Source organism: Vulpes vulpes, chromosome 12, assembly GCF_048418805.1.
Source record: "Vulpes vulpes isolate BD-2025 chromosome 12, VulVul3, whole genome shotgun sequence".
NCBI lineage: Eukaryota > Metazoa > Chordata > Mammalia > Carnivora > Canidae > Vulpes > Vulpes vulpes.
In genome coordinates this window covers 14,331,340-14,475,518 of record NC_132791.1, presented here as the reverse complement: position 1 = coordinate 14,475,518, position 144,179 = coordinate 14,331,340, and the positions used below count along the sequence as shown (strand labels likewise).

Below are 144,179 nucleotides of genomic sequence, written 5' to 3'. Positions count from 1 at the left end.
ACTCTACTTCCATCATCACACTCCCTCTCTCTGACTGTTTATGTTGCTTCCCTGTTATAAGGACAGTTGTTATTACATTGAACCTACCTGAGTAATCCAGGATAATCTCATCTCAAAATGCTTAATTTAATGACATCAGCAGAGTCAATATGTTGCATGTTTACCATGTAACATATTTACAGTTTCTAGGGATTAGGATTGGAGCATGTTTGAGGGGTCATTTTTCTATCTACCAAACAGGTCTTAATTATTTTTCTTTATCTGGAATTTTCAAAACTGAGTGAAACCCCATTCCTCTCTTTATGTTTACCTATAGCATGTTTCTCCTGATCTCCCATGCGGAAACTTCAAAACTAGTTTTGTAAGTCCTCTCTCTCATTCTTTCTCACATCCAAACTCTAAAACATCCCCCAAATTTCCCTTCTCTATCCCATTTGCATTCTTAATTCAGGCTCTTTTAATTTATTGCCTGGATTATTTCAAAGGCATCCAAACTCAACCTCATGCAACAATTTCTCCCTGCTCCAATCCACTTTGCAAAGTTCTTCCATAATTAACACGCAACTATGTGTCAGACTCTTTTCTTAAGGCCACAACTGAGTTAGGGACACATGGAGCTAGGCAGAGAAAGATAAGGGAAAAACCCAGAGTGAGGTTCCCAGAAAACTGTAGGCTCCCATAAATCCCAGGGACACTGAAAGGCCCAAGGTCAGGCTCCTACCCATGCCAAGGAAACAGAGGTAAGGCAGCAAAAACAGAGAAAATTAAAATAAAAAATAAATCTGTCCCCCTAGCTCCAAAATGTTAGAGAGTATCTTCCTTTGGTGGCTACTAATGGAGAAATCACAGAAACTCACCAGACCCAAAAACAGCCCTATGTCATTCACTCAAGACAGCACAAAAAATCTCAAGGCCATAAACTTTCTAGTTAGGTTCTCAATAAAAGACCAACTCTATGCCCTCAGTCATAACCCTGTCAGGACCCCGTCTAACTTCTGAGAGCTTTCTCTGTATCTTTGCTTAATAAACTTCTGTCCCTTTACTCACTCTCCATTGTCCTCTGGATTCCTTCTTTGATTCCCTGAGACAAGAACCTGGCCCTCCTATATCACAACCACTCATCATCTCACCAGAGAGTCCATACACCTCAACTTGGCAATCAAAATCCCTTCAAAATCTTACTGCAAACTTCTTCCAATCCCCTTTTATATACCTTACATCCCAGCCACACGGAACTTTGCGTAATTTCCCAGTGAGATCTCGGAGCAGTTGAAGATGCTATGACTTTACTCATTGTATTGCTGAGTATCCTTAATTTTTTTTTTCTTTACCGGTGGAATTCAGGTCAGCCTTTTCATACACCCACCAAGTATATGAAATTCACCTTGTCCATTCCACCAGGTATCTCTTCTCCAAATGCTGGACCATACCAAATTATTCATTTCCATGTCTGTCCCCAACAATTCCTAGTTTTTTATTATGGCATCTATGACGTTCTTTTCTACTACTTGCTGATCATCGTATGCTATTTCCCAAACTACAAGCTCATTGAAGAAGGCAGGGACTGAGTCTCATTCTTGTTTTATTTCCTATCTAGTGCTTAATCTATTTCTGATCTAGTGCTTAATCTAGCCCTGGCTCATGACTCAGCTTTTCATTCTGAGTAAAACTGGGACTTAGACTTGGCTCTTTGCTGAACAGTGGATTAGTGACACCGGGGAAACAACTTACTAGTATGTATTTTCAATTTTGTTTGGGGGAGATTGATAAAAAGAAAAAAAGAGAAAGAAAGAATAGTTTCTTGCATTTACTTTTTTTTTTTTCCTCTAATGTTTGGAGAGATAAAACAAGAAAATGGAAGACAAAATATGCCTGTTCTGATCCAGCCTGAGAGCTAGATCTGACCTGGATAGAAAGAGAAACAGCAGGAAGGAACCGAAGGGATTATAAGATGTAATGTTGTAAAACTTTAGAAAAGAAGTGCTATTTTTGAGCCCCAATGGAAGAATTTCACAGAAGTGGGTGCAAAGTAATTGCCCTACTCTATCACAGTCTGTAGTATGAGAATGTTTGGAGCAGTGACCCATGAAAAAAATCTCTGTTATGACCAAGTAATAGGGGAGATTATTGGCACTCAGCAAAAAGTTTCACTCTTCTAGAAAGCTTCAGTGGTCATACGGGGGCAGAGGGCCTTCCCACAAGTTTTTGAGCATTAGAACTTTGGCAAATACACCAGAGCAGAAGAACATGAAAAAAATTATTCTGAGCTCATATAAACTCCTTTTTGGGGATTTCCAGATATAGTTGTATTTATTCCCAAAGAATTAAGCAGACTGAGGTTCTGTAATCGTGCAGATTAGAATGAGGAGTCATGAGAAATTTAGTGTTAAAGTTCATGCAACCTGACACTTAACCAAAGCTGGTAAGGTCTAAGGTCATTCAGGTTACATAAAAGATTTAATGAATGAGTGAACAATAAGTGCTTGATGTGATAGAGGTCAGAGTTTTTTCACTATTACCAAAATGCAGGTTTTATTTTCAGTACCAGGCCTATCCTTTATAAGAAATGATGAACTCATGTCATTGAAGGTCTGTTTCTAATAGGAGTTCATTATTTTAAAAGCTTAATTCAGTGGCTGGCACACAGTCTAGGTTTGATTCCTGAGCCTTTGTCCTCACCTAGAATCAACTGCAAGCCTTTTATAACACTATGTTTTTTGTTTTTTTTTCCATCCATGGAGCAGTAGTATCAGTGAACTACTATTTATCCACAATATGGTACAAAGGAAAGCTACATATGTAATGTGATTTGTAGTAGGAGATAAAAGAATCTCTATCAAATAAAGCATCATGATCTACTTAGCCTTACTATTAACTAAGGGGAAAACAAAAAAGTATACAGAGTTAAAAAATAAATGAAACATTAATATATCTATTCCGTTGTGCAAGTGCCTATGAGATGTTAAGTTGAAATATTGTCTAACATTTTGCCGATAGGGGGAAAAAATAACAGCAGATGGGCCAAGCAGAAGGCAGAACAAAATCATTTTATATTCTTTTCAATATAGTTTTTTTTTTCAGTTTCATTACAGATAGGACTGTGATACATAATTCTTCATCAGAAGACATGCATCAGATATTCTTGCAATTATACACATGTGTTACTTTTAGGGCTACTTTCACAAGTAAGATATTACTAGTAAGTTCTTTTCCAGGAGGCATGGATGAAATGAGGAATCCCTGAAGAGTACAAGAATTATGCAGGATGGTAAAAGTGGAGAGGCTTCCACTAGGAAGCTGCATTCTGTGATGCCACTGCCCTGCATTTAATATTGACTGATTTTAGCCATGAAGATGTTTATTAGTTATCATGCACTACTCTGATCTTGTTCAATTTGTCATCAGGAGCAAAGTGGTATAACAGCAAAGACAACAGATGTTGGGGATGACAAGCCAAATTATTGGAAACTCAGCCAATAATTTCTCCTCAAAAGTAAATGGTTTGACTTTATAATCTCCTGAATTCATTTCTTTCATAAGCAGCCCATGGGTTTGCATTGTTGAATTGGAACGCCATCTGTTTCCTGGACGCAGATAACCTTGGTTCCTGCCCCACATGATAAGTCCACCCGTCACAGTTCAACTAACATTCTCCTGTTATTATAAACTCAAGTGCAGCATTCTCAGTCAGGACCACAACTGGAAGACTGATAATATTCCCCCAGGAAATTCGCATATTTTAGCACGCTCCTTCAAATCCAAAGTTTTGAGTCAAACGTTGTCCAGCCTATTTTTAAAATGTATTTATGATGGTAAAGAAGCATGTTTATAAGAAGTCTTCTGTAAATGTTTATGTTGAGGCACACTCATTTGTAAGTAATGGAAACTAGTTTTATTTAAATAATACTTTATGCTGGTTTACTATTGGCAAAATATATATTAATTCACATTGATTATAATAATCCTATGATTATTATTCAGGATTTATAGAAGAGGGAATCAAGACTTGAGAGTTTATTTATCAATTCTTATTGAGTATTTCCTGGGTGTTGGATAGGAGAGGTATTAAGGGTTTAGCTATCAGTAAAATGGACATAGATTCTGACCCCATGAGTCTTAAATCTAGTAGAGGAGACAGGGCTTAAATATGTTATATTAGTAACTACGAAGAAAATAAAAGGGTATGATCAGAGAGTATAACAAGATGGTTTAGTTTAGAAGGGAAGGTCCGGAAAGCCTTCTCTGAAGAAGGGACACTGAAGCTGACACCACAGAAATTATTGGGAGTCACCCGGGCAAAAAGTACAAGAAAGAGTGGGCTAGGCAAAGCTTTAGGAAGGCTTTCGGTGGGAAAGAAGTTAACTCTTTCCAAGAACGGATGAGAGACAAGTGAGCTGGCTCAAAGGTAAACCAAAGGAAAAGTGACATGAGGAAAAATGAAGTAGGAAACAGGGGACATATGGGGTCACATTCAACATCTGCCTTACTTGCCCAATGTCACACACATAGAAGTTGGCCTCACTGAGATGAAAACTTGTCTCTTAAAAAAAAAAAAAAAAAGATTGATTTCTGTTCTATTTCTCTTCACTTCTTTATGGTACTTTCTCCATTAAAGAAAAAAAATGAAGCACTCATATAGGACCATAGATTTGCATAGATGAACAGAGGTTGCTGTGAAAACAAACAAAACAACAAAGCAACTTGTTGCTCTTTCAGGTCTGTTGCCTGAAAACCTGTTTGTTGTTTTTGTTTGGTTTGGTGGAGGACTTAGGTCAGTCCTGTGATGATTCAGTGGTGAATAAGCTTGTTTTTCCTGCCAAATTATCATGGGTAGAATGGTTACTTTCCATGAGCAGCTTTGTGCCATTGTTACTCTAAGCCAGATAGCTAATTTCTTTGGGGACAAGTTCCCTCACCTGTAAGAAAAGGCTGAGAGAAGCTCCTAAGAAACTTTTATCAATTGCTCCTGGCAGTTATCTGCCCACCACAAGGGTAATCAGCCTTAAGTTGCAGTTGCCCTGCAGATAACAGAGCAGAGAGAACAGAAACCCTTAATGAAATCATTGAGCCTTTGTATCACTCAATGTCAAAGCTTGTTCTACCTCTCTGCTTTCTGTAATGGGAATTAAGAAAACAATAATGATGGCATTTCTAATTAAGCTGATTGAAGTGAATTTCTCTATAGCTGAAATCATCCATGTATGTACCTTTTCTCTCTTAACGTAAATTTGAGGCTCTATTGCATGTGTTCTAGTATATTCTGGACTTGTTAGTACACATTTCAAAGGCATAGTTTTCTGAGTACTTCAAGAGTGCAAAATCTTACTCTAGGGCAAAGATGAATGAGGTGGGGTCTTTTCCCTTGAGTTGCATACAAACATGAAAAGGGGCAAATGAAATGTACAAATGCCAGTTATCTAAGGCAGATGCATATATATTATGAACATAAGTAAGATGTGATGCCTAGGGGTGCTTGGGTGGCTCATTTGTTTAAGCATCTGACTTCAGCTCAGGTCATGATCTCAGGGTCCTGGGATTGAGCCCCATGTCTGGCCCTGTGCTCTGCGGGGAGCCTGCTTCTTTCTCCCTCTCTCTCCCCCCTCCACCTGCTCATGCTCTCTCTGTCTCTCTCAAATAAATAAATAAAATATTTTTTAAAAATAGATGTGATGCCTACTAATCCCACTTACATCCTGTGCCCTATCTCTCCCCTCCCATGAGTTTTTTGGTTGTTTATAATATCTAATAAGTCAAATCCATACCTTGATTGAGCCAACAGATGTTTTTCAGGAAAAGATATTTTCTTTATATGATACATAATACATACATTTGGACTCTGAAAGTTGTGATAGTGAGTTTCCTTTTCATCTCCTTTTTCTTTTTTTTTTTTTCATCTCCTTTTTCTATGCATTGTAATTCTCTTTACATCAGCTGTGGTGGGTTGAATAGTGTTCTCTAAAAATAAAATTAATGTACACCCATAACCTCAAAATGTAACCCTATTTGGAAATAGAATCTTTGTAGGTATGATCAAGGTAAAGACTGAAATGAGAGGGTGGTTATTGAACTATATTTCTTACCAAAGAAGAAAATTTTAAAAATGAGAGTTCCTCTGAGCTGTGGGTAGAGGATGAGCTGAAGAGCAGCCAGAGAGCTGGCATGGAAGGAAGTCTCTAAAACAGAATTCTGAACTCATAGCGTTAAGAGAGAGGGTGGTAGGAGACCCATAACGTGTGTGGCGACCCAATAATAGAGGAGAGCTACATAGTCTCCCTCAAAAATAGCAGTAATCAGGGGCACCTGGGTGGCTCAGTGGTTGAGCAGCTGCCTTTGGGCTCAGGTGGCGATCCCAGGGTCCCAGGATCAAGTGCCACATCAGGCTCCTTCCCGCAGGGAGCCTGCTTCTCCCTCTGCCTATGTCTCTGCCTCTCTCTCTCTGTGTCTCTCATGAACAAATAAATAAAATCTTTTAAAAAGAAAAAGCAGTAATTATAATAAAGCTGGGACCCTGGTAAACCATAGCAAGAGTTTCCCATGCCACCGTAAGATGATTGCAGTAGAGCTGGTTGCCTAGGGTTTTAGGTACCTAAACTGCTGAAGCAGCCCCACTAATTTCCCATGGCCCCAGGGAGGCCTCACTTCTTCCCATCCTCTGAGATTAACAAGGAGATTAACTGGGAATAGACAGCCATAGACCCTCTATCCTATGCTAGAGCTTTCCCCAGAGTATTCCTCCCAAATGCAAACGTGAACACATCAGCAAATACTAGATGAAGGAATGATAATGACCAAAGGCCAGTCAGGACTCTGCATTTCATGGATGTGGGTCTGTGTTCCGTATTAACTTTCTGTGTTATCTCGTCGCCATGTGGTCACCTTACCCTACACCCAACATTCTCCCTGCACGGAGATGCAATTACAGGAAGAAGTGCAAGGGAGGAAATATCGATTTGAGGGAATGGCAGTGAAGTGACTACGAGCAAACTTGAATTTACTGGTTTTACCTAGAATTGCCCAAATTAAGTTTCTCTGACACCAGGTTAAACAGTAGCTTAAAACAGAGATTAAATTTAATTATAGACATGACATCTAATTTTCCTATTTTGTTATCCAAAGTCTGTGGACTTCATAATTGCATTTCTATACAACAAAAAGTATATTAGTTGTAATAAGCCAAATACATTTATATTTGTTATAAATAGCCTTACCCAGCTATAAACTTTAATAGTGTACAGAAAATAACTTGGTCTCTGTATATTCTCTAACAACACATTTTCTGTATGATTTTACCTCTTTTCTAAGGTGTAAAGATAATACATAATATTCTATAAGCAGTTCTTTACACAGACCTGTTTTCTTTTTCTCACTTTCCAAGGTGAGATAATTGCAAACAGAACTTTAACAAAGCCATATACAGTAGATTTTCTAAAATGGATAATTGGAAATATCTTAAACATTTAAATATAGAATAATCAAGTAAATGAAGATATAGTGTGAATTAGTGTCAGTTACTAAGAGCCAGAATTTCAAAAAATATTTAACAGTGGGAAAAAAACACAGTATATATTAATCTGACAATGACATAGGAAGTTAAACATATAATATGTTCTCCTTTTTCAGTTTTAGTATATTTATTCATTTCTTGTTTGGGTAAAGTGTGTTTGTTTTTCATCCATATATAAAAGACCCCTCTTCACTGATTATCAGTCAAAATGAATCAAAATCATCCTCTTTTGTGTTTCATCTATGCTCTGCACTTAGATTTCATTACACTGGTGGCTTGTCTTATTTCTAATCTCGCTGTGTCCTATGTATCTTTGTATCACCAACCACTAGCATTGAGATTACCCCCAATTAGCTAGTAATTTGCTTGTTTAGGGCATAGAAAATAGACAGGACCCTGATTTTAGATCACATATGCAAAACAAGATTTTTGGTTAATTGAGAAGTTTACACTTTAAATGGGAATTGTCAATATTGATAAACACTAAAATGAGGAGACAGAAGAAAAGGAAAACTGGCATTGATTTCAGGATTTGCACACAAATTTATTGAACATTCATAAAATGAAATCCTCCGAAAATGCCATGGAAACTCTGAACGTATATTTGAAGGAGGGTATATTTCTTCCTTGGATTCTGTCAAGAGGTCAATTGATCAATTAGAGAGCTGTCACACCAGCGATTTATCTTAGAACTAGACTCCTCTTACCAGCAAATTGTTTGATGAGCATTAAAGTCACAAGACTGTGTTTCATTTGAATTGTTTTCCCTTTGTTAATTTTCCAGAGGGGAGGAAATTAGCTAAAATGAAGAAGAAATTGTGTAAAGAGACAAATTATGGACTAATCATTGAAACTCCAAATGTCATTTATTTCTGTTATTTATCAAGAATTCAGATTGGGCTTTCATTAATATTATACCTCAAGACTCTAAGTCTATACCCTGACTAATGTAAGAATCATAGTCTCAGGCATAGTTCTGATTCTCAATATATAGTACTTTTAGCTATTTTAAACTCTATTTGTGATAATCACTAGCTTAAATTTCTGCTAATAATGGAATGCTTACCAGATCTTGATTGGGTCTTTCAGTACTTCCCATGGGTCTAACTAAAAACCTCTCTGAAGTTCTTGTATTAGGCAGAATTGAGGTATTTTGTAGATTGGGGTTACAGAAAACTGACAAAGCAATAAGGGTTAACAGATCCTCCTTCCCTAACCCCCCAAATCCCTATCATGCAAATTGATGGTCTACTCAATTGTAACTAACCAATAGTGTGAACCAGGGCCTTCAGGAAAAGCCTGAAGTAGAAGAACCAATAACCTAGGACATTTAGAGGGAGAATTTATTTCCACTTGATTTTATGCCTTTCTACTTCTGTCTGCTAAGTTACAATTTAAAATTACCTCTGAATGGGGATCCCTGGGTGGCGCAGCGGTTTGGCGCCTGCCTTTGGCCCAGGGCGCGATCCTGGAGACCCGGGATCGAATCCCACATCCGGCTCCCAGCGCATGGAGCCTGCTTCTCCCTCTGCCTGTGTCTCTGCCTCTCTCTCTCTCTGTGTGTGACTATCATAAATAAATAAAAATTTAAAAAAAAAAATCTAAAAAAAATTACCTCTGAAGAATGAGACTCAGCAATACCTACAGTTGAGCACCAGTCCAGCTGATGGACAGATGTCCTATAGTAATCTCACTGTTTTGAGTTTTAAACATACTAGCTCTGAATTGCATTGCCTTTTAAGTTCCTGCTGACTCCATGAAAGTAATAAAGAACAATAGACCAGAACTACAGCCATTATCTAACCTGGTGGTTCTCAACAGGAATAGTCGCACATTCCAGGAAGCATTTGAGAAATTTGTGGGTGCATTTTTGGATGTTGCAATTTTTGGGGATCTGACTGGTGTTTAGTGAGTGGGAGTCAGAGATGCCCTATAATGTGTGGGACAGCTACCCACAATGAAGATTTATCTCACATCCTAGGTAATTTGCGAGTATCCCTTGAAGATCAGTGGTTCTCAAACCTTAGCCTGTTTCAGAATCTCCTGGAAGGCTTGTTAAAGCACAGACAGGTGGTCCCTACTCCCAGTTTTTGATTCACTGTGCCTAGGATGGGGCCAGCGAATTTGCATTTCTACCAAGTTCCTAGGTGATGCTGATGCTTCTGGTCCAGGGCCCACATTTTGAGACCTACAGCTCTAGATAGGTAGTCATGTAGGTGGGAGACTGTTTATAGCTCTGGGTCAAAAAACTAGATCCACTTTACATATAAAAAGCTATTTTTGCATGGTTTTAATATACACTGAATAGTTTAGTAATGTAATACCGTATAATTTAAGAGATTTGAATTTTGTTGTGTTTAGGCTTTAACAAGAGTTATTTAACAATTCAGAAAGTCCTTTCACCCAGAATTAGTCATCATCAATGCCAGGCCAGCACCAGCACCACCTACCTCTGTCTGCCTATATTTATAGCTTTTGCATCTAAATATGTAACAGAGATTTGAAATTTCTTTTAAAAAACCTACAACTAAATATTAAAACAGTAAAGAGATATGAAAATCAGATATTTCTCCAATATTTCATTAATATGTTATTTCAAAATATTTATAAACACCCTAGGGCAGCGCAGATGTAAAATAGCCAATCTATTATAACACACAGATGTAAAAATTACGTACTGAAATCATTCGTTTTGAGTATGCTAGTTGATTTTCAATCTTATTCTTTTTTTGTTTTGTTTTGTTTTTAAGATTTCTTTATTTACATGATAGAAAGAGAGAATACAAGTGGGAGGGAAGGGGCAGAGGGTAGAGGGAGAAGCAGACTCCCTGCTGAGCAGTGAGCCTAACATGGAGCTCTATCCCAGGACCCTGGGATCATGACCTTAGCCGAAGGCAGATGCTTAACCCACTGAGCCACCCAGGTGCCCTTCAGTCTTACTCTAATATTGTTCTCAGAGATCTATTACACATCTTCTCTACATCCTCTTCATTGCTGTTTACTTTTCCAGTCCACCTTCTATTCCCCACCACATGTCAAAAGATACAATTTCTAAGGTCCTTTCAGATATTATAGACCAATAGAAGGATTTCAAGATAGGACATATTTTTTCCTACACCTACCTTTTCCATGTCATAGAGTAATTATTTGGATATTACACTTAAAAATAGGATGTGTTTTATTTGTAATGATAATATATTCCCTCATTGTATCTACTTCTCCATCTCTAATCATTGTCATGTTAACTTGTTTTTAGCTACCATTATTTCTCTCCTTTTCCTACAATATACAGGTAAGTCTGACCTTTTTTTAATTAACTCTAACGCTATTTTTCTTACTTCAATGTGCACTCTTGTGTCTCTTATTTTCCTATGCTTCTCCTATGGAATGGTTTCTGATCACCTGGTATCCAATAAATCCAAACGTTCCTTGTAAGGAATATAATTTTCTGACCACTTCAACGTGTCCTTCTGTAAAGCCATAACTGAACATTTGAAATATACATATTTCAAATGAAATATGTATTGATTGAAATATACATATTATTTTATTGAAATATACATATTATTTTATTATGAATTACTTTCTCTTCAGTTCATCTTTATGTATAGTTAGAGTGTGATACCTATTTTGGTGGTAATTTTTCTATAGTAGATTATATTACATACGAATTTCACTTCAGGATAGCAAAGAAGGCATTAGAAATATTTGTTACAAAAGGGGATGTTGGCCTGGGTAGAACTGAGAACCAATGATCTAGTCCAATCTCTGGTTGTTTTTTGCATAAATTAGGTTCACAGTGAAAAACATTAATGTATTTACATGAGAACCCACAGCTGTTTAGAGAAACTGATGCTTCTAAAACCTGAGTGTACCAATTTCAAGTCCAGTGACCCTCCAACTAGAACGAAAATAATGTAGTTGCTTTGTCCTTTTCCCTATTTCAATGTAAGAGGCAAGAAGCTGAGTACAGAGATTTATGCCATTTCTGATCATGGATCATAACAGCAACTGAATTTTCTTTATGGCTTCAGGTATAATTTTTCTATGGCAAATTTCACTTATTGGTTTTTCTCCATCTAAAATCTATAAATCCACAGGTTCTTGTTTGAGTCAAAGAAATTGTGTTGTAGATGATCCCTTTTTCATTATAGCATACCTTTGCTCTGCCTTCCAATGCTAAGAAATTGGTTCAGGCAGCACTTTGAAAGGGATACATTTCCCAAGAAAAAGCACAGAAATGGAGGCAATCATCTTCAACTGACAGAAAAGAGTGGTGAACTCAGAAAGACTGAGAACATAATCAATACTGAATCAGACTAAGCACAATGAAGTACCAGATTATTAGAGAGCCGTCTTTAAAGTGTGATACTTACAATCCAGGAGGAGCCTAGGTGCTCTGGAAGCTTGGCTCAGCATTTATTAAGCACTCCCCATTGCACACATCATGGATGCTGAGAGTTGGTCAAAAGTTTACTACCACCGAATGCAATAACTGAATATGTCTTTGTGTGTGACCTGGAGAAATGAATCATTTTCAGCAGCTTATATTTTTAAAACTTATTACCTTAGCGTTCTATAGAGAATCAATGCCACTGCATTGGTTTTATTTCTGTTATTGTTGTTGTTATTGTTGCTTTATGGTTATAGTTTTTTGTTGTTTGTATTTTATGTTGCTCTCTCAGAAATAAGGTCATTGTAAGAAACAACAACATGAAATTAGTGCAGGGAAAAGCTTTGGTTATTCTAAGGAACCACATAATTTTGGTTTTCTCCCTCTGATCATAAGAAATGTGTAACATATCTAGTCTCTCCTTTCATCTTTTCTGCCTGAAATCTCAGAGCCCAACTTGGAATACAACCATACAAAATATTTGGGCCATTATTATAGGCATATTTGTCTTTTCTGTCCCACTCCTATGATTCTTTTTCTATTTTATTATAATTTTATAGAGTTCGTTATTGATGTAGTCTGTTTTAAATTTTTCATTGAGGGTGCCTGGGCGCCTCAGTGGTTGAGCATCTGCCTTAGGCTCAGGTCGTGATCCTGGGGTCCTGGGATCGAGTCCTACATTAGGCTCCCCGTAGGGAGCCTGCTTCTCCCTCTGCCTATGTCTCTGCCTCTCTCTGTGTGTCTCTCATGAATAAATAAATAAAATCTTTTTAAAAAAATCTTACATTGAATGATGTGGAGGATAGACAAATAGATTTGAATAAATAGGGTCAAAATGCTCATCTCACAGGCAACCACTTTGATTCCAGTAATGCAAGAGTTTGGTTATTTGAATAAATAGGGTCAAAATGCTCATCTCACAGGCAACCACTTTGATTCCAGTAATGCAAGAGTTTGGTTTCTTTTTTAAAGTTTCCACTTGTCTTAAACTTGAGAAATAGATGTAGTGTCTTAGAAAAAGCAAGTAACTAAGGGCATTTGCTTGGAGCATTCAAAAAGGATCACTAAGGAAAAAACATTCATTAGACAACAGAATAGATTTTATACCTAATTAAAGAACATTCTCAAATAAAATTAAGTAAGTTCATAGAGATATCTTGGTGCATAGGTTGACACAGGAAGAACTGTGAAAGACATCCTGCTTCTGTCCCAGCAGAGAAAAGAAGAGGCAAAGAGATAAGGGTATCTTGGAATTAGCAAGCTCACAAATGAGGTGACATCGCATCTAACGCTCATGATCTTGGCTCTAAAATTTTGTAAATCTTTTAAAGAAAGTAAAGGCTGCCATGAGAGAAAATAACAGCATAGTTAGTAGAAGTGTCTCTGAAGAAACAACATGTAAGCAGACTAGAAGGGTAAATTCAGCCAGCCAGGTGAAGAGTGGGCAATGGAGAACATTCCAGGCAGAGAATAGACATCCCAAGGTAGGAGAGCACTTGATGCCTTTGGAGACTAGAAAAGACTAGGATGGCAGAAATATAATGAGCTAGAGTAAAAGTAGTGTAGCATTAAGTTGAAGACCTGGGTATGGGGAGAGTTTAAACAGAGCAGAGGCGTAATCAATTTGCATTTTTAAAATACCAGTTTGGCTTCCATGTATAGACAACACTGTGTGTGTTGAGAAAGGAAAGTTGGGCAACAGAAGACACAGATAAGAGACTGTTGCAGCAGTCCACATGAGAAAGAATAATGGCTGAGACAGAGATGATGTCTGGAAAGTTGGCAAATGGGGGGCCAGATTCTGGATGTGTTTTGAAGGTAGAATTGATATATCATGGGAGCAGAATGAATATAGGGTAAGAAGGTAGGGTGTCTAAAAATGGTTCTCAGGTTTTTGGCACATAAACATCTAAGCAATTATGATGTTTAACTTGATCAGAAGATTAAGGGAATTGTGGGAATAGAGTAGGAAAATGGTGATAGGTTTTATTGGAGGGATCCTAATATTGGCATGTCTATAAACCATTTAAGAGGAGGGGCACCGGGGTGGCTCAGTCGGTTAAGTGTCTGCCTTCAGGTCAGGTAATGATCCCAGGGTCCCTGCTCAGTAGGGAGTCTGCTTTGCCCTCTGCCTGCCATTCCCCCTGCTTGCACATGCCCTCTGTCAAATCAATCAATCAATCAATCAATCTCCTCTTAGATGCCATGTGATTCATTGGATAACTAAACCTGAGGTTCAGATATGATCAGTAAAGATATACATTTTGGAGTCAATGGCATGTACACGACTTTTAAAGCCATGGTAATAAATGCTGTCACCTAGAGAGTATAGAAAAGAAAATTCAAGAGTTCCATACTTCCCTGTGTCTTTTCCTTCTTCTATCTCTTTGCTCCTAGGAGCAAGCCAAGGGAAAAATTATGAAAAAACCCATGCTCCATCAGATCCTGGGGCTGTAATTGAGTGGGTGATACTTCCTTATCACCCAGATGCCAGTTATGCAAATTCTGTTAATTGATTCAGTGGAGATTTGCTTGACAACTGGATTGTGATCTTCTAAGAACTTTATCTCATGGGTGTTTTTAGTTTGTTTTTGTTTTGTTTTGTTTTTGTCTTTGCTTTTTTTTTGCATTCCACTTCCTACTCATTTGAGCAGTGAAAAATACCAAGGACCCATAATTCTAATTTTCCCATTATCACTAGCATTGTCTTTAAACAAAATTAACAAAGACTGCAGGACCAGAAAAGGCAGCAGAAGGAAAGAGTCACAATACAAAGGAAGCCTAAAGAAAATAGATTTATATTGGGTTTTCAATATTTACAGGGCACACTCGTCTATGCTTTTCCTAAAGCAAATATTTGGGGTGGAGTTATCTGACATGTCCCAATATCTCAGGTATCAGTGGGCACTGGAGGTGGAGGAGATAGGGATAAGCCTTCCAGGAGCTTACACAGTATTTCATAGTGTATTGTATTTTATCTAACTTTCAGAACAGCATATACTTTTTTTAAATCTCCCATTTAACAGGTCCAGCAATTAAAGCTAATTTGTCCATCAACACCCCAAAATAAGGAAAGAACTAGTATAAAATTTTGTATAGTAGTTATGTTCCAGGATTAAGTGATTGAGTGAATAAACATATATATATATATATACAGGCAAAAGAAAACAGGCAAAAGAAAAAAGTGTATATATTATATATATTATATATATAATATATACACACATATCTTTGCAAACATACATGTGTATATATATTTGTGTATATATATTTGCAAATATATGTGTATACACACACACACACACACACACATATGTTAGAAAGCAGAATCTCAGAGTCATTTCATTGAATGAACCCCTGTTTTTATATAATTAAACAAATTTCTTAGTTATAGCCAGAGTCATTACAAACTGAAATCCATAGCCATTTTAAAATAAGCCCAGGGAAGTGAAGCACACAGTGCTTTTATCTTTTCTAAAGATATGGCAAGAGTTTCATTCACGTCTTCAAAATAATGTTAAATGAGACTTTACATCAAATTAATTATTGAAGAAAGAGAAAAAAATCAAATTTTAGAAAATTGAGAGAGCATAAAATCCTGTTCTATGAAGAGGTCCCTGTACAATTAGGTTTAGTACATTACCTGACTGTGTGGCTAAAGTAGTCTTTTAATAGAGATGCAAAACAGGAATCTGGGCTAGTTCTAGGATAATGGCTAAGTGTTCAATAGGGATGGATGTTAAGTACTCTGGTTTATTACATTCTGTTTATTGCATTTTGAATACCTTAAAATGACAATTTAATGTAACTGAAATTATAAAGAGTGGATTTTATGCCAGCCACTTCTTAGCAAAAACCTGTGAGATATGACCAGAGATCAGAGGCTAAGTCTTTATTACATTATGGAAACAAGAATGAATTTCTAAAAATGAAAGGGCAACTCCCAGCTGTGAAGAGTTTTATGTTTGTTTTTAACAGACTTTCACTCCCAAGCCATGACTCACATTTAAGAGCTTCTCACTCCAGAGCAGACCCTCGAGGCAGGGAGTTTTAAATCATAAACTTAAGGAAACATTGATTTGTTGAAACTTTTGAAGGCATTAAATATAGCCTTTGTGTGACCTTAGCCAGAATGGGAAAACATTGGTCAATCTTGAAACATTGACTCACTGGAAGGTAAAAACCTTCAGTAGAGTATCATGGCCAAGAGAAAAATTTCATGTGATGGTATTTTTGTGTTTGTTTTTAGGAAAAAGAAATATAAAATATTATATATCCTGGGGCACCTGCATGGATCAGTCAGTTGGAGCATCCGACTGGGTTTCAGCTCTGGTCATGATCTCAGGGTCATGAGATAGAGCCCCACGTCCAGCTTCCTGCTCAACATGGGATCTGCTTGAGATTCTCTCTCTTCCTCTCCCTCTGCCCCTCTCCCCTTGTTGCATGTACTTTCTCTCTCAAATAAATACATAAATAAAACCTTCAAAAATATATATATATATATCTCCTGGCTTTAGATAGTACAAACAGAAAGAACAGAAAACATAAAACCTGTATCTTTTAACTGTTATTGTCATGGGATAATTCAACAACAACCAAAGTACATTTACCACTCTTACTGATATTTAAGGGAAGTAAGGAAAATAGGCAAAAGAAGAAAGAGATGAGATCAATAAGAAGGTGAAGGTAAACATGGAGAGGAGATTCCACCTAAGAAGCAGTGGGGAGAGAAAGAAAGAATATGTGCTTAAAAATATTTTAAAACCCTTTATTCTTAGGATTAGGTTTTGCTGAAAATAACCAAAAAGTGAAAATAACAGTGGCTTAAACAAAGTAGTATTTATTTCTTTCACACATAAAAGCTTAAGCAGGCAGGACAGCTCTAGTATTGGGATCCCACAACCATCAGCAACCCTAATTCTTTTTTTGAAGATTTTGTTTATTTATTCATGAGAGACACATAGAGAGAGGCAGAGACATAGGCAGAGAGAGAGAAGCAGCCTCCCTGCAGGGAGCCCGATGTGAGACTCAATCCCAGGACCCCGGGATCATGCCTTGAGCCAAAGGCAGATGCTCAACCACTGAGCCACCCAGGTGCCCCTTGGCAACACTCATTCATTCAGTCATATTGCCCTGCCCACGGTGATATCGTGCCATATGCACCAGGGTGGCTGCTCCCGTACACCCCACCAAGTCCATATTCTAAGTGTTCTTTGGGAGTAGAAGAAGGAAGAAAAGCATTTCCTCTTCTTCCATTAGTCAAGTTTCCCTAAAGTTGCATGTTTTACTTTGTCACATGTCCATGCCTACCTGTAAACAAGTCCAGGAAATGTAAAAATTATTTCAAGTTTAAAATTGGAGTTTCTGTCACTAAGTAAAAAGGGAAGAATTGATATTTCTATGTATAACTAATACTAATTTCCACCCAAACTCATCATTTATTGGCATTTTCTGGGATCACAGTTATTAGGTTTTTGTGAAGTTATAACAAACTAAAATGCCCCAATTCTTCTGAACAGTCCTATTTTCTACATTTGATCATTAAATAATATTTTGGAAGACAATTTGTATTTTCCCATGAATTTTTAAAATTTTTCCTTAGAGGTAGAAATGAATTACTTTGAGATTTTAAAATTTATTCTGAGGCTCTTATACTATTCAATCAATTTAACTGTGTCTGCTCATATCTTGAGTACTTTCTTCCTCCTGTAGTTGTGATTTGCAGTGGCATCTATTGGTGTGATTAGCTAAAGCATCCAAATTTCAAGTGTTCTTTCAAAAAAGATAAATTATGAAATATACTATTAAATGTAAGTAATTTGCTATTTCTTTGTAGGATACTATATGTAAAAATATAATTAAGGAGAAAATGTTGTTTGTAATCCAAGCTAGAATTAGGGAAATCAAGCTGTTCCTTCTATTAGTAATAACTCTAAAATAATTTGGGTTGAGGAAAAAATAACAGCAAGAATTATACTTATATAGTATTAACCAACATTGGAATGCATAGTCAATTTTTTTTAAATTCTGATAAATAGAACACTAAATGACTTTCATGGCTAGACTATGAAAAGCTTCTGCCTGGCTTTCTCTTTCTCTCAGGACATGAAGTCTTGCAGCTCTGAGCTGCCATGTAAGAGCCAAGCTAGCCAGGCCACCATGTCAGAGAGACTCTGAGGGAGACTACATAGAGACAGAGCAAGATGCCCAAGAAGCCCCCATTGTGAGGTGTGGCACTGACATAGAGGCCCGACATAACCATCTCCTTGTCCAAAAATAGGCATTATCTGAGATGAGGCAGTATATGTCAACATTTATTGTATCCATTGATTTGCTATCTATTTCTGCTGATTGACTTGATCAAAATATATTCAATAATGACCTGAGACCAATCTCTGCAAAACTTGAAGTGGATGGTTAAAAAAAAAAAAAAAAAAAAAAAAAAAACAACTGAAGACTTGCACACCATTGGACATATATTTATTTTGCTTCAAAAAATAAAGATAATTCAATGAACAGAACAAAAACTTTTTGAGGCTTTGTAACTTTTGCTTACAACATAGCCCTCCACTTTTTTGGAAGAGAAGAAAACGTGACATATGGAGGAGGTATAAATCCAGTGGAAAGGGGATCCCTGGGTGGCGCAGCGGTTTGGCGCCTGCCTTTGGCCGAGGGCGCGATCCTGGAGACCCGGGATCGAATCCCACGTCGGGCTCCTGGGGCATGGAGCCTGCTTCTCCCTCTGCCTGTGTCTCTGCCTCTCTCTCTCTTTCTCTCTCTCTCTGTGACTATAATACATAAATAAAAAAAAAAAAATCCAGTGGAAATAATAATGTTTAGTTGCAGAGCTCTTTCTTTCCTAGGTATTATTTTATTGAAACTTCACAGCAGTTATCTATAGAATTAAACATAAGTTTTATTTCCACTCTAGAAATGAAGAAACTGAGGTTTCAGAGAGGCAAAGAGCATCTCTGTTCAAGAACCACTCCCTCTACAACCACCCAAAGTCAACTCTTTCATGAGTTGGTCATGAATCATAGGACCATGTTCCTCCTTCATAGGGTTATAGCTTTTACAACTTGCATTTATTTGTGTGATTAGTCAGATATTAAACTTGTCTTCTCCACAAGATTGTACATTTCATTGGAACACAGACTGTGTTTGTTGTAACCACTGTAATCTAACCATTGTAATCTTCAGCACTTCCCACGTGTCTAGTTTATTATTAGTGTTCAATAACATTTTATGAATGAATTGACAAAGTCATGCTCTCCAGCATTGATGAAATAATATCCAAAAACACCAAACTTTTGAAGTGACTCTGAGCTTCTAAATCTTTAGCTTTTCAAGTGTTTTAAAAAGACTTTATGTCAGGGATATTTATGGTGAAAAATCATGCACTCTCACAAGATATTTTTTTAACTTTTTAAAATATTTAAATTAAATTAACACATAGTGTATTATTAGTTTCAGAGGTAGAGGTCAGTGATTCATCAATCTTATATAATACCCAGTGCTCATTATATCTCATGCTCTCCTTAATGTCCATCACCCAGTTACCCCATCCCCCTACCCCTCTCCCCTCCACCAAGCCTGTTTGTTTCCTAGGATTAAGAGTCTCATGGTTGTCTCCTCCCTCTCTGATTTTATCTTGTTTTATTTTTCCCTCCCTTCTCCTATGATCTTCTGTTTTGTTTCTTCAATTCCACATATCAGTGAGATCATATGATAATTATCTTTCTCTGATTGACTTATTTCACTTAGCATAATACCCGCTAGTTCCATCTACATAACTGCAAATGGCAAGATTTCTTTTTTCAATGGCTGAGTCATATTCCATTATATATATATATATATATATATACACACATACCACATCTTCTTTATCTATTCATCTGTCGATGGACATTTGGACTCTTGCCACAGTTTGGCTATTGTGGAATTGCCGCTATAAACATTGGGATGCAGGTGGCCCTTCGGATCACTACACTTGTATCTTTGGGGTAAATGCCTAGTAGTGAAGTTGCTGGGTCATAGGGTAGCTCTATTTTCAACTTTTTGAGGAACCTCCACACTGTTTTCCAGAGTGGCTGCATCAGCTTGCATTTCCACCAACAGTTTAAGAGGGTTCTCCTTTCTCTGCATCCTTGCCAACATCTGTTGTTTTCTTTCCTTTTCTTCTTTTTTTTAAAGATTTATTTATTTATTCATGAGAGAGAGAGAGAGAGAGAGGCAGAGACACAGGCAGAGGGAGAAGCAGGCTCCATGCAGGGAGCCCAATGTGGGACTCAGTCCCGGGACTACAGGATCACACCCTGGGCCAAAGGTGGGCGCCAAACCACTGAGCCACCCAGGGATCCCCCATCTGTCGTTTTCTGACTTGTTAATTTTAGCCACTCTGACCAGTTTTCACAAGATGTTTAAAATGCTCTTCTGCTCAGCCACAATTCAGATTTTTAAACTCAGTCATCAGAGGGAAATAATCACTAACAAATCATAAAAGTAGAGGTTTGCTTCAAAGGAAGTTTTTTCATTTATTCATGTATTCAATTATTTATATATTTTTTCCAACAAGCATTTTATAGTGTCTCCTATGTGTTTAAAACCACATTAGGTGCTATAGGGAATGGGAAATTAAATATAATACACAATCCCTATCTCAGGATCCTTATAATCGATTTTAAGAGACTAGAAAATCATTTGTCAACTTTTGAAATGGAAGATTATTAACAAATAATTAAGTTTCAAAAGTATTGTGCAGGGAATTCATCCTAGTAGACATTTATTGGAGACTGAAGTTGTTTAGATGTATTTTCATCGAAAAGGCCAAAGCGAAACAGAACAAATTATGGACTGATTGTGGAAACTGCAAGTATGGCTGGAACAACTAAAGGGTGTGTGGCAATATAGTTGGGAGAGGGAATGAAGTGATAGCGATGAAGTGGTAGACAAAGTCCAGATCATGAAGGCCTTTATGTTCTCTTAATCCCAAAATCTGTTGGAAACCATGGCATAATTTTCCTATTACCAAGCCATCCTGGAAATAATGCAGGTGATAGAAAGGGATAGGGCAGCAATGGCTTATACAAGGCAAAGAGATAAGCTATGAGTATTCTAGATAATATAGATATGAAACATCAGAATATGGAAGCTACAATTTTTGGTTATTGAGTGAATACCATGAGGTGGAAGGGGTTAAGTAAGATGTGGAAACAGAGTATTATTAGGCCCAGGATTCTTGTTTCAGAGAATGGGAAGAAGATGGCACCATTTATAGAGAAAGAAAAAAGAACTACCAAGCATAGCAAATTTATGGTTAATCCAAGATTATTTGACTACATCAGAACTTTCAATATATTGACCCTCCCACTTTTTGCATTATTCATTCACCCAATCCATGTCCTCACTTTCTTTTTATCCAGCTCAGACTCCATGCTTAGCATTAAAATAATCCTCTTGCATATACTCACATTTCCTTTCTTTCCTCCACTCCCTCTGAAGAGTTTACGTGGTAATACCCCTTCTCCTAGTAGTCACAATCTTCTACCTATTTCTTCCTCTGTACTTGAGCAGTTAAATGTACTGGGGAGAAAAAGCATAGTCATGTTTATTTGTCACACTATTTGGTTTAAAGCCTACAGCACCTGGTCTTCCCAGGCAGTTTCCCATCCTAGTACTAACCAGGCCAGATCCTGCTTAGGTTCCAAGATCAGACAAGATTGGGCACGTGGTATGGCCATAGACTCATTTGTCACACTATAAAGTCAAAACCACAAATGCATAGCAGATTTTTACCATTGCTGGACAACTCTACAACATATCCCTAATTTATGTACTCTCTTTCTCTCCCATTTCACATTTTTCCCTCCTCTCCACTCGAAATGTCAAAGCCCTTTCTCCTTCTCACTTCATTGATAACCAAAACCACATAGAGTCAAATTCACCTTGAAAATTTCTTGGAGGGGCACCTGGCTGGCTCAGTGGTTGAGTGTCTGCCTTTGGCTTCCATCATGATCCTGGAGTTCTGGGATCAAGTCCTGCATCAGGCTTCCTGTAGGGAGCCTGCTTCTCCCTCTGCCTATGTCTCTGCCTCTGTCTCTGTGTCTCTGATGAATAAATAAATTTTTTAAAAAAAGACAATTTCTTGGAAATTCCCACATTGGAGATAGACACATCCTCTCTTAGGAAGTCTAATACAACCAGTTTTTGCTCTGTCATTGAAACTTTCCCTAGGTTAGTACCAGCTAAAGTATATAGACTACATTCATAGTCCTTATTTTACCAATGTCTTTAGACATTATAATCATACTTTCTACAGCTAGATGCTCACATTGTGAGAGCTGTATGAGAAGTGACATCAGCTAGGGAGGGCACATATTCACCTCTCTCATCTTATTCTCACTCTGGGGCATAGACTCACTGAATGAAATGGAAGGAAAACGTTTAGCTTTTTCTATAGCTTTTTAATTTCTCATTTTTTTGGAGAGTGGGAGCTGATGAGTGTGAAATGTTAACTCACACTTTATTCACAGATGTATGATGTGACCTCGCTGAAAAACCGGATGCATTTTCTGCTTCTCGTTAAGTGTAGTCATCTATTTAAAATGTTGAGCACAGTGCCTGGCATATAGTAAACAATAAGTGTAAGCTATTAGTAGTAGTGTTAATATTCAAGAGTTTATGTTACAGCTAAATGGAGAGGACATATGAATATAAAGATAAATGGTGGCATACAAGAAATACTAAATAACTATTATAGGCGTTTCAGAGCAGAGAGAGATCACCATCAGGTAAATCCTCAATGATTAGATTTAAAATGTTATATATAAAAATGCATGAGATTATAACAAGAAGAAAGCTAGCAGCTGTGAACCAACAGTTCAGATCAGAAACAGGACAACACTGGAGATAATTTCCAGACCATTTCCAGGAAGAATAAGCCACAAAATCAAAGTTTATACACAAAGTTACACACATATGCTTTATGGGTTTCAAGAAATGTTTGCCTTCATGAACTGTCTCATTTAGTGCTCATGGAACTTAGTTGGTGGAAGGGAAGGTACTCCTATCCTCATTTTACTAATGAAGAAACTGTCCCTTGGAGGTCTATGACTTGCCTTCCTTCTACTCGGTAGCAGAGCCTGCGCAAGAGCTGCATTGGGTTCTCTGACTCGAAATCCAGCACCTTATCCATCTCATTCTTCTTGTTCCGCCTGCAACCATAATTCAAAGAGAAGAGCATGTGCTCTGATAATAAGTGCCAGGTTTAATATATTGCTTAAAGTATTTCAGTGTGTTGGCAAAGTCCATTTAAAAAGAACAAGAAAATCCTTAAAAGTTCTGCAACCATCAATACTGTTATTCCATTAACTAGACATGCTGGTATCATCTTAATTTAAATATTTGTAAGCAGAAAAGAGATGCTCATTTTTATTCACAATGCGTTTCCTGCCCCATCTGGCACAAGCAATTTCCTTTTGTGTGACTTTAAACTGTGTTATAAAGAAATTAATTTTACCCTGAGGGCTTTCACTGTGAATCTCACAACTTTCATTCTGGTTTTTTCTCAGTTTCATCATCAGTAACAAATTGTTCTTGTGGGGGGGAATTGTGCCTGTCAATTTTTCTTGTTTAGCCCATCAAATTTTTCATTAGGTGTTGCCACTAACAAATGCCTTTGTTTTCTTTCCAAAGTTGTTGGCAGCTATTATAATTATTTTATCAGAAAAACACAATTTATATTGGTACATATTTATTAATTGGAAAATTACCTTTCAAATTAGTTTATAATGAGAGTGATTATGTTTACTATCACTTAGACATGTGGTAAATAAAAGAGTCAATTCAAATAAAGGATGTGATTAATAATTAAAAATATAAATGTCAGTATTGTAATTGTTTCACTGTCCTTCCTATGCAGTTTGTCTTAATGATTTCGGTAGGTGATTAGAAAGATCTGCTGATGCCTAACCTCAGCTTCCTAAAGGTCAGTGGCCTTTGGGAGATGAAAGACAGAAGATAGAAAAATGCTATTACTTTTCTAAAAAAATAAATTTATTTTATTTGAGAAAGAGAAGAGAGAAAGTGCACGTTCAGTGAAGAGTTCTCAGCAGACCTGCCCATGACCCTGGAATCATGACCTGAGCTAAAACCAAGAGTCAGACACTTAACCAATTGTACCACCCAGGCTCCCATTTTATAGTAATAAATGCTATGACTTTATTAATTCTTTCTATCTTTTTTAAAGATTGTATTTATTTATGCACAAGAGACACAAAAAGAGAGGCAGACATAGGCGGAGGGAGAGGCAGACTCCCTGCGGGGAGCCCAATCCAGGACTCGATCCCAGGACCCCAGGATCATGACCTGAGCCAAAGGCAGATGCTCAAATGCTGAGCCACCCAGGTGCCCCTATTAATTCTTTCTTTCTTGATTCACTTCTCTAAGTTGGAGTTGGCTTTGTCGGCAGGACCATAAAGATAGACATGGCGTAACTCCTGGCTTCAAAGAGGTCAGGTCTAAAAATGTCACAGTGTCAACAGCTATCAATCAATCACCCAACATTTTCTTTTTTTTTTAATAATAAATTTATTTTTTATTGGTGTTCAATTTGCCAACATACAGAATAACACCCAGTGCTCATCCCGTCAAGTGCCCCCCTCAGTGCCCATCACCCATTCACCCCCACCCCCCACCCTCCTCCCTTTCCACCACCCCTAGTTCGTTTCCCAGAGTTAGGAGTCTTTATGTTCTGTCTCCCTTTCTGATATTTCCCAACATTTCATCTCCCTTCCCTTCTATTCCCTTTCACTATTATTTACATTCCCCAAATGAATGAGAACATATAATGTTTGTCCTTCTCCGATTGACTTATTACACTCAGCATAATACCCTCCAGTTCCATCCACGTCGAAGCAAATGGTGGGTATTTGTCATTTCTAATGGCTGAGGAATATTCCATTGTATACACAGACCACATCCTCTTTATCCATTCATCTTTCAATGGACACCGAGGCTCCTTCCACAGTTTGGCTATTGTGGACATTGCTGCTAGAAACATCGGGGTGCAGGTGTCCCGGCATTTCATTGCATCTGTATCTTTGGGGTAAATCCCCAACAGTGCAATTGCTGGGTCGCAGGGCAGGTCTATTTTTAACTCTTTGAGGAATCTCCACACAGTTTTCCAGAGTGGCTGCACCAGTTCACATTCCCACCAACAGTGCAAGATGGTTCCCTTTTCTCCGCATCTTCTCCAACATTTGTGGTTTCCTGCCTTGTTAATTTTCCCCATTCTCACTGGTGTGAGGTGGTGTCTCATTGTGGCTTTGATTTGTATTTCCCTGATGGCAAGTGATGCAGAGCATTTTCTCATGTGCATGTTGGCCATGTCCATGTCTTCCTCTGTGAGATTTCTCTTCATGTCTTTTGCCCATTTCATGATTGGACTGTTTGTTTCTTGGGTGTTGAGTTTAATAAATTCTTTATAGATCTTGGAAACTAGCCCTTTATCTGCTACGACATTTGCAAATATCTTCTCCCATTCTGTAGGTTGTCTCTGAGTTTTGTTGACTGTGTCCTTTGCTGTGCAAAAGCCTCTTATCTTGATGAAGTCCCAATAGTTCATTTTTGCTTTTGTTTCTTTTGCCTTCGTGGATGTATCTTGCAAGAAGTTACTGTGGCCGAGTTCAAAAAGGGTGTTGCCTGTGTTCTCCTCTAGGATTTTGATGGACTCTTGTCTCACATTTAGATCTCTCATCCATTTTGAGTTTATCTTTGTGTGTGGTGAAAGAGAGTGGTCTAGTTTCATTCTTCTGCATGTGGATGTCCAATTTTCCCAGCACCATTTATTGAAGAGACTGTCTTTCTTCCAATGGATAGTCTTTCCTCCTTTATCGAATATTAGTTGACCATAAAGTTCAGGGTCCACTTCTGGGTTCTCTGTTCTGTTCCACTGATCTATGTGTCTGTTTTTGTGCCAGTACCACACTGTCTTGATGACCACAGCTTTGTAGTACAACCTGAAATCTGGCATTGTGATGCCCCCAGATACGGTTTTCTTTTTTAAAATTCCCCTGGCTATTCGGGGTCTTTTCTGATTCCACACAAATCTTAAAATAATTTGTTCTAACTCTCTGAAGAAAGTCCATGGTATTTTGATAGGGATTGCATTAAACGTGTAAATTGCCCTGGGTAACATTGACATTTTCACAATATTAATTCTGCCAATCCATGAGCATGGAATATTTTTCCATCTCTTTGTGTCTTCCTCAATTTCCTTCAGAAGTGTTCTATAGTTTTTAGGGTATAGATCCTTTACCTCTTTGGTTAGGTTTATTCCTAGGTATCTTATGCTTTCGGGTGCAATTGTAAATGGGATTGACTCCTCAATTTCTCTTTCTTCAGTCTCATTGTTAGGGTATAGAAATGCCATTGATTTCTGGGCATTGATTTTGTATCCTGCCACTCTACCAAATTGCTGTATGAGTTCTAGCAATCTTGGGGTGGAGGCTTTTGGGTTTTCTATATAGAGTATCATGTCATTGGTGAAGAGGGAGAGTTTGACTTCTTTTTTGCCAATTTGAATGCCTTTAATGTCTTTTTGTTGTCTGATTGCTGAGGCGAGGACTTCCAGAACTATGTTGAATAGCAGTGGTGAGAGTGGACATCCCTGTCTTGTTCCTGATCTTAGGGGAAAGGCTCCCAGTGCTTCCCCATTGAGTATCACCCAACATTTTCTACATAATGGGCAGAAGTCCAGGTTTTTTCACAAGGTACATAAATACTTTGTCATTTAAATCTCACATTAATCTTGGAAGGAAAACACACTGTGAGGAATATGAAATTTGCAGAACTTACCTCCTAAAAGTTATGGACCTGGGCAATGGCAGGACTCAGGCTGTGAATCTCAGTCTCTCTATGTCTCTGTGTCTGTGTCTGTCTCTCTCTCCTTCTTGAACTACTATGAGTAGTGGTGGAGCCACCAGGCTATACAAAAACAGACAAGTCTCTGCCTTACTTTTCTTGGCTCCTGCTCCTCAGAAAGACCTGACCCCAAATGTATTGAGCTCACCATTTTTCTAACACACACAGTCATTAGACTATCCTGGAAGCAATGCTTGTGTCCACAGCATCCCTCTCCACAAATCGCCAGGTATTGCTGAGGCTTTTGGTCAGAACTTCCAGATGTCACCACGGTCTCTGTCTAAGCCATGACCACTCAAATTCGCACTGTCGTATCACATCCCATCGTAATTTCAGATAAACAGATATTTCTAATTATGTGACAGGAACTGAACTAGGAGATAGTGATAAATGAAATGTTAACATGTGATATCTTCCCTCAGAAATTCTAAGGGAGGACACACTATAAACTCATTTTGATGAGGATGAAGAGCACAGTCGAAATTTATTCAGAGATAAACAGCCAAAAAACCCATTATTTTTTTGTATTAGAAATATCCACCCCTCCCCACTTTGGGGAGACACCCTCTTGGGGATCCCTGGGTGGCTCAGCGGTTTAGCACTGCCTTCAGCCCAGGGAGTCCCGGGATCAAGTCCACATCAGGCTCCCTGCATGGAGCTTGCTTCTCCCTCTGCCTGTGTCTCTGCCTCTTCTCTCTCTCTCTGTGTCTCTTATAAATAAATAAAATCTTAAAAAAAAAAAAAAAGAAATATCCAAAGACTTAACATGGTCAGACGTATAAGAATGTTCTTCCTTGGGGGCACCTGGCTGGCTCCGTTGGTAGAGCACGAAGTTATTGATCTCAGGGTTGTGAGGTCAAGCCCCATGTTGGGTATAAAGATTACTTAAAAAAAAAAAAATCTTAACAACAAAAAAAAATGGTCTGCTTTCATTGGCAATAGGCAAGAGGTGGGGGGAAGGATCTAAATGTAGAACATTTAAATATTTAAAACAATTCCTAAAAATATGTATCACAATTCAAATTAAAGAGGCGTGAAAGTGCAGACTGAGGTGGACAGATTAGATTTAAAGCCTGGTTTACTACTTCTCTTAGACTCAGTTTCCTCTGAAAAAAGGTTAGGAATGACTTCCACATTTTTTATTGTATATCTGACGCTAGAATGAGATAATGTGTGTCCTTGCTTAACACAGTATCTGGCGCTTACTATTGAGTCAGAACATGCACATATAACATAGAATTAGTATTTAAATTTTCAGGACACATGTAAGTTACCTTCAGAGATTCTGGCTCATGTAGGATATAGGATATCAGACTGTTTTGACAATTATTTTAGACGCGTATGTCCAATATTTACATGTATGGAAGGGAATAGAACATCCGAAATAATAGTCCGTGTAATCCTATGATTGATGAAATATCAGGTAACACTGCTTTTTGTGTTTTTTTTTTATCAGAGGGTTGTTATGAATGCTTTAAGCTTGAAGACCTCACGTACTCAGTATCAACCTGTATTTACACAATCCTACACCAGTATGTTCTCACCTGCTGACATGAGTGGATCACAGTTACTCCATAAATGCCTGTGGCACTACTGCATTGTGGGTTTCTCACAGCAGGGACCACGACTTCCGTCTCTGAATCTTTAGTGCCTGACATGTACCAGGGACTTAATAAGTGCCGGTTGAAAGGACACTAATAACTTTTACCCATTTAAACATTATAAATTTCATTTTTTATGATAGGTACACACATGACATAATTTCAGTTTCTAATGACAACATAATAGAATTATTGAGGAAATCACACAACTGGGGCAATGGATGTAATTGGTGTCACTTGAAATTCATGAACACCTTGATCACCAGCCTTGAATAAATATTCACTTCTAGCATGCAGTGTTACTGTTTCTCCAAGAAGCTTATCTTTCTGTTCTTTACTCAGATAGTTCCTTTTTGCTACTTTGTACACTGCCCAGCACCACTTTATTATGCTGACCTGGTCTCATAGCTCCCAGATAGAACAGAAGCTATGACGTGGGAAGCACCCCCTCTTCCTGTCACTAAGTCAGCAACCCAAGGGCCTGCCCTGCCCTTACTTTTTCTACCTTTCAGATGCAATGGAGAAGCTCCCCACACCAGCTGAAGTCATTCCTTCACTCCATACCCCGTTGCCACTCACCTTTAGAAGATTTTGCTTCCTGATTATTCCCCCTCTCTTCTGCATTATCAGTCTCTCCTTCTGTCATGAATAATTCCTGCTAGCATGTAAAGATTGTCCATCATCACATATATTTAAACAATATTTCCTTATGTCCTCTTTACCCACTCCCCATTTTTCTGCTCACTTTCAGAGCCAACTTCTTCAAGAGTCGTCAACCCAAACTGTCTATGCTGCTTCTCCCAGCAGCTCACTCTTCAGTTCCCTACTGTTTAGCTTCTGCCCCCACCATTTCTCTAAAATTATTCTTGTCAAGGTTTCCAGTGACCCTCATGCTTTCCTCTCTCACTGGATCTCCAACCACGGGATCGACTATTCCCTCACAAATTACTCTTCTTTCATAAAATCTGCAGTACTACTTCGCTCTAACTTACTTTGTCCACTCTCTGCATCCTCCTCAGTGTCCTTGATCTTCCCCCAGTCTACAACCTTCTTTTCTCTCTTCTATCTTTCCCTGGGTGATCTCATTCATTCCTATGACTTTAAATATCATGTATGTGCCAACCCCCCAGTGTAATATCTGGGGCCCAAACCTTTCCTCATCCCGAATCCCATGAAACTGAAGGCATTGAACATATAAATGATAAAATACAAGTTTTTCCTTTTAACAGGTATTTTTCTTTATATTTTTCCTATTTCAGTACATAGCGTGACCACCTACCCAAGTGCCCAAGCCATAAATCGTAACATCATTTTTTAAAATTTTTTTTAAAATTTTATTTACTTATGATAGTCATACAGAGAGAGAGAGAGGCAGAGACATAGGCAGAGGGAGAAGCAGGCTCCATGCACCGGGAGCCCGATGTGGGATTTGATCCCAGGTCTTGAGGATTGCGCCCCAGACCAAAGGCAGGCGCCAAACCGCTGCGCCACCCAGGGATCCCCATAACATCATTTTTAATGCCACCTTTGGTTTATCTTTTACATTCTGGTTACCAACAGATAATTTATATACCTTGAAAATTTATCCCTTCTTTTCCTTCTTTCTTGCTACTATCTGGTACCATGTCACCATCATCTTCCTTCCACCCGAGCAACTAAAACAATTCTCCCACAGGGACACTACACTTTCCTATTTTCCCCCCAATTCTCAATGTATTTGTTACACATTAGACAGTAATATTTTGTAAAGACCCAATCAGATTGTGAGACTCCTCTGCTTAGGACCCTTCTACATAATTCCATATTATTTATAATGAATATAAATTGCTTTTGATAGCCTACAAGGAACTGTGATCTTTTTTACATCTCCAGCTCACCTCTGGCCATTTCCAGCCTTACCCCCTATACTTGTAACACATAGGCCTTTTCTCAATTCATGAAACCACTAAGGTCATTCCTGCTATAGGGCCTTTCTCTCCCTGGAATGTTCTCCTCCTGGTTCTTTAGGTAGTTAAATACTTCACATTCTCAATACTGCTTCCTCATAAAGAAACTTTAAGTATTAACTGCCCATCTTACTAAGTAGCATTACTCACTTCCCCATTATTCATCCTAAAAACACCCTTCAAAGCAACTTTTTCATCATATTCATTGGTCAAATTCATCAGTTGATTTCCAAGTCGCCACTCCAGTGACCATTTCTTAATATTCTTCGTGCTCATTCTATTAGCAGCATTTGGAAGCTTGTTAGTCCCTCTTCCTTTAAAAATCTATGTACCTTTCAGGTGGGCAGTGGTATACTAGAGCTTGCTTTGCAAGATACAGTTGTTAATTTTTTGGAATTTTGTAAGCCTATTGCATAAGCATAAAGTTGGTTATGGTAGAAGTACTTATACCACAGAAATTGGCAAGCATTAAAAATTAGGGCTCTTAATTTTAGAAGGCCGTTTGTTAAACATTTATCATCACACCATTGACTCTGGAACATTGCTCTTTTAGGTCTTCTCCTGCCTTGCAAAAACGTATTCCTGATCTTTGAACAACATTGGTGTGCCCCAGAGCTATGAGTTCATGGACCTCTTTTCTTATTCATCTATATTCATTTTCCAAGGGACCCCATGATTTTAAATACCATCTACTTGATGACTCCAAAGTTTTTATCTCAAGCCCTAGCTTTTCTGCTGCACCTCATATTCCATCTATCCAACAACCTTACTAACATCCTCCTCCAGTGTAAGCACCTCAGACTTAATATTCTGAAACCAAATATTTGGTTTACCAACTCTCTTTCACGTATGCCCCTCCAAAAGTCTTCCCCATGTCTCTGGCCAAAACCTTAGAGCTTTTCTATATCATTATTATTATCTTGCTTCGACACCCCATACCTAATCCATCAGCAAATCTTTTATGACTCCATCTTCAAAATACATTATGGATCTGACCACTTCTCGCCATCTCCTCTGCTACTTTCTTACTTTAAAGTTCTATAATTTCTTATCAAAAATTTTATAATAGCTTTATAACTAGTATCCCTACCTCCTGCTTGCCTGACAATAATCTATTCTCCACTCATCAGTATTAAAAATCCTCATGAGGCACTAAGGGGATGAGCACTGGGTGTGAACTTCAATAAAAACAAATTAAAAAATACATAAAACAAAAACAAAAATCCTCATGGCTTTCTGCCTCAATCAGTGCAAAATTCAAAGTGATCACCAGGACCCATAAGGCCCTATGAACCTGGCCTCTGGCTGGCTGGCTGACCTTGTTACTTTCCATTGGCTTCCTCATTCTCTAGGCTCCAGACACACTGGTCCTTCTGATATTCCTGCAAGTTCAAGAACACTTCAATAAAAACCTTTACACCTGCTGTCCTCTCAGACTAGAATATTCATTGCCTGGATATCTGCAGGGCTCATTTCCTTCAGCTCTTTACTCAAATGTCACTTTATTGGAAAAGACTTGCATGACCACCCCCAATACTTTTATTTTTCTTTTATAATCTTTATCAAAATATGTCATAATACCACATTTATGTGTTTATCATGATTCCCTCCGTTAGAATATAAGCTCCAAGAGGTCAAAGATTTGATCTGTTTTGTTTATTGCTGATTCCTCAACTTTTAGAGCTGTCCCTTACACTTGGTAATTATTTACGGAGTAAATGATGAATTAAATTTTTTGCTTACTTGTTTATTTTTGCGGAGTTCTATGTTTTGGCTCCATGAAAGTCCACCAAAAAATTGTATTTCTAATTATCACAGAAGCTGTTGATAACCCTAATAAACTTCCTTATACTTTCACCTAATTTCCCCAATAGAACTAAATTCAACATGTCAAAACCGAACTTCACATTCTACCTATCAAAACAAGTCTTTCTGGCCTTACCATTTCCATTAGAACAATATATTCTCTCAGTAATGCAAATTTAAATATTTAAAGCCTTTCATCTTTTATTCTACTCCCTTACTGTTATGAACAGATGCCAAATTTTAAATTATTACTTCTGTAAGGACTCTTTGCGTCTTTCTTTCCATGCCTGTTGCCACTATACTAAGTTTAGACTTTTTTTAAATCTGTTTTAGTCATCTTCTAACTAGTCTCTTGGTCTTTACCTGTAAACTTTTTTTTTTAAATCATATTATATACTGATAAATCACTCTAAGTCATAGCTCTCACACCCAAATCTTTAAACGTCTAAAATGATCTATTTTAGCTGCAGTGACCATATAATTTATTGTCCAAACAGGAACACTTTTGAGAGTGAATTAATGTATTATTAATTACATTGGGATAGCAGGTATGGACCAGAACTCAACAGGCAGACCAGGATATATGATCACCATAACTTCCACAGGGACTGTTGGTTGCCTACTCAGCAATCATCATGCCTTTCTTCTTCTTCTGGAAGAAAAACTGCATCTACTCCATCAACATGATTCAGTGATATAAATTGAATCATCTTAGCCCGCATGAACATCCCATTCCTTTTATCAGTAATTGCTTTAGGAAAGAGCATGTGATCTAATTTCAGCCTGTGAAATGTGAGAGGTAACTGCTTCAGGGAAAGTGATTTCTGAAAGATGCTTCTATACACCTATAAGGACAGTTCTTATCCTTCTGTTGGCTGATGTCTTGTCTGCATTTTGTGCCTGGAACCACAGTGGGCAACTTGTGATCTTGGGTGGCTGGCAGTGGACAAAGCTGACATCTTTGCTTTGGCAAAAGAGAAAGATGAAAAAAACTGTGGGTCTTTGATTATATCAGTGAGAATCTGAATCAACCAAACCTGAGGTACGTGTCCAGAAGCAGGGTAGTCTTCTACTTGTGTGAGATAATAAATTTTCTTTATTGTTTAAATGGGTTAAGACAGAATTTTCAGTTACTTACATTCCCATTTGACGCAAATCTCTCTGTCTCTCTCATCTTCATGACCCTTCGCCTTGTGGCCTCTCTCCCTTCTCTCACTCCTGCTTACTACAACCTATTTTAATACATTTCACTTTTGAGCCAAACTGAAAGACTACAATCTCTTTTTGAAAATATTTTTTTATTTCCCATGACTACACCTTTGTATAGGCTGGCCCACATTTCAGAAGTGCCCCTTGCTCCATTTCTGCATGCTAAAATCCTTAGAACCAATTCATCTCAGAAAATATCTCCTCATGAAGGTTTCCTGGTTGCTGAAATAGTCTTATCCTTCTCTTTTGAACCTATGTTGCAATGAGTTTATGTATCTTTTATCACTCAAATTTGACCCCATCCTATAGTATCTCATACCACTCTAAATCTTCACCCTATACTTTCTCTCCTCTGTAAACTTTCATAAAGCATTGGGCACAGGATTTTGCATGTGCAGGAAATATTTCTTAAGTTGAAATTATGAAAATATTTCACTATCTGTAGTTATTACTGAGTTAGTAACATTTTCTTGTAATTTACAAGGCACCACTCTTAAAATAGTTGGATCTCTGTCCTCAAATCACTATCTAAAAATATAGAATAGGGGAAAAATTAGTATCTAATGATTAATAAATTTTTGATAGGCAAACCCTTGCTACAAGTAATGTAGTATTTCTTTTACACACACCTGCCCTAGGTAACTAGTTGGTCAAAGCGATTATTTTATTGACGGTATATTTCTACAATATATGTCAGATACTTTAAAGAGATAAATGGAACCTTGCCATACATGATGACAACTTCTTTATTGAATGAAAAGGAACAAGAGAAAAATACAGAAACATGTATCAGTTTATGGTTCTACATCTCCCTCAGATAAAATACCTCTGATTTAGTTGTTAATGTTTTAAAGAGACTTGAAATTCTGTTATATCTGTTTCAGATTATTTATTTATTTATTTATTTATTTATTTATTTATAATTAATGCATTATGTTTAGCATTACATACGCTTAGGTCAAAAATCAGCCTTACAAGACACCGATTCCTTTATTTTAAAATATTGAATTTGGCAAGAGAGAGAAAGGCAAAGGGCAGGAAAGGACTATACTGAATGAGTACCTAGGCACTAAGTTAGGACCTTTGTGTACATTTTCTTTTTTTATCCTCTGAATAGTTCCCAGTCCCCTGGGCCTAGGTGTTTTTATCTCTAGTTTACTAATGAAAAATTTGAGGCACAGAATAGTGCACAGAAATACAGTTGTTAAAAAATGCATCCGAAATTTGAATGAATGCAAGTCATTGATTAACTAAACCCGGGTCAACTTTACCAAATATATAGGCAACTTAATATTTTAGATTAAAGGTCAAAAGCTCTGTTTAGCAGTATAGAATTTTTAGGATATAAATTGAGGAACTCACAAGTTAGTAATAGACGCAAATGTTCATAAATAATATAAAGAAAAAATCCAATAAGACCATAGGACTTCAAAATCAAAATGCTAAGGTGTCTGAATTTAGATTCCCCTGAAGTATTTGGGTTGGAAAGGTTATTTATAAGCTGAGTGCAGAAAGCACATGTGAAAGAATGCAGAGAGGGAGACAGAAAAGGGCAAGATATCTATAAATGGTGCATTAATAAACAGACACTATGAGCAACTGATGCTTAATCCCAATGGGAGCCTCTGAGGAATTGTGTGGAATGCACTTCAAAATTACTCGACTAGCAGATAGGGAAGCTGGAGTCTTTACCCACTCACTCTCTTCTCTCCTTGTTTGAGGATAATCCCTGAGGGATGTTAAATCCCAGCACTTCTGGGCTTCTTTTCACTCTAAGCACTGGAATGCCCTAAGGCACAGAGTCAGTGATGCAAGCACTTGAGGCATGGAGCTGTCAGACTGCATATATGCAGGAGCATAGGACCTGTCTGCTACTCAGAGGGATTTGGGGAGAGCAACAATACCAGCCACATGTGGGAATGTAAAGGAAAGAATGTTTATGGAATATTGAGGAACTCAGGGAGACATTACAAAGGAGGTGACTTCTGAACAGGGCATTGAAGGATGGTTAGAATTTAACTTCACTAGATGTGGTGAGGAAGAGAAGCAGGAAGTACCGTTGAGTTTTGTTCAATCTCAGTCTACCTTGACCACCCAGTTTAAAGTTGCATTCCATCCTTCCCGGCTATTCCTTACCACAATCTTGACTGCCCCCCCTTACTTGATCTACCTGTATTCCACAGCAATCATGAACACACTACATAAATTATTCATTTGTTGGGCAGCCCAGGTGGCTCAGGGGTTTAGCGTGGCCTTCAGCCCAGGGCCTATCCTGGAGACCCGGGATCAAGTCCTGCATCGGGCTCCCTGCATGGAGCCTGCTTCTCCCTCTGCCTCTGTCTCTCTCTTTCTCTCTCTGTCTCTAATGAGTAAATAAATAAAATATTTTAAAAAAATGATCCATTTGTTGTGTTTATTGTTTACCATCGATACTACTCATCTTCACTAGCATATAAGTTCCAGGAAGGCAGGAATGTTTGTCTGGTTTGTTCACTAATGTATCTTAAGGGCTCAGGACAGTGCCCAGCGCTTCAGTTGTTTAATAAGCATTTGGTGAATGAAAGAATGAACCTTACCGTTCAGCTCTTGAACTACTGGATGGCTATCTCTAACTTTAATGAAGATGGAGATTCTGAAAAGAGAAGGAAAGAAACATCAGAAAAAAATTAATGTGTTTAGCGTGGGACCCACTCGAATCCAATGAGAGATCCCAGTCATGTTTCACTACCCTGAGGAAGAGAAAGGGCAGGAATCGATGCTTGCTTACCATTCTGTCTCTGCTGTTTGACTTGATATTCAGCATCATACATCTGGTACATTTTCAAGGATCTTGTTCCTCAGGAAATTAGCTATATTTATAGTATTAATATACTCTGGCAGGCACAATAATCTCACATTTTTCTGGCATCATCTATCCTCAAGGGCCTCGAGGCTTCTGTGCTGAAAAGTTATTTCTCTTACAGTTTTGCATTTACTTCTTTCAACCGAGAGCATCTGTTACAGGAGCTGATTCTACTTGGCAGCTCCCACTCACTCAATAGTGCCCTTAGTATCACTACTAAACTCAAGAGTCTGCTTTCCCTGGGAACTCACGCTTCTGCCCCAATACGTCACAGAATTCTCCTCTGACACTAGATGGAACTATGAGGTACAAAAGCTTTAGATGTGGACACTGTCCTTTGTGTGTCGTGGACAGTCTTACAAGCAAGATATCCGCTAGATAGAACTGATACATATTCTAGTTCTTGGATGATCAAACAGACATGGGTTCAGCGACAGCCCATGTCCACTTCTGACATCAAGTTTATACCTGCGTCACCTTGGCAAAATGAAATTCACTTATGTAGATCACCGTAATTCAGAAACTTTCTTAATTACGTTGCTGTTTACCTTTGTGCTGATGATGAAGAAATGGTTTGTTAAGCAAATTAATAGAGGAAAACCATTGTGAACAGAATGCTTGAAGTTTATAACTAATTCAAAGAAGAAATTACTTTCAGGCAACCTCAAGTTTTTTAGAAGCATCGTTTCCATGTAAATACCTGGGATAATAGGCTAATTACAATAGTTTTTATTTATTCATTGAAACTATTTCCCCAAAACGTTCTCTTAAACTATATGTTCACATTCTATCATCTAGTTTCCTTAAAAGTAAAACAAGTGGTTTTTAAAAAATATTCAATAATTTAGATTTGTCACTAACTATGCTTCTACCCAATTAATGAGGTTTGCCAACAGCAGATTCACTGGTGATGAAGCAACACCATCAGATAAAAATGTCAAAAGCTCAATGGTAAATCTCAACATCAAGCAATTCCAGGTTTTATAGAGTTGTTTGAAAAGAAAAAGCACCTAGTGGGTTTTATTTAAACCAGCTGCTACAGAGCCCCGTTGCAGACTACAGCACAGCAGGGGAGCCATAGCCTTGTAAAGCAATTCTTTGATGGAACCCTGTGCCTTTAGCGGGCGAAGGAGCAAACACATAAAAAGTTACCACCCTGTGATGACTTGCTGCAAGGGCTTTCTTGTCTGACCACTGATGTTTCCATTGCCTGTTTCACTCTGCAAACTCTGACATCTTTTTATCTTAATAATTACAAGTACTAAGTGGCATCTCTTATGGATATTATATGGCTGGGTTCCTCCCTCCAATTATGGTTCTGCCTCTGCTTCAGCCAGAAGTCCTCCCTATCTATCTACCTCACATGGAACTGTTCGAAAAAGAATTGGAAAAACATGTCTTTAGTGTTTTTCCTAGTAATCAGCGTGATGCTTTTAGTTTTTGTGTTTGGCTCTTTGATGTGATTGTATGTAACATTACCCTTTAGTATAGAGATCCAGTGAATGAGTTTTTCTACAAGTAGTTATTCATACCAATTTTTCTTTCTTCACAAAATTTTTATTCTAAAAGGAAACTTACAAACCAAAGACTGGGGGGTATTACTGACTGGGACACTGGTGAAATTAGAGGAGTGTGAATGGGCCAGGCTTACACAGAGCTGATCAGTTGTGTCTATGCCCAAATTAGCTCTAGCATCTGCTAAACAACTGAACAAGGCAATTTAGTTGTTTATGCTTGGCTTAAACTCTTTTCTGTTGTTAGACCCCTACACTGATCCAGAGACGCCATGGTTCTCTTTCTTTAGTAACAGTATTTCCATGTCTCCTGCAGGGTGTGGAGGAGGCAATAGGTGCTGTTCTTGTACATTTTCAGGCAGGTCTCTCATGTTCATTTACCCCATCCCCTTTATCCCTCCTGACCCTTTGTGGTAAGTGATGCTTCTAATTCTTTAGGCCTTTCCAGAATGCTATGGAGAAGATAATCATCTCGTTGTCATAGTATCTCTCTCTGCAGCCTCTTAGATTTGAAAATTTTCATTTTGTTAAGTGAGGTGCTTATTCCACATCCATTTCCATGTTCATATGTTTTAGCTTACAGATATTATCCAGAATATGTGTTTAGAGTAGGTGTTTCTGTGTCTTTTTCTGTGTTGGCTGTGGGTGATTTTCCACAAGGAAAGGGAATTGAAACCTGAAGTTGAGCATTCTATCTTAGAAACACCTGAAGTTAAGTGAAACAGGAATTAAGGGAATGGGATTCCAGGAAAAGTTTTCCAAAGCCACTGGAAGGTGTATTTGTGGTAAGCAGAATATTGTCATGCCCATATTATTTATTTATGTACTATTTTAAAATTTATTTCAAGTTTTTATTTTAATTCCAGTTAACATATAGCATTATATTTATCTCAGGTGTACATCAAAACTTCTATACATCACCCTGTGCCCTTCACAAGTGCTCTCCTAATCCCTATTTAAATGCATTCCCTCCCCCCCAATCATCAGTTTGTTCCCTATAATTAAGAGTATGTTTCTTCCTTTGTCTCTTTCCCTCTCTCATTTTTTTCCTTTTGCTTGTTTGCTTTGTTTCTTAAATTCCATGTATGAGTAAAATCATATGGTATTTGCCTTTCTCTGACTGCCTTATCTCACTTAGTCTTATATACTGTAGCTCCATGTTGTTGCAAATGACAAGAGTTCGTTCTTTTTGATGGCTGAATAATATTCCATTGTGTATATATACAATATCTTCTTTACCGACTCATTAGTTGATGAACACTTGGGCTGCTTTCATATCTTGGCTATTGTAATAATGTAATAATATCTTGGTTATTGTAATAATGTAATAATGCTGCTATAAACATAGGGGTGCATGTATCCTTTTGAATTAGTGTTTTTGTATTCCTTGTGTAAATACCTAGTAGTGCAATTGCTGGATCATAAGGTAGTTCTCTTTTTAGCTTTTTGAGAAGCATCCATACTGTTTTCCACAGTGTCTGCACCAGTTTGCATTCCTACCAACAGTGCAAGAGTTCCATTTTCTCCACAGCCTCACCAACACTTGTTTCTTGAATTTTTTATTTTTGCCATTTGACAGGTATGAGGTGATATCTCATTGTAGTTTTTTATTGTATTTCCCTGATGATAAGTGATGATGAGCATCTTTTCATGTGCCTGTTGGCTGTTATTCATTCCCATATTAATTCCCAGAATATAATACCTTACATGGCAAAAGATATTTTGCAGATATAATTAAGTTAAGGATCTTCAGATGAGGGGATTATCCTAGGCTAGTCGGGTGGGTCTAATTGAATCCCAAGGCAGTTAAAAGGTAAAGAAGGGAATGTCAGAAAGAATCAAGATTTGAAGAAAGCACACTTCTGGCTTTGAAGATGGAGGACTGTGCAATAAACTTGGCCTCCAGAAGTCAAAAAAGCCAAGGAAACAGATTCTCCCTTGAGCCTCCAGAAGAAATGTGCCCTACTAACCCATTTTGAACTTTTGACATTCAGAAATTATAAGACAATAAGTTTGTGTTGTTTTAAGCCACTAAATATGTAGTAATCTTTCATGGCAGCATTAGAATACTAATACAATATATATATTAGTATACCAGACACCGGTCTGGTATACCAAGCTAAGAAATTTAAATTTTACCCTGAATGACAGTAATGTCCACAGACAGATTTTAAGCAGAGAGATTTCACAATTAGCTTTGCACTTTAAGTTTTCCAGTCCAACAAAAATTGGGACGGGGGACAAATTAGAAGGGCCAAAACTAGAAGTTGATTTGGAGACTATCTCCATAATCCAGTTAATTAATGCTATGTTTATTAGCTAAAATAGCCAATGAAATGGAGAAAAAGTGATAAGCCTGAAGACACATTAACAAAATAGAACAACTGATTAAGTCTAGAATAACTAAATAAAAACCAGAATTCTAAAGGACTCACAAATTCTGTGATTGGGAGGATCTTTTATTTTTCTGGAAGATAAAAAGTAGAGAAGAGGGTTTAGATTTGGTAAAGATACAAACTTGATTTTAGATATTCTGTTTTTGAGGTGCCTATAAGGTTTACAAGTGAAAAAGATATTCAATAGCAGATGGATATATGAGAAATGGATTAGGTTTTTCAACACTCAAAGATAGAAAATAAGTAACAAGTGGGAAGGAATTATCATGAAGAATTATTTAGAGGAGCTTCCCATTTCTTTTAACCACACTTATATCCATGACTTTTACTAATATTTATAAACCAATGATTCTAAATTTATAGCTCTAGTTTTAGTTCTTGTGATCTAATCTGTACTGAGATCCCTCCTTCACTATTTTTGGATAACACTACCTTGACATTTAAAGGCCTATTAAATCTCATCTTTTATCATCCTGTTTAAGAGAACTACCAGTCCTTGGTTTCCAAGCCAGAAATCTCATGTCCTCTTCAACAACTCCTACTTTCTCACTTATATCAAATCCATCACCAATTTCTGTCCATTTTACTTCTCCAGTGTCTCTGGAGCCCTCTATTCTATCACCACTGCCATTTCTTTGGCTCAGACTCTGATAACAACCTTTTACTCATTAATGCATCCTCTTTCCTCCAATCTGTCCACTGCGCTAGCACAGAAGAGACAAGATAGTATCATTGCTTCAACATGGTTTCCTGCATAAGGTCCACACAAAGCCCCTGTAAAGTAGGAAAAAGACATCTTGCCTTCTTTCCTTTTATCAGGGTGCAAATTTCCTTGCAGGAACCCAACCATTCCAAACACTTTATTGGCCAGAACCAGGTCACTTATTTAATCCTTCACCATTCATTAACATAGGGAAATGTTTAGCTTAGACTACTTACGCTTAATTTTATGAACTTAGCTTGTGACCTACCAAATAGAGTCAGGCTTATTTAATGGAGGAAAGGTGTGTGGCTAAGGATCACGGTTTACAGACAACCAATATCTGCTGCATCCAGAAGTCAAGAAATAGTAAGGTGGTAGATTTCTTCCAGATTTAAAAATAAGTAAATAAAGAGAAAGAAACACATAAATACAAAGGTTAAACAATGATATGCATCTCTTTATTTTTAGGAAGGTTCTTTCAACCCTCATTCTGGAAAAGTTTTTATACTGCTGAAAAATATGTGTATTGAATTCCCCATAAGGAGGAAATTGAAGCACTCATCAAAAACCTCCAAGACACAAAAGTCCAGGGCCAGATGGCTTCCCAGGGGAATTCTATCAAACGTTTAAGAAGAAACCATACTTATTCTACTAAAGCTGTTTGGAAAGATAGAAAGAGATGGAGTACTTCCAAATTCGTTCTATGAGGCCAGCATCACCTTAATTCCAAAACCAGACAAAGACCCCACCAAAAAGGAGAATTACAGACCAATATCCCTGATGAACATGGATGCAAAAGTTCTCAACAAGATACTAGCTAATAGGATCCAACAGTACATTAAGAAAATTATTCACCATGACCAAGTAGGATTTATCCCGGGACACAAGGCTGGTTCAACACTCGTAAAACAATCAATGTGATTCATCATATCAGCAAGAGAAAAACCAAGAACCATATGATCCTCTCATTAGATGCAGAGAAAGCATTTGACAAAATACAGCATCCATTCCTGATCAAAACTCTTCAGAGTGTAGGGATAGAGGGAACTTTGCTGGACATCTTAAAAGCCATCTACAAAAAGCCCACAGCAAATATCATTCTCAATGGGGAAGCACTTGGAGCTTTTCCCCTAAGATCAGGAAGAAGACAGGGATGTCCACTCTCACCACTGCTATTCAACATAGTACTGGAAGTCCTCGCCTCAGCAATCAGACAACAAAAAGACATTAAAGGCATTCAAATTGGCAAAGAAGAAGTCAAACTCTCCCTCTTCGCCGATGACATGATACTCTACATAGAAAACCCAAAAGCCTCCACCCCAAGATTGCTAGAACTCATACAGCAATTTGGCAGTGTGGCAGGATACAAAATCAATGCCCAGAAATCAATGGCATTTCTATACACTAACAATGAGACTGAAGAAAGAGAAATTAAGGAGTCAATCCCATTTACAATTGCACCCAAAAGCATAAGATACCTAGGAATAAACCTAACCAAAGAGGTCAAGGATCTATACCCTAAAAACTATAGAACACTTCTGAAAGAAATTGAGGAAGACACAAAGAGATGGAAAAATATTCCATGCTCATGGATTGGCAGAATTAATATTGTGAAAATGTCAATGTTACCCAGGGCAATTTACACGTTTAATGCAATCCCTATCAAAATACCAGGGACTTTCTTCAGAGAGTTAGAACAAATTATTTTAAGATTTGTATGGAATCAGAAAAGACCCCGAATAGCCAGGGGAATTTTAAAGAAGAAAACCATAGCTGGGGGCATCACAATGCCAGATTTCAGGTCGTACTACAAAGCTGTGGTCATCAAGACAGTGTGGTACTGGCACAAAAACAGACACATAGATCAGTGGAACAGAACAGAGAACCCAGAAGTGGACCCTGAACTTTATGGTCAACTAATATTCGATAAAGGAGGAAAGACTATCCATTGGAAGAAAGACAGTCTCTTCAATAAATGGTGCTGGGAAAATTGGACATCCACATGCAGAAGAATGAAACTGGACCACTCTCTTGCACCATACACAAAGATAAACTCAAAATGGATGAAAGATCTAAATGTGAGACAAGATTCCATCAAAATCCTAGAGGAGAACACAGGCAACACCCTTTTTGAACTCGGCCACAGTAACTTCTTGCAAGATACATCCACGAAGGCAAAAGAAACAAAAGCAAAAATGAACTATTGGGACTTCATCAAGATAAGAAGCTTTTGCACAGCAAAGGACACAGTCAACAAAACTAAAAGACAACCTACAGAATGGGAGAAGATATTTGCAAATGTCGTAGCAGATAAAGGGCTAGTTTCCAAGATCTATAAAGAATTTATTAAGCTCAACACCAAAGAAACTAACAATCCAATCATGAAATGGGCAAAAGACATGAAGAGAAATCTCACAGAGGAAGACATAGACATGGCCAACATGCACATGAAAAATGCTCCGCATCACTTGCCATCAGGGAAATACAAATCAAAACCACAATGAGATACCACCTCACACCTGCGAGAATGGGGAAAATTAACAAGCCAGGAAACCACAAATGTTGGAGAGGATGCAGAGAAAAGGGAACCCTCTTACACTGTTGCTGGGAAAGTGAACTGGTGCAGCCACTCTGGAAAACTGTGTGGAGGTTCCTCAAAGAGTTCAAAATAGACCTGCCCTACGACCCAGCAATTGCACTGTTGGGGATTTACCCCAAAGATACAGATGCAATGAAAGGCCAGGACACTTGCACCCCGATGTTTCTAGCAGCCATGTCCACAATAGCCAAACTGTGGAAGGAGCCTCGGTGTCCATCGAAAGATGAATGGATAAAGAAGATGTGGTCTATGTATACAATGGAATATTCCTCAGCCATTAGAAACAACAAATACCCATCATTTGCTTCTACGTGGATGGAACTGGAGGGTATTATGCTGAGTGAAGTAAGTCAATCAGAGAAGGACAAACATTATATGTTCTCATTCATTTTGGGAATATAAATAATAGTGAAAGGGAATATAAGGGAAGGGAGAAGAAATGTTGGGAAATATCAGAAAGGGAGACAGAACATAAAGACTCCTAACTCTGGGAAACGAACTAGGGGTGGTGGAAGGGGAGGAGGGTGGAGGGTGGGGGTGAATGGGTGATGGGCACTGAGAGAGGCACTTGACAGGATGAGCACTGGGTGTTATTCTGTATGTTGGTAAATTGAACACCAATAAAAAATAAATTTATTATAAAAAAATGAATTCCCTGTAAGTATATTTGCATAAAGATGTAAGGAATAGATCAAGATAGTAATACATTTTATGTTTAAACATGTGAAAGCACAGGTGCACACATAGGGGTTGGATCTAAGCTCACCTAAATAGACACCACACAGTTCATCTCATGTCATTCATCCAAAGATCCTGCAAATAGTTATTTGATCTCTGTATGTCTAGTCATTCTTTTCATATTCATTTTAAAAGCTTAACCTAACACATTCTGTGTTTATGTCTGTGAATACTGCTACCATCTGCCCATTTAGGGGCAGCGCAGCAATTGTAAAAAATGGTCATTGGTGTCTAAATAAAGGATAGATGGGGCCAAACGAAGAGAAGAGATTATCACAGACTTTTAAAACCAGGGGCTTCAAAATGCATTGTTGTTTGTATGACACATTCTGAATGTCAGTAGCTTCTGTGTTATCATTTCTTTACTTGGCCCTAAGCTGGAGCTCATTTCTGTTTTTCAGTAATGTATTGTCCTGTTAATTATTTTACTTTCATGTAAAGCATCGAACATTTTAGATATCCTTGCACATGCATTGTAATAAATAATAATACCTATTACACCAAAAGGCTTAAGTTTCTTAAAGTAAGTTAACAGTACCATCTACCAAATGTCCATTACTCACAATCATTTTTCTTCATGTACATTCCTCTTGGGTCTGTCTATTCTAGAATTTGTGCTGATAATGAGCTTTTGAATACTGATTCTATATGACACAAGGTCATATTTGAAAGCTTTTTATCAAAATAACTGAAGATGTGATCTTAAATACACCTCATCAATACAGCTGTCTCTAATCTCTGGGGATAAATAGTGACAAATGAGGCTTCGTTTTTGACTTGTTTAGCTGCTGCTGAAACAGAGTAGCTGTTTTAATGGAGCTTTTAAGTGGATAATAGGCATGCAGTAAACATTCTGAGGTATGATAATGAGCTCTATGTATGGATGCAGGACTATATTTTTCACTGTGTTTCTGCACAAGAAAGTGTTTGCAATTTATAAAAGAATCAGAAGTCTATTTACATGGCCACTGGGATGTGTGCTAAATTTCCTTATGCATTTAAATATCCCTATTTTCACACCCACTACAACCATTATTTAGTTTGCAGATTCATTAAACTGTATAATGTGTTCTTATTAACTGCCAAAGAAATCATGTCAAATTAGGTGTGGATTTTTATTACTTTAAAAAAACAGCACGCAATAATACAACATGCTCAAAATGTCTGAATGACAAAATGGGTATGAGAAGAAAAAACTTTGCATAAAAATCTTTCATCCTAGCCTTCAAATTAATGTATTTAATGTTAATGTACTCCAATTACAGAAAAGTACTCGCTGTGATTTCAGGATAGGTTTGATGAAACCAAATCTAGATTCTCTAATTGCTGAACTCATAAATGATTACAACCAGAATACAGGAGCCATGGAATCCTGACAAAGAAGTAGAAACTCTTGCTCTTGCAAATCTAAAATGTAGTTGGTATAAAGGAGAGATTAGCAGAGGTAAAAGTAAAAGCTATGGTTGAGTGCTCTGACAATAAAATATTCTGATTTCCTAATAAAATCAATAATTGGTTTCCTGAAAATAAGATAATATGAAAACACATACAAGAACAAAAAATTTTATAAGACCTCATATTTCCCATTATATGTACCCTACTGAAGATGAGAGTATGGTTTTTTGGAAACAGCATGAAGTTTGGTGCAGACAATTCTTCCTACGTATAACACTTCCTAGCTATGTGGTTGTGAGCAGATTACATATCACCCTTATTCTCAGTTTTCTTCTTATTAAAATGTGGCAGAGTGTGTACTTCTAACTCAAATGATCAGGTGACTTCTGTTTATAACCCTGTGGAGTCAAGATATTCTGAAGGGCCTTCCAAATACTAAACAAATAGGTATTGTATGTATGTATGTGTGTGTGTATGTATGTATATGCTTTTTAAAGCATTACTGGATTATGAGAAATAAAAAAAAATCTTAATAGCCACCTCTTAATTTTTTTTAAATGGAAAACCAAAAGATCTGATTGCCCCAGTACAAATTCCAGCATCAGAGCTGCTAAACCAGCTACAAAACATTAGCAAATCTAACAATATATGAAATATCCATAAAAATACATAAAAAGGATACATTTTGTACAATTAAGTGACCATATTAACAGACTAAATTAAAAAACCTATGCAATTATCTCAATATATGTAGAAAAATCACTTGCCAAACTTTATCATTCAACAAAAAAACTAGGAATAGAAAGGACTTTCCTTAACAGAATAAACAACATCAAAATATAAACCTATAGCTACCATCCTACTTAATGGTGAGAGACTGAATGCTTTCCCTCTAAGATTGAGAAGGCAAGGATGTATCTTATTACCCCTAATCAACATGGAACTATAAGTACTGACTAGCACAATAAAGAAAAGAGAAGTAAAAGACTAGTAGATTGGATAGAAAAATTGTATTCACAGAGGACATGTTTGTCTATTTAGAAAATTCCAAAGAATCTACAAAAATAGCTCCAATAACTGAGTGAGTTTAACAAGGTCATAGGATACAAGATTTATATATAGATGTCAATCATATTTCAAAATACCAGCAATGATGGGCAGGTATAGGATAGACATTCCCATTCCAAAAGGAAGAAAGGAGTGACAGGTTTCAACTAAGTCCAAAACCCAGCAAAGCAAACTCCATTCAGCCTTACAGCTCAAAAATTTTCCTCTTTGGTTTGAAGGTCTGACTTTCAGACCCACTGGAGTGGCAACAAGAATTTGGTTGGAAGCTATCTGGCCTGTTGAGGTGGTCACCAGGATGATATCTGGATCATCCTTAGGGTCCTTCTTCTCTTTTCCTGAAGGACAAGTTCACACACACAGCCAAATCGCTTTAGGGTCCAGTCCTGTAGGGTCTAAGAAACTGGGCAACCTTCCTTCATTTCATCCCACTTTCTCTGTTCTCCTAAATGCAAACTGGCAGTATCTTTTGGTGTAATCATTCCCTATTCTAGTCCTCCTTTGAGATGGCTAATAAGATCTGTAGTTTATGCTCAAACTTAATCTCCATACAAAAAGGACAACCTTGGTGTTCTCATTTTTTGCGATATGGACAGGCTGAGATTTTTACAAAGCTCCAAGTTCTGATTTCTTTATTGCTAAACAATTCCATCTTCAATTTATCTCTCTCCTGTCATATTTTAACATAAGTAGTCAGGAAGAACCAAGCCACTCCTTCAATATTTTGCTTAGAAATCTCAGCTAAAAATCCGATCTTACTGCTTGCAAGTTCTGTCTTCCAGAAAAGACTAGGACACAAACACAATTCAAACAAGTTCTTTGCTACTTTCTAATGGGGATTATCTTTTCTGCATTGTCCAGTCACATGTCTGAGACCTCATCGAAATGGCCTTTACCATCTGTATTTCCACCAGCATTCAGTATGTGATTATTAATGTATTTTTTAAGAAGATGGAAGCTTTTTTTTTAAGATTTTATTTATTTATCAATGAGAGACAGAGAGAAACAGAGAGAGAGAGGCAGAGGGAGAAGCAGGCTCCATGCAGGGAGCCGGACGTGGGACTCAATACCCGGTCTCCAGGATCACGCCCTGGGCCAAAGGCAGATGCCAAACCACTGAGCCACCCAGGGATCCCCAGAAGCTTTCTTTACAGTTTTCCTCTTTCTATTCTGAGCCCTCACCAGAATTACTTATAAAAATCTTTTTACAGCAATATTGGATTTTGCTAGCATTGACCTCAAAACTCTACAACCTCTGCCCATTATCTACTTCCAAAGCCACTTCCACATTTGTAGGTATTTGTTAGAGTGGACCCCCCCTCCGCCCCCGCTTCTCAGTACCAATTTCTATCTTAGTTCTAGCTCATGTCATGGGGTCTCTACTCCTATGACTGAATGCAGCCTAATTACTTCCTAAAGGACCTACCTGGAAATCCCATCACATTAGTGATTAGGAAGTCAACATATGAATTTTGAGAGCACAGGAACATTCAATCCATAGCACTGCCATAGTGCCCTACCATAAAATGTATCAAATTATACTGTTATTGCCTGTTCACTTGTCTGCCTTTCCTATTGGACTGTGGAAGAAGATCTTTGTCATTTTTATGGTTGTATTCCGTGCATCTAGCCCAATGACAGTAGGCCCCAAATAAATATTTGTTGAATGACCAAGGAATTGATACATAGAATAGAAAGTAATTTTTTCTTTTTGTAATGAATATTTTAAATATTTATTAATACCTCCCTCAGGAGTAGCAAATGCAATTTTATCATTTTATATTTTTGAGTGAATTTGCATTTCTTTTCATTAATTTATAGTTTGTTATAACTTTTCCTGAGAAGCAGAGGGAAGGGAAAAATTACTATTAGCTTATAAATAAGATCATTGAAGCTCAAAGCAGGTAATATCTCTTTCAAAAGTTAATGCTAGCTTTCGGATCGAAATCTCCTAAAAATCAGCATTCAGCACACAAAAATGATTCTTTCAAATGTTCAGTATTATGATGGTTCTTTCTGTGATGTGGATAGAAAAAGAAAGAGCTCCATATTTCTTATAAAGAATTGTATAACTTAATGTGGAATGTGAATGATGTAATTAGCTAAGATTCATACAGCTATTATTGTTGGGAAAAAGAAGTGTTCTCATTTTTTCAAAACATAACCCATAGACACTGAAAATACCATTTTCAAGAATTTGTTTTTTCCTTTTTCCCAGTCCAAGATGTAGTGAAGTGTTGAGAAACTGGTGAGTAATTGTCTTATCATTCATTCTAAATTCTACACAACGCAGACTGCATAAATTCCAGTCTATTATTCTTACAGTATTTATTTCAGGTTGATGTCAATTTACAGCTACAAGAACACTTAATTGAATCTGTTGAAGAAAGGACGTGAAGCATTTCTGGATATAGGAAATTACACTGATATTGGTAAACTGTAAACAATCAACCTGTAGGTGCCTTCAAGATCTAACATAAGAGTAATTAGTTCCATATTATTAATTTCTAATTCTGTCTTCTGTTTGTAGCGCTAGAAGCATTAGACCAATATGAAAGAAAGAAAGAAAGAAAGAAAGAAAGAAAGAAAGAAAGAAAGAAAGATCTCTTGCAATTTCATCTCACCAACAAATCCTTTGTTTTCATATTTTGTGTTTCCTGGATCATGGGAAAACAATTTTATGTGTTTGGAAATATAGTGTAGATTTTAATGTTTTTTTTTTCACTGGACATGATGTTATAGACATTTTTATATGTTGCTATTCTTCATAGTACTTTTTAATGGATGGTTTTTAGCTTACAAATTGATATTCTGTTATTTACTGAACCATTTCTCAGTTTTAGACATTAAACTGCTTTCAGGTTTTTCACTGTTATGAATAAGTCAGCAATGAGTCCTTTTGCATGTGATTTTTACTTTTTCCATAAAATAACACGGTGTTACCAATAGCAACAGCAGGTCAAAAAACCTGAAAATTCTCCAAGTTTTTGCTATTTTGTTTTCAAAAGATAACTACAGTTTATACTCTCACCAGTGTGCATTAGTGCCCAGTTTCAACACAAACTCACTCGCACATATTTGTTAATAGTTGTAAAAAGAGCATTGGATTTTACTTCTTTAATAAATAGTCATACTAGTTTTGTTTCATATGTGACTGTAGGTGTGAGGATTCATCATCCCCTTCTAGATGTAGCTCCCTGACATAAAGACTCTTAAAACAATGACGAGTTTACAAGGGCAGTTGATAAACCTCTGAGGGGAAAATGATCCCACCCCTAATTTACCCTTTCCCAATGTGCTGGTCCATATTCAACTGTGTTTTTGTTTGTTTGTTTTTAAGATTTTATTTATTTATTCATGAGAGACACAGAGAGAGAGGCAGAGACATAGGCAGAGGGAGAAGCAGGCTCTCTGCAGGGACCCCAATCAATAAAGGACTCAATCCCAGGACCCCAGGATCATGACCTGAGCCAAAAGCAAACACTCAACCACTGAGCCACCCAGGCACCCCTCAACTGTGTTTGGTAAGGATTCATTTTACATTTTATTCTTACCACAAAATCACTAATTCAATATTTTCTGATGTTGGAACATGATCTGTATCATTCTGCATTTCATCTTGTAGAGGAAGTAGAGATTGAGATGAGTTTCTGCATCCCCCATAATTGCATAATAGCATAAATATTTCTATTTGACATATAATCTAAAAAATCGTATCAGTGAAATATGAAGAATTACTGCACTTCAGAGCACCACTGAACTTAGTCATGGTTGTATCCATCTTTAAGGTCACTATTGAAACTTTGATTCTAAGGGGATTTTTTTTTAATGTATTAAATGTTGATTTTTGTAAAAATAGCTACTGTCTACCAAGTGCCTACTGTGTGCTAGACATTTCTATATACCTTATATCTAATTTTCCCAGAAATCCTATGAAATGGATATTCATTGTCTCCGTTCTGCTGGTTATAAAACGAGGACTCAGAGATGCTAAGTGTCTTGTCCAGGTCCAGGCAGTAGATGACTAAACTGAATTTCACATCCAGTATTGTCTCTCTAACATCTATGACCTTTCAGTTATATTGAGTCATTTAAAAGGGTAAGTATATTTTCTCCTCCAAACACCAATTTTTTATAATAAATAATGCTTTGACATTTGTATATTTTAATTTAAAATTATGAAATTATAATCCAAGTAATCAAAACACTCAACCAATTTACTATTTTTGCTTATAAAGTAATAACAATTTCTTTCCATTGAAATTTTCATCTGAATGCACAAAAAAACCTAGCATGAATAAAAACCACTCTTGGGGCATTATCTCCCAACGCTTTTTTCTGCCAACTGTACTTTGTGGGTAACAGCCTCATTGGCCATTCTTTGAACATGATTTTCACCTTCTTGCTTTTAGACCTTAGCTCATTTTCAAATGCAAGCCTCCTTCTCTATTAAGGGTGCAATCCAAAGAATTATCTTCCTTATAATAGCTTTCTTAATCATGTCAATCAAAGTTACTCCTCCCTCTTTGGAGTAACTATACTACTTTGGTCTAAACATCTCTATATTATTTATATTCCATGCAGTGTATGGAAAGAACACGAGCTTTGAAGTTATACAGGTGTGATTCAGTATTCACCTCTAATCTAAATCGTGTCACTTTTTTGAAGATCAGTGTGTCATTGTTAACTATTGCTGGGTAGCTTAAAACAATAGCATTTTTCGGGTGCTGGGTGGCTCAGTTGGTTAAACATCTGCCTTCGGCTCAGGTCATGATCCCTGCTCCTGCACCAATGCATGCTCTCTCTCTTTCTCTCTCTGAAATAAATGGATAAAATCTTTAGAATAAAACTACAATAAGCATTTCTGAATGCTTTTTTTTTTAATAAAATGAAAACTTTTAAGATTGACTTTTAGAAACTTTTAAATATACAGTATTGTATTATTTATTATAGCTTTATTATTGACTTAAAGTTCTATTTCTCTTAAATCTTGAGTAAGCTAGGTGGTTCTTCTGGGCTTGGCTGGGTTTACTTACATATCTGTAATGAGACTTGTATCAAGGGTGCAGCTTTCTTATCTTGGCTGGGTTCCTTCTCATGTTTGGTAGTTGGCTGGCAAGATGATCTATGATAGCCTCAGGTAGGACAACTGGCTCTTTCCATGTAATTTCTTATCCTCCAGTAAGCTAACCGGAGCTATCTGTGAGAATAGAATGCCAAGAGAAAGCAAGTGAAAGATTTCCTAGAGACTGAGCTCAGAAATGACAGTCAATTCTACTGTACCCTGTTGACCAGAAGCTAATCAAAAGGGAAGTTTAGATTCAAGTCATGGAAGGACTTGATGGGAGGAGCTGCCAAAATCAGCGTAATGGGAATGTCTACATTTCAGAGCTACTGTAAAATAAGATATGATTAAAAAGTACTTGGCAAATGCTTTGAATATATAAATTTGATACATGTTAATTATGTGTTCCTTATACATCTTGGTCCCCCATATCCTATGCATGGTAAGTCTACAAGAAGTACCAAATGAATGGATTATAGAAATATATAATTTAGAGGACTTTCTGAAAAGTTTTAAAAACTATTTTAATAAAAGTATGCAATTAAATAGACACCTTATTGCACCTCACCTTATTCCAATCCTCAAAATTGGATTTAATTCAAGTTATGTAAAATACATAGCAAAATAAAAACTGGTGCTAAAAGCCATGACAATTTTAACCATTTTTCTTCAAACTCTGGTTTCTTAATTTATATTTTTATGTCATATAAAAAGTAGGAATTTTAAAAGGAGGTATTTGATCATTTTCAATATATAATTTGTGCAGGACCATTATTTTTAGCGATAGATTTTCTTTTATGAGAGTGAAATAGAGTATATAAATTCTGCATCACATGCTGAGAGAAAATCAGTATGGCTACACACTTCTCATGCTTCAAGGATTTTTAGTATAATAGAAATCTACAGGAACATAACACCTTCGAACTTCACTGCCTCAATGTGTCTTAGACAGACATGGTAAGAATGCATTCCTGTGAGTTTTACTTGCTGAAATAAAGCATACATAGGGTTTAGTAGCCAAACAAATGTGCTGACTTTACTTACAATTTTAGAAGCTACTTTTTTTGTCAAAGAGCTTGGAAACAATAATCTGAAAAAACGAATATGTCAATTTTAGAAATGGGTAAATTACAGAAAATTGAAATACCTGTGCTTATATATGTGGTAAAACTCAGAGCCAGAATATGACTCATACAAATGGATAAAATTTCTCTCATTCAATAAGAGGATAAAATCCTCTACAATAATGAAATCCATAATTTCCCTAATTTATCTCCTCTTACAGGTGCAGATGTTTCTACAGAATCCTGAAATTCTAATTCAATGTTTCTAACATTTGATTGGCATCTTATCTTTTATACAAGTTAAAGGCAATTTTTATACTCATTAAAAAATACACAAGCTTGAATATGCAATGCTTTTTAAATTAGTGTTTCAAGATTAAGTAGTTAAAAAACTCAACAATATTGAATACCATAATAAAAATCATGTGTGTAGCATCTGGTTTTATCATACTTTCACATTATTCCATATTTGCTTTTGTTATAGTTGGGGTTCTCTCTACAATCCTTGCATTTCCATGACCTTTGCTCCTTCTCAGAGGTAGTCTCATTAATTCAATATTTATCATTTTTAATTAGGTTTTCTACTCTTTCTATACTTGTATTTATCTCTAAACAATATATATTATAATTTTGCAGAATTTTAAACTATATAAATGGTATCATATTACAGGTATTATTTTGCAAAGTGCTCTGTTTTATTTAACATTATGTTTGTGATCATCATCCGTATTAATATATATTTTGCTCTGTTTTATTTATTTTAACTGCTTTATATTTGTAACATTCTATTCCATGACAAAATCACACTATTTTTTTCTCCTGTTGATGGACACTTCAATTGTTTCTAATTCTTCCCTTTTTCAAGTAGTGCTGCCATAAATCTTGAGCATATCTCCTGTTATACACATATCAGAATTTCTCCTAGAAAAGAAGCTGCTGAGTTGTAGGGAATATACCCTTCAACTTCACTAGATATTACCAATTTACAATTCATTCACTGTTTATTAGAGTTCCCTTTATCCACATTTTTTTTTCCCTAAAGTAAGTTATGTGCTTTTTTATTGTCATGAACATACTATGATCCTTTTTCCTCTTTGACCTCAGGGTGTACTCAACTATGTAACTGTCAGATTCTTTCTTCATCAAGATCATGGATCATCATTACACAGGAGAGAGGAACCATATAAGTTCCTCCACCACAATTGCAGCAAGGAAGACATTTCATTCCATGGGAGGAAGAAATCAGGAATGCTGAGTAGGGGCACCTCTCTCTGATCCCATATGAAGGAAATGTTTGATTAAAGGCACCTCTCTCTGATCCCGTATGAAGGAAATGTTTGATTAAAGGACTATCTCCAGATGAGTCCTCTGCAAATAAGCACACAGATCTCACAGGACAAGACTCTTGGTACTATGTAGCCTGGGAGTCACTAAACATCCTTACCTATCTACCCCCAGGTTCTCCTAGAAAGCCTTATATTGAAAAGCTCATTTTGTCTTTGGAATGAGGCACCTTCGATATGTGTTGTGTTACTGTTCAAGAGTTAGCAACATTTGCATCCTCCCTCTATCCCCCCAAAAGTGATAAACTGATTTTGCCTACTGCTCTGATTCCTATGTTCCATGTAGCATCAAGTTTGCCTGGTTACAGCAAGACACTAACTCCTTCAATTTCTAATTGCCTAATTTATGATAGGAAAAGCAACTGGGAATAAGAGGGAAAGCATTTTCTCAACATAGCCAGAAAGTAGCAAATCCTGAAATGTAACTTGGTCCTGCTTCTAGAAAAATGTTTTTTTTTTCTATTATACCATTCTTCCAAAATGATTCCCTTTACTTTCTCTAGTTTTTCCTCTGAGGTTTTGTGGGTTGGTTTTGTTTTGGCTTCGTTTAGCTTTTATATATTTTTTTTTCTTGAGAAGATTGAGTTTATAATGTATTTCTAGAAATAACATTATGTAAACATAAACTTTAGTCTCAGTATTATATAGGTCCTCTGCATGGAATATTCTATCCCCTGTCAAGTCTTACAAGCAATAGAATTTCAGAGCAAGAAGGTATCCTCAAAAAGTTGTCTCAACACTCTCAATTTCCAGATACAACAGAGATGAAAAATTAAATATAAAGAGGGTATTGCCCAGTGTTTTCCTGCTCAGAACAGGCAGAGCCACAGTCAATAGTAATTTTTTCTGATTGTAACAGTAAAGAATAAAATAAAACTAAACTACGAAATCCTACCAAACAGAGATAACTACTATTAAAATATCATTGTCTGCTTCTTTAATCAAAGTACCCATTAACACAATAGGTAACTAAATTGAATATTTATTTAATACCACAATTATTGTTGTAATCCACTTGGTTTAATTTCATTCTAGACATTTTTTAGATATGTGACCTTAAGCAAATTATTTAATCTTTCTGAGCCTCAGTTTCCCCATCTGTAAATATAGGGGAATAGTTTTGAGGATTAGATGTAATACATGAGAAAACTGAGAACAATATCTGCCAATAATCAGTGCTTGATAAAGCATAACTATTCTAAGTGAAAACACAGACTGTGTGTTTCATTATAATAGGAAAGATACTTTTATATTTCATTGTGTATTCTATTTGGCTATATACACATAGTTCTACATAGGATACTCAATATTTTTTTAAAAATATGTATGTGTTTCTCTCTCCTTTTTTTTTTTATAAAGTAGACTCCATGCTCAGTATGGAGCCCAACATGGGGCTTGAATTCCTGACCTTAAGATCAAAAGTTGGATACTTAACGGACTGAGCTACCCACGTGCCCCCAGTCTCCTTTTTTTATAAAGGGATCTATCAGATCAATCAGAAATTTGAGCTATGTTAAACATAAGTTTATCTTAGGAGTTGGCATCCTACTGGGCCACACCCCAAAAGTAATTATGTCCTGGAACAGACAGTTCAGTGGAAGTATTTCCATCACACACCCAATCACATCTTCGTCTTGAGCAGTTAGATTTATGTGTGCATTAAAGGTCAAAAAAAAAAAAAGTGACAAGGTCTATAAAATATGACCTTAGCTATAAATAAAAATTTCTATGTTAATATTAAGAATATGTATATAATAACAAACATATATTTAAATTAGGAGAAAATATACCAGGATTTTATCATGTACTTTTCTGAATTCCCAGGATGAATTATGGTACTTTTATAATAAGAAAATTCATAAAAGGAAAATGAAGGGATGTTTTCTCCCTTCTCCCTTCTATGAATTGTTTATATATGAAACATAATACATTTTTTTAAATTGAAGACAATGATAAATCTTCAGGTGTCCAACTTAGACTGATTTAGCACTTTATGTCATGAGTTAGGCTGCCTCTCCCTGGCTTTACCTGTGCTGTCCTAACAGCCTTATCTCCTTTTCTTCCTTTGTCTCCAACACTCCATTATCACCTAAAGAAGAAGCTTAACCATATCTTCAGATATAACTTGTTTCTTCTGCTGAATTAAGATCTTATTAATTACTAATAATTGGCCTTGTCTATCTTTGTGACCTACTGTGGCTTTAATATATATATATATATATATATATATATATATATATATATATATATATATAATGAACCTGAAATAATTTTTTGTACCTTTCCAAGGATATGTCTGTACCTTGGGATTACAAATTCTAATTTATCCTTGTTTCCCCAGTATTTAACAGAACAGGTGCTCTGTGAACATTTGTTAAGTAAGAAGAAGAAAGAGGGAGAAAGAAGGAAGGAAAAGATTGATTGTGTTAATTTGGAAACAGACTACTGTAATGGACAATACAGTTTCTTCCAAGAGAATTCTCTATAAGAATGGGAAGAATTAGTCCGAAAAGAAACTGGCCTCTTTCCATGTTAAGTTTTTATTTGTATCCATCCTAACCCAGTTATGATTGTGTGTAGGTCCAGGGAGAATGAAAGGAGCTGTGTATCAATTGAAAGTTCTATTTCACTCGACTCAGTAATGATTTGGAACTCAAATATTTCTGCTGTGGAATACTTCTTTTTACACCTGAACATAACATACTTCACAAGTGCAGAGGTATTAGCATAGTGGCAGCAGTAATGCTGGCTTATGCCATATGGGATACTGGACATAGTGCCATTAAATAAAGACAAAGCAGTTTTAGAGGCCAGCCCCTGGGAAATCTCCATGATATTAGTGATCCTGACTATGACATCAGCAAATCTTGGAAATGGCTGGTATTCAGTAAGTAGTGGTGGTAGAGATGACCTGATTCTAAGGCCACTAAGAACAATCTCTGCTTAGGGCACATGTATCTTCCTGGGGCAGTATCTCTGTAGCATTGTTGAGGCTGGTGGCTGTGGATTCTTGAATATTAGTTAAAAGAATTTAATTAGTTAATTTCTTCAATTATTTATCATATATTCACCTAGTGCCTACTCTATGTAAATCATAGACCTAAGTTTTTCAAAGTGCTGGACATACACTAGGGAAGGAAACAAGTGAATTTTCTGTTCTCATGGAGCTGAAATTTTAGGAGGAAGAAGCAGAAAATAAGGAGATGAGCAAACAATATAATTTCAGGTATATATACTCAGGATAAGAAAGAAAGGAGTCAAGGATGATTCTAGGTTTTGGAGAAAGTTTATGCCATTTGCTGAAATATAGAAGCATAGGGGTTTTAGTGGGCAAAATCGGGTATTTGGTTTTGGACAAGCAAATTTTGAGATGCGGACTCAATAGAAATGGAAATGTTGAGTAAGCAGTTGGATAAGGGAGTCTGAAGCTTGATGGATAAGTTGGATCACAGCAGTGACTCTCCAATGCAGCAAGTCTGGAATTAGGGATAGGAACATTGGTAGTGCAGCCTGGAGCAGTAAATACGGGCTGACTGCTGCTGGCCCTCTGGACTGACTTGTAGTCCGTAAATCCCACCTAGAGGCTTTCCCATATGTGTTCAAGGACGGTTACTCTGAAAGGAAAGGAGCTGGAATTGGTGGAGAAATTGGTGGGGAGCTTGAAGCAAATAAGATTTGAGTGCTAGGGAAGCCTCGGTGGCTCAGTGGTTGAGTGCCTGCCTTTGGCTCAGGATCCTGGAGTCCCAGGATTGAGTCCCACATCGGGCTCCCTGCATGGAGCCTGCTTCTCCCTCTGCCTATGTCTCTACCTCTCTCTCTGTGTCTCTCATGAATAAATAAATAAAATATTTAAAAAAAAGATTTGAGTGCTAGTGCTGAGGTGATCTCATTGATACCTCCAACCTTAGTAAGGTATGGCATGTTCTGGTAATAAATGTACATGCAGAGTGCTATATATCCTTGTCCAACAAAGTGTCCCAAAGTGATTATACATTTTTACTGTATAATTAATTCACAATTAACATTTATTAATGTCTGCAGATTAGTGATGTTATACTAGTGGAGACAGTATGGGATAATAGGAGGGCACTGGACTTGGAGCCAACGTAATTTTCCTTTAATGAAGAACTTGTTGCCTCAGCTTCTGGGAGTCCTGTTGGCAGACAGTATTCAGCTGTCACCACCTTCAGTGATTGCTTCAGCTGCAGAGAACTGTGTTTGCTAAGTTCATACCCCTTCCTCGGGTAGCCCTCATCCAAAGCAGGAAGATTGCAAGCAGGCCACAGAGAGAGCTAGGCCTGAGAAGCCCCAGCAGTTTTTATACTGGATGTTGGAGTCACCCCAGCCCAGGCATCAAGCATGTGAATGAGACCTGGGAGGTGACCACAGCTCTGGTGATCACATGATTGCATGATCCCAAGTAAAGATTGACTAGCTGAGCCTAGTCAGTTCTCAGATAAGCAAAATAAATGAGTGCCATTATCTTAAGACACCACTTTAAGGTAGTTTGTTCACAGCTATTAAATACTGCAACAATAATTGTTTTATTTCTTTCAGCCTCAATTTCTCTATATATGATATGGGAATAATTGTATTAAAACTACCTGGACCTATCTCATGAGCATGTTGCAGAAATAACTTTAATAGTTTATGTAAACTTGCTTTATAACCTGTAAGAGGCATAGGACATGCAATTTATTGTAATTATCACCATAAATCATCATTAACTTGAAAGACAGTATACGGAATACCACGAAAGCATGGCTTCTGATTTCAAGGAGCAGTGATACTAGCTTTCAGTTCATTATAATTTATCCTAAGCACATAAAGATTTGTGGTGCTATATATGGAAAAAAAGTTTTTTTTTTTACATGTAAATAGAAGGGTCTTAAATGGGAGGAGGGGAAATGAAAATCAAGAAGGGTTTAAAAACAATAATAAAACATTCACTTTTCCTTATCTAACTTTTCTACATAGGTCAAACCAGAAGAATGTTTTCAAGTGCACTTGTAGATGGTACAGATTTGTCCTGCCTAGCTTCAAACTTGACACTTAATTTCCTCTTTTGCACTCACTTAACATTGCCTGTATCCTGTCCTTGTTTTCCTCTCCTATATACTTCAAATGCCTGTTATCTCCAACTAGATACAAGTGTATTTAAGGAAACATTCCAGAGACTATTCATAGTTATGCCCCAAGAGTAACAATCATAGCACTTTCTAAATAGAAGGTACCTAACACGTGTTTATAAAATAAATACAAAATCTAAACAGTGCAAATATGACTTGAAAGTCAATAAAGGATCAATGATTACTTACTACCAAGCTTTTTAAAAATTTCATTGAAAATGAGAATTCAGCTACCAGTTAAACCAGATTTTTTTCTTTAAATTTTTTATTTTCTAGATTTCAAGATTTCCCCCGAGGCTTCATGAGTGTAGTCTGCCAATTATTCCAGCCCCTGCAGCTGTCTTGATTTTCCAGGCATCGTTGGGATTGCACTTCCTGAGCCCCCTGTAGTAAATAGTTGTGGTAAATTGTGAGTGTAAATAATGTTATTTTGGGTGGAGCATTTTAAATTCTGGGTTTTAGACCAGTCCAGAGCTCATGTTCCCTCTGGCGGAGATGTGTGAGATTCTTTCTTTTTTTTTCTTTAAGATTTTCTTTATTTATTTTAGAGAGCACCTGCATGCAAGCAAGCAGGGGGGGAGGGGAAGAGAGAGAATCTCAAGCAGACGCTGCACTGATGAGGCATAGGGCTCAATATCCTGACACTGAGATCATGGCTTGAGCTGAAACCAAGAGTCGGTTGCTTAACTGACTAACCCATCCAGGTACCTCTCAAGTGGTTAAATTGAGAAATTTTACACACAGACACACACACACACACACACACACACACACACATTTATTTAATTTCTCGAACTGTCTGAGGCACCCAGGTGCCTGAGATCTACAAGGTTCTAAGGGAGGGACTATTCCAGTAGACTACCTCCCTGAGTGATTATAACAAGCAGCAATACCTCTTCCCTCTGCTGACCTACAACGGATATATAGTATGAACAAGAAATAAACCATTGTTGCTTGTTAAGCCTTTGAGTATCTTTGTTTTTGTTGTTTTATTTTCAAAACATATCTTCCAGTTATAATCTTACTGATAAAGCCCCTAACACTTAGTGACCAGCACTGATTGATGGGCTTGGCAAAGCTTGAGGACAGCCGCATCGCAACTTAAGTACAATTTCTCTCCTTTCCAGGTCTTTGTCAGTGGAATATAAATTGGCCTAGTAATTCAGCACTTAATTTGAGGTGCCAACTTGTTACCACAGAGACCAAAAACCAGCACTTCTAATCACATATACTCTTTAGGCTTTCCAAGTTCTATGTTAAATGTTGTTAAAATAGCCTATAGTGTCTCCAGTTATATCTGGAGTTTGCTTAGGGGGTTCCCCAGAGAATACAGAGAGTTCAAGAGATTGCTATGCAGAAAGTTAATTCAGGAGTGCGGTCCAGAACACCTGTGACAAGTGCAGAAAAGAGAACAGGCCCCAGGGAGATGCTGAACTGAGCTGCAATCACCAGGTCCCTGCTGACTGTATAGGGAACTGTCTAGATGACCCTTTATATTTGTCCTGGTTGAAGCAAAGGGGCTTTGTGTCTGTGCATCAACCAGCCATTGGATGTAGCTGATCACAGAAGAGGAGGTATAATTTCCAGCTCGGCAGCTTTCTTCATGGGAGAGCAGTGTCTGGGGAGAGGCTCAGCTGTGTGCTATCAGCAGCCACCGCTCCTGGCAGCTGAGGGAACTTCTGCCTCTGTCCTGAAGGGGATTCCATGTGGTACAACACAGCATCCACTACAAGAGTAATATAGATTCCTAATAAAATCTTTGGAGGCTGTACCAGGTTATCACCTATGGAAACCATTGCTTCTTAGTTTTTGCCCACAATGATCTGTCCACCTGGACCGTTGTTTCCCTACCTCCAAGTGTCAAAAGCATATTACCCTTAAGGATTCAGCTCAAACACCATCTAGGAAAAGCCTACCAGGAAATGATGCTGTTTTCAGCCATGATTTCTTCCTTCCTCTTTTGTACTCTCTTGGCACTCTACACCAGACCTGTATTATAAGTTTGCTTTGAATGGGGAAAAGGTCCACTAAGTGAATGACTATGAAGCTGCTCCTCAAACCTGAGGCATAGAAAAACTAAGATGGAAGATGGTAGGGGGGGATAACATGAGAAATTCAGATAGGATACTTTAGTGCCATTTATTTCTCTGGGGTCTCACACCAATGACCCTAAGCCTGGGAGTCCCAGAATATCTGCTGTCCCATGTCATGATTTGTAAACTAGGTTCTTCTTTCTTTCACCATATTCTATGAACTGTTTCCCCATTATTCTAAAGCTTCAGTAGAAGGTTGTATAAATGTTCCATTCTTGACTTGGCCTTGTTTCAGAGACTTAAAGGGAGAGCAGGTCACTTCTAGGCCTTTTGTCCCCATTCCCCATCCTGACCCCATCCCCATTCATGGCTGAATCCTGCATGGTGGTTGTGATGTTAAGTATTGAAGAATTTTGCTGAGGGTGAAGGAAATATCAAAGAGTAAGAATCTGAGTTCTCAGGTTTTCCTGTTCTTTTTCCAAGCAGAACTCTTCCCTGCAGAGTCAACCTCTGATTATGTTTTAATTTTTATTTTGCAGGGAAGTAATTTCTTTTACATTGAATTAAAATTATTCATATACATGTTTTATTTCTTCATTAGACCTTAATTTACTTGAGATAAAGAGTAAATTTAGGAAAATCACTAGAAGACTTAATTTTCCCATTGGCCAAATGAGTGGCTATAATTCTTCAAGGGCTCTTCTGTCTGCAGAACTTACTAATTTTATGTGAGTCCCTAAAATGATAGGATGTCACAATTCTAGAAAGGTTGAGAATACCTTATCTCTGGTTTCCATATTAGTTTGTTGGCAGATATGCTGCCTACATCTTTTTGTTATTGTCAAGTGAAATAACTGCTCTGGAACAGAGGGTGAGAATAACAAAGTAAAACAAAGAAATTTCACAACAGCCATCATTAGGAACTCAAAGGCAATTTGACCTAAAGCAGCTCTAAATTTTATTTTTTTAAAAAAATATTTTATTCATTTATTTGACAGAGAGAGCACAAGCAGAGGGAGTGGCAGGCAAAGGGAAAGGGGGAAGAAGAAGTAGCCTCCCCATAGAACAGGGAGCCCAATGTGGGGCTGGTTCCCAGGACCCTGGGATCATGACCTGAGCAAAAGGCAGAGACCCAACTGAATGAGCCACCCAGCTGCCCTGCAGCTTGAAATTTTAAAAGAGAAACAGAAAATGCAATCTTTTCTCATTTGCTGTTTCTTTAAACAAGTACACTTTACCTCCCCAAAGATTTCCCCCTAAAAAGAAAACACATTGCACAGCTTGACCTGTAATTTAAATCACAATTAAGCTTCCAGTTAGAATATATTTTCATCATAAATCTGCCATAAATACCCCAGCATTCCGTTAAATTCCCTTACCCTCTTAAACAGCATGACCCCAGTTTTATTTTTCCTAGACATAAAATGTTGAATTTCATGGATTTATGAGTTTCATGAATAAGACTAATCCGATGGCCATTTGTAGAGAAATTCTCACCAGATACTTCTAGATCCCGTTAATTAATAAAAAATATTCAAAATAAATATTACTGCAAATTACTCTAAGTAGAATGCTGGCAATATTGCTTTGTATAAAAAGATGCCACTGACTGGAACCGTGAGGAACATTTCCTCCTGTTGTCCCTGCTCAGCACTTTGACCTATGCTAAATCCAAGCTGCTTTTTACAAATCTACCTATTATCCCATCATTCTTAGTGAGACACTTCTTCTTCATTTCCCTGAAAACAAAGAAGTTGTTAAGATTTTATGTTTTTGACCTAAACCTGGGTACCCACTATAAATCCAAACTTGACTGAGAATGTCCAGCATCTGGTGAAATAGGTCAGCTGGGGTTTCAATGACTTGAGGGCTTCAGTAGTCACATGGAAAAGAAAGTTACCAGAGGCATTAAGACTGCTAGCTATTTCTAGGGCACTATAAGATTACTGCAAGAAGTTATGCTTTGTAATCAATAAAATAAGAACTGATATCCACTGTAGTATAAGCTCCGTGAGGCAGAAATTGTTGTACTCTTCACTGACATTGTAAGCACCCAAGCATTTGTTGAATAAATGGATGGACTTTAGTCCTGGCTTTTCTCTGTGATCAAAGTCTAGTTCTGTGATCCTGCTTCTTCATCTATAAAATGGAGATAATAAAAGAATCGTTGGGATGCCTGGGTGGTTCAGTAGGTTAAGCATCTGACTCTTGATCTCAGCTCAGGTCTTGATCTCAGGGTTGTGAGTTCAAGCCCGGTGTTGGACTCCAAGCTGGGAATGGAGCCTACTTTAAAAAAACAAAATAAAAATAAATAATTATTGAGTTACATAAAGTAACTTAGGAAAAGTGTTTGGAACTTGGCACTAGTATACATCAATATTTTAAGCAGTAAAAGTAATAAGATGACAAGCTAAGTCATAAATGAGGTGTTTTTTAAATGAGATTATTTTAAATCATTGAACAGCAATGATGGGCAAAACTGTTTGAAAGTTGCAAACCCTGTTTTTTTCCCCTAAAATGTGAAGGATTAAATTTTTAGGCATAAAAAGCCTTTGTTTTTGGAGAATCATCTGGATACTCGAGTTTATACAAACATTGAGCAATGGTTGTCTGCTAGATTTTAGATATATAGCACCAAGAAAATAAAGAGCTTTCCTTAATATAGTAACATATTTATATTAATGTAGGCAAAGTCTGTTTCTCTTAAAAACATGTTTCTTTACTGTGTATGGATCTAGATTAGTCTATGCCTGTACATTATTGCTTGTCCTTATAGAAGTCAATAAGCATTTTCTTTTTTCCAAGTAGTGACCCATAGAGATTGGGAGAGGAGAACTAGAAATGGCAAAAAAGACTGGCAGACATGATTTTCAATGCCCACTGACAAAGGATATAAAGAGAATTAGAACTGGATTGCTGAAGCTGCAATAAGCTATGCTATGAATGTCCCACAAATGCTGTATTTTGAAGGGAAAAAAAAAAAAACCTCAAACTCTTAAAAATGTATTGATGTTACATTATCCTGGTCTGAAGTCCCTTGGGAAATAAAGGTCAGGATCCCACCCCTTTGGGTAGGAGTGGGATTTGGGGAAAAGAGTATAGGGAGAGTGAAGACTGAAGAATAGCCAGAGGGCTGGATATTCCCTATCTGCCACCCAACCGGAGTGGGGTATAAGTGGAGCAGAAGTTAGTGTTTGGAGATAAGGTCAGAGTTGGAAGGGGAGGAGAGAGAGTGATCAAGGTATACCTGAGTTTCTGTGCATGTTAATGTTTGATGGAGTATGCAGGTAATTACTTAGGAATTTTAAGAAGCATAAAAGTAACACAACAACAACCAATGTTTATTTGAAAAATCTAAAAAACAGAATGCATGTTCTCTAGTTTCAAAAGAATGCTCATCTTTATACTATGTTCTATATGTTCTTCTGGTTGTTCCTCAGTTCAGTAAACATTTATGGAGCACAACTCTGACAAAGAACTGGGATGGATGCTAAGTATACAGACACTAATAAGGCAAGACCACTGCTATGAAAGTGCTCACAGTGAGGAGAAACAAGAATATAAATGTATATAATGTATATAATTTATAATGTATATAAATACAATAACATGTAACAGGAGTCTGTGTATGTAATAAAGGAGCACAAAGGAGGGGTAGTAATTATATTGGGCAGCAACTGGGAGCTGGTGATACTTGAATCGTATTCTTTGAACCTGAAACTGCAGCTGTTCCATGGCATAATAGAAGCTTGTTTTTACTTTACAGGTTAAAAAAGTAGGATGGGGAAAGTATATGGTGTTGACAGCCTCTGAAGCAAAAAAGCTGGGATGGATATTCTATGGTAGGTTACTCAGCTTTATGATGATCACTGTAGTCACTGATGGTATTACACAAAGAGAATTATGGCTAGCTGGCATAAAAAAAATGTTTCAATGTTATATCAATGGGAAATAATCACTACCATTAATTTGCCGAGCCTTAAAATATTGAATAATTTGAGGAATATATTATGTATTTCAATAATCTGCATTTTTCAATTTTTCTGCATTTTTCTAACCTATTCTTTTCCTTTACCTTAATCAGAAAGCAGGAAATGAACTCCCTAAACTTACTCATATTCAACCAGTATTTATTGTCTACTGTGTGCTAAGCCCTGAGGTATGTCACAAAGATAGGCCACTATATGAATAAAGCTCAGAAGAAAAATCTGATGAAAGGATTAAGAGATTAAAGAAGAGAATAGGAGCAATTTTTCCAGAAATGGATTAGATCTGGGTTTTGAAATAGACATAGAAATAGAAATACACATGCGGAGAGATATGGAGAGGATGGGCATTTCAAGTTTAGCACGTGCAAAGACACAGAGATGAAGAACATCAACATTTCAAGAATGACACAAAGTTCTTTAAAATGGCATACAAAATACTCTATTATCTGAGGCTTCTGTGATCTCCTGTTCTAAATCTTGATAATTTTTACATCAAGCATTATGTTTATGTTCTATGCCTTGTGCCATCTACTCTATTTATAATGCCTTTTACTCTTTCTCTGGTTATGTCTTTATACAAATCATCTCTACTCAACCATGGACTCCTTGGGACAGGTCCACATCTTATTCATCTTTATATCCCAACACCTAACACACTTCTTGGCATAAGGTAGGCATTCTATAAATGCCTTCTGAATTCATTCATTCACCTATCCACTAACAAAGTTGGCACGCTATCTTTTGTCATTGGTTGGTTGGTTGGTTGATTCACAGTAGTGAACAACAACAACAACAAAAAGACAAGGCAATCTAAAGAAGAAACAGGAGATGAGTCTGGGAAAGAAGGTTGAGAATGAATTATGAAAGGCCAGGCATGTCACCTTAAAGAGACTAGAATTAATTCTGTAGGCAGTTTCCACCAAGTATTTATACAGAGTGTAGAGATATCATATTTTTGATATAGAAGCATAAGTATTTTGTAGAACTTTAGAGAGGGTAGAGACTGGTACTAATAAGTATTTGCTGAATTAGGAATTTAAGTTAGAATTCAAAGAATAAGAAATACTTGTGACTAGAGGACTGAAGAAGGACGTCGAAGACTACAGAGAAAATGTTAATTACAGAAGGGACAGAGTTTGTGAACTAAAAATCTAAGAGTGAAAAGTCTGTTTGAATCTAGTAAGAACTAACAGGAATAAAAGGGAACCCACTGGAAGAAGATCAAGCAGATGTGCATGGATTTGAAATAAAAAAGAAGATACCATCATAACAAAGAGAACAATGAAGTGAGAATCACATTGGAGAAAGGGGATCCAGTAATCATCTCCATGAAGGAAGGGGTGTGGCAAAAGAGAAGTAGTTTTAACTATAAACCAATACGGAAGTGATAAAAGTCAAGGAGAGCTGAAAACCTGCAATTACAAATAGGAAATAAGACCTTGGATTTTATGAGTATTATGTGAAAATATTTTCTTAAAAGCTAGTTGGTGCCAGACTTCTGTTTTTTAAGAAAAGATACTTTATATGGAATATAAGAATCTGAAAGCAATGCTTGCCGGTGCAAAAGAGAGATCACTGATGTTCTTCATGAAAAGTAAATGAGAATGATAAGGGAGCGGAAGGCAAGCTGAGGACAAAGCGCAAGATGACACCCCACAAACCCCCACCACCACTCCTAGGTGGGATATATGTGATATTCCTTAGGCATTCCTGGCTGCCCTAAAACTAAGAAAAGGAAAAAAAAACCAAAAAAACACAAATGTTTAACTAATAGAGATCACAGTCCCTCAAGACAGGAGCCTCTATCAGTGTGTAAAAGTCTTAGTGATTTACAAGGAAAAAGCATTCTTATCAGTAGCTAACTTCCAGAGACCCTTAGACTCAATTTCCTGGAGTCCTAACAACACCTGCCCATCCATAGTGATGTGGGAAACAAAGGTAGAAGGGAATGTAAATAAAATAAAATTTCCTGGTGATCCCTGGGTGGCTCAGCGGTTTAGTGCCTGCCTTTGGCCCAAGGCCCGATCCTGGAGTCCTGGGATCCAAGATCGAGTCCCGCGTCGGGCTCCCGGCATGGAGCCTGCTTCTCCCTCCTCCTGTGTCTCTGCCTCTCTCTCTCTCTCTGTCTATCATAAATAAATAAATAAATCTCTAAAAAAATAAAAAATAAAAAAAATAAAATTTCCTTATAACCTGCAGCCCATTGACAAGGACTTGTGATAGTCAGAGTATAACATCCAGGAAACTCCCAACTGTCTTAATGTTAATGCTTTACTAGAGGGAAACACAACCTTGACAATGACAAAGCCTCCAATATCTGATATCTGGTAGGTCCCCTTTAGCATATAAAAGTTCTTTTGAAAACCTCCCTTCTCCCTAACCTCCCCCAACTCCTCAGTATATATAATCAGCCATTCCTTACAATCCAGATGAAGCAACTCCTGCCTACAAGTCCTGTCACAGTGCTTTAATAAAATCACCAATTTGCACCATAGACATCTCAAGAATTCTTTCTTGGTCATCAGCTCCAGACCTCACCCCATCAACACCAACTCACATGCATTCAAAAACTACGTCATGTGTCTCTGCCTCTCTCTCTCTCTCTCTCTCTGTGACTATCATAAATAAATAAAAAAAATTTAAAAAAAAAAAAAAAAAAAAACTACGTCATGAAGACCTCCTCTAAAATGATTGACTGAACTTCCCTTTAAAAAGTAATACTGGATAAAATATAATAGTATCTTTGAAGAGGCACCTGCACCTCAATATCTATGGCAGCAATGTCTAAAATAGCCAAACTATGGGAAGAACCCAGATGTCCATCAACAGATGAATGGATAAAGATGTGGTGTATATACACAATGGAATACAACTCAACATCAAAAAAATAAATAAAAATAAATAAAAATAAGGGGAAAAAGAAAAAGAAATCTTGCCATTTGCAATTATGTGGATGGAACTAGAGGGTATTATGCCAAGCAAAATAAGTCAGTCAGAAAAAAACAATTATTATATGATCTCACTCATATGTGGAATTTAAGAAACAAAGCAGAGGATCATAGCAGAAGAGAGGGAAAAATAAAACAAGATGAAATCAGAGAGGGAGACAAACCATAAGAAACTCTTAATCATAGGAAACAAACTGAGGCTCGGTGGAGGGGAGAGGGATGGAGGGATGGGGTGACGGGGTAATGGACATTAAAGAGGGCACGGGATGTAATGAGCACTGGGCAATATATAAGACTGATGGATCACTGACCTCTACCTCTGAAACCAATACTACATTATATGTTGATTGAATTTAAATACAAAAAAATTAATATAATAATTATTATATAAACCATATGCCAAGCTCAGTAACAAAAAGCAAAAACATGACAGGAAATTCTCAGTGCCAGAAACAAACTGATAAATTGCAGCCCTCCCACGTTTTATACTTGGCTTTAGGGCTCAGGAGCCAGTAGCTGGGTTTCTGTGCACAAGCAGCACAAGGCCCAGAGCCTCAGTGAGGCAGAGGAATAGGAACTAAGCCCTCAGGTAAAACCTCGAGGCTTAAACAACTGCCAGTCACTGGGCCTGGAAAAATTCAACCTACTAGTCTGGGAAAGAGGCAAAGAAGTTTGTTCTTTGCTTGTGGCTTTGCATAGGGGTTAAAAACAAAAGGTACCTGTGAGAAATAAAAACCCCAGGCCTGCAAGATATAAATTTATAATATCTGCATAATTCAGGAACCACAAGCTGAGAAATAATCATTCACAAATGCCCCAGGATATTTAAGAGCCAAAGAACCCTGGCAGAAACAAATACATAACTGTTCTGAAGGGACTCTTTCACAACTCAGGGCATGAGAGACTCCCATTAAACAAAACAACCCCATCCCAGAACAGCACCAGGGGAGGATATAAATCACTATGAGTAAAATTCAGCAAATGTTGTAGAGTTGGGAACTCAAAAGCTGAAGTACCTGAAAGAGAAAATAAAGTTATTTTATTAAAGAGGCAAAATAATAGAAATTATGATGAAAGAATACACAAAGAACCAAACAGAACATGTAATACTGCAGTTTCATCATCGAAATGAAAATGAATGGGTCTAACCAGATCCCATAAGTGAATGAATATAGTCATCTCCTTTTCCATTCCTTATTTTTAAAAAATATTTTATTTATTCATGAGAAACACACACACACACACACACACATGCACACACACACAGAGGCAGAGACACAGGCAGTGGGAGAAGCAGGCTTCTTGCGGGGAGCCCAATGCGGGACTCGATGCCAGGACTCCAGGATCACACCATGAGCCAAAGGTAGACGCTCAACCACTGAGCCACCCAGGAGTCCCACCATTCCTTATTTTGGATTATGCTCCGCTATATTTGTCAAACAGGTTACACTTGGTGTATTCAAAATGAGCTCCTGTGCAATACAATTTTACAATATGAACTTCCCGTCATTATGAATTCATTCCTTTGAACCCCAAATTAATCTCAACAAAATGAATCAACCTTTCCTTACGTCTGCAGGGAAGGTAAAGTCCTCTCATTATTTCTTCTGTCCTAAGTTGCTGGGAGAAAGGAATCATCTAGGTCCCAAGGGCTACTTTAGAAGTCTAAAATTAGAAATATGCACCCAGGGATAGAGGGTTCTTCCCAGTGCCCTGGAAGAGTAGACCAAATCTTTTTCCGAAGTCCTTCCTTATGGTTTTATCAGTATGTTTGTTGGTGCTGCTGCTTTGGACATAGGACTAAAACTTTACCAGCCTGCCAATCTTGAACCTTTCACAAGATCCATGGTGATGAAACAAGAACAGTGCTCTATTTTTATTACATTTACCCTATGGTCTATCCTTACTTCCAGCCCTTTTCTCTCCAAATTATGGAGGTATTAGTGACTTTGTGCCTTGGTCTTCCCCACTTCCCTATGATCTCAGGAGGGGGCTATAAGTCAGCCATTAGTTGTTTCCTCAAATCCATCTAATTTCACAGAAATTCCTTATGTACCTGGCATGCTGGAAGATTTAAACTGATATAAATCTCTCCTTTAATAAGCAATTTTAATTTTAGGAAATAATTGCAATGGAAGTAGGTATGTATATTCTTTTAACAACTCAGAAGTGCTCATCCAGCAAAAGTGCATTTGCATATGTTTTCATCCACCCGACTTAAATATATAAGCTAATTATTAAGGGCAAAGGCTAATAGTGTCCATTTTCACTTCTCAAAAATGTTTCTTTTTCACAACTTGGTAAAACCCACTTCAGGGCTTGTTGGCAAATTAAAATGCTCTACTCACAAAGTGATGAAGGGGACATAGTTGAGAGTAAATGTATGTTAAAATTGAATAGGCCATTTGCAACAACAGGGATGGAGTTAGAGTATTATGCTAAGCGAAGTAAGTCAGAGAACGACAAATACCACATGATCTCGCTTATACGTGGAACTGAAGAAACAAAACAAACCAGCAAAGATAAAAAAAAAAAAGAGAGAGAGAGAGAGAAAGAGCAACAAATCAAGAAACAGACTCTTTACAGAGAGAGACCAAGAAAGAGACTCTTAACTAGAGGGAAAAAACTGATGTTTACCAGAAGGGAGGCAGGTGGGGGGACTGGGTTAAATGGGTGATGGGGATTAAGGAGGGCGCTTGTAAGCACTGGGTGTTGTATGGAAGTGTTGAATCATTATATTATACTCCTGAAACTCATATCACATTGTATGTTAGCGATCCTGGAATTAAAATAAAAAAACTTAATAGAAAATTGAATAGAACCAATATAGGAGTTGTAGAATGTAGGGGATGCAGGATTCAAGATAGACAAAGAGAAATACTTAGCTGTTAAAAGATGTGAAGCTAGTAACCATTGACATTACAGAAGGGGGTGGGATAGGAGAGTGAGTCTTTAGTAAATAAACCAAACCCACCAAAAACCTTTTTTTGTTCCTTTATAAGTAGGGAAAGAATTTCAAAACATAGGCCCATTCTCGGTAATTTTTGGTAGTTCCACTGGTGCCCAATGCTGCAAAGCCATTCTGGGCCAAAGAAAGACCTTTCTTTCGTTTTTCTTTCTTTTCTTTTCTCTTCTTTTCTTTCTTTCTTTCTTTCTTTCTTTCTTTCTTTCTTTTCTTTCTTTCTCCTTCCTTCCTTCTTTTTCTTTTTTCTTTCTTTCTTTTTCTCTCTTTCCCTCCCTCCCTCCTTTCTTTCTTTCCTTTCTTTCTTTCTCTCTCTCTCTCTCTCTCTCTCTTTCTTTCTTTCTTTCTACATTTTAAATACGTGGTATAACACAGGGGACCGGCTGCACCGTGTTCTTCTGCATCACCTGGGGACAGTGCCCTCTGAAGCCGTCCTTCCTAAAGGACGGTTATTATCCGTACGCTCACCTCTGGGTGAAGTGGCCAGTTTGGTTAAGAACAGGACAGGCTAATGAAAGACCCCGGTACCAGCGGTACTGGATTCTGAACATGAAGAGGGCCGGTAGGTCACCACTCACGAGGACGCGCTGCGGGGCTGGACGCCCAGCCTCTCCGCTCACCTGTAAGAGGAGAACAACGTCACAGGTTTCAGAGTTGCTGCAGGATTTTAAAGCCCTGGGAACCCAGCCTGACACACTGAGGCTCAACAAATACTAGCTGTCGGGTTTCCAAAAAACTCTGACATGCTGGCTCTGCCACCCTTTTATAAGTGCAGGGAGCAGAACACCTGTTAGTCCACCCCCTGCTGCCGGCCGCACAGCTCCCGACGACCGCGAGTACCAACCTCCCTCCCCGACGCGAAATTTGAGATGAAAAAGCCCGCCAGGCTGGGGATGCCCGGGGGCTCAGCGGTTTGGCACCGACTGCGGCCCAGGGCGTGACCCCGGGGTCACGGGATCGAATCCGGCATCGGGCTCCCTGCAGAGCCTGCTTCTCCCTCTGCCTGTGTCTCTGCCTCTCTCTCTCTCTCTGTGTCTCTCATGGATAAACAAATAAAACTTTTAAAAGATTTTAAGATTTTTAAAAGATTAAAAAAAAAAAAAAAAAGCTCGCCAGGGTCCGGAACGCGGAGGGGCGGAGCCAGAACGTGCCCCCCCAGACCTCCCAAACTGCGCTCTCTCCCCCAGCCCCCAAAAAGCGCAGCCTCCCAATTTTGATAAATTTGAGCCAAGTCGGGTAAATTCTGAGGCTTCTGCAGGACGATGAGGACACGGGGAAAGAGGCCGCCCGCCTGCCCGCCTGCCCGCCTCCCCGGCTCTGCAACTACCCCGGCGCGAACCAGCGAGTCCCGCCAGGACCGCGGGACTCGGGGGCGGGGCTTCTGGGGGCGGGGCTTCTGGGCGGGGCCTTCTAGGGGCGGGGCCTCCGGGCTGCCCGAGGCCAGGTGGGGCCTAAACGGGGGCGGGGCCGGCGAAGCGCGAGGCCCCCAGGCTGCGGTGTGGGGCTGCCCGCGGGATGCCGGACGCCGGGCTCCACACAAGCCGCGTGCTCCTTTGGTCCTCAGGCCCCCGCCGTCGCACCCCCGGAGCTGCCAGTGTCGTGACGCTCTTTCCTACCTCCTGGTCGCTTGTACTGTTGGATGGGAGGGAAAAATGTAACCTCTAAGTCAGGCATCTCCTAGGCACCGGCCAATGAACTAGGCAGCCGAGGTGGGGTCCTTTGCTCGCGCCGAAATTCAAAGATATAAATATTTCCGGCCGGGCTGAGGAGCGCGGGCTGTGCGTCGTAGCCGCTATGTCGGGGTTTGCTTGGTAGCGTCCGGAAGCCCGGCAGAGTGGGCCGGTCTCTGCTTTTGCAACCAGGAGTAGCCTCCAGGGCACCTGAAACCCGGGCGGCTTGGCGCGGCGGGGCGGCGGGTGCGTCCGCGCGGCAGGTGGGGCCTAGTCGGGCAGTCCCGGCTGCAGAGGAGGACGCGCTGATTCTGGGTGTGCGCGGCGGGGAGGGGGGGGGCGAGACGGGTTCGCGAGAAGCGACCTCAAGCTAATGTTAGTCCTGATGGGTTCCCGGGCGCAGTGGCTCCTTTCTCTCTAGCCCGGGAGGAGGGCAAACAGGTGTTGGTAGAAAGGCCTGGGGAGGGGGGCGCGGGGACACGCCGAGTGGGAAGCAAGCTGGAGGGTATTGACTGACCCCCCCCCCCCCCGGCGCCCTGGAGTCAGGCCCTGTTGGGGCCTAAGCGGTGGGCATCAGCAAAGGTCAACAGGAACTTGCATTGCGATGGTCTGGATAGACGAATACATACTGTTGAGTGTCATCTTGAAGGACGACGAAGGAAAAAGAGTGAGGGGATGGGGACAGGTCCGTTTTTAAATGGGAAAGTCCAGAAGGAGCCCAGTAAAGTGACATTTGAAGAAAGACGTGAGCATTAGTAGAGGAGAGTGAGTCGTGTCAGTATCTGGGAACAGGGCACTACGGGCGGGCCAAGGGAGTGGGATGTGGAATAATCCGTTTCTGTTAGAGAATGATAAAGACGGGAGGTAAGCCTGGGGAAGGAAGTCGGTGACTTCCAGGTTGACCTAATGGTTTAATTAACTTCCAACTGGTTAGATTGGAAGACAAGTCTTTTACATCAGAGGAAAGTAGCTCGGCAAGTGCCTGTTTTCTTTCTCTGGAAGCTGTCATTCTTACGGTTTTTTTAGTCTTTCGCGTACATTATGATTACAGATTTCTGTTCCACTTAATGTTCTCTCTTTTGTATAGAGCTGCTTTGCGGCCTGTTTGATTCCCGGCAGAAGTTTTGCCTGCCCAAGTCGCTAGTGACCATGCATGTCAAGTCCATCATTCTTGAAGGATTTAAGTCCTACGCTCAGAGGACTGAAGTCAATGGTTTTGATCCCCTCTTCAATGCCATCACTGGTTTAAATGGTAGTGGGAAATCCAACATACTGGACTCCATCTGCTTTTTGCTGGGCATCTCCAACCTATCTCAGGTAAACTTTCTGATGTACGTGAATCTTAAGTTTGGGGAGTCTCGAGGGAACCCACATTGAACATAGAGACTATATTGCCTAGTATCTCTTCATTTGCATTTTGAGCAAGTTTTATGTAAATCATTATACCGCACCGCAGTCCTTTAGAGGTAGGTGTTATTACTCCACTTTTTAGGTGAGAAAATAGAACTTTTGGGTTGCTTAAGGTTCATTTCCTTAAGATGTTTGGAGCAACACTCAAACTCAGGCATTGTTTAAGGCAGCCTTCTTCCAGAGTCTGGATTCCTACCCATTCAGTCTGCATCTGAACGGTGAAATTCTTAGATGCTGTCTTCCTAAATCTTTCAAATGAACTTCAGTTAAGAAATTAGTAGAAAACAATTCAATGCAGGGTTGGAAGAGTCCTGTGGAGAAAGGCCCTCATTTTAGGTGGTTTCCCATTTTCCTTTCCTTGCTTCTGAATGCAACTGTCCCTCAGCTACTTAACAGATACTACATGGGTGCTTTTCCAACAGCAAGTAACCCATTTTTAATGCCTTTTTGTGCAGTATGGGGTTTTGTAGTTGATAAACTTTTCTTTTGTTTTAGGTTCGGGCTTCTAACTTACAAGATTTAGTTTACAAAAACGGGCAGGCTGGTATCACCAAAGCCTCAGTGTCAATCACATTCGATAATTCTGACAAAAAGCAAAGTCCTTTAGGATTTGAGGTTCATGATGAAATAACAGTAACAAGGCAGGTGAGTGGCTACAAAATATTTGGATACTTAAGAACTTATATCTGACCTGTTTTTTTGGCAATATGACTTTACTGGCAAAGTTCATGAGCAAATTGATCAAATAGACTCGACCTCTTAAGAATGTCGTCCTTATTTTAAAAATTTAATCATGCAAATTCCACCATTTACCAAGAGGATTGAAAGGGATCTGGAAACCTGTCAGTCAGTACAGGCAACTCAGCTGTGCTTAAATCTTGAACCGTATTTGAATCTTCTCTGCTGGGATACCTATACTTGGGATCTTGTTACCTACTGAGGTAACCTACTCTGTTATTGGGCAGGTCTAATTATTAAAAAGTTATTTCTATAAAATGAGCCAAAGTATTATCATCAAGTTTTACATATTAAATCTGGTTCTTTGAGATCATAATCCATATTTTAATATTTCGGTTTACTATTGAGGTGTTAAATATTTAAGGTAAATCTTTCTAGGTCTTTCAACTGATAAAATTGTTTCTATTTCCTTCACTTGTCTGATTCCGCTGAATACAAATTTGCACTAGTTTTTTTTTTGCCTTTATTTCATGCATGGCGCCTTAAATTGCATTTACCAGGATTAGTCTCCTTAGGACAGGATTAAGCAGAATTGTCACTTCATTTTAAGTGCGATTCTCTTTTCCCCTATTTGACATTGGAGAGTTCAAAATACATTATGAATTCATATCCAACTTACTTAAAAATCACTGTAATTTTTTAAATGTGTATTAGCTGTGTTACTGCCATTTCTATTGGTAAGCAGGTTTTTGAAACCAGTGCAGGACCAGACCTTTGTCCCTTTATCTTGTTGTAGTCATACAATGTTCCTTTGTCAGTTTTATTTTTAAAAATTCTGTTAAGTCCTGTTTATTCTCTATGTTAGCATTACGTAGCTTATAGATTTTGCTTTCTTTTTTAATAAAAACCTCTGGTTAAGAAAAAATAAGGCATTGACTAGGTTGGGATAAAATCCTGTTCTGTGTCATTAAGCATCCATCAGATACCTTTTAGGAATTTTCATAAGTCTTCTACTAATCTACCTAAAATTCCTGTCCTCATGCAGTCCATATGCCTTTATTTTCACCAAAATTTTGTTATAGGGATTTTTAAAAAATAATATTTATATATACTAGATTTCTTGTTTAAATATATTAATATATGATCTATTAGCTTAATACTCCTGTCAAGAAAAGAAATGAATTAACACTCATCCAGTAGTTTGCTGTGTGCTGGGCATTCTTAAAGGCACTTGGAAATAACAGAGAGAAAAATGAGCGACATCTTTTTAAGGACCTCAAATTACTGAGGATGACATGATTATGTCCATTAAGTGACAGTATAAGGGCTATAGTACAGTGTGAACAAGCTGGTGTCTGGTAGAAGTTGTTCTTTGAAGCTCTATGGTTACTCTTTTTCTTTCAAGAATTCAAAAGTCATGTCTTTATTAACTCCTTTTAGAATCTCTCAAGGATTGTCATCAAACTGCTTATCTTTGGGGCATTTGGGTGGCCCAGTCGGTTAAGCATCTGACTCTTGATTGGGGGTCGTGATCTCAAAGTTGGGAGATTGAGCCCCCTTGTTGGTCTCCCTGATGGGCATGAGGCCTGCTTAAGAGTCTCTCCGTTTCCTCTTAAAAAAGAACTGCTTGTCTTTAGTTTTTAGTATCTACGTTCTGTTCTTTGGAAATTAAAAAGTGGAGGAAAGAAGGGTTAAGCTCTGAGGGTGGAAAAATTACAGAGAATGATCATGTGTAGAATATGAAAGACTCCTAACTGAGAAAAGACCTAGGGGTGGTGGAAGCGGAGGTGGGCGGGGGGTGGGGGTGACTGGGTGGTGGGCACTGAGGTGGGCACTTGACGGGATGAGCACTGGGTGTTATTCTGTATGTTGACAAATTGAACACCAATAAAAAATTTATTAAAAGAAAAAAAAGAATATCATTTCACATGTACTTGAAAACAAAGTCAGAAGTGACCTTAGAGATCTAGTCCAATGCAGGGGAGGTTAGGAGGATTGTGCATGGTTATATAATCCAAAAGTCCTTGGATTAGAAGTCGGTTATCTTGACTCAATCTATAGTCTTTTGACCACCTCCTACTTCCTCCGTTATTTACTTAGGATTGGTTTTATTTACCGTTTGTTGGACAGAAGAAACAAGTGAAACATATTTGGGAACTTGTCATCTTAGTTCAAGATACGTCTGTTCATTTATATTTTTAAAAATACTTCCCTTTTAGGTGGTTATTGGTGGTAGAAATAAATATTTAATCAATGGAGTAAATGCAAACAATTCCAGAGTACAAGATCTCTTCTGTTCTGTTGGCCTTAATGTAAACAACCCTCACTTTCTCATCATGCAGGTATTTTGTTTATGGTCTTTATATAATAGTTTTGACATCGTTTATTTTAATAGGACAAGTGTTTCATTTTGGCTTTTCCATTTTTTATTTTCTGTTGTACTGGTATTTGGGTATCTGTTAAGAAGTATATGTTGGTTATGTGTATCGATATATTCTAACATACACATTTGAAGTTTAAAGAATGTCTAGAAGTAATTTTCTTTGACTTATTTTGTTATTACAAGAATAATACATGGTCACTATAAGAATGTATTTGTTTATTGTTAAAGATTTTATTTATTTATTAATGAGAGACACCGAGAGAAGCAGAGACACAGAGGGAGAAGCAGGCTCCATGCAGGGAGCCTGATGCGAGACTCGATCCTGGGACTCCAGGATCATGCCCTGGGCTGAAGGCAGGTGCTAAACCCCTGAGCCACCCAGGGATCCCCTATAAGAATTATTTAAAGTATATTGTCATAATGTATTTTTTCAGAGTATTGGGTTGAAGCATTTTATTATTTCAAATGTATATTAAATTTTAAGTAATTTCCTTCCTGAGAGACTTATTCAAATGAAAAATAAGTGCTAATATTTTCTTGCCCTTATATTATCTCACTCGACTTATCCTGCAAGGTCAATGGCATGATCCTGATGTGCCAAATAACTTTATTTTTACTACATCACGGCCTTAAAGCTTAAAATTTATTTTAAATGAATCTAAATCCTTGGGATGCCTGCGTGGCTCAGTGGTTGAGCGTCTGCCTTTGATTCCGGTGATCCCAGATTCCTGGGATGGAGTCCCATTTTAGGCTCTCTGAATGGAGCCTGCTTCTCCTCCCTCTGTCTGTGTCTCTGCCTCTCTCTCTCTGTTTCTCTCATGAATAAATAAAATCTTAAAAAAAAAAATAATCTAAATCCTAAGTAATATGATGCTCTGAGACTTAGGTAGTGGGGTTTTGTCTTGTTTTGTTTTTTTTTTTTTTGGTAGTGATATTCTGGCATTGAAATAAAAGATTTTACTATTCTTTTTGAGGCTCACAAATGTGCAATCTATTTCTAGAAATTATCTTGGAGTGTAGCCTTTAAAAAAAGACGTGTTAAACAATTATGCTAAAATCTATACATTTACTTATTGGACACTTTTATATCATTAATATTGCCTCAGAAATATGGTCTGAGTTAATTTCATATTTTTTAATAACCATATCACTGGTAAGTGAAAAGGTAATTTGCAAAATTATGGAATTATAAGGTACCTTTGGTCTCAAATATAATAAAAGAAACATCTTTTCATGTAGATTAAAGAAAGAACTCCTAAAAGATTGGTATATTAGGATGGAACAGCTTCAGTGAAGATAAACATGTATGCCTTAGGTAGGTGATTAATTTATCATTATAGTAACTGCCATTTTATTTTTCAGGGCCGAATTACAAAAGTATTGAATATGAAACCTCCAGAGGTAAGGATGCTATTTGCGGACAGTAAAAATTATAATTGTGGATAGTGTTTTAATCTTTTAAATCAATTTTTAAAAATTTCTTCCATTAAAATTCTTAGAAACATTATTGATTTAAAAGTGACTAGTAAAGAATTTTTTTTTTTAACTATTTGGCGCTATACCTCCCCACCCGTTTTTTTTTGTTTGTTTGTTTTTTTAAGATTATATTTATTCTTGAGAGACACAGAGAAGCAGAGACATAGGTAGAGGGAGAAGCAGGCTCCTGGTTGTACCTTTTCACCTGTACCCATTTTGCCCACCCACTAACTCCCATCTTTGGTAACCATGAATATGTTCTCTATAAGCTCAGGGTTTTTTTTTTTTTTTTTTTTTTCTTTTTTTCTTTTTAGATTCTGCATATAGTAAGATTATATGGTATTTGTCTTTCTCTGACTTATTTCACTTGTTATAATGCCCTCAAGTTCTATCCACATTGTCACAAATAGCAAAATTGCATTCTTTTTTAAATAGCTTTATTATATGCCATTGTGTATATATGTATATATGTCACATCTTTTTATTCATTCATCTGTCAGTGGACACTTAGGTTGTTTCCATGTCTTGGTATTGTAAATGAGGGTGCAGATACCTTTTCAAGTTAATACCTTTGTTTTCTTTGGATAAATAGCCAGAATGGAATTGCTGGATTACATGGTAGTTCTATTTTTAATTTTCTGAGGAACCTTCATAGTTTCCTATAATGACTGCACCCAACTTGCATTCCTACCAACAATATGTAAAGTTCCTGCCAACAATATGTAAAGGTTTCCCTTTCTCCATAGCATCACCAACACTTGATATTTCTTGTCTTTGTGATAATAGCCATTCCAACAGAGGGAGTAGCTCATGGTTTTAATTTGCATTTCCTAGATGATTAGTGATGTTGAGTACCTTTCACATACACATTGGCCATCTGTGTATGTCTTCTGTGAAAAACTGTGTGTTCACATTCTCACATCCCGTTTTTAAATTGAATTGTTTGGTTTTTCTTCTTTTGAGTTGTATATACAAATTCTTCATGTATTTGGATGTTAGACCCGTAGCAGATTTGTGATTTACAATTATTTTCTCCCGTTCATAGGTTACCTTTTCATTTTGTTTATGATTTGATTTGCTATGCAGAAGGTTTTCAGTTTGATATAGTTTTTGCTTTTGTTGCCTTGGCTTTTGGTGTCAAATCTAAAAAAATCCCCACAGTGACAAATATCAAGAAGTTTATTAACCAGTGTTCTAAGAATTTTATGTGCCCAATGACTGTACAAGCAGTCATTCTTCTCAACCATTGTTCCATGTTAGACTCAACCCTACAGAAAAAGAGTTGAGTGAAATTAATTCATTACGTACAGTGGATTGCTTAGGGTATTCATACTTAATTTTAATTTTTTTCTTGAAACCCCCTTGAAAGAGTTGGTATGAAGGAATAAGTGTTTTGTACAAGAACAAAAGTTACTCTTTTCTGTTGAGAGGAACTAAGAGAAAACTGATAATTGATAACACTGGTCTGTTCTGAACCTATAGGTTATGCATATCTTTAGGTAACATTTTAAGGGGAAACTTCTAATTTGAAACCTAACAAATACATAGAAATCAAAAAAGTTTTGAGAGAAATAATCCTCTAGAGATAAGACTTGATGATGAATAGAAGCCTCTGAAAAAGAAGTGCTGGCAAAATTGTTCTACTTATAAAATTGTAATTGATTAGTATTTACCTTTTTCTGAGTGCTTTTCACATAAATTACTTTGTGTAATTCTCAACAGTATTGTGACATACTAAGTATCCTATGGATGAAGAAACTGGCATAACAAATTAAGTTACTTGCCCAAGTTCTTAGAGCAAGTGCCATGGTTGGGATGCATATGTTATGTCACACTTCATCCTGTTGTCAGAAAAGATTACTCTAAAGCGACAACTGAATGTTGTTAGCCTTTACTTTTTTTAGACTTATATTTGAAGGAAAAGAGGAGTTATTGGCTTCAATTTTATTTTTAAATTTTTATCTTTAGATAATCTCTATACCCAATGTGGGGCTCAAACCCACAACCCCAAGATCAACAGTCACATGCTCAGCCAACTGAGCCAGCCAGACATTCCTGGCTTCAGTTTTAAAAGAGTTTTTTCTCTACATCCTCAGTGTAGCATGAAGTTTGATTTTTAGGTTGGCGTAAAGGCCAGAAAAGTTTCTTGAATGTTAAGGCTATGGGGAATACACGCATTTGTATGTACTTCTTTGATCCATTTGGGGCATTATTTGGTAAGATATTTAGTGAAGTTAAGACCTTAAATGATATACTTTAATGTAAACTCAAATGAAGTTCTTTATCTTGGATTCTTAAAACAACAACGTAATTGTCTTTCTAGATTTTGTCCATGATAGAAGAAGCAGCTGGAACCAGGATGTATGAATACAAAAAAATAGCTGCCCAGAAAACTATAGAAAAAAAAGAGGCTAAGCTGAAAGAAATTAAGACGGTAATTAAATTTACATAAAATATTTTTAAATATGAAAGTAATTTTAGAGTTTCTTTACTGCAAAGAGGAAATTCCCTCTCCCAATTTTTCCCTAGACTTCATGGTACTTTCCTTTTATTTTTTTTTTTATTTTTTTATTTTTTTATTTATTTATTTTTTTTTTTGGTACTTTCCTTTTAAATTTTTTTAATGGTACTTTACATACTGAAAAATTTGATTTTCCTTTATTTTCCAGATACTTGAAGAAGAGATTACTCCAACCATTCAAAAATTAAAGGAGGTATATACTGTATAGAGGATTGCCAGCTAGAATGTCTCAAAATTGGTGACGGTATTTAAGGCCATACAAATAAAGATGAAATGTGTGCCACAGGAATTTTTCTGTAGGATGAAATAAGGAGTTAAAGAGTTGATCATCAGCCTTCTGCTTGTAGAAGACATGTTCTGCATATCTATTAATCATAATGATTTCAGAGATCATTGGTGATCCCAGAAAATGATATGCCAATCATTTTGTAATGATTCGTAATGATGTAATACTTTGTTGGAGAGAAGTCTAGACTTTCTGAATAATTAGAATTGAGTGGGACATTTCTTGAGGTTATGACATTCATAATACTCCTGCTGGTAAAGTGAATAGCTTCTAGGATAATAGAGGCTATCACTGTAATTATTGCTATCAAGACAGTTGGTAAGTGAAGGGAACTGAAACATGTCCAGGTTGTTTCTATAATTTTTAAAGTTTCTAACGCCATCAGCGTTTCAGTGAAAAAATGCATTGAGGGCGTATTGATTTTAAAGTTGTCCATTGGGACGCCTGGGTGGCTCAGCAATTGAGTGTCTGCCTTTGGTTCAGGTTGTGATCCCGGAGTCCCAGGATCGAGTCCTGCATCGGGCTTCCTGCATGGAGCCTGCTTCTCCCTCTGCCTGTGTCTCTGCCTCTCTCTATGTCTCTCATGAATAAAAAAGTCGTTAAAAATAAATAAAGTTGTGTATTTAGGAATTTATTAAATGTTCATTAAAATTCAATACTTCTCAAAGTTGTCTTCTGAATCCATATAGTATTGTGGATGTTATTGGAAGGACTGAATAGTGATCTTGAAGGTATCCTGTTTATAGGCATGCTTTAGTAGAAAACACTAAATCAGGGTGAATTTATCTTTTTAAAAAGATTTTATTTGAGAAAGAGTGCACACAAGAGCACAAGCAGGGGGAGAGGGATAGAGGGGGAAGCAGATTCCCCACCAAACAGGGATGCCCAGACCCTGGGATCATGACCTGAGCTGAAGGCAGATCCTCAGTCAACTGAGCCACATAGGTGCGCCTAGATCATGAGTTTAAACCTGGGTTTTGGGCAGCCTGGGTGGCTCAGCGGTTTAGCACTGCCTTTGGCCCAGGGCGTGATCCTAGAGACCTGGGATCAAGTCCCACGTCGGGCTCCCTGCATGGAGCCTGCTCCTCCCTCTGCCTGTGTCTTCTCTGCCTCTCTCTCTCTCTGGGTCTTTCATGAATAAATACATAAAATCTTAAAAATAAATAAATAAACCTAGGTTTTACACCCAATTTTGCAAAATTCATTCTGAATCTGACATTAGAGAGGTCATTTAACCACACCGAGTTCATTTCTTCATCTGTAAGTTACAGAGATTTTCATTATTACTCTGTCTACCCTAGCAGGTCCTTAATGGAATCAAGTTAGTAATGTGTAAGCATATGTTTATAAATAAGTTACATAATTGACTGTTGGGTAGGTATCTTGGTAATACTATTACAAAATACATGTAATAGTGTATCATTGGTGGTTGTATAGGTCATACTGATAAACTACTACCCTCAGTTTATGAACCTTTTATCTACATTTCTTTGTTGATCCCAACTGCCTGATTATATATTAGAAGAAATAGCCACATAGGATTCACTGGTGATGGTATAATGCTATTTGAAAAGCCACTAATGTTTAAGTTTCTATAATCCATGATCACTAACTTAAGATGAAAACTGTTACGGGAAGTTTTATACATGTTGCTATAGTTTGAGTCTTTCTAAATTTGTTAAAAATATGAAGGTTGAGTTATACTTTATTGGTGGTTTCTTTTCCAGGAAAGATCTTCTTACTTGGAGTACCAAAAAATAATGAGGGAAATAGAACATTTGAGTCGTTTATATATTGCTTATCAGTTTTTGCTGGCTGAAGATACAAAAGAACGCTCAGCTGAGGAGTTAAAAGAAATGCAAGATAAAGTTGTAAAGCTTCAAGAAAAATTGTCTGAGGATGACAAAAAAATAAAAGCACTTAGTCATGAAATAGAAGAGTTGGAAAAAGGAAAAGATAAGGTCAGACATACATAAGAGATGATATACTGTAAAAAAAATTAGGTATAGTAACTAAGGTTCGCTGGATGTAGTCTTCCATATTGATTTGTTAATCTTTATGATAAGCTTATAAAAAGTCAGTCTTCTTGAAGTCCTATAAGAAAATGATGGCATGAGTAAATTATAAGTACTTTGATTGATTTGGATGCATTTGATTATAGGAAATTGGAGGTAAACTCCGATCTTTAGAAGATGCTCTTGCAGAAGCTCAGCGAGTTAATACTAAATCTCAAAGTGCCTTTGATCTCAAGAAGAAAAATCTGGCAAGTGAAGAGAACAAACGCACAGAACTAGAAAAAAATATGATTGAGGTAAGTAAATACAAAGTTCAGTAAATCTGAAGTCCATTTCATTAATATTTATTGCTTGTGTGTGCTATGGACCAAGTGCAGTCGTTTGGGCTACAGATAGAGCAGTGGACAAAATGACAGATTGGACCAGTGCCTTTTGGGTCTTCATTCCAATGAGGAAAATGATGATAAAATAGGTGAAATATATAGCGTGTTGTATAGTGATAAGTGATTTGGAGAAAATGCAGGAGAGAGTTTTAGGAATATAAAGGAGGTGGGTACAGTTAGGGATTTTTAAATTGGGTAACCACTGGAGATCTCATTGAGAGGGTGATATTTCATTAATAAGACCTGAAGGAAGTCAGAGAACCATGAAAATAAATTGGCTCTGGGGGAAGATGTACCAGTAGCAGTTGTCCCAGGTACCTACGGTATTAGAAATAAAAATGCAGGGAGACTAATTGTGGCCAGTTAGCACTAAGTAGGAATACAGAAAGGTAAAAGGAGCGCAATCCACATGATTTTGTAAGATGTGAAAGACTCTGATCTTTATTCTGAGTGACATGGGAAGCTATTGTAGCTGGCTAAGAAGAGAAGAACAAGATTTTTTATATTTTAATAATACTTTCATGGTATTTAGAGAATAATACAAAGATAAGGGGAAGAAGCAGGTAATTCAGGTGGTAGGTGCCAATGATAGCTCTAGGATAGCAGTATAAATGGGTGTATTGAGAGAAATTATAGGATTTTATGAGTATTTTTAAGTGTGGGTCCAATAAGGTAGTCCAGACAGATTGGTTGCTGAAAGTGGAAGAAAGGTCTGACGGATACTGAAGATTTTTGTCTTTGACAATTGGAAATAGCATTACCATTAGCTTAGTGGAAAATAGAAGTACACTGTGAACATAATAAGCTTGAGGTGCCTGTTAAACTTAGTAGAGATGTTGATTAGGTGGTTGAATATAGGAATATTGAATCTGATCTAGAGAGACAAATCTAAATACAAATGTTGGCATGCCCCAGGGCTTGTGCTCAAACTTCTTTTATATGCACTCATTTCTTAGGTAGTTCCATCCAGCCTGATAGCCCTAAAATACCATCTGCATGGTGATGTTCAGATCTTTAACTAAACTTGACTCTTTCCCTGAATTCTATATTTGTCCAGCTATTTGATTGACACTTATACATAGGTAAAGAGTCTAAAACTTAATGTATCCAAAATAAAATTTTTAAGTTTTCCCTAACTACCCAAACCTTTTTCAATACTGAATTTTCCCACATCAGAAAATGGCACCACTATTAACCTAATTGTTGGATCTAGAAATTAGAGTCCTCCTGCATTCTCCCTTTTTTCTCAAACTCTGTCAGAAAATTCTCCTCACTTTAAAAGTACATCCTTAATACAGCCACTTTTCATCACCTCCATCACTGCTAACCTGGAGGCCATCACCTCACAAGAGGGATGCTATAATGGAGTCCTTAGCACTTGCCCTGCTTTTACTCCTGCTGCTCTACAGTCTGTTCTTCACAGAAACTGAAATATAAATTGGATCACATCGCTCTTGGGCTTAAAGTTCTTTAATGTTTCAGTGTCACATATATAATTAAATTCAGCCTTTACCACCTTTACCATGGTCCACAAGACTGTACATGTTAGGACTTCTGGCACCTTTCCACTCGGTCACTTTGCTCCAACCACAGTTCCTCAAACATCCAAGCGTATTCTGCAGAGCTTGCGTAATTGTGTCCCCCTAGCATCAGCATGATCACTCCTTTTATTTCATGTAGGTTTCTGCCCAAAATGTCATCACAAAAAGGCCTTCCCTCATTCTTTTTAAAATAGTAGTTCCCATCACTTTCTGTCCCTTGCTTTATTTTTTACTATGTCTTCCCCTCTAGAATATAGGGTCCCTGAGGAAAATGTGTCTTTAATGTCTAGAACAATGCCTGGTAGATGTTAAATATCTAATATTTAATGAATCATGAGCTAAACATGTAGGCCAAAATTTTTGGTCACTTTCATGTAAATAATATAGCTGGATTCCCCGCCCCCCGCCCCAGGCTGGTATCTTACCGTATATGGTGTTTTAGTGTATATAACTTAAACGGTATTAAGTATTAGTAATGCCGTTCACACAAGTATTTAATATTTAAATTTTATGGCTTTTGATAGTTTATAAATTTTCATGTATATGTTCTTAGTCCTACAATCTTCACTTTGAAGCTTGGAGTAGAATGGTTATTACTTTTTTAGAGCTTTAGAAAGTTATTTTTTAGTTTCTTCAAATGACTGGTTTGTGCTATTATTTAACTAATTTCTGGATTAGATTGTAGCATGTGGAATGAAAGTATTTCTGGTAGTATAAGGGTACATTTATCCCAAAAACAGAGGGTGAATTGAAAAATGGAAATGAAATTTTAAAGTTAGGATAGTTAAATTATTTTCCTTTTAACCATGCCCACTTCAGAATGCTATGAAATTTGATGACATAAGGGCATAGGTATATAAGAAAAAGTGGGAATCTTTCCTAAAACATAATATTTTCCAATCTGAAACTCTTCCTGAAGGATTCTAGAACTTTAGCAGCAAAGGAAAAAGAGGTTAAAAAGATAACAGATGGGCTGAATGCCCTTCAAGAAGCAAGTAATAAAGATGCTGAAGCTTTGGCTGCTGCACAGCAGCACTTCAATGCTGTTTCCGCTGGATTGTCTAGTAATGAAGATGGAGCAGAAGCAACTCTTGCTGGTCAAATGATGGCCTGTAAAAATGACATAAGTAAAGCTCAGACAGAAGCCAAACAGGTAAATATAGACATTAATGATTGTGTGATTGCTCTTTTTTTTTTTCCCCCTTAAGAAGCTGCTGTGCTTTGACAGTTGTTATAAAATGTTGAAAATAATCAGATCGATGTCAAGGAATTTGTTATCTTGCTGCTTTATAGCACCTAATGAAATTAGGTGCTTTATAGCACAATGAAATTCAAATATCTTAACTGCTAAATATTGATGACAATAGTTTGAGATGCTATAACATTAAATACTCTCCTAGATTAGTTGAAATTGTAAATGCAATAAACGCTTTATTCTATTTGTAGTATTGTATGGAATATTTGAGGTTAATTAGTTTGTTGTTTTTGCTGTTTTAGTGGCAACATAAAGTCACAATCTTAAGCTCTAACAGGACAACAAACATCTGCCCAATTCTGTGCCCCCACACTTAGTCCTTACCTTTCATCCTTGAGGTTATCTCTACCTCCCTCTTAGCCTTTCTAGTCTTCCATTTCCCTACACTGATTTCATAATCTTCAAAGCTTGTCATTCAAGCTTTCAAATTTGTTTAGATAGTTTTACAGCTTTTAAAGTCTTATACATGCAAGAGTTTTGAGGGCAGAAAGAAAAAATAAATTTTTTCACACATTATCTTTTAAAAGAAGACTCCTCTTTAAAAATACAGATGTTTGTGTCTGTGTCGTATTACTCCTGTTCAACATTTCTGTTACGCATTTGCAACTTTTCCATTCAAAGATGATGGTCACAAGAATTTGTAAGAGATCAATAACAAAAAAACTTGCTGGTCCTCTCAGATTTTCTGTAACTTAGTATATATTGGGAAAAGTCCACCATTATTCAGTCTTGGATGACACAACCAGTTCGATCTCAGAATACGAGTTCATGCTCTTAAGGAACAGTCCTTAGTTATATAAACTAGCATTTGAATATCAAACTCCTGGCATTGAAATTTCTCTTGTTAGTTTCCTGTCCCAGTTGAATTTTCTTATTGCTCAGTACAGTTTCTCCATTGTTAATTGAACAACACTCAAAAATACACTAACAAACGGGCATACGTAAGTGGAAAGGAAGAGAACTAGTGTTCTGATTACTAGATTTCTGTTGTGTTTTTAATTTAACAGCTAATGGCAATTATTCTTCAATATAATTTTTGAACTCAGTAATGTCATCTTTTATAAGTATTAAAAAATGGGCTTAAATTATAAGTAATCACTTATGTTAAGCATTTATTTGTTTAGACTGAGTTGTTTTCTGAGGAGAAAATACTGGGAAATGATTCATCTCTTGAAATATTAATGCAAGTCACCTAATAGTTACATTTTAAGTCTGATGTTTCTTAAACCAATCTGCATCTATGGTCATTTAATCACTAGCACTATCTGCCTCAAATAGTCTATTAAATTTTCAATAACAGGCTCAGATGAAGTTGAAACATGCCCAACAAGAATTAAAGACTAAACAGGCTGAAGTTAAGAAGATGGATAGTGGCTACAGGAAAGATCAAGAAGCTTTAGAGGCTGTGAAGAAACTTAAAGAAAAACTAGAAGCCGAAATGAAGAAGCTAAATTATGAAGGTTTGCATTTAAACACCTGATATTAAATCATTAGGAGGCAGTGATTGTTGATAGAAACTAAATTGGGGATGTCTGGGTGGCTCAGTGGTTGAGCGTCTGCCTTTGGCTCAGGATGTGATCTCGGAGACCCCGGATCAAGTCCCACATTGGGCTCCCTGCATGGAGTCTGCTTCTCCCTCTGCCTGTGTATGTCTGTCTGCCTGCCTCTCTCCCTCTCTCTCATGAATAAATAAGTAAAATCTTAAAAAAATAAAATAAAAATAAAGGAAATAGCAAGTAGGATTTTTTTTGACTCTATTAATGGATGTTAGTATAAGTATTTATAAAACAGTTGATCCCTGAACCTAAGTTTGAATTGCATGAGTCTACTTGAGACTTTTTTTTTAAATAAATACAACTCGGTATTATAAATGTATTTTCCTTACAATTTTCTTTCTTTCTTTTTTAAATATTTTATTTATTCATGAGAGGCAGAGGGAGGCATAGACATAGGCAGAGGGAGAAGCAGGCCCCCTGCAAGAAGCCTGATGTGTGGGACTCGATTCCAGACCCAGGGATCACGTCTTGAGCCAAAGGCAGACACTCAAATGCTGAGCCACCCAGGTTTCCCTCCTTACAATTTTCTGTAGCTTACTTAACTGTAATAATACAACATATAATGCATATGACATAGAAAATATGTGTTAACCATTTATCTTATCAGTAAAGCTTCTTGTCGATGTTGGTTTAAGTTTGAGGATCAAAAGTTAAACACAGATTCAGGGGTATCTGCTTCAGTTGGTAGAGCGTACAGCTTTTGATCTCAGGGTTGTGAGTTCAAAACCTGTTTTGAGCCAGAGACTACTTAAAAAAAAGTTAAACATGGATTTAGAACTTCATGGGAGAGGGGTGTCAGTGCCCCAACCTCTCCCCGCAGCAACCATCCCATTGTTTAAGGGTCAACTAAGTATAAAACAGCTGTTTTGTTTTGTTTTGTTTTGTTTTGTTTGTTTTGTTTTGTTTTGTTTTGTTTTAAATCCCAGTATACTTAACATACAGTGTAATATTAGTTTCATGTGTACAGTGTAGTGATTCAACAATTCTATACATTACTCTGTGTTCATCATAAATGTACTGTCAAACCACTTGTTTCATTTCACCCATCCCCTTATCACCTCCCCATCAGTTTAACTATAGTTAGGAGTGGTTTTTTGGGGATACCTGAGTGGGTCAGTCTTTGGTTTGGCTCAGGGCGTGGTCCCACGGTCCTGGGGTCAAGTCCTGGATTGGGTTCCCCACAGGAAGCCTGCTTCTCCCTCTGCCTATGTCTCTGCCTCTCTCTGTCTCTCATGAATAAGTGGATAAAATCTTTTAAAAAAGTGGTTTTTTGGTTTGTCTCTCTTTTTCCTTATTTGTTCTTTTGTTAAATTCCACAGGAGTGAAATCATAAGGCAATTGTCTTTTTCTGATTGATTTCGCTTAGCATTATACTCACCAGATTCACCAATGTTGCAAATGGAGAGATTTCATTCTTTTTTGTGGCTGAGTAATATTCCATTGTGTGTCTATACTATATGTTCTTTATCCATTCATTTATTGATACATGGACTGCTTCCATAATTTGGCTATTGCAAATAATTCTTCAGTAAACATAGGAGTGTGTATTTTCTTTTTAATTCGTGTTTTCATTCTCTTTGGGTAAATATCCCGTATTGGAATTATTGGATTATATGATAATCCTATTTTTACTTTTTTGAGGAACTTCCATACTGTTTTCTAAAGTGTTTACACTATTTTGCACCTCCATCAGCAGTGCACAAGTGTTCCTTTTTTCCACATCCTTGCTACCATTTGTTGTCTCTTGTCTTATTTTAGTTAGCTATTCTGATAGGTTTGAACTAATATCTCATTGTGGTTTTGATTTACATTTGCCTGGTGATGAGTAATGTTGAGCATCTTTTCATGTGTATGTTGGCCATCTGTATGTCTTCTTGCAGAAATGTCTATTTGTCTTCTGCCTGTTTTTAACTGGATTATTTATTTTTTTAGTGTTGAGTTGTAGTAGTTCTTTACATATTTTGGATACTAACCTTTAATGGATATGTCATTTGCAAATACCTTCTCCCATTCCATAGATTGTCTTAATTTTGTTGGCTGTTTCCTTTGCTGTACTGAAGCTTTCTATTTTGACATAGTCCCAGTAGTTTATTTTTGCTTTTGTTTCTCTTGCCTTAGAAGATCTATCTAGAAAAATGTTGTTATGGTCAGTATCAGAGAAATTATTGCCTGTGCTTTCTTCTAGGATTTTTATGGTTTTAAAAAAGTCTCACATTAGGTCCTTAACCCATTTTGAGTTTATTTTTGTTTATGGTATAAGAAAGTGTCCAGTTTCATTCTTTTGCAGACAGCTGTCCAGTTTTCCTAGCACCACTTGTTGTAGGGGCTTTTTCCTACTGTATATTCTTTCCAGCTTTGTCAAAGATTAATTGACCGTATAATCATGGGTGTATTTTGGGGTTCTTTTTTATATCTCATTGATCTATGTGTCCACTTTTGTGCCTGTTATGAATACTACATCTTTATAGTATATCTTAAAATTTATGATTGTAATACCTCCAGTTTAGTTCTTTTTTTTTTTTTTTTTCCAAGATTGCTTTGGCTATTCAGGGTCTTTTGTGGTTCCATACAAATTTTAGGATGGTTTGTTGTAGTTCTGTAAAAAATGATAGTTATTTTGATAGAGATTGCATTAAATCTGTAGATTGAGTAGTAGGGAGAGTTTAACACTATTTGTTCTTCTAATTCATGAACCTGGAATATCCTCCCATTTGTTTATGTTGTCTACAATTTTATTCATCAGTGTTTTATAGTTTTCAGAGTACAGATCTTATACGTCCTTGTTAAGTTTATTTCTAGGTGTTCTATCATTTTTTGTGCAATTGTAAATGGAATCTTTTCCTAATTTCTCTTTCTGCTGTTTAATTATTGGCATATAGATCTTTCTGCTGTTTCATTATTGGTGCATAGAAAGGCAGTAGATTTTTGTACATTGATTCTGTATCCTGCAACTTTACTGAATTCATTTATCAGTTTTTAGCAGTTTTTTTTGGTGATCTTTCAGTCTTTTTATACGTAGTATCATGCCATCTGGAAATAGTGAAAGTTTTACTTCTTTACCAATTTGGATGCCTTTTATTTCTTTTTTGGCTGATCTGATCACTGTGGATAGGACTTTAGTACCATTGTTGAATACAATTGGTGAGAGTGAGCATCCTTGTCTTGTTCCGGATCTTAGGGGAAAGCTCCATTTTTTTCCCCCATTATTGATGTTAGCTGTGGATTATTCCTATAGAGTCTTTATTATGTTGAGGTATATATCCTCTAAACCTAGTTTGTTGAAGGCTTTTATTATGAATGGATATTATACTTTGTCAAATGCTTTTTATCTATTGAAATGATCTTACGGTTTTTATCCCTTATCTTGTTGATGTGACATATTACGATGACTGATTTGTAAATGTTTAACCAGGAATAATTCACACTTGGTTGTGGTGAATGATTTCTTTTAATGTATTGTTGGATTTGGTTTGCTAATACCTTGTTGAAGATTTTTGCATCTATGTTCATCAGAGATACTGACTTTTAGTTCTCTTTTTTGTGTGGTATCTTTGTTTTTTTAATCAGGGTAATGCTGGCCTCATAAAATGAATTTGGAAGTTTTCCTTCCTTTTCTATTTTTGGAATAGGTTGAGAGAAGAATAGGTATTAACTGTTCTTTAATATTTGGTAGAATTTGCCTATGAAGTTGTCTGGTCCTGGACTTTTGCTTTTTGGGAGTTTTTATATTACTGATTCAGCTTCACTGCTGTTAGTCTGTTAAAATTTTTTATTCCTTCCTGTTCCAGTTTTGTTAGGTTATATGTTTCTAGGAGTTTATTCTAGGTTGTTCAATTTGTTTGTATATATTTCTTCATAATATTCTCTTACAGTTTGTATTTCTGTGGTGTTGGTTGTTATTTTTCCTCATTTCTGATTTCATTTGTTTAGTCCTCCTTATTTTCTTATTGAGTCTGGCTAAAAGTTTGGTTTCTTTTATCTGTTCTGTTCTTTAGTTCTATTTCATTTGTTTCTGCTCTAACTTTATTATTCCTTCTTCTGGTTTTGGGTTTTGTTTGTCTTCTTTCTAGCTCCTTTAGGTAAAAGGTTAGGATATTTGAGGTATTTCTTGCTTCTCAGGGTAGGCCAGTATTGCTTTAAACTTTCCTCTTAGAACAGCTTGCTGCATTCCAGCTATTTTGGACCATTGTGTTTTCATTTTCATTTGTCTCCATGTATTTTATTTCCTCTCCCTCTCCGCCCCTCCCCCCCCTTGATTGACTGATTCATTCTTTAGTAGCATGTTTTTGTCCTCCATGTGTTTGTGCTTTTTGCAGACTTTTTCTTGTGGTTGATTTCTAGTTTATAGCATTGTGGTCAGAAAATATGCATGGTATGAATTTGTTGAGACTTCTTTTGTGGCCTAATATGGGATCTGTTCTGGAAAATGTTCCATGTGCTTTTGAAAAGAATGATGGCCTTGGTGGACAGATGGCCTTGGTGGCCTTTCAGCACTTGAAGGTATCATGCCACGCCCTTCTAGCTTGCAAGATTTGCACTGAAAAATCAACTAATAGCCTATGGAGTTTCCTTGTTTGTAACTATTTTCTCTTGCTATTTTTTAAATTCCTCTTTATCACTACTTTGTCTTGGTCTGGACTCCCTGGGTTGATTTTTGTTGGGGGCTCTGTCTCCGGATCTCGATTTCTGTTTCCTTCCCTAGATTCGGGAAGTTTTCAGCTACTATTTCTTCAAATTTTCTGTTCCTGAAAGTTATTATGCGTGATGGTATTGCTGACTTCCGTAAGTCTGTTTTCATTTTTTGTTATTTTTTTTCTATCACCTGTTCAGCTTGATTGCTTTCTGTTACTCTGTCCTATAGGTTGCTTATCTGTCCTTCTGCCTCCTGTAGTCTGCTGTTTGTTCCATCTTGTATATTTTTAATTTTGGTTATTGAGTTCTTCATCTCTGATTTTTTTTTTTAATGTTTTCTGTCTCTTTGTTAAGGGTCTCATTGAAGTCCAGTCTTTCCCAAGTCCAGTGAATATCTTTATGATCATTACTTTACATTGTTTATCAGGCATATTTGTGTTTCATTTAGCTCTCTTGCTATGATTTTGTCCTCTTCTTTCCTTTGGGATGTATCCCTGTATCCCCTATTTTGACTAACTTTGTGTCTGTTTTTATATGTTAGGAACATTAGCTATATCTCCTGATCTTGAAAGTAGTGACCTTATGAAGCTGAATTCCTATAGTGCTCTGCAGTGCAGTGTCTCCTGTTCACCAGAACCTGATGCTTTAGTGGTATCTTTTATGTCGTGTGTAGCCTACTGTTATGGCTCAGCCGCTTTTGCCTTCAGTCCAGTTGTCTGGAATATCTCTTTGCCTGTCATGGACAGGGTTTGTACCCTCTGTTGTTAGTGGGCCAGTCTGGGACTGCTTTGGGTTTGAGCTGAGTCAGACTAGGTGTTTGCCGGAGATGCATTAGCACGGAACTGCTTGTTGCTTTCCTTATGTTGTCCCTTGAGAGACTTTTCTTGGTGGGTGAGGCTACAGTCAGACCAGATGCCTGATCCCAGCCTCCTGCTCGGGCCATAGTAGGACTGGTGTATATAGTATCTTCTGAACCTCTCTGCATATGCCCTTCCTACCCTCTTTGACGTGGTCTCTTCTTTAAACTTAGCTGTGGAGAGTGTTGTGCCAATCTTTGGGACGTTTTCTGGGTTATTTACATTGATGTGGTTGTTATCTAGTTAAATCCATGGGACATGGGGAGATTAAGATTCTCCATTTTCCCAGCTCTGAATTTTTTAAAACAACTACTGACCATTTCCTGCTTCAGTCACCAAAGTGCCACTTGAAAACTCAAGAAGTCATTTGTATGTTCCCATTCAGTTATTCAACTCCTATATTGCTTTCAGAATGAAAATTTCTGTTATTTGTTGGTAATAATGTCTATTTGACCTTTCATATTAAGCATCCTTTTATTTCATACCAGAAATTTGTATTTTGCTTCTAGGAATGCTTTGGAAATAGAGATTACTGTTCGTTTCTTTAAAACTATAGAATGTTTCATTTTTAAAAGCTTTATGTCAATTTACTTGTGATTTACTGTTCAGAAAACAAGGAGGAAGGACTTCTGGAAAAGCGCAGGCAGCTATCTCGTGATATCAGTAGATTGAAAGAAACATATGAAGCTCTCTTAGCCAGATTTCCTAATATTCAATTTGCCTACAGGTAAGATATTTAAACCTTAAATTTTAACGTAATAGCTAAGATATATTTTTAAGCTGGAAGACAGTTTGAAAATTTTATTAACATCAGGATTTCTGTATGAAAAACATTGTAAGCTGTTTTCCTTTAATTGGCATTTTTTATTCTTAAATGTTTATTGAAATGTTTCAAGTGTTGGTAGTAGGAATTCTAAAGACCAAAATGAAGGAAATTAAATCTCAGTCAAAATTTTCTCTAAATATCTACGTTAACATTTTACAATTTGTTTCAAAACATGGGTATTTTTCAAGGAATACTTAGAGTAGTATATGTATTACAAAGATTATAACATCAGGAACGCCTGGGTGGCTCAGCTGATTGAGCACCTAACTCCTAGTTTCAGTTCAGGTCATGATCTCAGGATTCCAAGATTGATCCCCATGTGGGGCTCCAAGCCCAGCAGAAACTGCTTCCCCGCTCCCTCTGATTCTCACTCTCATGTGTTCTCTCTCTCTCTCCCCCTCTCTGTCTCTGAAATCTTTTTTTTTTTTTTAAAGATCATAACATCAAAGTTATTTTTGTTTCATTGAAAACAGTATGTACTGAAAGATCTTTTGACTGACTTAAAACAATAGTTGCCTAGTCAGCTGGAACATTTAAAAATTTTTGTTTTTCTTAAAAGCATATAAGCTTCTCTTTTAATGTGTTGTTAGGAAGAAATCTTACCTAGTAAAATACAACTTTTTCTGTTGTATTATTTCAGATTAATTTTTGTCAACTGTTCTATTTTAGAGATCCAGAGAAGAACTGGAATAGAAATTGTGTGAAAGGACTTGTAGCTTCTCTGATTAGTGTGAAAGATACTTCTACAACCACAGCTTTAGAATTAGTGGCTGGGGAACGGCTCTACAATGTTGTAGTAGACACAGAGGTAAATTAATTTTAATTAAAGAAAATTTACAGTTCTGTAGTTGAAAATATCATGAGCTGCTAGAATTGAGTAATGTCTTGATATTTTAAGATATTCCTAAGGTTGCTTATCTTTACAGGTACATTTATTCATTTAATGGTTTTTTATTATATTACTGATTATTATTATATTTGATTAACTGTATTCCCAAAGAAGTGTCATGCTTACTCAGGAATCCAGAATGCATATTACCAGTTTTAGACCTTTGATTGTTCACATAGTAGGCACTAAACATTTATTTTATTTATGTATGTATGTATGTATATTTTTTTATTGGAGTTTGAATGCTGACATATAGTATAACACCCAGTGCTTATCCCGTCAAGTGCCCCCCTAAGTAGGCACTAAACATTTAATTATGGATTCCTAAACTTGCATTCTTTCCCTCTGAATGTTTTCTGTCATTAATATCTTATGTTTTCATTTCAAATGCACAATGTTTTAGGTTACTGGAAAAAAGTTACTAGAAAAGGGGGAACTGAAACGTCGATACACTATAATTCCACTCAATAAAATTTCAGCCAGATGTATTGCTCCAGAAACTCTGAGGGTTGCTCAGAATCTTGTAAGTCTTCTTTATGTGTTTTATCTAAATCTTCGTTTTTTGTTTTGTTTTAGTTAGAGGAGATTAACTTGGGGGACATAATCCTATGTAGAACCACAAAATGTTGTTGTTACCATGCCTTAAACATTTAAGCTTACAAAAAAAGAGTTGGCTTTTGTGAAATTAGATGGAAGGGGAATGGCAATGGTGGAAAACTAAAACTACCTTTGATCTTTCAAAGTTGTAATGTTAAAATGTCTTTAAATCTTCAGTCAGGTTACATGACTATCACATGATAGTATTACATTTCCAATTTCTGAGTTACTGGAATTACAGAGCTTATAAATACCAGAATTCTTCAGTTTTTTTCATGCCAGGTGCAGTTTAACTGCCCACAGTAACAACTGTTACAGGGGGTATCTATCAGCCTTACATAACAGGGCTGCTTCTCTGAGTTTCTCTAGGTTGCCTTCCATCCTGTGGACAAGCAAAGCAGGGAACCAGGCTATCCAGTCAGCTGCTGAGGTGTATCTAAACTGTTATGGATATTAGTAAAAACAGACAAAACCAAAAACACAATAACAAAAAAAGTAAACTCCAGAGGAACACAAGGCAATACATTTAAAAGGCAATTATAGTTGTGTAATATTGGGTAATAACATGAAGCCAATCCTTATGTTATCAGCCTTCACTGGAAATTATTTTAAAATACAGTTGTATTGACATGTATACTCTTAGGAGAAGGAAAATTATTGCAGAGTAATTGAAAGGTAGTGTTTCTGGTTAGTATTTTGTTTACTTTGAATAATCACCATTGGGTCTGGAAGGTTTTGGAAGTTACTTCATTTTTTGGACAAGTCCAAAGAAGTAAATGGGGATCTCAGCTAACAACAAAAATACTTCTACGCAGGTCCCTTAACCAGACCTTTTTAATGGTAGCTGCGGTGTTAGAGGGCAATGCTGAACATTTATTACACAGAACTGCCTTCATTTTGATTTCTTTCGTTGCTACTAAGTTCCTTAAAGGATGCTTAAGTGTTTTAAAAAGATGGGCAGAAGTACACATCAACAAAGGTTGAGAAGAGGCAGTTGGATCAAAATAAAACAGGGATTTAACATTTTTTTGCCCTGGCAATTGTTAGTTGTGTTTTTCTGTAACTGATAGGTGGCTGCCCTCCCATGTTTAACTTGAATGAAAAAGTATTTCCTTAGAACAAACAAATTACTAATAATTGAAACAAAACATTTTGTGTAATTGTGTTGATCTAGCAGTTGCTTTATTTTAACTAAGATGTGTCCAAGTAGTCCATTTTGGATTTAGAAATTTGGTGCTGCCTTCTGCTGTTAATAGACAGTCTCATAATGCTTGGTACTTTAGTTAAATATTTTACTTAGCCATAGAAGTTTCAGTGTTTAAACAAATTTTTTCTAAAACTCTTGATTTTCCATAGTATTTTAGAAATTTCAAAAGGAATTGTAGTGCTAGGTAAGTTAATTAAATTTTAGTATAGTAGTTCTGTTTTATAAAATAATGTAAGGAAAGTAGTAGTATGTACTGTGATATATCTGTTGTTTTCCCACAGGTTGGTCCTAACAATGTTCATGTGGCTCTTTCCCTGGTTGAATACAAACCAGAACTTCAGAAAGCAATGGAATTTGTCTTTGGAACAACGTTTGTTTGTAATAATATGGATAATGCAAAAAAGGTGGCTTTCGACAAAAGAATAATGACTAGAACTGTAACTCTAGGAGGTGAGGTATTTGATCCTCATGGGACATTGAGTGGAGGTAGGTTGCTTGCTTTCTTGTTTATTTGTAAAGAATAAAAATAGCTGATATTTATTTAATTCACTCTGTGCTAGGAGCTATACATATTTGCCTTTTTTTCTCATTTATTCCTTATAACTGTTCTATAAAGTAGTTTTATTATTTTTCCCATTTTTTTTAGAAGGAATGAAATTGAAATTCGAAAAACTTAGTAAGTCATTTAGTAACTCAAATAGTGTTAGAGCTAAGTATTTTAACTTAGAGAGGTGGACTTCAGAGCTAATGTTGAAAAGTTACTAAAGATTCTTTCCTCTATATGTTGAGAACTTAGGATATGCCAGGAACCATACCATTAGTTCATTTAGCTCTAGGAAATACGTAAGATTAAAAAAGGAAAAGCAGAAAATATTTATTAAGCATATCAGTTTACTAATGACTTAAAAATCTTATATTGAAGTGTAAAGATTTATGGATTTGACTTTTTAAAAAAATTGTATTATTCTTGAGAAACACAGAGAGAGGCAGAGACACAGGCAGAGGGAGAAGCAGGCTTCATGCAGGGAGCCCGACGTGGGACTCAATCCCAGGACCCTGGGATCATGACCCGAGCCGAAGGCAGATGCTCAACCACTGAGCCACCCAGGCGTCCCTGGATTTGACTTCATTTACTTTCAGGGTTGTGGGATTTTTTTGGGCTTTATTTTGGAGCTTAAATCTAATGAAAAAGAGGTAAAAATAAATATCTAAAAAGATACACAAGATATGAGACAAACAGCAATGAAAAGAAAGCCTAGGAGACAAGATTAATACCAAAAAAATACTCTGTACTAAATGAATTAAAGGTAAAAAAGGAACTGGAACTTTCTTATAGTATACACTAAAATAGACTCAAAATGGATGAAAGACCTAAACGTGAGACAGGAATCCATTAAAATCCTAGAGGAAAACACAGGCAGCAACCTCTTTGACCTCGCTGCAGCAACTTCTTTCAAGACAGGTCTCCAAAGGCAAGGGAAGCAAAAGCAAAAATGAACTATTGGGACTTCATCAAGATAAAAAGCTTTTGCACAGCAAAGGAAACAGTCAACAAAACCAAAAGGCAACCTAGGGCATGGGAGAAGATATTTGCAAATGCCTTACCAGATACAGGGCTAGTATCCAACATCTATAAAGAACTTATCAAACTCCAGAGCCTGGGTGGCTCAGTGGTTGAGTGTCTGCCTTTGGCTCTGGGGGCCTAGGATCGAGTCCTGCATTGGGCCCCCTGCAGGGAGCCTGGTTCTCCCTCTGCCTATGTCTCTGCCTCTCTCTCCGTGTCTCTCATGAATAAATAAATAAAATCTTTAAAAAAAAAACAAAAAAAAAACTTACCACACTCAACACTGAAAAAAAGAAAAAAAAACAAATCCAGTTAAGAAATGGGCAGAAGATATGAACAGACATTTCTCCAAAGAAGACCTACAAATGGCCACATGAAAACATGTGAAAAGATGATTAGCACATGAAAAGATGATTAGCATCACTCAGCATCAGGGAAACACAAATCGACAATTAAATACCACTTCACACCAGTCAGAATGGCTTAATTTAACAACTTGGGAAATGAGATGTTGGCAAGGATGTAGTAAAAGGGAACCCTCTTATACTGTTGGTGAGAATGCAGACTGGCGCGGCCACTTTGGAAGACTGTGGAGGTCCTCAAAAAGTTAAAAATAGAGGTATCCTATCACCCATCAATTTCACTATTGGGTATTTACCCAAAATTTACAAACAGTGCTCTGAAGGGCACCCGCACCCCTGTTTATAGCCACAGTGTCCACTATAGCCAAACTCTGGAAAGAGCCCAGATGTCCATCAACAGATGAATGGATAAAGATGGTGTGTGTGCGCTATGTGTATGCACATACACAAATAATGGAATATTACTCAACCATCAAAAAGTGAAATCTTGCCATTTGCAATGACATGGATAGAACTAAAGGATTTTGGGATGCCTGGGTGGCTCAATGATTGAGTGTCTGCCTTTGGCCCAGGGTGTGATCCTGGGGTCCCAGGATCGAGTTCTGCATCAGGCTTTCCACAGGGAGCCTGCGTCTGCCTCTGCCTGTGTCTCTGCTTCTCTCTCTGTATCTCTCATGAATAGATGGATGAAGTCTTTTGATAAAAAGAACTAAAGGGTATTATGCTGAGCAAAATAAGTCAGAGAAAGACAAATATGTGATTTCACTTGTGGAATTTAAGAAACAAAACATGACCATAGGGGAAGCAAGGAAAAATAAGAGGAAAATAGAGAGGAAGGCAAATCATAAGAGACTCTTAAATATAGAAAACAAACTGAGGGTTGTTGGAAGGGGAGATGGGTGGGGGGGATCAGTTAATAGAGTGGCATTAAGGAGGGCACTTGATTCAATGAGCTCTAGGTGTTATATCATTCCTTTTTATGGCTGAATAATTGTGTGTGTGTGTGTGTGTGTGTGTGTAACCCACACACAGGTGACCTCTTTAGCCATTCATCAGTCAGTGAGTAGACAGGTGGGCTGGTTCCATAATTTGGATACTGTAGATAATGCTGCAATAAACATAAGGGTTTATATATCCTTTTGAATTAGTGTTTTTATATTTGTTGGATAAATACCCAGTAGTGTGATTGATAGACCATAGGGTAGTTCCATTTTTAACCTTTTGAGGAATCTCCCCCACTGTTTTCCACAGTGGTTGCACTAGTTTGCATTCTTGCCACCAGTGCGAAAGTTGCTGTTTCTTCACATCTTCTGCCATATTCGTCTGTTGTGTTTCTCATTTTACCCATTCTGACAGATATGAGGTGATACCCTTATTGTTTTGATTTGCATTTCCCTGATGAGTGATGTTGATTGATCATCTTTTCCTGTCTATTGACCATCTGTATTTTTTACTTGGAGAAATATCTCTTCATGTCTTGTGCTCATTTTTTAATTGAATTTTTTGGGTTTGAGTTGTTGAGTTTTATCAGTTTTTTATGTTTTGGATACTAATCCTTTATCAGCTTTGTCAGGTGCAAATATCTTTTCCCATTATGTAGGCTGCCTTTTAGTATTGTTGATCGTTTCCTTTGCTGTGTGGAAGCTTATTTTCATGTAGTCTCAAAGGTTTATTTTTGCTTCCATTTCCCTTGCCTTGGGAGATGTGCCTAGAGAAATATTGTTGTGACTTACGTCAGTGACATTACTGTATGTACTGTCTTCGGAAAATTTTATGGTTTCAGGTTTCACAGCTCTGTCTTTATTCCTTTTTTAAGCTTATTTTGGTGTATGGCAAAAGAAAGTGGTCTAGTTTTGTTTTGTTTTTATTGCATTACTGACCAGTTTCCCAACACTATTTGTTGAAGATACTGTCCTTTTCCTATTGGATATTCGTTCCTTCTTTGTGAGAGATTAGTTGACCATATAATTGTGGATATATTTCTGAGTTTTCTGTTCCATTGATCTATAATGTCTATTTTTATGCCAGTACCATACTGTTTTGATTACTACAGCTTTGTAATATAACTTGAAGTCAATTCTAGAATTGTGATGCATCCAGCTTTGCTTTTCATTTTCAAGATTGTTTTGACTATTTCGGGGTCAATACAAATTTTAGGATTGTTCTAGTTCTGTGAAAAACCCTGGTTGGCATTTTGATAGGTATTACATTAAATGTATAGATTGCTTTGGATAGTATGGACATTTTAACAATATTTGTTCTTCCATTTAATGAACATGGAATGTTTTTTCTTTCCGTCATCTTTCATTTCTTTCATCAGTTTTTGTAGTGTTTGGAAATACAGGTTTTTCACCCCATTAAGTTTATTTCTAGGTATCATATTATTCTCAGTGCACTTTTGTAAATGGGATTATTTTCTTAGTTTCTCTTTTGGCGATTCATTGTTAACACAAAGAAGTGCAACATATTTCTGTACATGGATTTTGTATCCTGCATCTTTACTGAATTAATTGATCAGTTCTAGTAGTTTTTTGGTGGCATCTTCAGGGTTTCTGTATATAGTATAATTCAAATAGTGCAAGTTTTATTTTTTTATTAACCTGGATGCCTTTTATTTCTTTATGTTGGCCGGTTGCTGTGGCTAGGACTTCATACCATGTTGAACACAAGTGGTGACAGTGGGCATCCTTGTTATGTTTCAGACCTTAGAGTAAAAGCTCTCAGTTTTTCCCCATTGAGTAGGATATTAACTGTAGGTTTTTCATAGATGGCTATTATTATGTTGAGGTGTATTCCCTCTAAACCTACTTTTTTGAGGGTTTTTGTGATGAATGAATGCTTTTTTTTTTTTTTTTTTTTTGCATCTTTGAAATGATTTTATGGTTTTTGTCCTTTCTCTTGATGTGATGTATCACATGATTAATACACAAATGTTGAACCACTCTTGCATCCTGGGAATAAATCCCACTTGTTTATGGGTGAATGATTTTTTTTAATGTATTTGTGGATTTAGTTTTTTAATATTTTGTTGAAGATTTTTGTTTTTCAAAATCTTTTGTTCTATGTTCATCAGAAATACTGGCCTATTCTCTTTTTTGAGGTTTCTTTGTCTGATTTTGGTATCAGGGTAATGCTGGCTTCATAAATGAATTTGGAAGCGTTCCTGTTCTGTTTTTTGGAATAGTTTGAGAAGAATAGACATAAACTGTTCTCTAAATGTTTGTTAGAATTTGCCTGTGAAGCCATCTATCTGGTCTTGGACTTTTGCTTCTTGGGAGTTGTTACATTACTGATTCAGTCTCCTTGCTAGTAGTACTCCATCTATTCAAATTCTTTATTTCTTTCTGTTTCTGTTTTAGTAGTTTATGTTTCTAGGAATTTATCCTTTTTCTTCTAGGTTGCTTAATTCATTGGCATATAGTTCTTCATAATATTCTCTTAGATTTGTTTGTATTATCTGTGTAATTGGTTGTTATTTCTTCTCTTTCATTTGTAATTTTGAGTCCTTTCTCTTGTTTTTTCATGATTCTGGCTGAAGATTTATCAATTTTATCCATCTTTTAAAAGAACCAGCTTCTAGTTTCTTACTTCTTTGTGGCCTACTATGCAATCTATTCTGGAGAATTTTCCATGTGTATCTGAATAGAATGTGTATTCTGCTATTTAGGATAGAACATTCTGAATATATTTGTTAAATCCATTTAGTGTGTCCATATTGTGTCTTTCAAAGCCACTGTTTCCTTGTGGATTTTCTGACTAATCGATCCATTGATGTAAGTGTTGAAGTCCCCTCCTACTTTTCTGTTAATATTGATTTGTTCGTTTTTGTTTGTTATTAACTGTTGTGTATATTTGAGATACCCATGTTGAGTTTGTAAATATTTACAGTTATGTCTTTTCATTGGATAGTCCCCTTTATTATTACATAGTGTCTGTCTTTGACTCTTGTTAGAGTCTAACTATGTCTGTTTCAGCTTTCTTTGACATCCATTCATATAATAAATGTTTCTCCATCCTCTCACTTTCAGCCTTCAGGTGTCTAGGTCTGAAGTGTGTCTTGGAGGCAGCATATAGATCTTGTTTGTTTGTTTGTTAATGCATTCTGTCACCCTGTTTCTTTTGATTTAAGCATTTAGTCCATTAGTACATTCAGAGTAACTTTTGATAGGTATGTATTGCCATTTTGTTTCTTGTTTCTTTTCTGAAGTTTTTCTCATCCTTTTTTCTCTCTTTCGTGGTATGCTGGTTTTCTTTAGTGATATATTTGCATTCTTTTTTTATTCCTTGCATTTAATAGTTTTTAGTTTTTGAATACCTTTAGGTTTGTATGTAATATCTTTTTTTTTTTTTTTTTAAGATTTTTATCTATTTATTCATGAGAGACACACACAGAGAGGCAGACACCCAGGCAGAGGGAGAATCAGGCTCCATGCAGGGAGCCTGAAGTGGGACTTGATCCTGGGACTCTGGGATCATGCCCTGAGCCAAAGGCAGACGCTCAGCTGCTGAGCCACCCAGCGCCCCTGTATGTAGTATCTTCTGCATATAGGAGTCTATATTAGGAAACAGTTTGCTTAAGTTTGAACCCAATTTTACTGCTCTCCTTCCCACATTTAGGTACTTGGATATTTTACATCCTTATGTTTTGTAAATTCCTTGACTGATTTTTTTTTTTTTTTACAGAGATATTCATTTTTATTACTTTTGTGTTTCCTACCTTCATACTGTCACTTTTGGTCTTTCCAGTTTCTTGTAGGTCTGGTTTAGTGGTCATGAACTCCTTTAATTTTTGTTTCTGTGGGAAACCTCCTTTCTCCTTTTATTCTGAATGATAGTCTTGCTGGATAGAGTATTCTTGGCTGCATCTTTTTCTCATTCACTTTCAGTGTATCACTCCACTCCACTCCACTCTTGAGTGTGCTCTTCTGTTGTGTCCTGGCCTCTTTATCCTTTAGGCCAGTCGTCTACAGAGGCTCTCTTTGCCTCTTGTGGGCAGTGTTTAGTCTCTGGCCTGAATGTGGAACACTAACTAGGTGTGCTCTGGTCTGCTTGTGAAAAGATACCTATTGCCAGTGGAACCGAGGCCCTGTAAAACTCGCAGGCCAGGAGACATGGTCTTGCCAAGGTTTTGGACTGGTCTTCTGGGGGTGGGAGCCTGCTGTTCTGGGACTGAGGCAAGCATGACTGGGAAGGGGGAATCCACTTGAGCATGGGAGATGGAGTTCAGTATAAGCATCTTAGGTCGCAAATGTCTGCTGAGTTGATTCCCATACATGGCTCTGTGTTTATACTGAGGGGTGGGTGAGGGATGGGTGTGCTTGTTCCTTTGTTCTAAGGGGAGATCTCTCCCTGAATGCTGCCTTTCTGGGACTTGCTTCCAGATGAGCTCACTGCTTCCCCACTGTGTGCTCCAGGCACTCTTCAGAAAGCTGTTACCATGTTGTTTGTTTAGGCTGTTTACCCTGCTGTCTGTCCAAAAAGCAGCTCCAATACCCTTGTGGCTCTTCTAGAGCCAAGCACATTGACCTTTAAAACTAGATTTTAAGCTCTGCTCATTGCCACAACTCATGAAATTTGGCCCCTCTCACTTTTTTTTAAATATTTAAATTCGATTTGCCAACATATAGTATAACACCCAGGGTTCATCTCATCATGTGCCCTCCTTAGTACCCATCACCTAGTTACCCCATTCCCCTACCCACCTCCTCTTCTGCCAACTCTTTGTTTTTCCCAGAGTTAAGAGTCTCTTCATGGTTTGTCTCCCTCTCATTTTTTTCCCTACTAAGTTTCTTTCCTTTCCCTTATAGTCCCTTTTCACCATTTCTTATATTCAAAGCCAGTTGCTATGGGGATTTGTCTCCTGTGTGGCCTCACCCGTGTGGCCTCCCCCAGGTGCTAGTCTCTGGCCATAGCTCCCACCCCACCATGGTAGCCATTTCTCTCCCTAACCACATCTTCACACTTCTTACCTTCTTTGACATGGTTTCTTTTCTGCCTTTACTTGTGGCGTTTGTTCCACCAGTCTTCAGGTTGATTTCTGGAATATTTTGGATGATTTGATAGTTATCCAGTTGTATTCATGGTATGAGGTGAGCCTAGGGTCCTCCTATTCTGCTTCCATCTTCCCCGAAAATCTCAGAGGTAGGTTTTAGTTTATATCATTTTGTCCTCAAAATCTGTGTGGTAAGTTGGATGAGACTTTTTGTTTTTCAAAACGGGAAATTGTGGGTTTGGAATGACTTAATCCAGTTTTTATTCCTAACTTAAGGATTCGATTTTCTTTTTGAATGCTTACTGTATCACAGCTATTTAATAATAACTGAGAAATTATGTTACAGCCCTCAAGGAGTTCATACTATAGTAATCAATTCTGTTGCTTTATTTATTCTTCTCAAGTAAGTCTGTTCCTGCTTTTTGTTTTGTTTTGTTTTTTTTCTCTTGCATTTTGCCCTATTACGATATTCTAGCCACTGGAAAAATTTTTTTTTAATTCAGTATTTTTACTTTACCCTTGTTTGAGAAATGTTGAGTTCTAAATTGTGTACATGCCACTGTATTTGGCAAAAGTAAGACAAATTAAATCTGCCCTTGAGATAAGATAATGATCATCATCTTCTTGTTCTAGTATTTGCCACATTGAGTTTCCAGATCTAATGTTGAGTGATCAAGTACTAACAAACACTAAATAGTACTCTCTGTGTATCAGGCAACATTATAAGACTGTGCTGTCAAGTACAGTAGCCATATGTGGCTCTTTACATTTAATTAAGATAATTAGAGTCAAAAAAATAATTTACTTGATTGTACTAGTCATATTTCAAGGATTCTGTGACCACAAGTAGTTAACGGGTAACTGGGCAATGCAGATATAGAATATTTCTATCATTTTATGATAACCTATTTTTAGGGCTTTAAATAATGAACTCCTTTCATCATTTAGCAACTGTATAATAGGTATATTGTTATCATCTGCAGTATACCGTTGTAGAAACTAATGTACAGAGTAGTTTAATAACTTGTGGGTAAATGGCAAAGCCCGGGATTTGAATTCAGGTTATCTGTTTTCACAGTTTGTGTTTTTAACCAAACCAAGAGACTGTATATATAATGCCTGTTGAGATATCACATGAATGAATCTTTCTAGGCCAAGAAAACAATAGCCAACAAAATGAATTCCATCAGCAAGTATCAAATTCCCCAGTATATACAATAAGAGGATTAGTATCTGTAATTGGAGGATAAAGAGAGATCAAATATTTTTAAATATGTAAGATAGAAGACACTTTTTAGATTTCATTGATTGGGATGTTCTTGAAGTTCCTTCTTTAGGGATGGCAAATACACATCCCTGTATCATATTACCAAAGTGCTCATAATACCATTGCTACTTGATCTTTGTATTCTCCCATCAAACCTAGAGTTTTCTTGCCAGTATAACTCAATCTATTGTCACACAATTACAATTGCTTATAAAGTGAAACCAATTTTTCCTGCTTCCTCTGCTATATCAAAATTTAGGCCAGGTTATGATGCAGTAACAAATAGCACCCAAATCTCAGTGGCTTCTAAAAAGTACCTACCGTAAGTAAGACTACTTTACCTGTAGGTCATTTATGTCTGTTCATGTTACTCTCATTCTGGAACCCAGGCTGAAGGGAAAATAGCTCCTGCTTTGAACCTGCTTTTCTAATGGGAGAGGGAAAACAAATGGTGAATTATGTGCTGCTTTTTAAAGCTTACTTTCAAAAGAGGCACATTTTCCATTTCATTGGCCAGAGCAAATCACATGGCTAAGTTGATATCGGAGAGGAAAATGGCCCTGAGAGGGATGGGCCCAGAAGGAGCAGTGATTATTTTGAGTAAACAATCCACATCTGCTTAGAAGTATTTTCTTATGGACTATGTATATCCTAAGATTCCAATGATAAAATGAACTCTGTATCTTTATAAGCTAACTATATAAGATGTGCTATTGAACCTTTTCAAGTATAATTCTTTGAAAGTTATTTATTGTCTAAATATGTAGTAACCCAATGTCTAAGTCCTCTTAAAATTTGCTTCTATCAGGTGCTCGATCCCAGGCAGCTTCTATTTTAACCAAGTTTCAAGAACTGAAAAATGTTCAAGATGAGCTGAGAATCAAGGAGAATGAACTACAGAGTCTAGATGAGGAATTAGCAGGTCTTAAAAACACAGCTGAAAAGTAAGATTTCTGTCAGATTAAGTTGTATTTTTAAGTTTCTTTTTGGTCAATGATTTGTATGGTAGAAAAATGAAAGAGTTTTATCTAAAGAATATAATTTCTGACTTTTCTCATAATATCCTTGGTATTATCTGAATAAATTGTGAGTTGATAACTTGTTTATCACTTACTTTTTTCTGATAAAAATAAGGTTTCTGTTATAAGAAAATAGGGAAAGCTAATTAAACAAGGAAGGAAAAAAAATCAGCCAAATATTTTTCTTTCCCTGTTAAGATACACTGTTAGCTTTCTCCTGGAATTGGTAGGGAAATCCATAGATACTCTGGAGGTTGATACCAGAGGATACTAAAGTCTGTGATTTGAAATGATACATAATGTAGCATCAATCAGATGTCAACATTAGCAGCATATGGCTGTCCTATAGATATTAAAGACTGCTGGGTTGCCTGCTGAGGAAGTACAGGAGTTCATGTCAGGAATTCACTGTTAAACTATTTCTAAAATTAAGAGTCAGACACTTAGAGTGTTTCTTCTCTATGGATGTGGATATAGATATATATGTGTACCTCTCAACATTACTTCTGTTTGTGTATGATATGGGTAAATACATATTTTTATTTTTTGAAATTGGGATCATGCTATTTAATATAACCTCTTTTTGTTAGTTAATGTTATTTACTACTGAGTGTCTCCTATGTGCCAAGTATTCTTCTAGGAGCAGGAATACAGCAGTGACCCAAACCGATAAATCTCTTCCTTCTTCTTGTGTGTGTATATATATATGAAATCTGAGAAAATGCAATAAAAAAGTTAAATTGGTAAAACATATGTTAGATAATGCTAAGTTCTAAGGGGGAAAATGTCACAAACTTTAAAAAGTACATTATTTGAAAGTTTCTAATTTTTTCCTTTCTCTCTGAAGATGACAAATGGGAACAGAGTTAAAATTAAAATCAAACATTTTATTCATAATTCATAATACTGAATAAAGGTTAAAATCTGTACATAGATAAACTTCAATATATATAAATTATTAGCATTTATCTTCTGAAATTATCAAAAGTTGGAATGGTGCCAAGACTTTTTAGAATATTATATATGTGGAAAGAGATGGGTCATAATCAAAGTGGCCATTCCAAGATAGAAATTGTATCAAGATATCCACTTTCAAACATATTACATGTAGAGCCTACTTTTACTTTCATTAACATAAATTACCAAAAAGTGAATGAACTTTTTTCTCTGTGAAGAAGATGGGAAGAACATTTCTGAGATCCGTGGAAGCTTTAGCAAGGCAATGAATTTGTAGTTGGACTTGACTTAGAACTGTTAAATGATCCAATACCACTGAATAAAGTTATTTTGCGGAATTGTCTTGTAGACTGATTATGGCATTGAGATGAAGGAAAGGAAATAGATATTTAAAAATATGAGAGATGCCTCAGTCAGTAAAGTGTCTCACTCTTGATTTCAGCCCAGGTCTTGACCTCAGAGTTGTGAGTTCAAGCCCCATGTTAGGCTCCATGCAGGGTGTGGAGCCTACTTTAAAAAAAAAAAAAATGAGAGTAGAAAGCCCTTCTTTCATGGACCATATTAAGAAAAAAGCTTGTATCTTTTTTCAAGTTTCTACATCCCACATTTTTATTTTTTTATTTCTATTTTTTAAGATTTATTTATTCGTGAGAGACAGAGGCAGAGACACAGGCAGAGGGAGAAGCAGGCTCCATGTAGGGAGCCCGATGTGGGACTCGATCCCGGGACTCCAGGATCACTCCCTGGGCCGAAGGCAGGTGCTAAACTGCTGAGCCACCCAGGGATCCCCCCTACACCCCACATTTTTAAATGAACTGAGAAATGGCTTGAGAATTATGGTTTTAATTGCTGTCAGGCATTCTTAGGCAAAAATACTTAGGCAGTATTTATGTTATATAAGTTGCTTCCTTCCTTTTTTACTCAGACCTCATGAATTTCTGGTGCCAACTGGAAATTTCACTACTGCTGAATTAGATAAATATTTTCCAAAGAAAGAATTTTCAGCAGCTAGAAATGGGCTAGAATTACAGGATTTGCAAGAAGAGTGCACTATAATGTTTAAGGTCAGCACTGTGCCTTTTTAAACTATTGTCTCATAAAATATAGGGAACTTTGCTAATAACTTGAAAATGGAAACTGATAACCAGATTTCTGAAGTTTTGTGTGGTTGTTACATTTTAATGTATTTTTTTGGTAGGGAGCTACTGTGGAGTCTTTCTTCTTGATACAAATCAGTAGGAGAGACCCTTTTTAAGGAAACTTATTTATTCCAAGGTTATTTTTAGTGTTTTCTAAAATTAAGAGTATTTCTATAGTTATTACCAGTATTGGTCATTTAGAGTCATTTACCTTGAGTGACCAAATCAGACTTGAATTTGATGCTTCAGAAACATGTCATCAAAGCTCTTCTTGTAACCAGTGGCATCTTATATTGTTTATATTGTGAGTTTATATTAGTTTATATATAGTTTAAGTGCGTATCTCAAATATCAGAAAAGTTATAATCATTTATTGTAATCTTCTCCTTTTCTAAGGTATCGCCAACTAAAACAGCAGTGGGAAATGAAAACTGAAGAGGCAGATTTATTACAAACCAAGCTCCAGCAAAGTTCATATCATAAGCAGCAAGAAGAATTAGATGCTCTTAAAAAAACCATTGGTAAGATAAAAACATTCTCTGTTTAATCTATTTCTGTTAACTTTATATATTTTAGATCTTATATCTATCTGATCACCCTAAATATTTTAATTATTATATTATCATAAATTAATCGACTATATGCACATGGGTTTATTTCTGGGCTCTCTTTTGTTCCATTGATCTATGTGGTCTGTTTTTAATACCAATCCCATATGGTGTTGGTTACATTAGCTTTGTATTATAGTTTAAATCAAGGAGTATGATTTCCTCACCTTTGTTATTCTATCTCAAGATAGCTTTGGCTATTCAGGGTCTTTTATGGTTCCATACAGATTTTAGGATTGTTTTATTTCTGAAAAAAAATGCCATTAGAATTTTGGTAAGGATTTCAACAAATCTGCAGATTGCTTTGGGTAGTATGGACATTTTAATAATATTCTCCCAATCCATGAGCATGGCATATCTTTCCAGTTATTTGTGTCTTCAGTTTCTTTTATCAGTGCTTTACAGTTTTCCATGTACAGGTCTTTCTACGTCCTTGGTTAAATTTATTCCTAGGTATTTACTTTTTTTTTTTAATTTACTCTTTTTGATGCAATTATAAATAGGATTGTTTTCTTAATTTCTCTGATAGTTCATTATTAGTATATAGAAGTGCAACAGATTTTTGTACGTTGATTTTGAAATTCATTGACTTTGTCTCTTAGTTCTGACAGTTTTTTAGTAGCGTCTTTAGGGTTATCTGCAAATAAAGATAGTTTAACTCCTTTCTTCTGTGGATGCGTTTGTTTGGTTTCTTTTTTTCTCCTCATTGCTCTGACTAGGACTTCTAGTACTATGTTGAGTAAAAATGGCAAGAGTCATCCTTGTCTAGTTTCTGATCTTAGAGGATAAACTTTCAGCTTCTCAGTGTTGAGTATGATGTTAGTGTGGGCTTGTCTTGTATGGCCTTTTATGTTGAGATACATTTCATTTATACCTACTTTTTATTATAAATCGTTGTTGAAATTGGTCTAATGCTTTTCCCGTATCTATCGAAAACATGCTCTTTATTCTTCATTTGGTTTAATGTGGTATAACACATTGATTGCAGAAGTTAAACTAGCCTTTCATCCTTGGGATAAATCCACTTGATCATAGTATATTATCCTTCAAATGTATAATTTAATTCAGTTTACTAATACTTGCTAAAGATTTTTGGGTCTATGTTCATCCGGGTTATTAGGCTGTAATTTTTTTTCCCCCCCTCTGGTGTCCTTGTCTGGTTTTGATACCAGGGTAATGCTGGCCTTAGGAGTTTCAGAGTGCCCTCCTCTTCTGTTTTTTGAAAGACTTTGAGGATAGGTATTAAATCTTTGAATGTTTGATAGAATTCACCAGTAAAGTCCTCTGGTCCAGGACTCCAGTTTAAGAGGTTTTTGATTACTGATTCAGTCTCCTTACTAGTAATTGGTCTGTTCAGATTTTTTGTTTCTCATGATTCAGTCTTTGTAGGCAGTAGGTTTCTAGGAATTTATCTGTTTCTTCTGGGTTATTCTATTTGTTGACATATAATTATTCATAATAGTCTCTTGGGATCCTTTGTATTTCTGTGGTATCAGTTATAATGTCTCCCTTGTTTTTCTGATTTTAAGTCCTTTCTTATACTTAGGCTAGCTTAAAGTTGGTCAGTTCCATCTTTCTAAGAACTAGCTTTTACTTTCATTGATCTTTTCTATTATTTTTTGGTTTCTTTCATTTTACTTTTCCTCCTTCCTTTTAACCTTGAGCTTTTGTTTTTTGCTTGTTTTTAGTTCCTTTACGTGTAAGGTGGTAGATTGAGATTTTTCTTATTTCTTGACGTAGGCAGTTATCACTATAAAATTTACTCTTAGAACTGCTTTGCTGCATCCCATTAAGTTTTATATCCTATTTCCATTTTCATTTGTATTTTTAAATTTTTTTCTGTGATTTCTTACAGCAATATTACACTGAAAAGCAGTATAGGACATTGTATAGTCATGATCTCCAGGGTTATAGTTGTATCTACATTCTAAAACAGTGTATAGCAGTTGTAATAGTAATGTGCTCATTTTGATCTTGCTTTTATTTTTTTCCTTATAAATTAGAGCTATTTCTTCTATGCTTCATCCTAGACATGTTTTCACATATTCTCTACTTTAAGAAAAGGCATAAATAAGCAAAGAATACAACATAAGCTTATTTATGAAATTAACTGTAAGCTTTTTGGCAACTAAGTAAAAGGAAAAATACCATAGTTATACTGTTGATTCTGGTTTAGGAAGCATCTTAAAGGTACACTAAAAGGATGGCTTGTGATCTTTTAAATAAGTTACAAGTAAAGTTTATTTTACTCAGATTTCATATGCTTGGAAGTACTTTCTTCATGGATCTTTAGATAATTCAAGTAGGCTCTTAGGTAGGATCTGTGTTTCAATATAACATTTCTAGGATAAGGTTGGAACAGTTAATTTTTTTAAACTTTAGCTTCCAATTTTTCAGACCATTTCTTGTGTTTAAAGGTGAATTTAATAAGACATTTATAAACCATTACCTATAACTGCTAATTGTTGGAGGAACTCATTTAGTCACATTTGCCTACTCTATGATACAGAGGAAAGTGAGGAGACCTTAAAAAACACCAAAGAAATTCAGAAAAAAGCAGAAGAAAAATATGAGGTACTGGAGAATAAAATGAAAAATGCAGAGGCTGAGAGAGACCGAGAACTGAAGGATGCTCAGAAAAAACTGGATTTTGCCAAAACAAAAGCAGATGCTTCTAGTAAGAAAATGAAAGAAAAACAACAGGTAATAAATAACCTTTCTTGAAGTGGAAACCAACTTTTTATCATCAATACAAAGCTGAAGATGGTAGAGCATATTTGATGGCCTTACTCATCAGTATTCACACAGTATCTAAAGCACACTATGCTTCTTTAGGAGATAAATTATGTATCTTCTAAGTCAAATTAAAACATTTTGCTGAAAACCTTGTAATGGAGGGTCATAATTATAAGGATGGGTTGCATAGTCTTGCTAATTTTAAAGAACGAGCAAAATTACGTTATTGTAAATGCTTTGCGCAAGAGTAGACCAAAACTTCTATTATGTAGTAGAGCTGTGTCATGTCAGCTTGAATTTTGACATTTCTATTTGGTGATCATCCATTTGGTGAATGGATGCTGTGAAAATTGATACAGGACAAAGCATGTTACATTTATAAAGTGCCATTCAGTTGTAAACTGGTGATATCTGATTTTACCCTTTGGATAGTGCCAAAGCTGGAATTTGAACCTAGCCTTTTCTATTTTAAAGACAGCTCTGAATCACTTTTCTATACAATTTTACTTAAATCTATTTTTCTTCATATTCTGTCATTAAATGCTTGCACAAAGTATTTTCTAATGAACTAAAAGGTTTAATGGGAAAGAAGAAAATTGAGAAACTAGTTTTTTTTTGACATTGCATAATTATGTTTTTAAAAAGGATTTTTCCTCTGCTAGTTTATCTTTTATGTAGAATTCTGTATTTTTCTCTAGGAATAAACGGATAAAGGAAATAGCTTATGCTAAGTTACTTAAACTATACGTGATTTTTTTTTTTTTAAGTGTAGGAAAATAAATTTCCTTTCTCTTTTAGGGGAAACCACTTACATGTGTTTTGGTAGTTGAATAATGAAGCTGTGGGTCTTACTTGCATGAGAATCTTACTAATTTTGCTGAGATATATGTATTCATTTTTTAGTAGTCAATAGCTGTTGAATGTGTAGATAATGGTTTTTTCTAGGAAGTTGAAGCTATCACCCTGGAGCTGGAAGAGCTCAAGAGAGAGCACACATCCTATAAACAACAGCTTGAAGCTGTAAATGAAGCTATCAAATCCTATGAAGTACAGATTGAAGCAATGGCAGTAGAGGTGGCTAAAAATAAGGTAACGTTTACTTACTATATTGGATAAATAACAAATGTGAATCAACTTATGAAATGTTGGCTAGAAGATGTTTGACTCCTAGAGGTCTCGCTCTCTTGATTCTTGTCTTGATGAGAGCCAAAACAGTGATTACTGTGATCCAGAAAGAGTCCTGAAATTATAATACTAATTGTTTTAGTTTGGCTCTACTCTGAAGACAAATTATACAGTAATTCGAGCAGGCAAAGTTTAAATTAAAAATTCACTACAGTAGGAATTTGGAATGATGTGGGATTGATCACTAAAGAGAAAAGAGAATGCAAAATGATAAAGGAACAGCAGATACAGGGAATAGCCATTATGACCCATAGGGCTGAGAAGTACTCCTCCGATGGAAGGAACAAATCTGGAAAACAGCCCCATTGCGCTTGCTCTTAATTCTTTTGATGACTTAATTCAAGTTTTTTGTTTTTTTAAATATTTTTTTTATTTGAGAGAGAGCGAGCACCAGCAGGGGGAGGAGGGGCAGAGAGAGAGGGAGAAGCAAACCCCCCACTGAGTGGGAAGCCCAAAGTGCAACTCGATCCCAGGACCCTGGGATCATGACCTGAGCTGAAGGCAGACATTTAACCGACTGAGCCATTCAGGCACCCGAGTTTTGTTTTTAACACATTGTTAAATCCGCAGAATAACATTTTTAACTACTTTTTTTGAAAAAATGCTTCTCAGCTCTGTGTTTTGTGATGATTAGATTTTCTAGATTTGTTCAGTTTCTATTTTGTCTCCAAAGTAAATTTTAGTTTTTAAAGATATTTAATATGTCTTAATCTTACATTTTTTTTTCATATGAAATATTTTCCATATTTTGTGCTATCTTTCATGGAGCTCATGTTGGAGAGTTTTTAAAAAATTCGGTAACATGTTTCTAAAGATAAAGATAAATGTGAAAATAAGCTACTCCTTTCTCAATCTAAATGAAATCAAAGTCCTAACATATACATATTTCCATTTTTCTTTATGGAAAAGTATAGAATGGATCACTTCGTTCTTAAAGGTGGTTCTTTCAGGCTCTTCATTCTAAATTGTTTCCTCTCTTTGATAAGAATAGCAAAGGACACTCCCCAGAGGCTAAGAAAAGAAACCGTCTACTAAATAATTAGACAAAACTAAAATTTCATTTCTGCTCAACCTTAGTGACAATTTCCTATTATTATAAAAAAGATTAAAGTAGTCAAAATTGCAATGCAATTTTTAACCTGTAAGCATGAGGAAATCTTCATAAACATGTTTTTTTTTTTTTTTTTTTTTTTTAGATATGGTGTTAGTTAATAGGCCTGTATCTGTTATTTTTCCCTTTGGTTAATAATCACCAGACTATTTTTCACTTTCTTTTCTTGTTCTTCAAATGTTTCAAAAAGTTAAAATTATTTTTCGGTTTTTATATGAATGCCCTGATTTATTTTCCTTCCTCAGAAGATCTCTAATGACACAGATTAAACATTTTAGGAAATTAAAGCACTTTGAGCACATTCAATAACCTAACCATAACATTAAGTGTTCTTTATTGCTCAAAATGATCATTTTGTAATGAGCATGCCTAAAAAACTGCTACACTTTTTTTTACTTGTGCTTTTCATCACAAAAAACCACCCTTCTACCTTTCTCTTCCTCAGAGGCTTGTAGCAGATTGTCCTACTTAGGTTTTCCCTGTACCCAAACATGAGTTGAACTGGTTTTTTTGGTTTAAACATTTAGTGTGATTTAAGATCTAGGATGAACGAAAGGGGTTTGTGGAGCAGGGGGTTGTTGATAGACTGAATTGCAGTTTTAATTACCACTTTGAGGATTGAGTGAGTAGCTTCAGCCTTGGGAAGTAGGAGGATAATAAAAGTCAAAGCAAGAAACTTTTTCTTTGTGTCACAGATCTATTTGTTCAAAAAAGTTTCTCTTTTCTTTTTCTCTTTTGACCCCTGTGCTAGAACCAAACATTATGACCTTCCATTGTCACTGGTAAAAATAGCTTTTATCTATAAAAGGGAAAAGTAGAAAGCACCAACCTGCAAACTCTTGATAAATGATATTTGGGGATCTGTCATATTGTCTTCTTGTTAACTACTAAAAAATGCCACCTTTTTGAGACCTCAAAAGTCAGATTCCTATAATCCCTGCAAGTTGATCCCAACTACACTGTACCCAGCAGAAACTTTGTCGCTTCCAGCATGAACACTGCATCCCATCTTTTTTCTAGTAGTAAAACAAGTTTTTTCCTGTATATAAATTAGTCATTTTAATGGGGATGTAAAATATAGAGGGTTAGGTGACCATCTGCCTCTAAACATATTTCTATCTTGCCCAAAGTTTGTTAGATGATCTTTTAATAAACTAAAAATATGTCCACAGCACCTTGCTATATGTTGTCTTTGAATTATTTGTTTCAGGAGTCTGTAAATAAAGCTCAAGAAGAGGTGACCAAACAAAAAGAAGTGATAATAGCCCAAGACAATGTAATTAAAGCTAAATATGCCGAAGTAGCAGTACATAAGGAACAAAACAATGATTCTCAGCTTAAAATTAAGGAATTGGACCACAACATCAGCAAACATAAACGGGAAGCTGAAGATGCTGCTTCGAAGGCACGTTTGTGTTGTTTATTTTTACCCGTAATCAGATTTTTGCTTCTGAGTTGTTGAAATATTCTGGTAAACTGCTCAATGAGGAATTCAGTAGAAATGGCAGAACTGCTGTGTAACATAATTTTGAGGCTTACAGCTATTTTGAAGGCTTCTCAGCAATGTTCCTTTTCACCAAATAGTATAAATGTTTTGTTTCTAAATTTCAGGTATTTATTCCTGTCTCCAACATGTTTTCACCAAATAGTGTTTTTTCATGGAACTAACCATTTTTTAATCCGCAAATATTTATGGATCTATTAATAGATCAGTACTAATAATATATATTGTTTACCTTATTTCAAAATGAATTGGAAACTCACAGAAATACATATACAGGCAACTTCTAAAAGAAGGACTTCATTGGCTTCCGGATGTCCTTGTGAGAATCAGTCAATTTTGCAGTTTTGCCTACCAGCTATCTTTTTGCAGTTATCTCAGTTTTTTGGTCACTCTTAAAACGTTTCTTCCTTCTTTGTATCACAATGTCTTAAGTACTTTAAAGAGAATACATACTTTTGCAGAAATTCATGCTTGGTTAAGAGGCTGCACTCATGAGTCTTAGTAACTCACCCATTATGTTTTTGGAGGAGTGTGTAACAGTTTGGTGTCTTTTAAATCTTTGTTAGCATCTTGAAAGTAGAAGAGATTTAACTTCAGAAAACTCAGAGCATACAAAATAGTTACCCCACCCTCTGAAAGAGCCATGTGTTCCTGTTCAGGTTCATTACTGAGTTTTTAAAAAAATGTTTTTTTTTCATAGCCGCATCATTAGTATCCTAATTTATTACTGATTTCCTTTTAGCCTGGTAGCCTAATATTAGTGGATTCACTGAAATATTACCAATGTTAATATTACTGTTATCATCCTGAAATAACAAAAAAATGATACAGTTTTTTGCTAATTGAAAATGCTAGTAGTGGTGATTGCTGGGGGATTTTATTTACAGTTAAGGAGGTGAAAAGGAGATTTGCAGATAGAACTGCTAAAAAGTCAAGGATTCTTTGAAGTATATGGTTTATCAAATACTTAGTGAATACCAACTAGTATCAGATGATAGGCAAGGCACTAGAGATAAGGCTAAGTAACCTGTACCCAGAATCACTTCTTAGAGCTGATGGATCAGCGGGAAGGTAGACTGGAAGTGATCATCTTTAGAGCCTGGAGGAGAGACCATACCCCTGGAATTAATAAAGAGAAACAAATTGACAAGGATTAGATTTTACCAGTAAGCACCAGCCTAAACAGTTTTAGTTGAGAAAGTCTCCTTAAGCACCATAATTTAAAATTTTTAACTGTTTATATTATATAAAGTATACTGTTGTGCCTTATCAAAAGAGTGGCTAAGAGAATGGAGTCACGTTTAGGCAGCTTTTTATTCATCTAATAATTCTCAGAATTAATCAGTTAATCAGGATTTGGCTTGCACAAATTTACTAAGTTTATGCCTTACGTATTCCCATAAGAATCCTAACTTTCATAAGTTTTGTGTGTTTTTCTTTTGTTTTAATTCATGAGAGGCAGAGAGAGAAGCAGGCTCCCCATAGGGAGCCTGATGCAGGACTTGATCCCAGGACCCCTGGACCATAACCTGAGCCAAAGGCAGACATTCAACCACTGAGCCACCCTGAGGTCCCCTCACAAGTTGTTTTTGAAGCCATTGCTTGAGTTTGGTACAATCTGAAGGAGCCTTATCTGACTTATATTTCATTCTAATGGAAATGTTTCACATATACTTTATACTTGCCTGAGCTGGCTGGTTCTCCTAGTGCTTGAGTAATAGGAAGATATTTTTTCTATACAACATCTTTTTTTTGAGCCTATCCTCCAGGTAAAAATATAGATTTACTATTAACAGTGAGCCTCATTTTTATGAAGGAGTCGTTGATTTAAGATTACTAAATATTTAAGAAACTTTTTTAAAAAAGATTTATTTATTTGAGAGAGCATGCACAAGCAGGAGGAGGGCAGAAGGGGAGGGAGAGAATCCTCAAGTAGACTCTCTGCTGAGTTTGGAGCCCATAGTGGGGCTCAGTCCCAGGGTCCTGAGATCATGACTTGAGCGAAAACCAAGAGTCTGGAGGCTTAATCAACAGCCACCCAGGCACCCCAAGAAACTGGTTTTTAAATGTCCATTTGTAAACAATGATAGATGCTTCTATTATCCTCTGTAACTAGGTCTCCAAAATGTTGAAAGACTATGACTGGATTAATGCAGAGAAACACCTTTTTGGGCAACCTAATAGCGCCTATGATTTTAAGACCAACAACCCAAAAGAAGCTGGACAGAGACTTCAGAAATTGCAAGAAATGAAAGAGAAACTGGGGAGAAATGTCAACATGAGAGCTATGAATGTTCTAACAGAAGCTGAAGAGCGGGTAAACCCTTTTCCTTTGGCCACCTGAGTAGCATTGATGGCTCTCTGTGACCCTTGCAGCAAATATTAGGAAATTTTCTGCTTGATGCCTTTGATACTGGATTTTTTTCTGTTTTCCCTTTCTCTCTTTTCAGTTCTTATTACATTGTTTTGCATTATCAGTTATTGATATATTCTTTTGTACCTTGAATAACTTTTCTATTGGCTTTGCCATAAACATATTGTACCCTTTTCTTATTCTCTGTGTACATAAAAACAACAGTTTGTTCTGGTTACCTCCTCATATTTCTATCCTTTCTTTCACTTGCCTTGAAAGGGCTTTGAAAAATAAGGTGTACTCAGCTATCTGCCTCCTTACCATTCATTCCATAACTGTTGTCTGCCTTTTGACTCAAGGGTGTCCTGGAACCATTACATAATAATGACTAATATTGTTATATGCATAGCCACTCATTAATTAACTTGTAAATCCAGCAGCATCTTCTGTTTTAATGCTCACTTACTTGATAATGTTATCCATCTCCCAACCCTGACAAAACTTTTAAAATCTGCCATGTTACTATAAAAATCTACAGGGGAAAGCAATCCATATTCTTGACAGCTCCATAGGAAATAGCAGTCTGAGTAGTTTTATATTATGCCATATACCTTCTTTAAATTTGCAAGATTCTGTTTGAATTTGTATCATAGAATTATGAGAGCTCTTTAAAAGTGGTAATACTTATGAGCTCAATTACTTTTAAGAAATTTTTCTATAATGGGTCTTTTTTGTAATTGTTATTGACATTAGTATCTACAAAGAATCTATATTATGTTAGATGCCAAATAGGCTAATAATGTTCATGTTGTGATCTATCTATAAAATGTTCCTGCTGGATTCTATTTCTCCATTAAGGCTTTGCAATATATGCCATATATGCGGAAGAAAATCTGGTCTGAATTTGAGCTGCATATGATCATGAAATTTATTCACTTCTTTGTTTTTATTAGATATGATAACTGGGTCTAATATTTCTTTAAAAGAATTTGCCAACTCCCATTTCCTTACCAGAGGGGGGAAAGCTCTGTTGTTGATAAGCAAGGTGGCCTTTTGTTTTGTTGTATTTTGTGTCTGTCCACATGAGAAACTACATGGAATTATGCAAGGAATAAGAGAAAATTATAGAGAGGAAGTCTTAGGAGCTTGGCCATAAAGCAGAGAGACAGCAAGGGGACATGAGCAGGATTGGCTGGAATTTTTAAGGAAGAATTTGAAACCTCCTTTGAGGCTTTGAGGAGAAATTAATTGAGGATTATTAGAAAGTTCTGCTGCTACTCATGGTGTAATTATCCCTTTGCAGCCTCCCTCAATTTTTTTTTTATCAGTGAGTTTCTACATTAACCAGGAAAGACCACTCTGAAGATATGATACTTGAGGCACCAATTATGTCAGATACAGAGAAAGCATTCCAGGAAGAGAGAAGAATGCAGAGGCTGTAAGGCTATAATGAGCTTATTATGTTCAAGGAACTGAAAAAAGACCATACAGCTGGAGCCTGGGGAGAAGTGGGATACCAAAAAGTCAGAGATAAGTAAGGGCCAAATTATGTAGGGCTTGTATATAATGGTGAGGAATTGAAATTTTGTGTCACTGCTGAGACTGACCTTAAGAAGAAAGCATGCCAGGGCTACTTTTGAGTTTATATAAGACATTTTCTTTTTTGCCTTGGCTGCTAGAAAGCTCTGGTGGGAGTATTAGTGGAATCAGAATACGTCAGGAGCTCATCCTATAAATTCTCAATAATAGCAACTAAACTTTGCATATAGGTGATATATTAACTTTCTTCATGATTTGGTTTACATCATGACTCTTAATGCAGTATACCTTTCTGGTAAACAGTATGTATATTATATATAAAAATTAAACCCCTATTCCTGACTGAATTCTAGAATATAAGGAAAATTTTATATTTTTCTAATTAAGTATGATTTTTTTTAATCTTACTAGTATAATGACCTGATGAAGAAGAAAAGAATTGTAGAAAATGACAAATCCAAAATCCTTGCAACTATAGAAGACCTTGACCAGAAGAAAAACCAAGCCCTAAATATTGCTTGGCAAAAGGTATTTGAACCAAAAATATTGTCATTTATTCTCTATGAGGCAAGTATGAAGAATATTGTCAATAGGTTTATACGCTAAGATGAATTTGAAATGATTTGTGTTTGAATGAGGCACACATTCACACCTTAATTAAAACCTCCTTGACTTTTAAATGCATTTGTCCTTTTAGACTTACCTACTACTGATTTACAAAGGTAATAAGTTTGTGTTCTTCATACTCTTAGTCTACTTCTCTGGGTCCTAACTTATATTAAATTTCTAACTTTCTAACTTTCTAGATTTATTTTTCATTCTTACCTTCAAAATACTATTTATCTGAAACCTTAGATTCTGTCCAGTATCTGCCATACCCTACTCACCTTCTGCTTGAAGCTAGAAGCATTCTCAGATTTGCATTGGGAAGCTCTGATCACTGGAAAGCACCTCCCAAGGACCCCTTTGGTTGGTTCTAACTTCCTTGGTTTCTCTTGCCTAGACTCACAGAGGTCAAATATTCCTTCTCATAGCATTTCTCTAACTAAAGATTGGCATATTTCCTACCACTTATTTATTCATGAGTGACACAGAGAGAGAGGCAGAGACATAGGCAGAGGGAGAAGCGAATTCTCCCTGGGGAACTTGATGTGGGATTCAGTCCTTAGGACTTTGGGATCCCATCTGAGCGAAGGCAGACGCTCAACCACTGAGCCACCCAGGCATCCCTCACTTAGAAGTTATTAATTGCATTTCAAAATTCATAGTTATGCATTTTGTAGGTTTTTAGTGAAGCATTTTGTACTTTTAATGAATAATTCCATAACTGATAGTTAACCATCCATATTTTATAGATGAAGAAATAAAAGCTTAGAAAGGTGAAATAGCCTAAGATCATATAGCCAAAGATGGAAAACTGGGATTCTCTTCCTAAGTTAGAACCAAAGTTAAGATTGCCTTTCAGTTGCTAATTGCTGTTGCCCTTAAAAAAATTGGACAGTAAGCAAGGAAGTTTAGAATTCTCTTTCACTGGACTGTCATTCAGCAAAATCCCAAGTACTTTTTTTGTCTTGTATCATAACAACTTTAGCAGATTTCAAGGTTCTTTACTATTATTTCACTTCCTAGGCTGCGTGTAATTTGTCTGCTTTAGGATAAATTCCATAGCCTCTTATGTGGAAGTTTTCCTGTATCATCCTAGCAAACGATTCTCAGTCAAAAGACTTCAAACATAGTTACTGTGCTGTTTGGTACTTTAACAAGCCTGTGCCTCTGGGATTTAATTGGGTACTTTGCCTCCAAATAATTCTGTAACTATTTGGAATTCTGAAAACTTCATTTTCAGTAATGGCAGCACAATTATCCCGTTTAGTCACCTTGTTCTTACTCTATAACTTATTTTCAGTGTTCCATCTCCCTATGGAGTTTGCTTTTTTTAAAGGCATGCAAAAAGTGGGTCCCATTATCTTTGTATAAGTGTGGATTTAACCCTGGATTTGAGAACTTTTCCCCATGGTTCCTGCATTTAATGCAAGTACAAATTTATCCTTTAAATTGATGTTCCCCCAATTTCTAAGTTTCTCTCAAAGCAGGTAGATTTATTCAGTGCTTATTATATGTTAGATACAATTCTCATATTAATGTTCTCATTTAATCCTCAAAATAACCTATTGAGGTAAGTAGTGTTACTAGCATTGTATACTTCTGGGTTCCAGCACATTCAATTCAGAAAGCCAGAGTATTTTCAGCATTGGCTCTGTTATTTTTCTGTTTCCTTCTTACCTGTGTTGGATTTTCAAATTCAGTCACATTTCACCTTTATATATGTCCATGAAAGTAATGCATTTCCTATCATGAATAGGACTATCTTCTTCTTTACCCACTAACTGTTAAGTTTCTCTTTTACTCTTTGGAGGAGTTTCCACATGGAATCCATGGTCATGTTCAGGGTTTAGTAGCAGTCTACTGTTTTAATCCTGTTTAGTGTCTCACTCCTACCTGGACAAAAAATTAAAGAACGGAAAAAGAACCAAAGTTGTTTATAAATACTTTGCTATCTTCATCATTCCCAAAAAAGAGAGTGGCCCTCTCCATTGTGATGAACCTCACCTAGCTCCAGAAATCTATCCCAGATAAAACTAAAATCTATTAACTCTGTGTAGGGTATTACTCAGTATGTATGCAGTTACTCTTAAAACTGTATTCCTTGGTATCTAGATCTCTTGTTTATTTGCACTTGAATTTGTAGATTTCTTCAGAGAACATGAGTGTCAGATCCTCATGGGTTTGTGCCTGTGTGTGTATACGCTCTCAAATTTACTGAACGCTCTAAAATTATTAGTTGTGTATTTTTTTGAAGACCAATGACCACATTCTCAAATCATTGATCCAAGCGTGTGTGTACAAAAATTACCCAATTAAAATTAGAATACTGACCCTAAATCTCTAGGTAATCTGTGGCTTGATGGGGATAAGCCAAACAGCTTCTTTAGCCTTTTCTGTTGGGGTCTAATCCTGTTCCTGTTTTTTGACAACTTCTTTGGCTGAAAAGAAGCCTACAGACAAGGACCATCCAATGTCAGATCTGGTTGTTTGATTTCATGCCTTTTTTTTCTTAGACCTCATTGTGATCTTAGGCTTTTTAAGGTTAGCTGATCACCACTGGCCCATCAAAGCAGTCGAAAGAAAACAAGTTTTATAAGAGAACATTTTATACCCAAGAGTTTTTTGTTTCTGCCACTTGCAACTGCAACTTCTGTCTCCTATATTATATAGTTGAAGGAAGATTCTGGAATCTCAAGATTCCTATAATATAGCTTACAAAAGTATCGAAATTTCAGAGTACAGTTAGAAGTATAGCCTCTAGTTCCCCTTAGAAGTTAGAGCAGAGCTCAGTAAACTTTTTCTGTAAAGGGACAGGTAAGTGTTTTTGATGTTTCGAGCCATATAGTTGAAATTACTAGACTATTGTTTTAGTTTTAACATCCATAGACAATACATAAACAAATGGGCATAGCCAGATTTATCACATGGACCATAATTTGTGAATATCTGAGTTAGTAAGAGACAACAAAATGTATCTACTAGATTGAATATACACATACCAATATTTGACTATTCTTGAAAAGCCTTTTATAATATTTTAATATCTTTTTGTTTTTTAAATCCAGGTGAACAAGGACTTTGGGTCTATTTTTTCTACTCTCTTGCCTGGTGCTAATGCTATGCTTGCACCACCAGAGGGCCAAACTGTATTGGATGGTCTGGAATTCAAGGTTGCTTTAGGAAATACTTGGAAAGAAAACCTAACAGAACTTAGTGGTGGTCAGAGGTGAGTAATCCCTTTTCAGTATTATAATTTTTCATTCCTCTTATTTTATTATAATCCATAATCTAAGGAAAACAAAATTGAAAATTTATATGTAGAATTTAAGGAGCTTAGTATATAAGATTGAAGATTTTTTGGAACATTTGATTAAAATAGTAGGCAACAGGGGGTTGTGGGTGGCTCAGTTGAGCATCCCACTCTTTATTTATTTATTTTTTTTTTTGAGCGTCCCACTCTTGATTTGGGTTTAGGTCATAATCTTGGGGTCATGGGATTGAACTTCACATTGGGCTCCATGCTCAGCAGGGAGTCTACTTGGGATTCTCTCCCCACTTGCATGTGTTCTCTCTCTCTCAAATGACTAAATAAACCTTTAAAGTAGTAGGCAACAAAGGAGAAATTAGGATAAGCAACTAGAAAACTAGATAAGATATATGAAAAGTAATTATTTTTAGACTTTGGGAAATGAATAGCCCAAGAATATGATACCTATGAGCAATGAAATAAGTTCTCAGCTCAGTGTTTACTCCAGCTTTCTCCATTGGAGAAGTTTCTGGATTATAGGTGCAGGGAGGGGAATCCACATAAAGCCTAGTGGACTCACTAAATTAAAGAAACAAATTAAAATTTGGGAGGCCCCAGAAAGCAACATCTTTGCATTCAGTCTATACTGCCCCCAAAGTGAAGGCTACCTTACACACACACAGCAGAGTTCATTGCAAATCTTTAAGAGAGCAAGCTGATCCTCCTGTAATGTAGTTGTTTCTCAGAACAAAGCTCAGTGCTTTATTTTATTCTTTTTTTTGTCCAGTGCTTTTAAAGAAAGATACCACAATTTAGATTCTAACATAACACAATGTCTGGCATCTGATTAAAAAATACTGGACAGAAATCAAGAAAATGTGACTCATTGCCTAGAAAAAAATTATTCCAATGGAAGCAGACCCAGAATTGACAGGTGGATAAAAATGGAAGACAAGGAAGTTACAGAATTGTGTTAGTTATTTCCAAAAATTACAAGGAAAAAGGAATCTAGTGGAATTTCTAGAGAGAATAAATATGCCTAAAAAAATTCACCACATGACATTAACAAGTTAGACAATGTAAATAAAAAACATTAATGAATTTGAAATTACAGCAAATAGAAACTATTAAAACTAAACTGAGAAAAAACTATAAAACTGAGTTTCAGTGACCTATGAGAAAACATCAAGCCATCTAACATACATGTACTTGGAATTTCAAAAAGGAAAAGGCAAGATAGAAAAATATTTGAAATAATGGCTCCAAATTTTCCCAATTTTGATGAGTTCTGTAAACCCACAGTCTTCGTTTCTGTGACCCTAGGTAAGATAAACATATCCCCCTCCTTCACACACATATGCTAACATAGCAAAGCCATGTTATATGAAATTGTGATTTTATATGCCAGTGATTTTAGAAAAAAAATTTAAAAGCAGCCAAAAATAGAAAGACATATTATGTGCCAAGGAACAAAGATAGAAAGGACTTCAGGCTTACTGTCAAAAACAGTGCAAGCCAGAAGTCTGGAACAACATCTAGAAAGTGGTAAAAGAAAAAAACATGTCAACCAAGAATTCTATGTCTATTCGAAATACTCTTTAAATTGAAGTCAATATAAATATTTTTTTCAGAAAAGCAAAAGCTGAAGGAGTCTGATCCCAGCAGAACTTTAAAAGTTAAAGGAAGTTTTCAGGCAAAAGGAAAATGATACCAGATGGAAATTTGGATCTACATAAAGGAATGAATTAGTGTTGGAAATAGCATGTTCTAGGCTTCAGGGACCTCTTTCCCAGTCTTAACACGGTGATTCAATCGGCACACTTAGGAGGTCATGTGGCCTAAATCCTTACCTGCTGTAGAGAACCAAATAATTAAAACCTACTGAGAGAAAATTGTGAATATTCACATAATTAAAGATGGTTATTAATTTTGCATTTTTCCCCTGCAGGATGTACAGTCCTAGTAGTTAAATTTTTCTCATGTGCCCTGTGATGCCATCATGGAACTCTTATGTATTTAGAAAACACCAAGACCTGTTAATTTTCCTTATGAAATCCTTTGTCATTTTTATGATATAATAGTGATCCCCTGATTATAATTCATTATGATAAAATTCCTAAATATTTTAACAGTATAAGACACCTTTTGGTGACTTTAAAATTGAATTCCATGGTTCAGATCCCAATATCTAACTTTTTTTTGCCAAAGCCTTAGAAAATGTTCTGAAGATAACCTAAAATGAATGCTTATTTTCTTATTGGGACCTGAAAATTATTTCCATAATTAAGATGATACAAAATTATTTCCAGATATATACCATTATTTTAGATGTATATCCAGCACTGTATAACTCTTGGTGAAAGATTTTTTTTCCTGAAAGGTTAAGTTGAAAGAAAGTTCAGTGCTGTAAACATTTGGCACAGAGAGAGCCAATGAAAAATAATTTTAGGGTGCTTGAATAACCTCCACTCCCCTCTATAGAGGTAGATATCAGTTTCGCTATTGTTTATTGCACTGTTTTTTACATGCCCTTGCTAGAAAGTTTGGTTTCTCTATTTAAAAAAAAAAAAAAGCTTTTTTAAATAAAATGTTTAAGAAAAAAATGTAAGAATTATTATATGATTCTTCATACCAAATTAGAACAAAACCAGATACAGTTACAGGGGATGGCTAGCTAAAAGAGAACTGAAAAGGAGCTCTAAAATCTGGGGTGCCTAACTCAGCTTTTAAATAAGGTGTATTAGGGTTCTCCAGAGAAACAGAACCAGTGGGCGGGGGGTGTATGTTTGTGTATGTATATGAAAAGATCATTTTTTAATACAGAACTGGCTCATCTTACTGTGTGGGCTGAGAAGTTCCGCAGTTTGTCTGCAGGTTAGAAATTCAGGGGGACCAGTGGTGTAATTCAATGTGGGTCTGAAGGCCTGAGCACCAGGAGCATGGAGACCAAATATCCATGTCCCAGCTCAAGTAACAAGGCAGGAAAGAACAAATTCTTTCCTCTACCTTTCTTACTGTTAAGGCCTTCAGCAAGTTGTAGGATATCGGATATCTATCCACGTTGGAGAGTGCAAACTGCTCTACTGAGTCTTCCAATTCAAATCCAAATTTCACCCAGAAATGCCCTCAGAGACAAACCCACAAACCCAAAAATAAAGTGTAGCCAAATATTTGAGTACTCCGTGATCCAGTTAAGTTGACATACAAAATTAACCACATAATAATTGTTTGAACTTCTGACATTGGGGAGTAATGGGTCATAGTCGATACAGCTTACTCTTAAATGGTACCAGTACAAAAAGTGGGTATTTGTGTGTGTCTGTGTATACTCATAAGTGCATGCATAGTAAAAGTTTGAAAGAGGGCACCTAAACCTGTTATACTATCACCAAGACAGTAGTTATTGTCTTTACAGGTAAGTATATAGCCCTCAGTCGCCTGCTACCTAAATAGCAATTGGGGAAGGAAAGAAAGAACCTAACATGATCTTTCCTTAAGGATAAATACCAATTATCCTGATTATTTGATTGGAAAGAAGAATATAAACCTGGTCTGTTAAAATAAAACTCATTTAAGAGAAAATAGGAGAATCTAAATTAAAAGAAACATTTTAATACAATAAAAGTGTTGAAGTTTGAAATTTAAGATTCTTTATTTCTATGGTGATTTTTCAGCTAAATCTGCATTACCCATAATAAGAGGATAGCAGATTTGCTTTAGTGTTTTGGTAAAGAGTGGTAAAATCAAGTTTTGGTGACTTCTCTTCTGATCTTTTCATAGGTCGTTAGTAGCTTTGTCATTAATATTGTCCATGCTCCTCTTCAAACCTGCTCCAATTTATATCCTGGATGAGGTAGATGCAGCCTTGGACCTTTCTCACACCCAGAATATTGGACAGATGCTGCGTACCCATTTCACACATTCTCAGGTAAGAACCAGAAAAAATGTCTCCATGATAGTTTTAAGTATAGTGTTTGTTTTCTAAAACTATTCTTTAGTAATGGCCAATACTAAGATATTTAGGATCGAAGAATATTAAAGTATTAATGTATCTCTTTAAATATACAGTGAATATTTAGACAAACTTACATTCAAATGGATAGAGAAGGGGAAAAAAGGGTTGGTTTCCTATTAAAGAAAGATCCAGACATTACCATTGTTGGTTGTACGATGAGGGAGAATCGAAGTTTTTCATAATTTGGAATTAATTTATGGTTGACGTTATTATTTTCTCTAGCTAGCTGCCAGAGGATACACAATGTAAGTAAGAAATCAGAAAATCATAGGGTACTTGATGGGGGTACTCAGCATTTTTCCTGGGTAGGAAATAAAAGCCCAAAGCCCTTTAAGAACAGTTTGTTTTTATTGAACTGTTGCTGTAGGAACTGGGGCTCCCAAATGTGGTTGTGTAGATCATGCAAAATCCAACGCTGGGAGCTTCACTTTTCATAGTTCTCACAGACTGTGTTTATTAGCAGGTAACAGTGAAGTGGTACCTTTTCTTAATTCTGTAAATGGTCCATTTGAGCTAGTGGTAGTGCTTACAGGAACTTGTAGCCTTCTCTGATATTTTTAAAATATCCCAGGGAAAGCTATTTCACCAGGGCATTTCGCACTTGTAGCAACAAAACAGTGATGCCAGCTGCAGAGGGCAGCAACAAGCAGTCAACTGGCAGGAAATAGTAAACTTGGTTAATGAAGCACTCAAGGTAAAAGAGACTCCTAAAACCCAAATATAGAAAGCTAGAATCCATATAGGTGCCTAATATTAGAACTGTTACTTGGATTTGAGCATGTGCATTTGCTTTGAACCAAGCTTTGAAAGAAATAATCAGAATACCTCTAGACAGTTCTTAACCCCAGAATAAAAATAGTGCATTTCTTCAGATTACAAAAAATAGCGTTTATGCTTTTTTTTTTCCTTTTTCCCTTAAGTTCATTGTAGTGTCACTAAAGGAGGGTATGTTCAACAATGCAAATGTCCTTTTCAAAACCAAGTTTGTGGATGGTGTTTCTACAGTAGCCAGATTTACTCAGTGTCAAAATGGAAAGATTCCGAAGGAAACCACATCCAAGGCAAAAGGACCCAAATGACCACATCTGGAAGTTAAAAGTACAGATTTACTCCTTCACCTTGACTGGTTTTTTTAAACATAAAGAACTTGGTCTTATTTATGTAAAAATGTAATGTTTTGTTACTTAACCCATATTTTCTCTTCCTTTATATAATCACTTCTAAATGAGTATAGATTCCCCTTTTCTTAATTAATGTAACTGTGGTCCAATTACTGTGATTGTGATTTTATGCACGTCCTCAAATGCTTTTTCTTACACAATTCTTTTATATATGTTGGGGAGCCTGAGGTACCTGGTTGGTGGTAGATTCTGTTTGCAAAAATACAAAGAAACAGATGAAATTAAATTATAGGATAAATATAGCTGATAGTCAGCTTTTAATTAGTTTAATTCCTAAGGTGATATTAGTGTGTTTTCTGTTAAGAAAGTCATTTAGGTAAGGAAGACTTAGAAAGTGAGCATCTGGACCAACAAAGGGAACACAAAGGAAGCTGTTAGGCATTCCCTGAGCTATTTGTGGTTAGTTCTATGAAGATACAGTGCCAGAGCCCTGATTTAGACTCAGTCATGTTTGGATATCATGTTTCTTTATGCTTTGTAATTGGTCTGTGCAATCTGAAGGTTTTAAAAAGTATTTATAGATTTTTAATAGCCTAGGAGAAGGTGTGGTGCATGCTGCTATCCACATTTATCTGAAGTCTCTTCATGTTTTCAGAGACTTTTGTCAGCCTTTTCATAATCCAGTCAGTAACAATCTATTAGTGAATGAGAATGTGAGAGTGAACAGACTAAACCACATTTTTCTTTGAATCAGATACATAACTAGATCCATCTATTTTACCAAAAGAACTCAAAAGAAGCACTGCCAACTGCTAAAAGATTACTGTGTGTAATTCCTATTATTTCTAAGTACCTCACCAGAATAGTGTCTCCAAATTTTGAATCTTAAAAGCCCTCACATGACCTAACCTATCTGACCTTGAGTTTGTTATTTGGGCCCCACATCCCTTCTTGATCCTTAAGTCTTAGTTCCTTTATATTATCCTTTCCCTAATATATGCTTATAGTTTTTGGCTTTAAGATTTCTTATCCTTCATTCTGATACATATCTGAGGATGTCAGATAACATCCAGATTAACTGATAAAATGCGCATATCAGAAAGGATTGAATCTGGAATTAGTTCATGCCTGCTGTGGGAGGAGAGGGAGACAAAGATGTAAATGTTGAATTATGTTGAATTACAGGAAGTATAATATCACATATATAAGAGGCAGGCATGCATTTTTTATTTCATTTTGAATGTATTGCAAATTGTTTGCCAGGACAGCTCAGTCAGTTCACACTTGTCATCAAGTCGTATACCTATTGACCACAACCTAGTCAGCACTGGCTGTAATTTTTACTTCTGATTTGCTAGTTGTAAATGGCACTTCATTGCTGTTTTAACTAGCACTTTATAAATAACTTGTGAGCTTGAGTATTTTGCCAGATGAATTCATTTTCTTTACTACAAATTATCTACTTGTTCCCCTAATTTGTCATAGAATCTCACTCTTTGATGAGAATGCTCAAACATATTAAATTTTTGTGAGTCATGTTGTTCGTATTCTTTGATTGGAAGAAATGAAGGGGAAATGGGCACATTTATTTCATACATGTGCAGTAACAGGAGTAACATTTATTACTAAGCTCTTTTATACATCAGATGCTATTCTCATTTGCACATGTTTTCACATTTGAGGTAAGTACTTTTGATCAGCATCATATATTTGAAGAAATTGAATTGAGCAGAAAAGTTAAGGAACTTGTCTTTAGTGACCATACAGTTAATAGAGAGGCAGAGCCAGGATACCAATCTTGGCAGTTGGTCTCCAGAATCTATGATACATTACCCTTCTGACAGTTTGAACATTTGTATTTATTGTACATAATAAATTTAAGACATACCTGGATGAGCAGTATGCACAATGTGAGAAAATTATTTTTAGGAAGAATGTCAAACATTTGCAAAAGATTCCTCCCCTTTTTGCGGGGGCATTTCAGGTACACTAAGAAGGCAAAAGCAAAACCTTGAGAAACCTCTTCCAATACGGTAAAGTAATCAAATAGGCTGACTACTCCCACAATCATGTCATCTGCAAATCAGGGCAGGTTTTCTTCCCTTTGGATCTGTGTGCCTTTTATTTCCTTTTTTTTTTTTTTTTTAAACTACACTGGCTTGAAATTCTAGCATTGTGTTATATAAGATTACTAATGAGAGCTGGCATATTTGCCTTTTCCCCAGAATTCCGAGGAAAGCATTCAGTCTTTCACCAGCTAGGTATTGTGGTAGCTATAGGCTTTTAGTATATATTCTTTATCAAAGTAAAGAAGTTTCCTTCCATTCCTACTTTGATCAGTTTTATCATGTATGGGTTATTGAATTTTGTTCATTGCTTTGTCTGCATTGATTGATATGATCATGTAACTTCTTTAACCTGTTAATATTATGAATTACATTGCTTAATTTTTTAATATTAAACCAGCCTGGTATTCCTAGATTAAACCCCATTTGGTCATGTCTACAATTCTTTTTATGTACAGACACACTTCGTTTTATTATGCTTCATGGATAACTATCTTTTTTTTTTTTCCTTTAAACAAATTGAAGGTTTGTGGCAACGTTGCAGCAAGCAAGTCTTCCAGCACCATTTTTTTCCAACAGCATTTGTTCTGAGTCTGTCACAGTTTGGTAATTTTCACAATAGGTTCAAACTTTTTCATTATTGTTATGATCTGTGATGAGCCCACTGAAAGCTCAGATAGATGATGGTTAGCATTTTTTAGCAATAAGGTATTTTTTAAGGTATATACTTTCTTTTAGACATAATGCAGTCACATACGTAAGAGACTACAGTATAAATATAACTTTTATATGCACTGGAAAACCCAAAATGTTGCTTTATGATACTTGCATACCAGAAATATCTCCAGGGTATACCTATTACAGGATTCTGTTTGCTAATAGTTTGGTCATGGATTTTGGTTTTTGGTTTTTTTCTACTGGCTGTTTGGTTTTAAGGTAATACTAGCTTTATAAAAATGGGAAATGTTCCTTCTATTTTTTGTAGAATTATATAGAATTTATTAGTCCTTTGAATACTAGAATTCTCCTGTGAAACTGTCTGGCCCTGGAGATTAGGAGGGTAGGATGGGGAGAATGTAAAGTACACACAATTTCTTCAATAGTTATGGGACTATTTAAATTATCTGTTTTAGAATGGGTGACTTGTGATAGTTTGTATTTTTTTGTGTGTGTGTGGAATTGTTCTAGTTCATCTAAATTGTCAAATTTGTCATTTGTGTGTAGAGTTCATTGTATTACCTCATTATCTTTTTAATGTCTTCAAGCTCGAAAGTGTATCACTTGTTTTCATTCCTGATATAGGTAATTTGTGTGTTTTTTCCCTCTTTTGTCAAACTTAAGTTTGTCGATTTTATTTTTTCAGAGTACCATTTTTTTTGTCTCATTGACTTTGTCTTTCAGTTTTGATTTCTGCTCTTCTTTTTTTTCCTGCTTACTTTGGGCTTACTTTGCTCTTTTCTAGTTTTATGGTAGAAGTTTAGAGTACTGATTTGAGACCTTTTCTTCCAGCAAGCAATTAATACTACCATTGTCCTCTTATCAAAATTTGTGAGATGAAGCTAAAAGATTAGTTATGTTGCGTTTTCATCTTTAAGTTCAAAATATATTCTAATTTGCCTGGACATTGCTCACTGTTGGATTCTTTTGGAATGTGTTTCTTAATTTCCAGATAGCTGAGGATTTTCCAAATTTTAGTTTATTATGTTACGATCAGGAATCCTTTTTTTTTTCTTTAATTGTTAAATGATAGAGTTAGAAAACAAAAAGAGGTACATATTTAATCTATATTTTAGATAAATAAGAACAAAGTAAACCCAAATTAAATAGAAAGGTAGAAGTCAGCATATACAGGACCAAAAAACAGTGGAGAAAAAAAAAATAGTGAAACTAGTATCTAGTTCTCAAAAGAACAACAAAATCAGTCTATCTCTAATTAAACCAATCAGGTAAACTGGAGAAATTACAAGTCACTAATATCAGGAAGGAAAGAAGAGTTGCTACTGTGGCTCTTACCTAAATTAAAAGAATGCGAAAATATGATTTTTATGCCTATAAATGCAGCAACTTAGACAAAATGGAAATTTGGAAAAATAAAACTCAACCAAAACTGACCAGAGTAAACAAAACCAGAATAGCCTCACATCTATTAATGCAATTCAAATAATTAACTGTCCTCCACAAGGAACACTTTCCTCCCATTTGGTTTCACGTATAAATTTTACCATTCAAGGAAGAAATACCAGTCCTACAGTCTTTTAGAAAATAGTGGGAGAGGGGAACACTTCCAACTTGTTTTATGAGACCAGGGTTCTAATACTAAAACTTGACCAAACATTACAAAACAAAATTAGAAGATGGAGCAAAAACACAGAAAGTATTAGCAAACTAAATCTAATAACATCTGTAAAAGATAAACTGTTTTCATGTGGTTTTTTTTTTTCCCAACAGATGTTACTGAGAACAAGATATTTATACAGAAAAACATTCCCCTTTTCACAACATACACAAAAAATAACTAAGGATAAGTCATATGCCAAAAAGCAATAGTTATAACACATCTAGAAGAAAACAAAATCTCTGTGACCTTATAGGGAAAGATTTCCTAGAACACACACACACAAAAACAAATAAAAAAGGGAACATTAAAATTTTAAAAATATCTTCAAAAGACTCTTAAGAAAATGAAAAGACAAAGCACAGAAGTTATTTGCAATATATAGAACTGATAGAATTATGTGCAGACTGAAAAGAATTTGCAACTCCCATGCTAACATTTGCATGAAGGGTGGGTAAAACTGCTGTCACCGTAGCATAAACCAAGGCAGAGCAGCATATTGTATTAGCAATACTGATTGAATTTTTTAATGACAGGCTCACTTTTAAATTTTAAAGAGTGTCTTGATGAAGCTATAAAAGTTAATTTTTTATCCTCCATCTTTCATAATCGGATAAAATGGGAATTCTATAAAAAACATTTCTGCATACCAAAACATGGTTATTTTACAGAAATGCAGTTCTTTCAGTTCTTTCTCAAAAAAAAAAAAAAAACTGCTTCTTATTTATTTGAACAGATGACTAAGACAAACTATGGTTATAAGTCTATAGTATTTGGTAGACATTTCCTAAAAATGAACAAAGTGAGCCTGTCCTATTAACCTGACATTTGTTGCAAATAATAAAACTGTAACTTTCAAATGAAAATTAGAATTTTGACAAACTTGTATTTATTTGTCATTGTGAGCTGGACACCTTCTCAGGACATCTCAATAAAGACTTTTCTGATTATACTGGTGGTAATATTAAACAATTTTTTTATATTATGAAATGTTTAATATTTTGAAGATTTGCATAACTCAATAAATGGTATTTTCCCATGAGTATGTATGATGCTACAAAATCCTGCATAGGTAAAATAGCCCTTCTAAGTACAAGAAACACTAATTTTAATGTTACAGAGTACAATAATTTTATTGATAAGGGTTTGTTGGCATATGGAGTCTGAAACCCTAAGAATCACTTGTTGCATTGTGTTTAGTGCGAAGAAAGAATATCTACATTATCTAAAACTCCCTTTCCAACTATATATTTATTCTCAACTCTAGATATGAATTTTGAATAATTTGTCCAAAGTTACACAGCTAGAACATGAGGATTGAGAGACAGGAGCCAGGATTTAAACTAAGACTGTCTAGCTGAAGACCCCATACTCTAAGCCATAATAACATAACAAACTAGGAGTTAGGTATACTCTTGTGTTTGTGCCTGGAACTAACATTCCCATTCTGCCTTGCATTGACAAAATTCTCTTGTTTCTTGCCATGCATGGGTAGGAACAAGAAGAGCTACATTTAAATCCATTGTAGAGAACAAAGATTGCAGTTTAATCCTAAAGCTGATGCCACTGGTCATTTTATACCAATCCAGAGAGATTTTGTGGCTACTACTATTCCTTATTTGTATGACAGATTGGTAGGCATAAACTGCCTCTTTTCTAGCCACCAGTTAAGGACCAGAGTTTTCTTTGATGGGTTGATGCTTTACATATTACCCAAGACAACTTTTCTTAGTGGTTTGTAGGATGGGCTCTGTTACTTGATGGTCATAAGCTTCTGCTAACGTTTACCTCAAAGCTCATTGCTCCTTTCTGCATATTATTCCTTGTTTACATTACTACTCTGTTTAACAGTTTGGACTTCTAAGCCCCTAACGCCTACTTTATGGAGTTCCAACCTATCCTAAACTGCTTTTGTGAACCCCACATGCCACACAATCTACAATTGTTGTCACTCGTGAACACAGCGTGCTGCTTTGTCTGTTTTTGCTCATGCTTTTCATGTGGAACATTCTATACCATTCCTATCAATAGCATATCCATCTTTCAAGGTTCTATTAAAAAAATACCTCTATGGATCATTCTCTATTCCCATCCCCCTTTCATAAGGCATTAAAAAATACTGCCTATTAGTAACTGAACACGTCCTAGTTGTAGTAGATTGTAAACTGCTAAGTGCAACTCTCTAGAGTCCATAACCTATTAAATGACTTGGTCTCCAAGATTTCCTTAATGAAAGAGTATAAGAACTCATAAAAGTTAAGATGAAATAGCCCATGGTATTTAGCTCATGTACCACACTATGGATTAGCAATCTGACTCAAATGCGATTGTTTGACCCATATTCACTATGAAAAGTCACTATTAGGGTTTTAACATATGTAAAACATAACATATGTAATGTATTCTCACAGTAAAATTTTATAAGCATAAATTTCATGCTAGAGACTTTTCCTCCAAAGAATTAAAAGAATCTATATTATTAGCCCTTTTATGTTTTGTTACTTCCAGTTCTATTTTTTGTAGGTGTGCAAAGTTTATAAATTGTCTATTGTGTTCCAAAGTTGAAAGGTTTTTATTTCACATCCATCAGCTTTCATGAAAAATTGAAGATGGCACAAAGGAAACGTTCCATGCTTATGAATTGGAAGGATTAATATGTTAAAATGTCCATACTACCCAAAGCAATCTACAGATTCGGTGCAACTCCTATCATACCAACATCATTTTTCACAGAACTAGAACAAATGATACTAAAATGTATATGGAACCACAAAATAGCCAAGGCAATCTTAAAGCATAAAGCTGGAGGTATCACAATCCCCAGTATCAAGATATACCACAGAGCTGTAGTAGTCAAAATAGTGTGGGACTGTTAAAAAGCAGTCCCACAGGTCAGTGGAATAGGATAAAGGGCTCAGAAATAAAACTCCTGCTTGTCTAGTCAATCTGCCACAGGGAGGCAAGAATATACAAAACTTTAAATCCCTTACTAGTTTAGATCTAGAAGTTTGCATTTGTGCTAATTACTTTGGATTAAAGATTGAAGGCATATTAATTTGAAGAAGAGGAAAACAATATCTAAGAAAATGTTTGTCCTGAGATTGCTTCCAGCTTAGCCTTAGGTAGCAGGTTAAACACACCCTGATTACCTCCGCTTTGGGGAACCAAAAAGAACATGAGTTAATTTACTGCTATAAATAATTCCAATACCTTAAGCTTTATTTTCCACTGCCTCTCTCATTATTTCTATGAGGGCTAAGTGGACCAAAAATGCACTGTGCTGCTAACCTGTGGCCCATGCTATTCCCTGGTTGCTGCTGAAAAATTTAGACGGCAAAATAGATTGAGTATAAAGAGAAAAGAAGACAACAAGCATACAGTGCCTGCACTTAGTTTCATCTATGACCTGATTTTAACAGCTCAGTAGAGCTGCCATTATCATTCTCACAGATGAGAAAACAGGCTCAGAGAAGTTACTTTTCCTTGCTCAGTTAAGGTGCAGCCAATCAGAATGTGGTTCTCTTTTCATTCCAAAGTTCATGATCTTTCAACTACACAATTGTTTCCAACACATTATTTAGTAATGTAAAAACTATTTAAAGGGGAAACCTTTTCATGGGAGATTTAAATATGTATGAGAATAAACTTTGAAATGAACTCCTTTTGCCTCCATCTCATAAAACTGTAAAATAACAACAACAACAAAAAAATACAAAATAAGTACAAACCACCACAGAAACAAAAGTTTAACTTAGCATTTAATCTAATGTGGATGAAGGGTGAAATAAACTTGTTGCTTAGATTGAGACTAGGATGCTATCTGTTGCAAATTCTTTTAATTTTGGCATATTAGTGTGAGGCATGACTAATTTTTCCCACTACTTCCTTCACTGTGCACCACACTAAAACCTTGTAAGTGTGCCATAATGGCATTTGGTGATCACCTACCTGGAATACACCATGTGCATATTAAGAATAACTCTTCTTCCCTCAGGCAAGGGAAACAAAAGCAAAAATAATTGAGCAACACCAAAATAAAAGGCTTTTGCGCAGCGAATAAAACCATCAGCAAAACAAAAACGCAATCTACTGAGTGGGAGAAGACATTTGCAAATGATATATCCAATAAGTGGTTAATATCCAAAATATATAAAGAACCTAGGCAATTCGACACCAAAAAACAAACCAAAAATAACAATCCTCTTAAAAAATGGGCAGAGGGAGAGCAGCCCAAGATGGCCGACTTCGAGGATCGGGTGTCGGATGAGGAGAAGGTACGCGTAGCTGCTAAATTCATCACTCATGCACCCCCAGGAGAATTTAATGAAGTGTTCAGTGATGTCCGGCTACTACTTAATAATGACAATCTCCTCAGGGAAGGGGCAGCACATGCATTTGCCCAGTATAACATGGATCAGTTCAGGCCTGTGAAGATAGAAGGATATGAAGATCAGGTCTTAATTACAGAACACGGTGACCTGGGTAATAGCAGATTTTTAGATCCAAAAAGCAAAATTTCCTTTAAGTTTGACCATTTACGGAAAGAAGCAAGTGACCCCCAGCCAGAGGACGTAGACGGAGGTCTGAAGTCTTGGAGAGAATCCTGTGACAGTGCTTTAAGGGCCTTTGTGAAATATCATTATTCCAACGGCTTCTGTACTGTGTATGCTAAAGCTATAGATGGGCAACAGACCATTATTGTATGTATTGAAAGCCACCAGTTTCAGCCTAAAAACTTCTGGAATGGTCGTTGGAGATCAGAGTGGAAGTTCACCATCACACCACCTACAGCCCAGGTGGTTGGAGTACTTAAGATTCAGGTTCACTATTATGAAGATGGCAATGTTCAGTTGGTTAGTCATAAAGATGTACAGGACTCAGTAACTGTTTTGAATGAAGTCCAGACTGCCAAGGAATTTATTAAAATCAGAGGATGCAAAAAATGAGTATCAGACGGCAATTAGTGAGAACTATCGAACCATGTCAGACACCACATTCAAGGCCTTGCGCCGGCAGCTTCCAGTTACCCGCACCAAAATCGACTGGAACAAGATACTCAGCTACAAGATTGGCAAAGAAATGCAGAATGCCTAAGAGCTGAATGTAGGATTCTTCAGTACATGGAAAGAAAGGGTTCAACATGCGGTCATATGATAAGTGATTTATAAACAAGAGTGATATTTTGCTAGGGCTTTCAGAGTTAACAGGTTTTCTAGTCGCATGGAATACTGTTGAACCGATAGCATTGTCTTGATTCTTTTGTGTTCTCTGCCTTGTAATTTTTTTGTTTTCACTCTATCTACTTGTGATTTTTTTTGTTGTTGTTTTTAATTCTGCTACACTTAATGATGGAAAGAGAGACAGGCAGACAGACCTATCCTGGAGTCATTTTACTGTTTAGACAATTTTCCTAGCCAAGACGCCCTGTTACTGATATAGACAGGTAATATGCTCAGTACTTTTCTACCGCTGTCCTTCAAAACACTTCTGGTACTTCGGTGGTTTTTACTGATCCACCAACAACAGCTAAAGAGGCTATGCTACAAACTAGCTGAATGGAAGACACTCATCCTTCTCCCTCTGACTGCTTTGATCATCATTTATAACATCTCATAATTGTAGTTTTCAAAGTTTAGATTGGGCTTTTCAGGTCCTTTTGTGAGGGTAAAGGAAGTTTTCTGGAAATTCCATTATAGCCAGCTTCTCTGGGGAAGTTTTTTTTAAATCCAAAGACTTGAACCACATTCCCTGCACATGAACGTGTTTGCTTTTCTCTCTTCCCTCATTGTCTCCTTCCCATCTAGTACCATTATAGTTAGAGACATCTGCATTTTTAGAAGAGTTTTACCTGTTTATTATTATTTTGTATTATTCAAAAACTGCTGACCTACTAGGGATGTAGTAGAGAGTAAAACTTAAAAAATGCAGATGTTGAAGGAATACTAGGTATCTTGTGCTTTAATACTTTGTGGCATGATTATACTATAAGCAGATGAGTCAAACAACTATGTAAATCACAAACAAAAAACTAAAAATGAACCAAAGGGAAAAGGAGATGTTCCAGGCAGTATCTTTCTTTTGTAACCTGTTATTTAAGGGAATACTAGTGATTCGTTCTAAATAGATTGTAAAACTTATTCCAGATTACTCTTCCTCAGTCCTGCCTGCCAAGAACTCAAATGTAACTGTGATATAGAAACCCTTCCCAGGTGTATTGGCAGGTAAATGTGTGATCTCAGAATACACAGGTGACATAGATATGATATGACAACTGGTAATGGTGGATTCATTTACATTGTTTACACTTCTATGACCAGGCCTTAAGGGAAGGTCAGTTTTTAAAAAATCAAGTAATGTCTTCCTACCTATCTCCAAATAAATGTCAAAAAAGAAGGGTGTTTGTGCTTCAGCTTTGTTTTTGCTCAGTAATATAGTCAAGCAAGTTTTTTTCCAAGTGACCTGTTGAGCTGTGTAAGCTTTTTTGTTTTTTTCAAATAAAATATATTTGTATTATGTGTCATTCATATTATATCCATTCATACCACACTATCCTCTGTATCAGGTTGTCCAATAGAAATATACCTGTTGTGTTCTTAAAAAAAGAAAAATGGGCAGAGGACCTGAATAGACAGTTTTTCAAAGAAGACCTACAGATAGCCAACAGACACATAAAAAGATGCTCAACATTACTCATCATCAGAGAGATACAAACCAAAAAGAATGAGATCATCTTAACTCCTGTCAGAAAGGCTAAAATCAAAAAAATAAATAAAAAGTGTCCATAAGGATGTGGAGAAAAAGGAAACCCTGTGCACTGTTGGTGGGGGAATGTAGATTGGTGAAGCCACTGTGGAAAATAGCATGAAGGTTCCTCAAAGAACTAAAAATAGAATTACTGTATGATCCAGCATCCCACTACTCGGCATTTACTCAAAGAAAACAAAAGCACTAATTCAAAAAGATAGATGGATTCAGTTACTACTATTATTATGGAATTTGTGTGATGCCTTGTGAAAAGAGGATATGAATTGAGAAGAATCCATACACATGGTGTTTTTTTAATAGAACCTTGAAGAATGGGTATGCTGTTGATAGGAATGTGATAGAGTGATGGCTCCACATTGGGAAGAGCATGAGCAAAACAGGAAGCAAAAGGTGACACCATTCCAGAATCAGATGCCGTTCCTGTTGGTGGGAATGTAAATTGGTGCAGGAACGAAGGAAAACAATAGTTTGGAGGTCCCTCAAAAAAAAAAAAAAATTAAAAGAACTGCTATATAATCATACTTGTGGGTATTTATCTGAAGAAAACAAAAACAAAATTGAAAAGATACCTACACCCCCATGCTCACTGCAGGTTTATTTATAATATCCAAAATATGAAAAGAGCCTATGCATCTATCAGTGGATGAATGGATAAAGAAAATATGGTGCATATATTATATATGCAGTGGAATATTATGTGACCATAAAAAAGGAAACCTTGCTGTTTGTGACAATATGGCTCGAGTTTGAGGGTATTTTGCAAGGTGAAATAAGTCAGAGAAAGAAAAATATTGATCTCATTTATATGTGGAATGTAAAATAAACCAACAAAAACCTCCAAGCTCATAGATACAGAGAACAGATTGACGGTTGCCAGAGGCAGGGAGTATGCAAAATGGGAGAAGGAGGTCAAAAGGTACAAATATCTAGTCATGGGGATGTACAGCATGGTGACTCTAGCTAGCAATACTGTATTGTATATTTGAAAGTTCCTAACAGATATCTTAAAAGTTCCCATCACAAGAAAAGAATTTCCAACAACATATGGTGATGGATGTTAACTTACTGTGGTGATCATTTTGCAATGTAGACAAATATTGAATCATTATGTTGCGTGTACCAGAAACTAATACAATGTTATGAGTCAGTAAAAGAAAATGAAGCTGGAAAAGCAGTCCAGGACCAGACTGAGAAAATTATTTGACTTTAAGCTCTTAACAAGTCTGATGTGAATGGAAAATTGATGCTAAAAAATCTAATCAGAAAATTATTTGACTAAAAAATCTAATCAGGAAAATAAAAATTGAAACTACCTCCTAAAATATGAAAGGAAAATGGATGGCTCAGTTGGTTAAGCATCCAACTCTTGGTTTCAGCTCAAGTCATGATCTTAGGATCCTGGGATCGAGCCCCACGGGCTCTGAGCTCAGCACGGAGTCTGCTAGAGATTGTCTCCCTCTGCTCCTCCCCCGCTCACGCTCTCTCCAAGATAGATAGATAAAATCTTTAAAAAAAAATAAATTTAATTTTTTAAATGGTCAAACAGGAGAAAAACAATGTGACAAAAATCATTAATATGTGGATATGGACCCAAGATCCAACCTTGAAAATTTAGCACAATTCTAACAAAAGCAATAAACAGAGACAAGATTAAAATCTTCCTGAATGAGGAGAAAAACACTGCAGACACAGGTAAAAGATATTCGTGTATTTTTGGCAAAATGAGTGGAAAAGAAAACGCACCTGAAACTATCCACTTCTGATTGGCTCCTTGTCACAAAGGCATCATCCATAACTAAATTGAAGCTTGATATATTCGAACTTGAATTCATGGTGTTTTCAATTGTCAATGCACGAAACGGAATTGGAATTCACAAGTGTCTTTAACCTGCCTCCAGGTACTCCCTCTCTCCTTCCTCCCAGGCAAGTCCTGCTGACAAACCTGATCTCACATTTTCACCCGGCCTCCTTTGGTCTTTAATCACAGGCAAGCTCATGTAGGTCCTGTGCCAGAATTTCTGCAGGATTTTTTTTTTTTTTTTTTTTGCCCAGAACCACAGTATTTTCCCAAAGCCCTTCCACACTCCCACACTCCTTAGCTTCTTGAACAATAGCCCAGGCTAGGCTAAGCCTTGGATCCCTTGATTGTCTGGGAAGGAAATTTGGATCCTTGTAATATTTTTAGCAAAAAATATTCTAAAGAGCAATTTGAGTCTTCTATGTTTTTCCTTTCTCTAAGAAAAACATCAAAAGCTTGAGCGTAATGCCAACCAACCTAAGCAAACATAGTTATTGCAGAGTCCCCTAAATCAAGGATGTCATGCTACTGGGAATATTAGCAAATAATCCAGATAGAAAATCTTGTCGCACATTAAGTTGATAGACGTAGCAACTTCCACAAATGGAAGACTGTCTTAGCGCTGAGTCATTCAGGGTGAAAAACATCAGATTAATGTGTTCGTACAAAGGCCTGTTTTAGTCACGTGCGGTTTGTTACAGATTCCACTGGAATTGCAATTAGCAGTCTCTGTGTTTTTACATATTTCCTGAGAACACATGCTTACAGCTTTTCAGTTCTAGTTTTTAACTTCTCACCCAAATTGCCATTCTTAATTTTAAAAACCCTCATTTTGAAACCTAACATCGAGTAATATACACGTGCTATAAGAAAATTCCTTTTTTGCAGAAAACACTCCATTTCGTATTTTCTTATAGCATGTATATATTACTTGATGTTAAAAGGTTTCAAAATGAGGTGTTTTTTTTTTTTAAATTAAAACCTGCAACTTCTTTTTAATTGCTATGATTCAGGATACAAAATAAGTAGGCAGCAGTTATTTTGAGAGGGAGTGGGATCACTTTGTGGATCTCTTTCATTAGAAAATATGGAAGCAGGCTATGTGCTATGTGCCATTTCCTAAGAAATCAATACAGCTTCAGACAACATACAGCTTTTCCTTTCCCACGCATGTGGAACAAAATTAAAAAGTACTATTAGTAGTGCTAGGATTTTAGAATTATTCTAGGGTATTCCTATTCTTTTCAAACTTTTAGTTACATCATTAAGATCATTAAATTTTAAAAAATTTATTCTGAGTGATAAGAAAAATGGATGTGCACAGCCAAAGAAATGCAAAATCGAGATCTATAAATTAGAGAGAAAATTATTTCTCCCTTCTCCACCTACATTCCTATTTCCAGACTAATCATTTTAGATAATTTCTGTTTTAGTCTTTCTTTTCTAATTAATATTCCCATCACACTGTATTAGTATCACGTGTCAAGCTCTCAAAGTATCAGGTTCTCACAAGCTCTATATGGCAGATCAACTCTAACCTAA

At 36.6% G+C, this 144,179-nt stretch overlaps 2 protein-coding genes and 1 long non-coding RNA gene across 5 annotated transcripts; 2 read left to right on the top strand and 1 right to left on the bottom strand.

Annotated features, from left to right (window-relative positions):
* The first annotated feature begins 72,635 nt into the window (after positions 1-72,635).
* SMC2 (structural maintenance of chromosomes 2) lies at positions 72,636-133,361 on the top strand. Of its 3 annotated transcripts, none has more exons than XM_072727831.1 (25): positions 72,636-72,875; positions 73,924-74,153; positions 74,742-74,891; positions 77,144-77,266; positions 78,670-78,708; positions 81,107-81,217; positions 81,453-81,497; positions 83,318-83,551; positions 83,752-83,901; positions 86,449-86,682; positions 88,085-88,244; positions 94,439-94,556; positions 95,325-95,463; positions 95,948-96,067; positions 97,630-97,834; positions 107,342-107,477; positions 110,045-110,169; positions 112,766-112,959; positions 113,938-114,081; positions 116,499-116,693; positions 118,909-119,109; positions 121,096-121,212; positions 124,356-124,516; positions 128,318-128,465; positions 129,473-133,361. In XM_072727831.1, exons 2-25 carry the CDS (start codon positions 73,986-73,988, stop codon positions 129,629-129,631), a joined length of 3,576 nt encoding a protein of 1,191 aa, XP_072583932.1. In that variant the 5' UTR covers positions 72,636-72,875; positions 73,924-73,985; the 3' UTR covers positions 129,632-133,361. The 3 variants fall into 3 exon arrangements, with proteins under 3 accessions (XP_072583932.1, XP_025844102.1, XP_072583931.1); XM_025988317.2 differs by having other exon boundaries at positions 72,853-73,099; XM_072727830.1 differs by having other exon boundaries at positions 72,869-73,082.
* LOC140594556 (uncharacterized) lies at positions 85,441-106,960 on the bottom strand. The gene is made up of 3 exons (XR_011995473.1): positions 106,875-106,960; positions 105,244-105,311; positions 85,441-86,639 (listed from the first exon to the last, which is right to left on the bottom strand). It is a non-coding gene; the product is annotated as an uncharacterized lncRNA (long non-coding RNA).
* Positions 133,362-138,280: 4,919 nt separating the features above from the next.
* Positions 138,281-139,307, top strand: LOC112911677 (F-actin-capping protein subunit alpha-1-like). Its single transcript, XM_025988316.2, is given in 2 exon segments — positions 138,281-139,001; positions 139,003-139,307. Coding segments are annotated over 2 exon segments (858 nt in total). The 5' UTR covers positions 138,281-138,309; the 3' UTR covers positions 139,169-139,307.
* The last annotated feature ends 4,872 nt before the right edge of the window (positions 139,308-144,179 follow it).

Bases quoted from the DNA above. Each gene is read 5' to 3' on its own strand.
- SMC2 (XM_072727831.1), top strand. From the start codon at position 73,986: ATGCATGTCAAGTCCATCATTCTTGAAGGATTTAAGTCCTACGCTCAG. The intron at 94,557-95,324 runs GTAAGATATTTA...GTTCTATTTTAG, and splicing joins AATATTCAATTTGCCTACAG to AGATCCAGAGAAGAACTGGA. The intron at 128,466-129,472 runs GTAAGAACCAGA...TTTTCCCTTAAG, and splicing joins CCCATTTCACACATTCTCAG to TTCATTGTAGTGTCACTAAA.